The sequence below is a fragment of the Bicyclus anynana genome, chromosome 12 (genome assembly GCF_947172395.1).
Source record: "Bicyclus anynana chromosome 12, ilBicAnyn1.1, whole genome shotgun sequence".
NCBI lineage: Eukaryota > Metazoa > Arthropoda > Insecta > Lepidoptera > Nymphalidae > Bicyclus > Bicyclus anynana.
The window spans coordinates 17,276,281-17,414,759 of NC_069094.1; the positions used below are offsets into that span (position 1 = coordinate 17,276,281).

A 138,479-nucleotide genomic window follows, 5' to 3' on the forward strand; every position below is an offset into this window, starting at 1 on the left:
GCGTCGCGTTTTAAAAGTCTGCTTCCACGTGAACGACGGTAACGTAGCTCACGGCAAGTAACGTATCGACTCGGCTGTAAACATCGAGCGTCGCGTGCCAGCCTGTCGTTCCGTGACATGTCTCCAGTTTATGTCGCAGATGGGTAATGCGATTTCTATCGACCTGCCTATGCCTATCCTTTTACTTTCGATTTTGTGTTCCCAAGTTCAATATCATCTATACAGAGTTACTGCTTTTTGCGCCTAGTAGTTGGCTTCGGATCGTGATGTGTTGGGTTAATCCCGGCGCGGGCCATGAAATACTGTGCTATTCATTCTTCCAAAAAGTTCTCAGTCCGGAGTTAGGAAGTCGGTGTTGTTACAGTTACCGCCCCTCGGAGTGCACGGTGAGAGATCCGCCCCGGTCCATTATAATTAACACGTGAAGTGATCGTTAGAACAGTTAAACATAAGATTAAGGTATTAAGACTCACCAACCCGCACTGAAGCGTTGTAATTATAACGCAATATCTCTTATAAGGAGGAAAGCCCTTTAGTGGGCCGTTACAATGGGCTGCAATGAATAATTATGATGACCCATACATTTTAATAAATCATCCTATATAAGAAATTGGTCGCTCTTTTGTCAGACGCTAGTTACATTCGACATGGCGTGCCTTGTTTACATCGGTACGACATCTGTATCACTTGTTGGGTAGATAGTTAGTTATGTTTATGTCTCGCGGCGCGGGTACCGAGGGTTGCCATTCTGTTTCCTTTATGATATACCTTTATAACGGAAATGTAACCGTACTAAAGTACAATTTTGCGAGCGTTTTGTTTTTACCCGACTTCCGAACCGAAGGGTTGTGGTTCTCCACAGCAAGGATAAATTTGTCATAACTTACAATTCCGCTTCATCTCTAAATATTATTTTATACGAGTGCTTGTTAGTGCTATGTCTGTACGTTCCATCAATTAGTTTCTGTTAAATAATGCTTATGTCGGTTGGGTAGGTGGGGTCAGTGCCCCCATAGTGTGTTTGGTTGGTTGGTTGAGCTGCAAGGCCTTTGTTTTTAAGTTTTGTTTTGTTAATACTCGTATATCTCAAGGCAAACGTTTTATTTAACTTCTTTGTGCTGAACTAAAATAGGTCTAATGTATTTTGAGGGTACGATACTTGCCTTGTATCTCGGAGACGTGTAGAGGTTTCGGTTTGAAATTAAAACCATAAAGACAACTTGAGTATATTGTTTAAATTCAATTCAAATCTGTAAAAAAATCAAACTTCCAAGTTCTGAAGTTAACTTGGAAGTTTGATTTTTTCACAGATTCAATGCGGTTGTTTATGCCATGAAAAATATACATCACTTTAACCTAGGTAGAACTATAAAATTTGGCTAGTACGTAATTATTTCTTGTAATAAAAGTATAGGGAAATGTCTAAAAACTATACATTACCTAATTAATTCACAGAAAAAACACGAGTCTTTATGCAAAGAACTGCGGGCCAATGTTTGAACCGACTTAACCGTGTCGGTACCAGTTGTTGGCTGCTTCCTAACGATTTATTTATGTGAATTGGCCAACAGAGGTTTGCGATTTCTTTCGCGTAAATATAATTTTTTTCCAAAAAAAGGGCTAATTTCAGAAATCGTTGTTATATCAGTCTGTTTTAATGATCCACTACAGGTCCAAGCCTCCCTACTGAGGGAGAGGGAAGAGGGGATTTGTAGTTTCCATAAGCCAAGATGGCTTAATCTTGGCTTATGGAAACTACAAATCCCCTCTTCCTCAGAGACACGGAGCGCAGCTCGGTCCCCAGACATTGTAGACTAATCAACGATATAGCGCGGATATACGAAGCGATATGTTTTATTGTCGTGCAAATGACAAACAAACAGATGATCTTGTTCCCCATTGTGTACGGATTATCCATTGTCGTAACATTTACGACGATGGCTTCATTGTTGTGTTTGCGTGCGCGTGCGCATGGTGCCGGTGAGGTCACGCGATTGTATGTAAGGATTAAACTTATTGTTTTATGTCAGAATACTTGGGATATTGTCATATCAGCCATGCCTCTCCTTTCTACTATGTTAATTTTGCCGCCAAGCATTAAAGTTGTCTTCTACTCTGAAGAGATGTTGCCGGTGTGTAACTACATTTATTACGTCTCAGATTGATGAACACAGGGCAGGACTTTGTCGGACTTATTTCCTAGCATGCCGTGTACGAGTTGTTTCTTGTTCATTGCCACTGGCGCGTGGTGACTGACCAGTTACATGACGATGACGGTTGCATCGACGAGTGTCGAGTGCTAACACTTAGCATAACCATTAAACATAACTCATGCGGAAATTCACGGATGTTAGACAGCTGCAAAAACTTTTATACACATCATAGTGAAACCCGGTGATAACTTGCGACGCGGTACCGTGTGCTCGACTGTCGCAGCCGGGAGGTGGTAAGCTTAGAAAGCGTTTAACTCCTAGAACGATTTGTTGAATTGGGGCGTTTTACCATAAATGTATACAGTATATCCTAAATGGAATGCCCGCGACTTCATCTGCAAGATTACTTATCATATTTCACATTTTAAAGTTTTTTTACCAATTCCCGTGAATTTAACTTGAAAAATTACAGAGTATACTTTTCATGAAAGCATGAAAGTAGGTAGGTATACTCTGTTTAACCTTAGGTAACATTTTTGAAATTCTTGAACGTACATTTATCCGATAGTTGGAACAAAGGGAAAAGTGTTTAAGCGAAGCCGTATATAAGCCTTCAATCTACATTTGCAATGTCCGTTGGGAATCGCGGTGTGGCCTTCACTGAATACAGTCAATAAAATCCAAGGTACCAAGGTACAAGGTAAGGTAGGTATATACTTGGATACATAATATACCACTTTAAATAAAAGAGATCAGAGGGTACGCTACGTACTGGCAGAACACAGAGCATGTATGCTATACAACGAATCTCGTAAAGCTCCGTACTATCTGAATCTCGCAATGGGTCGGATGCTCTTTATTACGGTGGGCTGCAGATCGACCAGCGCGGTCCCATGACCCACTTCCGGGGTTCGTCGACCGCGTGACGTCACGGCCTTCATCCCCCACCCCCGCCCGCCGCGTCAGCGGGGGCGCGCCACCCGCCCGAGGTCACTTGTTCCGCGCCCGCCGCCCGCGGTGGACGTAACTTGCGGAGCGTTGTAATTTGACAAAAGTTTAACCCAGTGCGAGCTTGTGCCATTTCGTAATGACTGTTATAGGTACGATTTACCATTTGTACAAGCATGCAATGTAGATGTTAATATTCTAGTAAATGTTATTTAGAATTTATGTAATTCTATTGTTACATAACTATCAGTCAAATGTATCAATACAATACAAGTACTTAAATAGATTATAATTACTAAATTTTTATCATTCATTTCTATTAAATAAGTTTAAATGATGTCCCACCCACTAGTCATAGAGCAATAAGAATGTAGAACTTTGACCCTTCACGTTGCGCGAATGTGAGTTGGCGGGGTTAAAGCACCAACAAATACGCAAGTAGGTGTGAGATTATTTACTTTAGTATAGAGGATAAGTAATAATGCTGAGAGCTTTAAAATTATGTAACTTAAGTATTAATAAATATAAGCCGACTATATATATAACACAACAGGAATTTGTAAAGAGTATACATTTTTAGAGATCTTGAATTATACTTATCGATTTGAATTGACCTTTAAAATAATGCAACCTAATATCGTTGACGAAACAAGATATAAAAATATCGAAGTTTTGATTTCCTGATAGGAACGTAGCTTGAAATATTTATCTTATTTGGATTATTAAAAATCAACGTCACTTCGTCATTACGCGGTTACGTCATTGGTTAAGACCTGACAAGTGACAACTCAATTACGTTACGTCACAAAGAACTTAAATTCTCAGTAGCCCGAGCCCGAGGTTTGTTCACCAAGTAACCTTTATGTTAAGTGACAATGGTCCTCGCAGTGATAAGATGGCAAGTGACTCAATTGAAAAATTATAAAGGAATAGTAACATAGCAAAGATAGATATCACCATTGCCATAAAACCATAAATAATATTAAAATCGCGGTAAACTACCTCTTTCAAGTATAGTGAACTTTCATGTTGGCGACAGTGATCATTAGGGTGGACAGGTGGGTGGTAGGATCAAATCACAGTTGTGAAACTTGGAAATAAACCTATAATAAAATTAATTAAAATAATTTTCACCCAAAGTTTGAATTCAATTCTACTTTTCCGAGAGCTCGACAAAACAACATATCTTAACATTGTCACTGAGCATCAGATGCTCCGCAGTCGAGGATTATCTCGTCGTATAAAATAAAACCTAACAACCAACACGACTAAATTTTAACTTTCCTACTGTTCTGAGAGAGAGGACTAAAACTTTAGTAGCTCAAGGACGCTACTACTTTACCATGTGTATTTGCCTCTTAGTCAACATTTTGTCGACGGTTGTTTCGTACCAGAATAAAAAACTGTACAAGTATTTGGTTTGGTAGAGTCTCGTTATAGTAATGTTTTTGTATTAATCGACGTAGCCCAAAGGATTAGCAAACTGAAGTGGCAGTGGGCGGGCCATATTTTGTCGCAGAATAGATGTCCGTTGGGGCAGACGTGTTCTGCAGTGGAGACCGCCCTCCAGCCAAATGGTCCGACGACAGGGAAATGGATGAGGAATGTGGAGTGTGTGGTGGCGCGCTCTCACAAATACTTTTCTTGTTGAAGGCACAAAGCTCTGCAGTATTTGCAAAGTTGTTGTATAACACAACAGTCGATACCAAATAATGCGTACCATTTTCGCGGGACAGTAAAATGTCGGGTATGATGCCGTAACAGGCGTCCTCTACGAACGGTGACCTTCGAGTTATTTCAGTGCCAGTTCTGCTTTATTCCACCGACGTTCAATCGGCTTACATTTTGTCTCTGTTCGTTCTTTGTCATTTATTTCTATTGAAAAAAAAAAATAATATATTAGAGGGATAAGAAACACGTACTGTGTGTTTCTTATCCCTCTTATATAATGTAGATTAAGAAAGAGGTTAAAATCATAATCTATATTATATTAGAGGAAGGAAGAAAATAAGTGTTAACAAATAAATGAGAGATAAAATATACTTAATTCAATTGTCCGGATTTCCATAAATCCATGCGATGGTTTTTTACCAGTAGGTATAATATGTATATATGTATAAATGCATAATAATAATAATAAAACGCTTTAGTACACTAAAATAAAACAAATATATGCAAAAATTAAATTATAATTTATTATAATTCTTATATTGTGTGAATAATTGTATTGTAATTGTAGTTTATCGTGTAGATTTTTTGAATAAATTATTCACACCTTGCGTCCTCCCCGGGCGAGTTCTAATGGTTTAGTAAACATATAGGTACGACCTTATTTAATAATTCATTAAGGTTAGTGGCGGATTTTTGTAAAGCGAAACTGAACTTGCGCCACAAGGAACGTACGGTTTAATTTTTTTAGCAGTTATTCGTAGTTTAAATTTAAATAACGTTTAAAATCTAAGGTCATTTCTCACTACATAGAAAATTGTTTACTTTGAACGTGAATAGGTGCATTTTTAATTCAAGGCTTCTATAAAAGCGCTATTGAAATGTCGTGTCTGTCAGTGAATTCGCAAAGCAAAGCCTTTAACTTGCTTGGGGCTTAAGTACACTTTGTGTCCTATATTTTACCAAACTAAGGATATAATTATGTAGGTACATACTCATATGATTATGTGTTCTGCTTCCAGTGCATAAGGTCACTAGATGGGTCAGGTAAAACAAAGGTCTTCGTTTAAATTTTCATCACATTTTTAAAATGTGAAAAAAGTTTTCAACACCTGCGCTAACGAATCGAGCGGCATTTCAACAACAAAGTAAATAAACTCAGCTTAGTTTTCAAGTGCATACTCAATGGTTTCTCTCTCTCTGTCGCACGTCACAGGAGTGCAAGAGAGGGAAATGGCACTGCTTACGTCACTGACCAGTTTCGCCCCAGCGATTAATTCCCGTTTCGCTGTGGTCACTTATTGGATACTTTATTATGCAGGTGGTGTTCCTCAAATATTCAAAGTGGTCAGTTTGTTGTATGCAACTAGCAACAAGCCACATTTTAGTTGGAGAAAAATCAAGAAGGAAAGCAATCGTATTTATAGTGCTTTTAAAATCATAATATATATTTACTGCCAAATTAACAGAATGTATTAATTGATTTAGTATATAATGTTATTGTTGAGATAGTACTATAATTTTCTAAAACCTTTTAACTAATATTTTCGCGTTCAAAAAGGTGTCTCGAAAGTCTTGCAAAGTCTTCTGTCCGCGTTTATCAAATCACTATAGTATAATGTTTTTGCGGTTGGTCTGATGGTACTTACTATGGTTCCTACGATACAGAGCTCATCTCTCTGATGATCTATGAATAACATCTGTTGTACAAGTTATAGAGCACTAGCGGACGCCGCCCTCAGACTTAGACCTCCCTAATCAATCCCTCTCGCAACGTCCCCGTCCGTTCTAGCGGTTACGTTACTTGCTACGAGTACGTTGTATATAATGAAATGAAATTCTTTACCGATTGCGCCAATCATTTTATAATGCTCTTGAAAGTTTCAGAACTAAAGTATAGGGAACGCGCTATTAAAAAAAAATAACTGCTCCTGAATTTCTGTTAATTTGTTATTGAGTAGGTAAATATCACATTTCTTTGAAGCTCGCAGGAGCTTGCATAAATGATCTCGAGCTAATTTACCGTTTGCACATATTAGAGTTCTGAGAAACCTGAATAATGAACGAAGTTTCCACCTTACACGGAAGCGAATCGACCTCCGCGCCACATTCGGTCCTTTTGTCCTTCGTATGCTAAATAAATATTTAGTGCACGGGTGCCGGTGTAGTAACGCTTCCCTATACTGATGCGCGCAGGCCGGGGTCAACTGTCATTTATAAATGATTTTTTAAACGTCCCACTGTAACATACGGATCCAAATTACAGATGGTATACAATAATAACTAATATTATTGAGATTGTTTTGTCAGATTTGTGTGGCGTTGCGGTAACCGGTGTGGTGACCGCATCGTTACCGCATCGTTACCGCATAGCACAGTAAATGATGATATTTTAGTTGGATTGATGATGTGGGTCGTTTGCTCCGATGAAGTCGGGCGGAGATGTGAGTCTCGAGCAATAGCCAGATTGCCAACAGCCCGATAGATCCGGTGTAGGCGTCGTCCCTCTCGTCGCCGTGAGTGTCTGCGCCTGCAGCTCCCTCGGATTGGCCGAGGTGTTGACGCGGTGTGGTGGTGTTGCAGAGGGCAGCGTGATGCGAGCGCCGGGCGCGGCCGGGGCGGGCGTGGCGCGCTGGGCGGCGAGCGCGCCGGCGCCGCTCACCGACTACGCGGGCCGCGCGCCGCCCGTGCACGCCTACCCCGTGTTCCCCTACGACCACCAGATCAACGAGCGCCTGGCCATCTGGTGAGGACGGTTTCATTACATTGCTCACTTCAATATCGCTTTGAGAAACCTTCGACGACGACGACGACTTAGTCGATGCTAATTCGTTTATTTCAATACATACATTCCTTATTTACATATATATCGACATCCTGATGATTATTCGTGATTGGTTTTACATGAAATGCACTGACTCGTTCCAGGCAGGGGGACATCTCGACGCTGGAGGTGGACGCCATCACCAACACCACAGACGAGACGCTGATGGAGAGCAACATCGTCAGCGAGCGCATCATGCAGTGCGCGGGGCCGGACCTCAAAGAGGAGATCATCACCAGAGGACTAGGTGAGCCATCGACAGACAAGCATATAGAAATACACACAGAAAACGAGCTTTTTAACCAAAATTTCTTCTCTAGGTCTTGAACTTGGTCGTTCGGCATCGTTAAAAGACCCAGAGTCACTCAACTGGTGATGGAGTGGCCCGCTTATACATCTGCATGATCGAATCAGAAATGAGACACCACTAAAGCACCAGTTACCGACAGCTTAATGTATCTCAGAGCTACATTGGCAATAGGCGGCACATAGTTTGAAGAGCTTTATGGTCGTGGGATGGTCTTTCGTGCACCAGCAAGCATAGTGTCAGTCGGCCGCCCACCAAGTGTACCTTGGACCTTGGTCTCGAAACGACCACAATCGTTGACAGACTGCAAAAGCACAATGAGAGGATAGGTTGAAGGGCTAGGTAAAACTTTTTCGAAATATCGCATGTGTAAGATGTTACCCAAATGATAAGTCTACATTATAATGTAGACTTAACATTTGGTGTACGAAATTAAAAATATAACGTGTCTCAAATAGAGAAGAAAAACGTCGTGAGGAAACCTGCATACCAGAGATGCATAATTTTCTGTCGCAGAGTGCCGCACGGGCGAGGCGGTGGTGACGCGCGGCTTCGCGCTGCGCTGCCGACACGTGGTGCACACCGTCAGCCCCAAGTACGTGGCCAAGTACCACAGCGCCGCCGAGAGCTCGCTGCACAACTGCTACAAGTGAGTGCCACACGTCGTAGCTCATCAGGACCGCCGCGTCGCTCGGGGTCCACAGGTGCCGCGTGTGAACCCGTGCACTCAGTGGTCCCCGGGCGGACGCTGTATTGTTACCCAACATAAACTAATCAAGCCTAATCACAAGATAGCTACTGTAAACCATTGAGGAGTTCCTTTAGCTGTCCTTCGTCTCCATTACAAGACCCCTAATGACAGCCACAACACATCTAGATGTAAACTTCTCATCAGTACAAATTAATCAAATCCAAACACAAGGTGGCTACTGCAAACAGCTAAGGAGTTCCCTTAATTATCCCTCGTCTCCACGACTAGACCCCTAATAACAGTCACAACACATCTAGATAGTAGTAGTAACGTGAGTATTAACTATAAAGTGGTCCATCTCTGCGTACAGGAACGTGTTGCACCTGGCGCGCGAGGCGGGCGCGCGCTCGCTGGCGCTGTGCGTGGTGAGCGCGCCGCGCAGGAACTTCCCGCCCGATGTCGCCGCGCACGTGCTGCTGCGTGAGTACTCACCACTTGTACTGTGGGCCTCGATAGCTCCACACTAAAGGGCCGGGCTCGATCGGTCATAGGACACTCACAACTTGGATTTCTATAGATAAAAATATTTTTAAAGTCGGTTCAGTTAATCCAGAGATTGCCCTCTACAACTTCACCAACTCACAAACATCAAATCTAGAATATATTTAGAAAAGATTTTTGTGACAAAAACCGTCTAGGGAAATAGTTACCGCACTGCTTATTCTTGCCATCGAGCAGCATTACTGTGTTTTTAATCTGAAAAGTTACGAGGGCCAGCGTGACCTCACACTGCGCCCTCTGGGTAATGCAATCAGACTGAATAACGTTTTCGTCGACAAAGACGCTACTTCCCTGATACATTACATCTAAACTAAAAACTACGGAACCCTAAAAGTGGTGACGCTTTGGTGCGTCGTCAATTTGATCAAGTTTAAATTTTTTTAAAGACTTGAACTTGTATATTTACCGTGTTTACGTGGACTATCACTTCTCATGGTATTTCCATTCCTTTTAGCGATTACATTGAGCTCTTGCGTGTGACCATCACATCCAACAATTTCGGAAAATTCATCCAGTCTAAAGTCAAACTAACAGATTTTTAGAAGGCATCCTTAACAAGGTTAAGTGTTACTTCACACCGGAACAACTGTTTAAGCTTGACCAAGCTTAAGTCCTCACAAGTTTTAAGTATTGCAGTCATCTTTGGAATAATCATGCTAAATATATCAGACTCGATTGAACACCGCTTTAGGAAGATAATTAATTGGTGAAGAACCGAGAACGCAGTCAAAATGGCAAAATATTGTCGGGTATTTAGTGGATATACTTTGGTTAGTGTGCCCAAGAAATCCACGATCTTATTCCTGTTTCCTCCTTCTACAAATAACAGCAACGCTCCATAAAGCGTTGCCCTCTGCCCACAAACCTCACCAGGAGCGCTTGTGACGCAGTGCGCGTGTTGCAGGCACCGTGCGGCGCTACCTGGAGCAGCACTCGCAGCCGCAGCTGGTGGTGGTGAGCAGCGCGTGCGGCGCCGAGCTGGGCCCGCTGCTGGCGCTGGCGCCGCTGTACTTCCCGCGCAGCCCGCGCGAGGCGGACGCGGCGCGCTGGCGGCTGCGCGACGAGGGCGGGCCCGAGGGCGAGCCCGTGCACCCCGAGCGGAGGATACGCATCATCCACAACCCGCACTCGCACAGCGCCGACACAGGTGAGAGCTGGGCCCGCACAGCGCGCGAACGCGGACGCGGCGCGCTGGCGGCTGCGCGACGAGGGCGGGCCCGAGGGCGAGCCCGTGCACCCCGAGCGGAGGATACGCATCATCCACAACCCGCACTCGCACAGCGCCGACACAGGTGAGAGCTGGGCCCGCACAGCGCGCGAGGCGGACGCGGCGCGCTGGCGGTTGCGCGACGAGGGCGGGCCCGAGGGCGAGCCCGTGCACCCCGAGCGGAGGATACGCATCATCCACAACCCGCACTCGCACAGCGCCGACACAGGTAAGAGCTGGGCCCGTACAGCGCGCGAGGCGGACGCGGCGCGCTGGCGGCTGCGCGACGAGGGCGGGCCCGAGGGCGAGCCCGTGCACCCCGAGCGGAGGATACGCATCATCCACAACCCGCACTCGCACAGCGCCGACACAGGTGAGAGCTGGGCCCGCATAGCGCGCGAGGCGGACGCGGCGCGCTGGCGGCTGCGCGACGAGGGCGGGCCCGAGGGCGAGCCCGTGCACCCCGAGCGGAGGATACGCATCATCCACAACCCGCACTCGCACAGCGCCGACACAGGTGAGAGCTGGGCCCGAACAGCGCGCGAGGCGGACGCGGCGCGCTGGCGGCGCGCTGGCAGCTGCGCGACGAGGGCGGGCCCGAGGGCGAGCCCGTGCACCCCGAGCGGAGGATACGCATCATCCACAACCCGCACTCGCACAGCGCCGACACAGGTGAGAGCTGGGCCCGCACAGCGCGCGAGGCGGACGCGGCGCGCTGGCGGCTGCGCGACGAGGGCGAGCCCGTGCACCCCGAGCGGAGGATACGCATCATCCACAACCCGCACTCGCACAGCGCCGACACAGGTGAGAGCTGGGCCCGCACAGCGCGCGAGGCGGACGCGGCGCGCTGGCGGCTGCGCGACGAGGGCGAGCCCGTGCACCCCGAGCGGAGGATACGCATCATCCACAACCCGCACTCGCACAGCGCCGACACAGGTGAGAGCTGGGCCCGCACAGCGCGCGAGGCGGACGCGGCGCGCTGGCGGCTGCGCGACGAGGGCGAGCCCGTGCACCCCGAGCGGAGGATACGCATCATCCACAACCCGCACTCGCACAGCGCCGACACAGGTGAGCGCCGAGCTGGTTTATACAGGCCTAATTATATTTCCTAACTAACCAACGCCCGCGATTTCGTCCGCGTTAAACTCGATGTAAACTTTCAACTACCCCTATCCTACCCCCTACCCGTTAGGTAGGGGTATAAATTATTAGGTAGGTAGGAGTACCCTACTCCTACCTACCTAATAATTTATTTTGATAAGGATTAATAGCATGAGTAAAATAAATGCGTTTAAATGTAGTACAAAAAAAAACAAGATTTTTTTAAATAAGAAAATGATTGTTGTGCCTCACTCGACATAGATAGGCATAGTGTGTCGCGGACTTTTTTGTAGATATTTATAAGATCTACAATTAATTAGAACATTTTATGGTTCTATCTTTTATAGTTTAGGCAGCGTAAGCAAAATAAGTAACTTTTCTGGTTGATTTTTTACACCTAGTGTCCGAAAACCCCAAATTTCTTATGGAACCCCATTTTTTTCCAAAATGAAATTTAGCCAAATTATTTATAATTTATGTTAATTGTGGATAATGTAGCTTTCGAATGGTGAAAGAATTTTTAAAATCAGTCTAGTAGTTTTTGAGCCTATTCATTACAATCAAACAAACAAACAAATATACAAACAAAGTTTTCCTCTTTATGACAGAATTTTTTGTATTCTAAATTTAGTTTGCTTAACGTTACTAAACAGTAATGAATAACATTAATGACAGAATACCACCATCCGAGCTATGACCAAAGTACCATAGTGGCTACCGAGGATTCGGACACTACGATGTCTACGATTTAATGTTTCTTTTTAACTTGTGGTTTAATGAAATTTGACAATATTACATGACATTTACAGCTTACACCGGATGTAAATTCAATTCCAGGTGTTTTTATTGGCTGTCTTGAGCACTTTTTCTGTATTGTCTATGTCTAATTAGTAGACAAGGGAGCGAAAACAAAAAAAAAAATATCTAATTAATGCGGATTCCAAAAATTCCGAAAAATATTTTCTCAAACTAACAGCAATTTGTATCTTCTATCCATAAAAAATACTATCGACTTGCTTTTAAGTTATCCTTTGTAATAAAACATATCTAAAAATAATCGATTCTTCAGCCAAACAAGTACAACAAAACATAGATCAAGTAGTAGAATATTCTGTGAAACGAGTCTGTGAAAAAATTACACATGTGTGTATTGCAAATCTTTTTAGCTGTAATTTTTGAAGAAAATTTATTTATTGATTACAAATATTATATAAACGATAAAACGACGAGATTTTTAATGATATTTCGGTCCAGTTGCACGGATCGTGGTCACGACGCGACTGAAGTTTGCGATACGCGAAGTTGACAGCAGCTGTTAAAGGGCCCTACTCACACATCTGCCGCAGGGGCAATCTAGGGTGCACGGCGGTTGTGGCGATATCGGGAGTATCTCTACACACTTGCCTGCCGTGCAGTGTTCCAGAATAAGCCGAGCTGGACACACGTATTGAGAATGGCACCCATATTATCGACCACTCAAAAGATTGGAGTAGCCTTGGCGCTTTCTGTGGTGCTACCTCAAAAAAAAAGGAAAAAGAGATACTGGGTGAAGAAATGGCTACAGAAAAGAAGTGAGTTAAGCCACATGAATATTATAAAAGTACACATTTTGATTCTACGCTGTTTGTACGTGCACTCCGTGTGACAGCTGCTGACAAACTGACTGAGAAATTGCCCCAATCGCGCTACACACGCACCGACGGCAGGGACGACTTAGGGATCAAGGATAGTCTCGCGCTCCTGCCGCCCTGCCGCAGGGCCATCCTCCCAAGTTGCCCCGGCATGCCTACACACATCACAATTAAGGATGCAATTAAGGGTCATCCCCACTCCTACACCCTAGATTGCCCCTGCGGCAGATGTGTGAGTAGGGCCTTTAAGGGTAGAACCGATCTACCCTCTTTCTTGTTCTTTTTTCAACAATTTCACGCTTTTGGTTGGTCCGGCAAACCACACTTACGACATCGCTTTTGCTATTCGGCTTTACACGGCGCCCTCTTGGTTTACATAGTTCTACAACTGGGTTCTGGGTTCTGGTCAAGCTGGCTAATTTGAAACCATTTTCCCGATTGAAATTATTATATTTTCGAATTTTTAAAGGCTTCTCGAACTACTCGGGGTATATAATGGCATTCCGTGGCAAGGATGCGTGGGCTATGGATCTCGATCCAATATTTAGTTCCCGGTCGTAGAATGTGATCAGCTATCGCAGACTTTTGCGCGTCGTTGTTTTTTATCACTCGTATATGTTTCGTTACACGGGTTGCTATGGGCCTTTTCGTTTGTCCAATATAAGAGCTGCCACAGCTGCAGTCGTTCTTATACACATCCGGACACTGGTGTGGCAAACGATCCTTTGGAGAACGCATCATTAGCAACGATCCAATTTTATCAGTTACCTATTTAACAAAAGGTAAGTAGGCCATTCTTCTTTCGACTTCTAAAGGTCGTTCTCTCCGTTGGTGTGAACAATTTTTAATACAAGGGGCTTATGACCATTCCGACGTCTTCATCTTGATTTCTTTCTTTTACAATTTTTGTGGTAGTTTTCCATTGTCTTCAAATACCACTTTAATTTCATGTGCCAGCGTAACATTTGAAGCATTCACAATAAACAATAATCGTGTTTCTATAATAAACCCTGTGTCGCTAAAAATGAGTCAATCGCAAACAAAACAAAAGTTGCAAATCGCTCGCTGCGTCATTTCTACTCTTAATCTGAAAATAAATAAGGTATAGGTATAATCGGATGGATTGGTAGCGATAAACGCGCCCCAGTTCATTGCGGTGCCGATCATATCTCCTTATCTTATATTTGTTTTGACTATTGGTAAATTTTTCGACACAGCTCGTCTGTTTATTGATTATTTTCAATTATATGTTTCTTTAACATTCCATTAAGTGTTGAAATAAGGTGTAATGCTAGTGCCTACCTATTTGTAATACATTGATAAAAATGTTCATATATTTTTTCTTTAAGCATAATTTTAATAAGATATAGAAATCTTTGCAATAGAGCTAGTTGGTATGGAGAATTACTACCATTCTCACTAGCCACTAAACAACATGCTATATTCTGGTTGGTTCAACATCATAAAATAAACAGACGTTTTTGACATTTGGAAAAATGTATTAAATACATAATTGTTTAATTGAGTTTTCTATGAAACCCTTAACTTTTGTTAATTGATACCGATATATTTCGGACCCTTATTACATATACTAAATTAAATTAATATTTTTTATATTTGTATGAGTCAACTACCCTATTGTAGATGATTAATGGAAAGCAAATAATTAATTACCAATTACCTTATGACCCAATAACACGAGCAATTCGAAAGTCGCACTATGCCCACTAGAGTCAGCCTTATCAGACGGTACACAATCGGGCTATCGGCACCGGTTGACGCATTCGCAGCTATCGATTGATTCAGTTCACAATTATTGTTATATAAAACAACTCGTGATACATTGTGTGTGTTTGTGCTCAAAAGTGTGCCTCACGATGGAGTATGTGCCCACCGTGCGATTGGAGATGAAACCGCGCCCGAGCCGCGGTAAGAAATCAATGCAATTTGGCTACAGAGACTAATATAAGAGTGTGATGGACCTGCCAATGCATAGCTTTAAGCAATGTGTTAGTAACCTCGACTAAGTAAATGTTTTTCATTTACTTAGTCGAGGTTTCTACAACATTGATGAGTTCCTTAATGATAAAGATGCTTGGAGGCCGTTGGATCAGCTTCCACCTTTACACAGGAAGTATAACTTTAAGAAATTGTAATGTTGTCATCAATTGTAAATTATAATACTGTATGATTTTTTTTAAAGAACAACTGTTGAGTTTCTTGCCGGTTTCTTCTCAGTAGAACCTGCCTCCCGAACCGGTGGTAGAATCTTTACAAATAGTCAATTGATGTATCAAAGTGCTTGTAAACTGAGCCTATTTGAAATAAATAAATTTTGAATTTTAAAAGTAAATCATTGCATTACAAGGATTTTGAATACTACATAGTTCTGTTTATAAACTATGGTATGGCCAATGACGAGACAAAGAATGTAAACAATCATTCGGGGGTAAAAATTTGAAATTTCTTTTATTTTATGTATGTACTCCTCTCATGTGTAATTAATAATATTACATGTGTATTATAAAAACATTTAAACTCATATTCTAATCATCGTCGCGTCGTCTGTATTAGGCCAAGATGATTCGTTAGACGAGAGACTAATCAGCCGCGTATATACCAAAACTATCAATTGCATTATCAATCATATCCCTAGTTTTACTATAAAAATTCTTCTCTTATAATACAATCCACAAAATTCAGATACATATTTAATACCATCTTGTAGCAATATTTTAACATCTTCAAAAAGTTAAATAATCGTCCCTATCAAACTTCGTGTCTCTTCACATCAGGTCACAGGACATTTAGGATTCTGCAGAAGTTCCACATGCTTTACTTTTGCTGATACTGCATTTGAAAGTAAAGAAAGAAAAAAAAACAAAGGTTTAGGTTTTAATGCCACATATTACAGTATTGAATACTAGTGGGGCAATAAAAAAGAAAAATGCCGTGCAATGTGTGGCCTATACAAAAAAAAGTATGCAGCACTAATTTTCAGTTAGGATTAGGACCCAGTTCAAGTGCCGCCACGTACACAGTTCAACATCCTATGTAAACTATTATGGAATAAGAACTAAATGAAAAGTATCTAGGTAGGTACACTGATAAAAAAACACAGAAATGTTCATTTAGTGCGGTCGTCAGCGTGCGCAGGCAAAGACATCGTCGGTCGGTTTAATGCTTTGGTCCTTCCGTTCGTAGCAGTTGAGCACTTGATATTTGACCGCCTTAGACATATACATCGAAATTAATTTGTTTGTACATTATTACTTCAATTGTTTTGTTATTGGAGTCGAGAATAAACGGCAAAATTTAGGGTTACACGTATCTTATAGAATGCAGTTCAAATGGCAAAGCAATAAAATGGCGGCCGAAGAAGTTAATAAATATCTCCAACATAAATATATCTACTCGTACTAAAGCTATATCTCTACCGGTAGATAACTAGCCACGGCTGAAACTATTACGTCAAACCGGGCCCAATTTAAAAAAACATACATACAGCCGAACGTAGAACCTCCTCCTTTTTGGAAGTCGGTTAAAAAATATAAAAGTCCTCCATCTTAGATGAAAATAGAATCCAGGACTTGTCAACTGTAAAGTAGTTAGTATTCATAATTACACCAAATATGTCAAAGTGGTCTCAATCTAATTTTAATGAGGCTGAAAGTAAAAAAAAGGAAATGGTTCGATATCAACAAATTAATTTTAGATAAGTCAGTCAAAACGAGTTTCCAAGGAACATATCTCAATAATACCTCACTGCAAATATTATGTTAGAGCCTCGAACCGTATGACACGAAATTCGTCCTTATCTCACGCGTATACACTACATGTTCAGTTTTTTGTTGCTACTTATCTGCAACGTTGATTTGCACGCCTTCCGAAACTATAAACTTTAAAATGTAGTTTATTTCTACTCGTTTTTTAAGAATTATTTTTAACGCCTGTGGTGTGATGTAACAAAACAGTTTAAACATTATTTGAAATCAAATGCTTGTATGATTTAAACTAAACCAGCTATTCCGTATTCAAAATGATATTAGTTAGTTGAATTATGAAGAAATGAACAAAAATGTGATTTTTATTTTTAACAGTGTAAATATGTGTTTTAGAAGCTGATTGGGTGATTTCTTAGTTTAATAATTTTTAAAAATGAATGTCATTTTAAAATATTATGATAAATAAGAACTAAAATAAGTTTATTTCTTATTAGTAAATCCCAGTTGTGGATATGCTTAACCCAGCCTTTGAGTACGATCGTAAGTATGTGTCGCTAAACCAACTTACTCGATGTGAATGAAGCGGGAACGCTCTTTAAAGATTTCTCCATTTGTAAGAATGAATATGTATTTGAAAACAGAATAGAGACCAAACCGCTTGCTTTCCATCTGCAAACTCTTACTTTTGCGACGTAGAATCAGTTCAACGTTCAGATAAACTACAAAAAATGATTATTTGAGTGTATACATTTTGCGATAGATGGCGCTCATTGTAAGAAACTATAACGCACTTTATTCGATTCATTTTGAATAAATTTTTTATTTGACACCAGTTACACACTTTTTATACATTCGTTTAACTGATCAGCTGGCCTATTTTGGTCTTTATTACCTATTAAAATAAACACCAAATCATTTTTTTTTTTTTTGTTTATAAATAATATTTGCCATATTTTTTTTAATATGACCAATATTCCCATTTCCCTCCAGTTAGTCGGGAAAGACAGTGCTAGTGGGTACGACAATAGTCCAACGGGGCGGGGATCGAACCACCACCCCTCCATGATGAGCCTGACCACTTTACCGTTGAGCTATTGAAGCTTTCAAAACTTTAATGGCAAATGAAATTGACAAAATGTCATTTACCTACTGTGTGATATCCACCAGTAAGCACCGGATTGTTAGGTACATAGAATCTCAAATTCGTATATGTCAACTAGCATAGGTATGTCAAATATAGTGAATAAGCCTGCTGATCAAAAAAGTGAAGTGCCCTTAGGCAGTACCGACGGATATTCTAATGATTTGTGAAATTATTTTAACGTTTTCCAATTAGTCTACCTAATTGGAAAACGTTTTAATCGGCGTGGGATTTAAAAAGAAACTATTTATTTCAAACTTCATAACTTATTTACTCTCTACAGAAATACTTAACTTTGAAGTTTGAAGTTTTATATACTCAATATATGGTAGCTATCTGGTAATGAAAATATATTACTGCAGCGCCCTCTAGTGAATTGATACCGTAAATCCTAAATCTACCTACAACTAAAATCCCTCAGTAATCTACCACAATTACATTACTAAAAACCGTATCAAAATTGGTCGAGTAGTTTTAGAGAAATATTTGATTGGCACCAACATCCTCTCACACTAAAATGATCACCGTGCGTCGGGTAAAACTATACTACAGTAAAACTATGCTATGATAATAATAACAGCACTGATTGTTATAATTTACCTGAGATAACAGTTATCAGCGCCGCAATGCAGGATTTTTGTTTTCCTGCCTTCCTTTGTTGGTTGTTTACATGTTTTACTGCAGTTGTGATTATTTACCTGGAACAAACGAAATGTGATTTTTTGATAAACAATGTACAATGTTCTGCGATTTGATTCACTTTAACATAGTAGTGCATGTAGATATCGTGAATTAGTACAGGAAATCTAGACAAAATCGTATACGATTTGTAAAAGAACTACATGACTCGAGATTGTTTAACCATCGGTAGGGAGCAACCCAACTTAACTTGAGTACATCGAACGCCGAGTGGCTCAGAAACTCAAAATTTTTTAGATTGCGTTTTTCTTCTGAAGTATGAGTTTTACACTAAAGTTTATTTTACAAAAAATGTAGAAGACATTGTCCTGTACAATGTAATGTAATTCTTGTAGTCATATTTCCTAGATTTCTGTACTAAATCACGAATACGACTTGACCGATTTGAAAGTTTAGCAATAAATTAAGTTTCGACAGCTAAATTTAAAATTAGCAGTTCTGACAAATCGATTTGGTTTAAAATCGATAAAAAATACGTCTGCATTGGTTGGTTAGTATTAATTAATAATAAAAGCTATTGTCAACAGCGGAGGACGACACATCGCTCTGCGACGAAGACGCCGCAGTGGAGGCGGCGGCGGCCTTCGCGCGCGCCTGCTCGCCCGACACGCAACTGCTGCTCCCCCCCACCGCGCCCGCGCCGCACGTCGCGCGCCGGACCTACGACACCGACCAGTGAGTCGCCCCTCTCGTGTCGTAGCCTTCGCGCGCGCCCGCTCGCCCGACACGCAACTGCTGCTGCCCCCCACCGCGCCCGCGCCGCACGTCGCGCGCCGGACCTACGACACCGACCAGTGAGTCGCCCCTCTCGTGTCGTAGCCTTCGCGCGCGCCCGCTCGCCCGACACGCAACTGCTGCTGCCCCCCACCGCGCCCGCGCCGCACGTCGCGCGCCGGACCTACGACACCGACCAGTGAGTCGCCCCTCTCGTGTCGTAGCCTTCGCGCGCGCCCGTTCGCCCGACACGCAACTGCTGCTGCCCCCCACCGCGCCCGCGCCGCACGTCGCGCGCCGGACCTACGACACCGACCAGTGAGTCGCCCCTCTCGTGTCGTAGCCTTCGCGCGCGCCCGCTCGCCCGACACGCAACTGCTGCTGCCCCCCACCGCGCCCGCGCCGCACGTCGCGCGCCGGACCTACGACACCGACCAGTGAGTCGCCCCTCTCGTGTCGTAGCCTTCGCGCGCGCCCGTTCGCCCGACACGCAACTGCTGCTGCCCCCCACCGCGCCCGCGCCGCACGTCGCGCGCCGGACCTACGACACCGACCAGTGAGTCGCCCCTCTCGTGTCGTAGCCTTCGCGCGCGCCCGCTCGCCCGACACGCAACTGCTGCTGCCCCCCACCGCGCCCGCGCCGCACGTCGCGCGCCGGACCTACGACACCGACCAGTGAGTCGCCCCTCTCGTGTCGTAGCCTTCGCGCGCGCCCGCTCGCCCGACACGCAACTGCTGCTGCCCCCCACCGCGCCCGCGCCGCACGTCGCGCGCCGGACCTACGACACCGACCAGTGAGTCGCCCCTCTCGTGTCGTAGCCTTCGCGCGCGCCCGCTCGCCCGACACGCAACTGCTGCTGCCCCCCACCGCGCCCGCGCCGCACGTCGCGCGCCGGACCTACGACACCGACCAGTGAGTCGCCCCTCTCGTGTCGTAGCCTTCGCGCGCGCCCGCTCGCCCGACACGCAACTGCTGCTGCCCCCCACCGCGCCCGCGCCGCACGTCGCGCGCCGGACCTACGACACCGACCAGTGAGTCGCCCCTCTCGTGTCGTAGCCTTCGCGCGCGCCCGCTCGCCCGACACGCAACTGCTGCTGCCCCCCACCGCGCCCGCGCCGCACGTCGCGCGCCGGACCTACGACACCGACCAGTGAGTCGCCCCTCTCGTGTCGTAGCCCCATACGTCGCTGTTGCTCCCTATGATTGCAAATTATACCTATTTTCGTCAAGAAAATACGAGTAAAATACAGAAACAGCGTGTCCAACATTAATTTAGATGGCGTCAGACGTCACTCATGTAGCGAAGGCTACAAATAAACTAGAGCGCGAGTGATACACAGTAGCTGCGGCGCGTCCTGATTGTGTCACTGCGCGTCACGTGTCGCGCGCTAACATTTGCTCGCCCATCTGAAGCAAACACGCCGCTACTGCGCTAACGAGACCATTATTATGAGGAACGTTATCTGGGGCGACAAAATTACTGCGGACATCGCTATTACATTATCATATTAGAAAACAATGGCCCAACCTTTTCGTGAAAATCTTAAAAAATACTCAACGGAATTTCATGCGTTTTCACCAATAGTAAGAATTATACTTCATGAGAAACCTTTAGGTATATAATTAAGCTTTTGTCTAAATTAGGCTTTTGTTCTGTTCCATTCGTGCGCTGCGCTACTCTGCTTCGTGGCAGCATCGACGCTGCTTCATTTTCTAGTTATTCTAAATGCCAAATTATAGCGCAGACATCGCAGACGACGTTTGAACGAATTGACTGACAAGAGTCGGAGGGAGGGAGGCTCACGCACTGCGCTGTTGGAACTCCGAAGTTCCGTGTTCTATAAAATAATATGTATATATTGTTGAGACTGACCGAGTGCGTCCAACGTCCTCTTGCTTTATGACATCGTGCGTCATCGCAATGCGGGTGTGACATACAATGCGTTGATCCGTTGTGACGTTAAAACGCAATGCACGAATCGAAAACTACATTATTTAGTTAGTTATGCGACAGAAGCCGAATTCCATGCAGATTATGTAACGCATCCGTTAATTCGTGATTTAGACTTAAAATAAATAGTAATAATTATTAAAAACATATTTAGCTGGCGCCATATTTGTTTACGTTTAAAAATTTTAAGTAAACAGACCAGACAGTAACTGTATCGAGTAAACAACTGTTATGACCTATAAACTTGTTTACCACTATGTAAGCTATCCGCAGACGAGCTACTGATACTGACCAAATCATAATTTAGAATGCCTTGACTTAGGCACAGTTGAAAAGTCCCAAAGTCCCAGTTCTCTGCTCGTGCCCCGTACGTGACGTCCCGCGCAACTAATTATTATCGTTTCAGTCGCACAAAAACTACTCGGAAGCTGTTCAATGTCTAAATCCTCTAATAAATTGTAGAGGTCTTAGAACGGTAGGTCTAAAATGCGCACCACGACATGTCTCAAGTAAACGAATGTCAACCAAAGCAATGCGTTAGTACGAAAGAGTGAGCTACATTTCAACTCTGTCGCTATTGGTCCTAAATGTGTCTCTTTCCCTTCACTCATTATCATCTCTTTCACTTCAGATGTGTCGTTGTCATAAATACGACATGCCGGTGAGCTCAACCGAGGTCACACATGAGCACACTGACTGACTCCTGATTGACTCCGCGTCACGCCGGGCGCTCAATTAGTTTCACAGCAAACGCTGACCGATTTGCACTGTTTAATGAAGATGCTGTTTGGACAGTTGGCCGATATTTTCGTGACGCGACCTGTAAACACTCATATTTTAAATATTTACCGCTGAATTAGTAGGATTTGTTGGAAAATTATCTCACAATTTATGCTCGACTGACGCTGAAAACATTCACGATGATCTGACAACCTTTCATGTTATGTTAATCTAATCTATGTATTTTCTTAATTATGTGCCTCAGTTCTCCATTTGATCAGCGTGGTTGGTCTAACTCTAACACATCCCCTGACCTGTAAGGACTTAAGGAGCCAAGCCTGGCGCTCTAATAAGCTGATAATGTATATAATTTATTCAAGTCCTTGATACACTGTTCAGTAAAAATCCTATGAACTGAAAATTGTATGGTTTTGTTGATAATGTTGAAAAAGGAAATATAGGACATATTTGGAACTTTTTTCTTTTACACGAGTATAGCATTTTATTACTAAAATAAAGTACTAATAATATAAAAGAAAAGTCAAAATGACACACAATAGAAATCGGTGAATATACTTAAAAACTTTCATAAATTCGGTCACATAATTTCTGATACAAGTCAGTCACGAAAGGATAGTTTTCCTTTCTTTTCCCGTTATAAACGATCCATCGATGAGTGAAATGAGGAAAATCACAAAGTACATTAAAGCTTATTTGCCCTTCAACGGGTTGGATAGAAAATTGGGAGGATGCATAACTCATTGCGATCAAAGAATACAAAGAACGATGAAACCTGGAGTACTAAGTATGACTACGCGCCGCGCGTGGGCGTCATTCATGTGGCCCGCTCGAGCGGCGGCCACACGAGCGATCGCTGGTGCAATGTGGTGGTTTGTAGGTTATCCCGAACAAAAGCTTTTTTGGGATCTGCCACGCCGTTTGATTGTTTACCCAGGGTGTGCTGGCTTTATAAGCTCTCTGGATGGCGAGGTTCCTTTGCCGAAAATAAGTGCCAGCTCTTCAAAGGTCTTTAAGCGAAAAATTGCCACGACGACTAAGTAGTACTGGCGAGTAGATTTATGTGCAGTGCATTTTTTATACTTGGAAAATTATCTGAACAATTGAACTGTGCTGCTAATGCCCAGCGCCACCATATTCCTAACTCCATAGTTGCCAACCATAGGCTAAATCTATGGTAAAAAAGCATGGACTAACAAACTGTCGCTTATATTGTTATAATGAGAAAGTTCTGAATATCACACTCTTAGTTCGCAAGCACAATTTGTCAATGTATTGAGGTGCCAAGTAAAAATAATTTAGATGCACAAGAAATGTTGTATCTCGTGAGGACAAAATGACATACTATGGACCAATAGCGCCGAAACGAGAATATCGGTCTCTCTTTTGTTACGATAGAGACGAAAGAGAGCTATAATGTTTCCGGTTCGACCGCTATTATGTGTAGTTCTCTGCACGACATGTGTCTCGCGTCGGTGTGGCCAGCACCTAACACAACTGCGCGCAGCAAACGTACGTACGGGCGCCGGGCGGCCATCTTTATTTTCCACCAACGTACGCGCAAAATATAAACTCTACATAAATAGACGTCATAATGCAAACAAACACATTCCGGAACTGCGTATAATGTTCGCTCACTCGTATATAGGGCAAGGACTGTATACTGTATAGGCGCTCTGAATACTCGCAGACGCTCTCGGTTTCCTCTGCCGTTTTATGACACCTTGGTAATGAAATTCGAATGAGTTTTTTTATTACTCGACTTTCATAATTTTATTACATGGCTTTTTACTTTTCTATATCAATGTTATGAAGAGTTTTATTGTATATTTGTTTCCATTGAATAGGCTCTAGAACTACTGAAACGATTTGATAAATTCTAGCTACGCAGTCCCCGAGTGCTGTAGGCTATATTTTATCCCCGTCTACCTACAGGAACGGAAACCACGTGGGTGAAACCACGCGGCACCTGCTAGTGATGTATTATTTGAAACCGATTATGTTTCAATTGTTTTAAGATATTTTTACAAACATTTTTATAGAATGAGTATACTATATATCAGCGGCGAAGAGTAGTTTACAGGCCGATTCCCGCCGGGTTACCTTTTAAAAATCCATACATACATATTAATTATTGTAATGAATAAATGTAAATAAATGTTTGGATGTATGAGAAACCAGAGTTAGTATCGAGCGGTATGAATTTCCATTTCTTTAGGTCGGCTTACCTTCATCAAAATTTCATCCTTCGCCACTGTATACAGTATGTATTCGTACTGTAATCGACATAAATGTAAATCCATACGTATATCTACATATTATAAATGCAAATGTGAGTTTATTGTTTACGCTTTTGTGCCTAAACCTCTATACTGATTTTTAAAATTCATTAACCATTGAAAAGCTGCATTATCAATATTTCTAATCTGTTTAATTTTGATGACTACGCTAAAATACGAGTACAATATGATGTACGTATCGGGAGATTTCAATATTAATTTTGTGTCATATTTCGGGAAATGAACCTAAACAAATGACTCCTCGTAAGGTCGATATCCTGCTACTACTAGGTTAGCTTCTACGAATGATGCATGTTTATTAAACAATGTAATTTCGTTAAACAGTCTGTTTCCGTTCGGTGCGCGACGTTTGAACCAGGTTTCGGGAAAATTATGATTTCATGTTCCATTAGAAATTGAAAAACAACAAAAATATTGCGGTTCTACATTTTCCTCTCTTATGATCAATATCAATTAAATCATCATCAGAATACGAGCTGCTCTCTTCTGTAGTTTTAAGGAAACGGGGTGGTAGTCTGACTTTTTAATTATGATTTACTGGCGGACGCCCGCGACTTCGTCCTCCCTTAGACCTCTTTAATCAAGCCCTTACAGTAGTATCGCTGTAAAAATGGAGTAACTTCTCTTGTTTTCCCAACATGTCCCTTCACTGATTTCCTCCTATTGAACGTAGCATGATGAAAAGTATACTATAACCTGCCCAGGAGTATGAAGAATAATTGTACTAAGTCTCGTTAAAATCCGTCGAGTAGTTTTTGTTTCTATAACGAACATACAGACAGACAGACAGATGAAAATTTTACTGATTGCATTTTGGGCATCAGTATCGATCAATAATCACCTCCTGATAGTTATTTTGGAAATATATTTCATGTACAGATTTGACCTGTATGTCATGTTTGGAATGAATGGGATTGCAAATGCAGAATCGTGAGAGTACTTTAGCTCTGAAACATATTGTAGACTGATTTTCTATGCACTTTAGTATTGGGGTTATGACACCAACGCACCGACGCCGGGCAGTACTTATTGAGACTGCAAAATTTCTTTAGCCAAAAACCATTTTCTCGAAGCCGTACTCTATTCCAAGCCTTCACGATCAAACTGACCACTAAAACACAGTGTATTTTATTCTCTAATACATGCCAAATTCCTTTTATATTGCATCTCCTATGAAACAGTGTAAATGTATATGTTGAGGTCGGTAACCTGTTTGATTTCTACATTCTAGTACATAACATTCAGTTGATTAAACCGCTTTTGTAATTATTTTCCTTTGTACGAATTTCTATTTTAATTTTAGGTGAATGACCTCTCGTTCTCTATGTCTCCACTAGCTGTCGTCTTCAACATCTATGAAATAGATATAATATTCGAAAGAAGGCCGTTGTCTGGAGCAAAAATCTCCTCTAACACCATTAATTCTGGTTTTGAACCAAACATTTTAACTGGTTCCAATATCAGCAAGAACTTGATGAGTAGTTAACTGATCTCATGACAAAATCTTAAATCTTAGTTTCACCATTATCAACCACAGCCTCCTTATGGGAGAGGGGATATGAAGCTTAGACCCACCACGCTGCTACAATTAGGGTGATAAATTATTACTTTTTTGTTTCTCTTTCAAAAATCACTATTAGATATTAATAGGATGAGTGGGACCGAAAAATTTACATGCTCTCTTAAGGCACAATACCATAAGCTTCCGCACTGTGGGCTAAGAATTCGGTCTAAAAAGTTCATGGATGATCATGAGCTCAATATTATACTTACATCACGACCCAGGAGTCGAATCTAGGACCTGATGATGTAGCCACTGGACCGACGAGGCAGTCAGAGGCCGACGAGATCAGTTAATTAGCAAATAATGTAGTGCACTCAACACAAAGTTGCCAATTAAGAAAGTGGGACGCGGAGACAAAGCATCGCACGCGAGTGATTGTAGCCACAGGATCTCAGGATCTCAGGATCATCTCAGGACTCGCTGATCGCTCTGCTGTGAGCCGCTGCACGATGCACATTACTGCAACATCACGCTGGCTGCGGACGAAAGTTGCAACTGTTTCATATGTCAATATATTGTGTAGTTCATATGTAGTTAACTAGCGGACGTTTGCGACTACGTTTTTTGCAAATCCCGCGGGTACTATGGGCTTCGGGATATAAAGTATGTTTCGCAAGGACTTATTCGTCAAAAAGTAACACAGACAGATTAACTTTCGCATTTATGATATTAGTATGAAGTTAGACAGAGAGCCAAGACCTTTGTGATTTTATAGAAGTTGAAAATTAGTCAGCCCGTGCGCAGACCAGAGATACGTAAGTTTCGCAACTGTGGACTGTGGGCCGCGGTCGTTTTGGGAGGTAGCGGGTGTCAAAGGTCCACTCATCCGATCCTATTCTATCTATTATATACGAGTATATTCTTCGTTTTAATGACAAGCAAAAAGAATAATGTTGAAAGATGTGATTGTCAACTCAATCACATCGAGGGGATTGCATATCCCCGCCCAAGGAACGATTGTCATTACTGCTCAACTAATAAGAGGGGTACTGAGTTTTAGTTAGGGTTTTATTCAAAAAATAAAGATATAGATGTTCTTCTAAAAAAGGAAAATAGCACGACAGGGCACGTTACGCCTGTTGCGTTTCCACAGTGTCGCCGAGCGCTCCTCCGGCGGAGCGCTGGAGCGAATCGAGACCAGACGTGACGTCACTGGGAAAACTGGATTGTTTTCATCTGACCTATTTGTACTAACTGAAGCCTTAATAGCTGCACGGTACAGGGGCGGACTCGTCACTGAGAGGCCGAGGTTCGGTCCCTCCCGCTGAACTGTCATACCCGCACCTGACAGTCTTTTCCGATTAGTTGGAGGGGAACTGTGGGTAATATTGGCCATAAAGATATGGAAAATATTTTTTTAAAAACAAATAAATCTACATTTCAAATATTTCAAAATAATTACGCCAGCTTAAATAAAAAAAAATATTTAATTTTATTTTGTTATTTAGATCCGTTAAATTTTGTACTCGTATTTTCATTTTATTTTATTATTTTCATTTCGTTCAAATTCTAAATTTTACAGCAGTAATTTAAAAAATCGATTTCGTCGTCATCGCTCTACTTTTCTTTTGTCTACCTTAGAATTCCATTCGTTAATTATTAAATTATCAATAGTTATCATAACTAATGATGCTCTGAGTGATGTCTTGAAAATTATAATGTAGTTTAAAAATTATAGGTAAAGCTCTGATGTATATTCTATTCTATATTATAAACAACATGAAAATTTGTATCGTATTTTATGCAAAATTTCGGGTTCAGAAAATTGGTCTTCAATTTTATTAAAAAATCAAAGTACTTTCAGGATCACAGAACAGAGATCGCTAAAAGCTAACGCTTCTTCTTATATCTGTGTTCAGGATACAAGTTCAACGAACCCCTTAATATTTATTGAATACCAAATTAAACAAGTTTCAGTAAATGTTAGAGAGCAATACCAATGCTCTGGGTCCTGTCACTTTCAGTTAAAATAAAACAGTAATGCAAATCGAATGTGTTGTGAACGTCAGTTAAATTCTCAAAGTAAACAATGTTTTCTGAAATAATGTTTACTTTGAGAATTTAATTGACGTTCACAAAACAGTCAATTTTACTTCTAAATATTTATTTCCATTTCCGTGATGAAGCTGGCTATACGCATTTGTTTGATTTCACAAGTGCGATGACTCGTGCAACAAGTGTGTGTATGTTTGAGCAGACTCACGTGGGTGCCGTGAACCTTGTCTACTTGTCATTTGAATACAATGCAAGGATGCGCGGCGATAGCGAGCCCAGAGGAGATTCAATCAGCATATAGGCACAGTAGATTAGGCCCGGTGCAAACTTGGCAGACAAGAGTAAACATATATCTATACATATTATAAAACGAAGTCTCCGCCGCATCTGTCTGTATGTTCGTAACAAACACAAACACTACTAATTTTATTACGGTTTTCACATAATAAATAATATTTTGTCAAGTTTGATGTCGAAAAACTTCTAGCCGCTTGAGAGATTTTTATTGAAAACGCTGCCTAACCCTTTAGAGGTATAACACACACATGCAAGGTAGAATATTCCTTTTAGGATACGTTTAAAGGATAACTTACCCTTTAAACTAACCCTATTTCTTCTAAAAATGGTCTCGTACAATGAACTATAAACTAACAAAACACCTATCGATTTTCTCGCGGACGAAGTCACATGTGTCCGCTAGTGTTAATATATCTATATGTTTACAAAGGTGATCGACCTAGCATCACGAATGATCTAGATCCGTCGCAACTGCTGAAATACAACAGATATGTATTGTTTATATAAATGAAACGTTTGTAAAAGTCTTGTTTGAAGTAAAGGTTCGCTTCGCATAAACAGGCAACTTTCTCGAATCATTTTCAACAATATCGTACTCGAATGTAAGGAGTGATTTTATTGTGATGGCTATACCTAAGGCTTTAAAAAATCTCAAATTGAACAGACCAAGAAATCATATAAAGTCGGCAAGCCTTTATCTACAAACCCGAGCTAATAAGGAAAAGAGTCCCCAATTTTTCCTCATTGGTTGAGATTTTATATTCTTAGTACCAAGAACAGATTACATTATCAAATACAAATAAAAAGATTTCAAACATATTGTCTGAAGATAGAACACTCGCTCAACTGTGGGTATTCTGTATGGACCAATAGCGTCATAGTCAAACATATCGCTATATAGTGAGCGATATTTCAACTCCACCACAATTAATCGAAAGTACAGAAATAAGTCTATTTCTCTACACAAGATATGTTGTTACAGCATGGCTTCTCTACAGGAGTAGGTGAATTGATATCGTAGTCAAGTTCCGACTGAATCTCAAATCTAGAAGCTCCAACTCCTCGCTTCTACTGGTGATCACCACCAGCTCCGGCTTTTGTAGAAAAGCATTTGGTTCCGGCGCCAGGACTCACTGCGTCTGAAAAATGTTACCATAATTAATTCTCATTCTAGCATTATACCGGGACTAGGTTCGCTTGGTATTTTGTTTTATTTTTCTGAGTAATTGTTTCTTACGTTTTGCTGCTTTTCCATTTCCTTATTAGGTTATTTTCATTTTATACTCTAGATTGCCACTTTCTTATTTTAGGGATAATATTAGTAGATTTTACACAGAAAAGAACTCAATATTAAATCCCCTTTTTTATTTAAGGCTAAACTGTTCTGTGTCGAACGGTTCCTATGATGCTTAATACGGTCCAAATCACAATTACCTACAAATGTTCTAATTAACAAACTACGAATCTCCAGATTTACTCTATCCGAGAACAGACTTATCTACATCAAAAAAATCATCTGTTCCTTGTGCACAATCATTATTTATTACGTTGATTATATTTATTCCACGTCTTATATCTTCATTCTAGAATTTAATATGAATATTTAGTAGAACTCATTAATATTCATCTTTTAGGTTAAGTCGGAATTAAACTAACTTCATTGCGGATGAACTCTCAAAAGTTGAAGGTTGCAAAACTCGCAAATTAACCAGTAATTGCTGTTACACTGTCATGTTGAACAATATCACTTTGTGCAGATTCATATAGATACGAGTAGGTACGACTACTGCTACCGATGACTTTGTGGATCGATCTGTGGATTCCGCCCTTAACAGGCAGAATTCTTAAATGGATTTCAATAGGACGATATCTTTAGAACGAAAAAGCAATCTATTAAGTCAAAAAACACTATTTATATCATTGTTTCCATTGTAAAATGAAACTATAGTCGAAACTAATTTAAGTTCGATTTTGTCGTAAAAATATCATTCCAAAAGAACAGCAAGCAGCATGTCTTTCTTGGTAGATTCTATAAAAATCACGTGCCAATATGACCTTTTTCGTGAAAGTGCCTAAATTCTCCGTATCGAAATAGTCAGACAGAACAATTTGCATTGGATATATATATGTAGGGAAAATTTACCCCGGCTCGTACTCTACGCGCCGCCGCTGCGCCCTTTCATTTCAGTCGAGTCGCGACCGCCGCCGAGTACGCACGCTCGCAACATATCGATTTCCCAACTATAAACAGAAACTGTATAATCAGTATACGTTCTCAATCCTCATCTAGGAGTGTTTGTGTTTCAAGTGCGACTGTGGTAGTTTTAATTCGATTTGCGGCACAGTCTTCGGGGAGCTATTGTAAAAGACCTTTGCAAAGGTTAAACGCGAAGTGAGTAGTGCCTCTGTATGAAGGAGAGTGCCCTAAAAGACCTTAACGACATTTTCATGAATTACGTTCAGCACAGTTTGAGCTACCGGTACCATAATATCGGAACGAATCCGCTCGTATCATCCAAATGAGAGTATAATATAATCGAGGCCGTGCAATGCGTTGTTGTGTATTTTATCATAATTTTACGCCTGCTTTGACCATTTAATAATGTCCATAATATGAATTGCTGATGAATTACTTTCGTTTGTAAAAAAAAAAAAACTCTTTCACATTATGAGAGCTACTTACAATTTAGAAATATTAGATTTCTTCGTAGCAGCGCAAATTTAGGGGAAGAAGATAAAAATAATGAATAAAACGCATTTGTTTTTGGAATCTATTGTTTTTGTTTATGCACATGTTGCACGTTGAATGGAGTTCGAAATATTTTTTTCTCAATCAATAAGTACTATTATTGAAGGTAGTAAAGAACAAAAGTTTACATACATATTTTGATGTCACGTATAAAATAAAACTGCAAGATTGTTTATAACATTTAGTAGGTAGTGATAATGATCACAAAATTGCATTTAAAGAAGTCAGATTTTCTCACGACATTAAGATAAGGCGTACATAAACTTAGATACAATTATTTTCAACGGATGATAAAAGAAACAGAGAATTCTAGTCATATTTTTAACATCATGAATAATTTAGTTAAATAAACAGGTGCACTTACTGAATATTGTAAAATAAGATGATAACAGATCCGACTTATCATCTTCAAAATATTGGATTTTATAGTCGATTTTTCGCAAGGCGTTTCAAACTAACTATTTTATTATTGACTCAATAAACATGTCAATGTTAGTCACATTACACTCGTTTTAGTTTAAATGCAATTAATATTAATAGTGTTTTTCAAATTTCACCTGCAAAGTGAAGATAATTTCAACATGTACCAGATTAACTTTCGACCACGCAAAAAAACCACTTGTACGGTATTTAGTTCAATGTCGGTAACCTTACTTGTGTCACCTGATGTGTTACGTGTTACGTGTTACGTGTTACGTGTTACGTACTGTATCAATAACAATAATACGCCGTGTTACATGTTATTATTGTATCAACGACATAAATATGACGAGTAGGATCCTTTCAATTTCATTTCAAAGAATTTATGCAAATATAAAATCAAAGCACTTTTCCTAGTGTACTTTAAATATATTTTAGGTATCTAATAAATTAAGAACTAGCCCTTGACTGCATCTTACCTGATGTTTAGCGACAATGCAGTCAAGATGGTAGTGAGAGATATTGTGTCAAGTGTACCCATATCTTGAATGGTTTCTTCGCCGCATCCTGCCGACCACTGAATCACCAGACCAAACTCTAGTCAATGCAGAACATATAAAATCCTACAGCTACACTGACCCGAGCTACTCGTCCGAACTACCACCTACCCACGACTTCTCCCTTAAAAACCAAAGCACTAACAATTCATCAAAAAGACCGGCAGAAATTAGAATGTAATTAGTGTTAAATTAAAATGTCAATTAATGCCATTTTTTTTTATACAAATCGTGGGGATGGGCTCAAGTATACACAAGAAAATGTTTGTCTGTGCATGCTTAAGTTGATGGGCGTTATTTGAACATTTGTTAAACTCCTTAATGAGACACATACTTGGAAACCCCACAACTATTAACACAATATCATTCTGATAATAAAAAAAATATAAATCAAAATTCCATGTGAATTCCTAACAATTAAATCCTGAATTCTAAAAGCGTTCACACTGTACCTGATAATTTTGTGTTTATGATTTAGTAAAATATTTGTTAATAATACATATCACTAATTACTAGTGCTTTTAATAAAAGTACTTTTAATGAAAGCCTACTTAAAATAAAATAAGTACCTTCATGAGTAATATTGTTGGTGTGTCTAATGTAATAGCTTCACATGTTTAGCGCAATCTAGACCATACGATAAAGCAATTTATCTGTAGCATATGGTGCAATATGTTCGACAATATAGCTCGGCTACACAGTATGGCACTTTAATTACCCGTATTACGTCGACCATGTGACTTTCATTTTTGTACAGCGGTTGTAAGATTTCTTAAAAGAAACTACGTTAGCACATAGCGGTAATTTTGTGTTTCTTTGATTATTTATCATTCACAATTAATATTCAAAGTAGATAATAAACAAAACTATTCAAAAAAGATTCTATAATAACGGTTTATTTTTGCTAAATTAATAATATTGAGTAAATAATAATAATATTAAATAAAAGTAATGAGCTTTACCTTTCTACGAATCTCGGTCAGTTGTGTCTAATCTAAATCTAATCTTCTTGACTTGATCTTCTTGAAAGTGATTTGAGCGGAAAAGGGGAGTGTTAGTTAAATATCAAATACGTCTTAAACCCTACACACAACGTTCATAAGTGCGTGACTCCACTCAAGGTCATTTTCTCTTCCATTCTAGGGTCTTATTTTGGTTACAATTTGATTTATTAGTTAATTAATTAAGTTATCCTGAAAAATATTCTTATTTTTTTAATCCGAAGATTCTGCTAAAAATATTTACTGTGTACATTGAATGTATGTGCGAAATCAGACAACATTTTTGTGTCTCTCATAAAGTAAAACACACACTGAAATAACAATAACTTTTTTGGACTTTCATGATAAGTTAGTCGTTGACTGCGATCCCACCTGATGTTAAGTGATGATGCACTAAATTGCGGCGTCGGTATAGTGGTAACTGGTGACTAGCCACGGCCGCGTCCTGCCAGACCTCAGCTAACGAACTCAGGGTCTCTCTGTCAGGGTCTCACAGCATTGTCAACTGCGCCAGAGAGGTTGTCGGTTAATGGATGATACAAATGAATGATTAAATCCGTTCAGATAGTTGAAGCTATTCGAGCTGACACAAGTGACCGACTTGCGGTTTGCGAGCCGCTGCGTGTCGCGACACTCGACAGGGTCAGCGTCAGACACGTACTACAACGTCAAACAAACAATATCGTATCACTCTACTAGCCGACCCGGCAAAGGTTGTTCTGCCATACAAATTGCTTTCATAGGAAAATATTAAAATCGTGATTCAATAATATAGGGATAGGTGAGTCAAGGGTGAAATGTACCTTGAGGCCTATTCTCTCACCTATACAATTGTAATGAAACTGTAACAGGTCAAATTCTGTTCATTAAAAATATGATGAAAATTATAGTTGGAGGGCATTATTCATTAATCGCTACTGAAACCAAAAATATTTTCTTGTCTGTCTGTCCGTATCTTTGTTGACTGGGCGTCACGCTGTAACTACATAATGAATTTAAACGAAATTTATAAATAGAGGATTATAGGATACTTTTTGTTGGAAAAATTAAATCAGAAGGGGGTGAAGCAGATGGCACATATCAGGTTCAATGTGAAATCAATGTGTACAACAAACCAGCATCTCCCGGCGGCCGGCGCCGGCACACGCGACACCACGTGCGCTGAGGCAAAGCTGTATGGATGTTGTTGTATGGAACGGCGAATATAGCCTTCGATTTGAAATGCAGCAATTCTGTTTTTGTCAGATACAACGCAATACGTACAGACAAGCACAGTCATAAATTACTTTTAATAAAATCGTGATGAAAACTTTGTCATAAAACTATTGAACCAGCAATTAAATGTGCAAATAAACAATTTTTAAATGGCCAACGACCCGTTAGTAGCATCATTACCTAGCATCCGCAATTAGACAAAAAAAAGACTAATTTTTAATAAAGTTATAATATTTTTTTAATGGAAAAAGGAATTCTTTTAAATTAAATAATTAAATTAAAATATGGACGACACTTATACTCATAAAGTCACAACTCAGATATTCATCTTGACTAATTGTGTTCAAGTAAAATTAATGTCTTAAACAACGTAAGAATTATTATATCAAAAAAATGTTATTTATGATCATTTTGACCTTGTCCTCAAGCAATCACTAAAAATCTTAAATGTTACAAAAAATATGTTCTAATTACACGCTTTATGTTAGCTTCACTTGTAACTATGTATGTAAGAAAATCTTGAAGTTTTAATTTACCCACTTCGCGGTCTTCGATTAGGATGAAATTTTGCACACGCTCGGAGTTCTGATGACAATACATGACTAGCTAAGAAACGTCTTTACAAATCCAAGATGGCGGACTGGCTGTTTGAAATCCAACCCTATGATATGGATATCAAATGAAAGTTTGCTGTCAAGAATACGAAAAAAATGGTCATATGACTTAAATCCAATATTTGCAATTTTTAGTTCGTGCCAAAAGCGTGTTTTTTTAGTTTTTAAACTATTTAGAGTTGTTTAATATGGCATCGTCAAACTACCTACAATAATATAGTAATATCATATCGTAATAAAGCTTACGTATACACTATACAACTATACCTATAAAACGCTTATCTATCCAAAATGTGTCCAATCGTCCGGTGTACTGAGGTCTGAACTTGGATCTTGCACTGCTTCGGCTTCATTGGATTAACATTGAAACTTAATCGTTAATGAATTATTCTGTAGTGTACGAGTATCAGTGTCAGTGTCCGTCCGTCATTAACTTTGTCAGCTAACTGGAGTACCACACAGTACGGCACAGCGAACGGCGTATCTTATTAAATCAAATCAACATCACATATTTCAGACGAGGTCTTATACAAGCACTTTTGAAAATTTATTGTTATCTTGAATATAGACTTGCGAGGATCCCTCTGTCTACCCACTACTATGATTTTACACTAGCTTTCCGAAGACTAAACATTTGCATTTGCCAGATTCCGCAAGTGAATATCTACATATTTGTAAATCCATGAGTGCATTTGTGCGGACCCAGTGAAGTTCGTGTAGTGTTACGATGGCGATGGACACCATGTCGGTGGAGCTGCCGGAGCTGCCGACGCACGCGCCGCAGCCGCCCGCCGAAGAGACGGCAGAAGAGAAGTGAGTACTGCTGCACGACTGCCTGCTGCCTGCCCCTGTAGCCAATGAATGACGTTTGCTGTCGACAGGTCACGTGACCAACACCTGTCATTCCCATACGTTTTTCTAGTTCTCGAAGCGTTTGCAATCGTAGAAAGAGAACCGACGTGCCACTTGGTTACAGGGGCTGATTATCGTTTTTATATCCAGTCAAGTATAATCAAATATACCTTTTACTTTACTTTTTTTTTTGTAAAATTAAAAATATAAATGTGATATTTTATGAGAAAATTAAAACTAATAATTAGAAATGGCGTTACAATTATTGTTTTTCGGTATATTTTTGTATTTGTCTTCCTATATCGTTCTTTTGCGCCCTCTTCTTCTTTGACCAAGGCGATTATTGCTACAGGTTACATGTAAGTTATGTTGACCGGTTATCGTTGGGTCTGGCCCCATACCTTCTCTACAGTAAAAAGGTATATTGCTCTTTCTACGAGTAGTTTCATTGCGCGAACCATCACGGTCGTTAAACAGTTTGTGTATGTGAATATGACCTTCAGCTTCACGAGAAATTAATGATTGCATATTAATAGAACAGACAAAAAGAATTTGTAACAGCGCGCTATTAAACTACATTCTAACATCCATATATTTTACAACCTAAAAACCATCACGAAAATGGAAAATTCCAAAAAAATCGTGGGAAGTTGTTTGCTGTGTTGTTCTGTTGTCAAGTAGAAATATTTCATTATTTAAAAAATCAGCCAAGGGCGAGTTGAATTCGCAAAACAAAAGTTCCGTACTTTTGAAAGTAATTATATTTTGTTACTGAAGTTCTATTATTTAAAAGTTTTATTATTAGACTTCTTAACTAAACAATATGGATCAATAGTCTTGGCCAATGCAAAAGTACATTCAGTTTAAAATACTGTTCAAAAAGTTAAAATTTGGTCATGAAAAAATATCTAAGTAGTTTGTGCCCAAGAACTACAATATGTTATATACCGCACAGGGCGCACCAAGCTGTGTCGAAGTCGCGCTGCCGGCCAGCCCAGCGATCATTGTAAAGTGCTTTTCATGTAAGAAGTCCCCCAGGCGCGGTGCTAATGTCTTAATGGCGCTCATTGTCATTTGGTAATGGCAGTCTTATTGTCATTTTGTGTAAGGCGCTGTCAACTTTAGTTCAGGTTTTAGCCGCGGGACTTGTTTCATGAAAAGGACTCTAGCTGTAGCACTGTAGCACTGCCCCGAGCTGCAGGGAGCAGTTGTCGCCGGCATTTGGGTCGAGCGCGATATCGATTGTGACCACATCGCTGTTCTATGACTACGTAGCTCGCGGTATCTACTGACGCTGTATCGACTACGGTCTACGCATTTCACCCATTCTGTTGCGGCTGTTTGTTTTGTTATTTTTAGATTTCAAAGAATATATTATCATAGATCATTAAAACAATATACCTACTACAAGGTACGTACAAATTGTGTTATACGGAACAAATAAATAAAATATCTTACATTGAAATTGCGTGTTTTTAAAAGGAAATTTCTCAACACTTTTTAAGCTTTTCTTTAAATGCTACAAGTGACCTTCCGCAAAGCTTTTATGTACAATAGTGCTCCCTCGACCTCGACAAGTTTTACTTCCATTGTTCCGACAGACAGAAAAAGCAAATGGAGTTTTGAAAAAATCGTTAAAAATAAATCATAACATTCGACTGTGGCGTCCATTCCGTGCGTAACTATAAAACTGAATTTGTCTAACTTCCCCAATGTAGATCGTTTACTTCCCTACAACATCACCGCAAAAAGTGATCTGAACAATGGGCTACAACACTGAGCACACATGCACAATTTTGTCTATAATTCCATTCTTTATTTATGTATATTATATATATAGGTTTTACACTTCCTGAACACACAACTCAACATTGTAGGCGACATTTAGGTATTGTTTGTTTAAATAACGGTCTCTGTTGACCACAACTGACATTGAGTTGTGGAAATTTCCTCTTTTGAGCGCCTCATTTTTCCTGACCTAGTAACACATCTAACAGTATTTAACTTCCCTACAGAGAAAGACGTAGAACGACTTACGAAATTTATATCCTATTGAAATATTATGTCTGTCGAGGGCAGACATAATATTTCATCAATTCAATATAAATCGTATACCTAACAAAAACGAATAGAGAAATGGATGATTGTTTATTCGGTCTTCCATTATCCATAAGGTCAAGCTACTCGTCCGTCCGTGTGAATGTTAAGCAGTAGTATCGAACGCAGCGATGACGCGCTCGGCGGCGAATGAGCGGCGCCTGGATCTGTCTGCACACACACGCGTGGTCAGTGGTCACCACTGTGGCGCATTTAGTGACGGTTTGATTGACAACATGCTTTCCTTGAGGTACGCTTGCAGAAAACTGGGCTGTGGTTTTGTCGTGTCTGTCGTGACTACGGCTACGTGGATACGTACGTAACGAGCAATATTAAGTACATATGACGATTTAAACATAATACTAAACGTAGATTCTCTCAAAAGTGAAAATGTCGTATTTCTTACATCGCGCGGTATACGATACAGTCCTCATTTAGCATACCGTTTTTTTATCTTTTAGCTATTCGGTGCAGTAATAATAGATGCGTGACTGCTACATCTAACCACCAAATGTCACCGATGTTCATCATCATCATCATCATCATCATATCAGCCGATGGACGTCCACTGCAGGACATAGGCCTTTTGTAGGGACTTCCAAACATCACGATACTGAGCCACCTGCATCCAGCGAATCCCTGCGACTCGCTTGATGTCGTCAGTCCACCTGGTGGGGGGTCGGCCAACACTGCGCTTACTAGTGCGGGGTCGCCATTCCAGCACTTTGGGACCCCAACGTCCATCGGCTCTTCGCACTATGTGCCCCGCCCATTGCCACTTCAGCTTCGCAACTCGTTGAGCTATGTCAGTGACTTTGGTTCTTCTGCGGATCTCCTCATTTCTGATTCGATCACGCAGAGAAACTCCTAACATAGCTCGTTCCATCGCCCGCTGTGTGACTCTGAGCCTTCTTATGAGGCCCATAGTTAGCGACCAAGTCTCGGAACCATAGGTCATCACTGGCAACACGCACTGTTCGAAGACTTTTGTCTTCAGGCACTGAGGAATTTCGGACGAAAAGATGTCGCGAAGTTTCCCGAATGCAGCCCAACCGAGTTGGATTCGACGGTTCACCTCTTTCTCGAAATTGGACCTACCTAACTGGATCATATGTCCTAGGTATATGTATTCGTCTACAATTTCGAGTGCAGCGTTCTCAACTATAACTGGGTGGAGCGATACATGAGCATTACACATTATTTTTGTTTTGCCCATGTTCATTTTCAGGCCCACCTGTTGAGAAACGCTGCTGAGGTCATTGAGCATGGTACTAAGGTCATCCAGAGTCTGTGCCATGATGACTACATCATCCGCGAACCGCAGTTGAGTGATGTACTCGCCATTGATGTTGATGCCAAGTCCGCCCCAGTCCAGAAGCTTAAAGACGTCTTCCAATGCGGCGGTAAATAGCTTCGGAGAGATCACATCTCCCTGACGCACTCCTCGCTGCAACTGGATTGGCCTCGTAGTCTGATCCTGAATACGGACTGACATAGTGGCGTTTTCGTACAAGCACTTCAACGCTTGGATATACCTGTAATCAATTCGGCATCTCTGCAATGACCTTAGCACAGCCCAGGTTTCCACCGAATCGAAGGCTTTCTCATAGTCCACAAACGCTAAGCAAAGTGGCTGGTTATACTCGTGAGTCTTCTGTATAACCTGCCGCAGCGTATGGATGTGGTCTATGGTACTAAAGCCTTTTCGGAAACCGGCTTGTTCGGGAGGCTGGAAGTCGTCAAACCTATTAGCGAGACGATTCGTAATGACTCTCGAGAACAATTTGTAAACATGGCTTAGCAGCGAGATGGGTCTGTAATTCTTCAGCAAGGTGTTATCACCTTTTTTGAAGAACAGAACCACCACGCTCCTATGCCACGCCTCAGGCGTCGTGCCCTCGTGAATGACGGAATTGAACAATCGCTGAAGGACTTTAAGTATCGGTTTTCCACCCGCTTTCAGGAGTTCTGCTGTGATTCCGTCCTCACCTGGCGCCTTATTGTTCTTCAGGTGTTTGAGAGCCACACTAATCTCGTATAGGCTGACGTCCGGGATATCTTCGGTATAGTGTCGGGTCAACTTGGCTCTGGGGTCTTTAGCCAAGTTGTCAACAGGCTGCTGGGTAGTCGTGTATAGCTGTCCATAGAACTTCTCGACCTCACTTAATAACTCTGGCTTGGAAGAAATCAGATTACCGTGCTCGGTCTTCAAACGCGTCAGCTGCCTCTGTCCAATAGACAGATCTCTGGCGAAAACTTTCGAGCCGCGATTGTTTTCAATCGCATTTTTAATACGCTCGGTATTGAAGTTTCGCAAGTCGCTGGTTTGCGACTTAGAGATCTGTCTACTGATTTGTCGGTATTTTGACGCATCTGCTGAAGACTGCAATCTCATTTCTTGCCTCTCTTCCATGAGTTTAAGTGTATGGTCTGAGAACTTTTTGGTTCTTTTCGTACGGTGGGTCTTATAGAACTTAGACCCAACGGAATGGACAGTTTCCACGAACCTGTTGTTCAGATCGTCCACAGTTTCGCAATTTGCTAGGCAATCAAAGCGGTTCTGCAGTTCTAGTTGAAAGGACTCGGGGTTTTGGATATGGGCACGAGTAGGTCGGAGCGTAGACTTCACCAGTCGATACCGTTCCAGCTGAACGTTGATATTCAACGTGCCTCTAACCATTCGGTGATCGCTACCGGTTTTCACCCTATGGATCACAGAAACATCGTTGAATATTTGCCGTTTGGTAGACAAGATGAAGTCAATCTCATTTTTCGTGGAACCATCGGGGCTCATCCAGGTCCATTTCCTGTGTGGTGGCTTCTTGAAGAAGGAGTTCATCATAAAGAGGCCCTCCTTCTCCATGAAGTCAGCCAACATTTGGCCCCTATCGTTCCGTTGCCCATACCCAAATCGTCCCACTTTCAACTCTGAACCGCTACGTTCGCCCAGCTTTGCGTTAAAATCCCCCATCACAACATTGTAATGAGAGTTTGAGGCATGTATGGCTTTAGAAATATCCTCATACAATACCTCTACCTCCTCGTCGGGATGTGTCGAGGTCGGTGCGTAGACCTGTATAACCTTCAACGAATACCGTTTGGTAATTCGGAGGACCAGGAACGCTACCCTGCTCGACACACTCTCGACTTTTACAACATTGTTCACGAGGGACTTGTGAACGATAAATCCGACACCACCCTGGGACTGTTGGTCGCCCTCCCGGTAGTAGAGCATGTTGCCGGATTCAAGGATTATCGAGCCCTCCCCCTCTCTTCGGACTTCAGACAATCCTATGACATCCCAGTGCAACTTGCTCATAACTTCTTCCAGCTCGATGACCTTTTCGTCGGACCTCAAAGTGCGTGCGTTGTATGTTGCCAGGTCTAGTCGTCGGGGTTGGCAGCGGAATCTCTTCCGGAGATTCTTAACACCCCTTGCCCCGCCGTTACCGTAACCGCTGCCAGAGCCAGGAATAGCGGGGCTGCCGGGGACTAGGGGCTGTGTTTTTGTTTGTTGGTCCATCTACAAAGTTTTGCCCGATACTGACCACGCTGGGCATGCGGGTTGGTCAGCGCAGTGCTAGATTATTCGCGCCGATGTCGCTGCTGCCCGACACCGGCCTGAGGCATTTCATAATCTAGCCTTTGGGAATGGATATACCGCCATTCGTCGGTCGCCAGAGCCTCGTCGGTCCATCTGCAGGGTGCACCACGAGCAGGTGAGGTTGACAATTGGGGAGACAGACTGGTACTAGCCTCCCCCTTACACCCCACCGATGTTGTAGCTATGCAATTGTATAATACGTCTGCGCGTCAGGTCGCTAGGTCGGGTCGGGCCGCTAGGTCGGGTTGTCCCAAGTGGCTCCGGATCTCGAGCGTCCGGTTCCTGGCGGGGCAATGAATACTGAGCTTCTCTTTCTTCCTAGACATTCTCAGGTCGGAGATGAGAAGTTGGTGATGTCGCACCCGCGCCTCGGAGTGCACGACAACCCGACAGGAGCTGTCATTATCATTAACATCTGATAATGATCATTAAATAGTTAAATTCGCTAACACGTATCGAAGCAGCGCCAGTGTCGTGATTCTTAGCTCCATTTCCCTTCTCCTAAGAGGAGGCCTCCTTTTCTAGAGGCTCTGTGGATGGGCAGTTAGAAAAGAGAACAAAATAGGTTCAGATTTCCTCTACTGAATCCCGCGTATGAATGTGTCGTGTGAATGTATATGAATCCAGATGAGTAGCCAGCGTCCATCGGGCGCCGGCGGTACATGCCCGGACTTGAGTACAATCGATCACATTTATCGCACTGATACAGCCCACACACACACACTCCACGCGATACATCACTGAAAGCTTTGTTGTGTTTGTACACTTCGTTTGAACTTTGAAGTGTCCACTCTAAAGTGTAATTAAGTGCTTACAATCATGCACACATTTTAAAAGCGTCAATAGCTCCACAAACGAAAGTCTGATAGGTCAGGGTTCCATCCCCATCGGTTGTACTACATGTAGTTGTATTAATGCTTCTTTTCGAAAGAAATTTGATGGAGGAAGGTACACAAGTTCAGGCAACATTTAAATCAGGGGCATTTTGCTTCTGTTTCCTTTAGAACGTGATACAAATGCAAGTTAATACATATTCAAGAAAAAACTAAATTAAATTAAAAACTTCCCACTTTGTAGAAGTCTATTCACAAACGGCACTGCTTCACCTGTCGGCTATCAAAGTGCGCGCCGCCCTACGTAGCGTTACTTAAAGTAATCCATTGATCCACTTAGCGGAATAGCTCAGCTTAACTTTACAAAGTCATGTAATCCACGACTTTGTGAGTGACTAGCTGCGCCCCGCAGCTTGACCTGCGCTGTACCCGCGGGAACATCGACATAAAAACAAAATATATAATGTAATAAATACTAATACACTATCTAATGTAGCAAAGTAAATGATAAAACTCATTTATAAATCAAAACTCAATCACAGCAGCTCCGACACTAACTGATACTATAATCATACGAATATTGTACAGTCGGCCACAGGTAAGGGCGAGGCCGCACCGACCTGTAATACATTTACAACTGATTTCATCAGAAAGCTGAGGCATATGTTATGTAGATTATTTTTTTATTAAATGCGCATTCAATAATTTTGGAAATTAATTACTTAGTTACTTACGGTTTCTTGTTGCTTTGGCGAATTTTTTTTTCCCAGTTAAGTCTTTTTCTTCCATTCACTCCACTAGTCGACTCTGTTTACACAAACTCCTATCATCTCCTTTTCGGCTATTATAATTATTATAATATCATTTTCATCCCTCCGCATTATACTCACAAATGCTTTAAAACATACATACAACCGAACATTAGCACCTCCTTTTTGGAATTTGGTTTGGAAAGTGAAGTTCACGACGTTGCCTTTACGTCCGTGTGGACATCACCCATCAGCTGAATGTCGTGTGCTGTGACGTCACGGAGGCACCATGACCTGGCGCGGTGTATTTCGGGCGTCGCCAGAAATAGTTCGCCGGATATACCCCACGACGCCATTACAACGGCCATTTCACCAAATCCACGTTTTATGGGTCTGTGACGCAAATGTGACAACGACATCGGACGTATCTTCTCCACGTTATCGGTAGGTAGTAGGTACTCTTACCTACCGCTCGTCCCACACGTAGCAGGCAGGTACTGTGGCATCGTCAAGGGCTAACATTTGAGAAAACGAGCGTACACTCATCATCGGATGTTATCACCACGAAGCGATACGTTTTAGAGAACTTTGGTTGCTGAAATGTTTCTCAGATAGCATGGGTACGGTGACAGGCCTGTATGACGTTCATAATATCATACTATTGTCGTGAATCGCGGCTAACTTTCAGAGTGAAACAAAATGTCACCCGTTCCACCCTACATGAAACGAAGTGTAGTAGAAGTTTTTAAGGGAAAAGATGATAGGTACGGAGTCCACCGGGACTACTAATGTAGCAAAAAAAATTACTTAATAGACCTTCGAAACAGCTTTACCTATATAATGAACTTATATAATGTACAACATAAGTCGCTATCATTGCCTTTGCGGAATATTTACATACATTAAATTATAAGTCGCTGCTGACTGATAGGAAGAGTTTTTTGTTTGCAATTATTTCTTATCTAAATAATTAATTACGAATTACAATTAGGTGTCTGTATATAAAGTGTAGGTAAATAAGTTACGGTACATTTAACATTATTAGCAGGAAATAATAACTGGTCTACTTGTAATGCCAATATTTGTAATGTACCTTCAATTTACCTTACCTATATCTACATATGCTTACGTCGAATATTTTTATGAACCGAATTTTATTTCAATTCCGAACTTTGCCGACCTGTGACAATGAACGTCACAGAGTCCACAGTGAGTCGCAGTCGAGCAACGTGGTGGGTCTGAGCACCACATTCCTCTCATGTAAGATAATTATTTAAACTTACAAGGTCTAGATCATTATCTTAGATCATTTCACACAAATTGTAATATCCTTATCATCAATAAAATTCAAATGATAATGAAATTCAATGAAATTTTAATATTTTACTAAGTTTACATAATTGATTCGGCTAATAATATTGTGAATGAATGGTTTGTTGCAAATGTAAGCTTCAGTTCAATGCAAAGCTTGAAGCGAAATTCTATTTCAATATCACTGGACGCTAGACACTCGTATGTTGCAAAACAGCATTCAATAAATTTCATCATCGTAAAAACTATTTCAAACATAGCATTGACCCATATCTGCGCGCCGCCAGGGCGGTATTCGCGTGTATATTCCGTACCTCCTCGTAGGTGGCGAATAAAGTCGAAGTCATGGTAGAATATTTATGGGGCGTAATGCTATTCGGTGCGGTGCCGGTGATGCGCCCTTGACCTGAACGCGGCGCCTGCTTGATACACATCTACCCCGTTTTACAACACCTTGATACCTACAGGTGTTGAGATTTAAAGATTGTTTGTATTATAAATAGTACCTTAAAGCAACTCTTAGATATGCCACCTGCCTGTTCCTAAAATAAGAGTGACTTTCTTGGATTTGAATATGCAATGGCGTAGCACAGAACATTACAGTTGATTTGAGCTCTACATTCAGTACCATGAAAGATGCAACCTTTTTAATTATTATGGAGCCTTAATTATTATGAAGATGGATGACTGTTAAATCTACACAATTTATCTTTTAGTTTATTTACCACGAAACCTTCAGTCGTCTAAGAAAATTCTTATCTCAGCGGATGATGTAACTAATGAGATAGTGCTCGGAGCGCTAATTTGGGTATCTTCTCTACATTTTTAAGCCTAGCGCGTTTTAGAGGACAGAACACAAGGTCACTAAACATACCGACTCATTATAGCGTGTTGCATTAAATGGTTTAAAACAATCGCGCGGTATAAAAGCCTCTACTGTGATGAGAATGCGAACTATAATCGCGTGTTCGCAGAGGGTTCTCATCCGGTGTGAGGTGTTTGTTCACGATTATAGTCATAAAGCACGACACTGAACAAATAGTCATTAAGAACGGTTTGATGACACGCTGATTTGTTTCCTCAAACATTTCGGTTTTCATTCGAATTAATACGTTAGCTTGCCAAGGTAAACAGGTATTTGTACTCTTTAGTGTTCGATGCTTCACACATGTTCCCATAGCAGCCCTCCGTTTCCCATTCAGAATATGGAATCTTTTTTATAAAAACTACATATACTACTATAATAGAATGAATAATATTATAAATTACAATGCACTTTACGCCATAGCTGGACGCCTTGTTGGCCTGCCGTGGTTCCGCCAACGGTCTCCGTCATGCGATGATGTAGAACTTCATGGAATTTTTCTTTAATGTTACTTACGTAATTATTATTATTAATTACATAACTTCCGCGCCTTCCATGGTGCGGTGGTATCCATGAGTGTTTCCCCATGACAAAAAATGGTACGCCTTTGTGTTTGTATATTACAATTTCATTGCAAGAAAATAAATCATACTGCTATACTCGTATTACAACTGTCATGCAATTATACAAGTTTACTTAAGAATTCAACACCGCTACTTGCGATAGACAAGGATGGACCTGTCTTCATTATGTATACAAATTCTCATCACATGCAAGGTATTTTCCTATTATAGCATGAGTACTATTATTTTGTACCGATTGTATCATAGCTACAGTACACTGCCCGTCGGTCCAGTGGCTAGCCTAGCGCGTGCTTGTGTGCGTGCTTGCGGGCGTGTGTGCGTGCGTGTGTGCGTGTTTGCGTGCGTGCCGTGCGTGTTTGCGTGCGAGCGCGTGAGTGTATGGTTTCAGCTCACGAGCTCGTATGTTTTTCTTGCTGCACTTCCTTTGCTGAACATTAATTCACGTTCTGGTCTGTCTGTCCGCAGATACGAGCGGCTGCTGCGGCGCGCGCGCAGCGAGGACCTGAGCTCGGTGTCGGGCATCGGCTGCCTGTACCAGAGCGGCGTGGACCGGCTCGGCCGCCCCGTCGTCGTGTTCATCGGCAAGTGGTTCCCCATCGCTGACATCGACTTGGACAAGGTGAGATGTCGGGCATCGGCTGCCTGTACCGGAGCGGCGTGGACCGGCTCGGCCGCCCCGTCGTCGTGTTCATCGGCAAGTGGTTCCCCATCGCTGACATCGACTTGGACAAGGTGAGATGTCGGGCATCGGCTGCCTGTACCGGAGCGGCGTGGACCGGCTCGGCCGCCCCGTCGTCGTGTTCATCGGCAAGTGGTTCCCCATCGCTGACATCGACTTGGACAAGGTGAGATGTCGGGCATCGGCTGCCTGTACCGGAGCGGCGTGGACCGGCTCGGCCGCCCCGTCGTCGTGTTCATCGGCAAGTGGTTCCCCATCGCTGACATCGACTTGGACAAGGTGAGATGTCGGGCATCGGCTGCCTGTACCGGAGCGGCGTGGACCGGCTCGGCCGCCCCGTCGTCGTGTTCATCGGCAAGTGGTTCCCCATCGCTGACATAGACTTGGACAAGGTGAGATGTCGGGCATCGGCTGCCTGTACCGGAGCGGCGTGGACCGGCTCGGCCGCCCCGTCGTCGTGTTCATCGGCAAGTGGTTCCCCATCGCTGACATCGACTTGGACAAGGTGAGATGTCGGGCATCGGCTGCCTGTACCGGAGCGGCGTGGACCGGCTCGGCCGCCCCGTCGTCGTGTTCATCGGCAAGTGGTTCCCCATCGCTGACATCGACTTGGACAAGGTGAGATGTCGGGCATCGGCTGCCTGTACCGGAGCGGCGTGGACCGGCTCGGCCGCCCCGTCGTCGTGTTCATCGGCAAGTGGTTCCCCATCGCTGACATCGACTTGGACAAGGTGAGATGTCGGGCATCGGCTGCCTGTACCGGAGCGGCGTGGACCGGCTCGGCCGCCCCGTCGTCGTGTTCATCGGCAAGTGGTTCCCCATCGCTGACATCGACTTGGACAAGGTGAGATGTCGGGCATCGGCTGCCTGTACCGGAGCGCCGTGGACCGGCTCGGCCGCCCCGTCGTCGTGTTCATCGGCAAGTGGTTCCCCATCGCTGACATAGACTTGGACAAGGTGAGATGTCGGGCATCGGCTGCCTGTACCGGAGCGGCGTGGACCGGCTCGGCCGCCCCGTCGTCGTGTTCATCGGCAAGTGGTTCCCCATCGCTGACATCGACTTGGACAAGGTGAGATGTCGGGCATCGGCTGCCTGTACCGGAGCGGCGTGGACCGTTTAATGCCGGGATCTAGAGGGTGAAGTGCTAAAACTACGCAGTGTGAGACATACCGACATTTCTATTCATACAAAACTCGAACTAGTAACGGGCAAGAGTTATTTATGTAAGTTAGTGTTGAGTGGCTCCAGCGCTGACGGTTATTGATTTGTTCTGTAGTTTACAGCCTGTCGTGTGTACGTCCACTGAATGTAAAAAGTCAACGTCTAAGCTGTGAAGTAAATCAATAGCAACTACCGCGGAGCACCATAATACTATTACACAAATCCACTGTCTAACGCGATCAAGTGCATGCGCGGCTGTTCAACCACTTCCACTTTATGCTGAATTATTTCTTCTCATTTGCATGCCACAGCATCGGTACTTTACCTTTGCGAGCGTAAGAATGTAGTTGAAAATTATAATATTTGTAGTTACAAGGATTATGGTCTAATTAATTATGAATTATGGACTAAACACAACATCTTCTAAAACGTGTTAATTCTTGATATTATGTACGCATGCAAGTAGGATACGTAGGTACGATAGCTCCATAAGTAGCTGCCTCGTTGCTGATTGGCTAGTCTACGAGTGTGTGACTTCAGATAACGAGATCCGAGCTTCGAGGCCTGAGTTGGAGCATTGTAAAACTGAACTTTTCGTTTTCTAAATAATTTTTGTGAAAATTCTCAGCCCTGAATTGAGAAGTTGGTATGGTCGCCGCTACGTCAGTACCAAATTTCAATTTTTTACGTCACCCACGTTCGCTTTTATATGTATCAATATGTATATATATTAATTTATAATAGGTAGGTATATTAATTTAAAATATTGTACTTTTGACAATGCCCCTCTCCGGGCGCAGGCGCTGCTGTACCTCATCAAGCTGCTGGACCCCATCGTGCGCGGCGACTACGTCATCGCCTACTTCCACACGCTGGCCGCCTCCAACAACCACCCGCCCTTCAGCTGGCTCAAGGAGGTCTACACCGTGCTGCCTTACAAGTAACTCGTTTGTCTTCTTCTTATTCTTCTTCTTGCTCATCGCTCATCGTCCCATCACAACGAAAGGGAGAGTGAATGAGCTGGATCATTCATTGCGATGCGAGGAAAGAGCGATTTGTAGACAAAATGTCTCATTGACATTGTCTCTTGGCACGTCTTAGTGTTGTACACCTGGCATGGCGCTGCACAATAAGTCTACGAATCGCTATATTTCTCGTCCCATCGCCACCACAGACAGAGATACGAAGACTGCTGACCGGCTGCTGGTAAAGGGAAGACCATCGCCTGGGGCCTGTCAAGAAAGAACACTTCGCAGGCCACGCGAGAGATGTTGTTCGATACGCTGCCTTGAGTCCGTTCAATTGTTTGTCTCAAACCTTACTCATGTTAAAATTATAATGTGCATTATAAAAAAAAACTTTCAAACGCTCTGCGGTTTCACCCCCGTAATTCCCGTTCCCGTGGCTTTCTGTTGGTAAAATTATTTTCAAAATTGGTTCAGTACATACAGAGATTATCCCATAAATATTTACAATATTACAACCTCACAAACTATACATCTTTATAATGTTAGTTTAAAAATAAAAAATGCATAATATAAGTATGCAGAATTTAGGGATTCAAAGTAAAACATATTAAACTTAGCGGCAATCATAAGTATAGTTTGTACTGTTATCTGTTCTGTGATAAAACTGGACAATAGTCTTTCCTTGAATGACTTCTCGAACTATCAGTACATTGCTTTAGTAAGACCTAAGTAAGGTATCGAAATCAATCGACCTCCGTTTAAAGACATTTCATGAATGAAGCCAATGAGAATCAAAGTACAAAATTCTCACAATTCATTCATTCAGTGCGTCTGTTAAACAATGCTGTTACAAATTACTCACACTCGAGTGTGATGTCGCCGTGACGGCTCCGTGACTCACCGTGTTTACCGTCCGCTCACTTGCACTGCTACTTATTAAGGCGTACTCGTATATTATAAATAGATATAATATTTATTAGTCATCACATTGAATTAATATATTACTCAAATAATTACGGACTGCTAGGCATCGCAGGAATCTGCACCGCTACGTTGATATCTCTTGGCGCGCACTAAGCGGTTTTTCATTCCTTAGCAAAGAGATATGAAAAGACATGTTCAAGGCTAGCGCGCTTCATCACAAGCTGTAGGCTGCGTCTCTGCTACACTGCGGCTCTACCCATTTTAAAACCACCCTTAAAATGTTCATTTACGATGTAAGTTTACATCGCGGACGCCGCTTGAGCTTAGTGTCTCAATGACTTGAACATTCTTGAATTTCACTCTACGAAACAGATAATAAATGATAAATCTTTCATTTTAAAATATATTTTATTATCTTATTGACTGAATAGACGATAGTTTGTTACTAAAATTATTTTGTTTACCGTTTAGCTTTTCTATGGTAGCCTACAGTAAAATCCTACTATCCTACTAATATTATAAACGCGAAAGTTTGTATGGATGTTTGGATGTTTGTTATTCTTTAATATCGCAACTACTGATCCGATTTGGCTGAAATTTGGAATAAAAATAGATTTTACTCTGTATTAACATAGGCTACCTTTTAGTCCGGAAAATCCATGGTCTTCGAGGGATTTGTGAAAAACTAAATTTAGTTTTCAAATTGTTTAATTTTCAAATTTTACGAGCCATATGTGATGTATAAGCGATCATTTTAGACCGGGATTAGATTTACAGTGATTCGTAAACATACAGAAATACAAGTACATGTTCGGTTGTGCTAAACGTTAGTATTTTTAAATCGATCAAAACAAACAACAGCACCATTTATTTATGCAAAATTGTTTTCATTTCAGATATAAGAAAAACTTAAAAGCATTCTACATAGTACACCCAACGTTTTGGACAAAAGTAAGTATTTTGTTCTTTCTTTGGTGCTCTACACTTTAAACATGTTAGCATACTGCAGATACGTATAGTATGCTAGCAACAGCAATAGTATTTATTTATTTATTTTCTCTAAATTAAGTAAAATACAACTACCTAGCTTATCAACCGATAGACTTCCACTGCTGGACATAGGTCTCTTGCATGGACCTCCAAGCACAACGGTCTCGAGCCGCCAGCATCCAGCGGCTCCCTGCAACCCTCCTCCTCGATCCACCTAGTGGGTGGTCGACCAACACTGCGCTTTCCAGTGTGCAGTCGCCATTCCAGCACCTTGGGACCCCAACGCTCATCGGCTTTTCGAAATATGTGACCTGCCCATTGCTACTTCAGCTTAGGGACTCGCGGAGCTATGTCAGGGACTGAAGTGTGAACAGTACGTGTTGCCAGTGATGATTTACGGAATCAAGACTTGGTCGCTAACTATAGGCCTCATGAAAAGGCTCAGAGTTGCTTAGCGAGCTTGGATGCTTGGAGGTTCTCTGCGTGATCGAATCAAAAATGAGAAGATCCGTTGAAGAACCAAAATCACTGACTCTCTGAGCTCTGAGAGTTGCGAGGCGGAAGTGGGGCAGGTCATATAGTTCGAAGATCCGATGGACCTTGGGGTCGACCAAGGTGCTGGAGTGGCGACGACGCACCGGAAAGCGCAGTGTCCCCTCATTAGGTGGACATCAAGCGGGTTCAGGGAGCCGCTGGTTGGTGGCGGCTCGAGTCCGTGGTGCATGGAAGTCTATGCAAGAGGCCTATGTCCAACAGTGGACGTCCATCGGCTGTTAATGATATGATGATGATTATGGTATCCTGCAGAGTGCAGATGTAGAAAATGTAGGATAAGCTACTACAATAAACAGCACCATATAATGTAATCTATATTTTAATTCTACAAAATATAATTATGACACAATCACTATTGACTCATTTACTTACGTGAGTAGGCGATGAGCAGTTTGCCGCTTGGTGTCGCCTGGTTATTGATAAGGACGGCGAAATGCTCACAGCGCGCACACTGTAAGGTTAACATAAAGTGCCCTGCATGCTTGTTTGTACGCTGTTACCGCGAACATCCGTCGATATTGTAACATGTCGTTGTGCATTGTCGTCGTTAAATAAATTGATTGATTGATTGCCGCAGATGATGACGTGGTGGTTCACGACGTTCATGGCGCCCGCGATCAAGGCGAAGGTGCACACGCTGCCCGGCGTCGAGTACCTCTACTCCGTCATGGCGCGCGACCAGCTCGAGGTGCCCGCCTTCGTCACCGAGTACGACATGACGGTGAGTGGTCACTGGTCACCTCACAGTGCACACGCTGCCCGGCGTCGAGTATCTGTACTCCGTCATGGCGTTTCTGGTTGTAATGCCAGTTTTGAACCTGAACAAGCTCAATCATCATTTTGGACCTATTGGATGACGCAGTAGCATAGCAATATTAAGCCTCTTGTATAAGTGAAACATCCTCATAGTATTTAGTCTAACAGTGACTTAAAATGAAATATTGACAGTCAATAAAATAATTACGCATTAAGTATATTACACGAATTCTTTTTTCGAACAAAGACTAAACTAGTTTTGCGACTAAAAGTGAGAACAACTTTTAGTAGTAGCAGACTTGTAATTGAATGTTACAAAGTGCTACCTTTAATAATTAATAGGTTTTAGTAATAAACTGTTGTGATCGTGATAGCCCAGTGGATACGACCTCTGTCTCCGATTCCGGAGGGTGTGGGTTCGAATCCGGTCCGAGGCATGCACCTCCAACATTTCCGTTGTGTGCAATTTAAGAAATTAAAATCACGTGTCTCAAACGGTGAAGGAAAACATCGTGAGGAAACCTGCATACCAGAGAATTTTCTTAATTCTCTGCGTGTGTGAAGTCTGCCAATCCGCATTGAGGCAGCGTTGTGGACTATTGGCCTAACCCCTCTCACTCTGAGACGAGACTCGAGCTCTGAAGTGAGCCGAAAATGGGTTGATACCGACCGAGTAATAAACTGACTGACTTTGACTGACTGACTGAATTTGTAATTGGTCTTGAAATATATACCTAATACCGTTTAATGGTAAAGTGGCTTAAAATTGAATGTATCTAATAATGTATTTTTAAAATATGCAATAATCTGATCTAAAATTGAATACGTTATTATGAGATTACACAATAGGATTAATCTTACCTCCGAATTTAGTCGTAAACACACTCAGCGACTATTGGGTCTTCGTTCAAATAAATTATGATAACTTCACTACAGCAGAGTTGACACAAACTGGCATGAGTCGCTAGTCGAAGAAAACACGATGAGATATTCCACTAAAGTGAAAGAGACCGATATATCGCTGGGGCGGCCAATATGCATAATTTGAACGTGTTTCTAAGAGTGAAGGGTAGATGAGGTTACTAGAAGCCTGAATCTGTACGTAACTCAATTCTGACCTATGTACTGATGGGTCAATGTTCCACTAAGCATGCGGTGTGTATGAATGTACTGATTCGTGTAATTTCTCTTTCAGATAAATGGTCTACACTACTTCCAGCCAGACACGAACAGTACGTAGGCCGCTCCGCGACGCCATCTTTGTTTCTACGCTCTATGGTTATTTTATACTGTAAGACACATTACACCACTCTGGATCTACATCCGATAGTATTAAGTTTTAGTTAGATTATATATATTTGTGATTATTTTTAATTTTGTATCGGAATTTATTCGCGCATATTCTCGACCTTATTCGATTGAAATAAAATTGTAAATTTTTTGTCAAATAGACGGAAATGAAAGTGGAAATGTATTCAGAACTGTATTCGCATTAGATTAAGAACAGTATTTAATTGTCGATTACACGTACGTGTTGTGAGGGACTGCGTTGTCTACTAGAACGGTTGTGCTACATTTGCGACCGGAGGCAATGTCATGGATAATTCTTTCGAGACGCCTTCAATCGGCGAACATACACGAGACATGAGACAATAACGAGGCAATTGTGATTGAATAGGTTTCCCATTCGGTCACGACCTGTCACAAACGCAATCTCTGAGCGGCCGGACTTTATTCCATGTCACTTGTGAGCAGTCGACCTAGTAGTGTGCACAGAAGTAGTGGTGCCGGGCGTCGTCCCTTGCAGCGCCGCGTGAGGAGCTTCCGGCGGCACTTGAGCGTGTCGGTGAAGGAGCTGTCGGCGCACCGTTTACTGAACGGCGGTCGTCGGGATTTAATTACTGTTGCGGCCTAGGGAACTGGTGCGTTTAAATCATCCGAATTGTGTAATTTAATTTTTATTAATGAATATTATTTTGAAAAAATAATATTCATTAATAAAAATTAAATATAATAATAATTCATTTAGTTTTTTTGCAATTGTCCATAAAAATCCTTTTTGAATGGCCCACTACAGCACCAGGCCTCTCTCCTTACAGGAGAGGGATTTGGAGCTCAGACCCGACATGCTGCTCCAATACGCGTCGCCGGGCTCGTATTTGAAAGTCAAATTTGCCAGTTAATTCTACCGCCGATCATAAATACGTCGTAGCTTCGGTGTGGCGTTTACTACAAATCTTGTTGATCCAAAATGTTTAAACGCACGTACAGTAACTTTGTATCTGTGCGCGTGCGGGAGCGTGTGCGGATGCGGTGCGGATGCGGTGCGGTGCGGGTGCGGCGCACAGTACGCGCGCGGCGAGCGCCGGCGCCGCTAGACGAGCTTAACATTCTACTTGACGTTGTGTGCTTTTGTCCAAACGCAATACGCAGTATATCGTGTAGGTGATGTTATGTGGCGGCGTATCACGCCATTGTTGCGTTATTGTAATCATTACTGTAAAATATAGTATGTGTGCTTTCTGTACTACTTCGGTACTACTGTCCGAGTTGTGAACCCACAGTCCCTTAAGATAAATTTCAGTACTGATACTAGTAAGACATCGTCTAGAAGATCGCGCATTGAATTTCATGAAAAAATTAGCTAAACTCCAGGTCGACATAAATGAGCGATCGTGGCAATCTGTGACTCACAAATTGCCACGTTCGATAGCCCACTTACCTTTATTGAATTATACCTTTCGCTTTATACCTTTTTTAATTTCCCCGCAGCTGTCAATGTGTCGCACTGTCGGTGTATCGAGGTTGTGCAGAAGGCGCGCCCTGACATTGTTATAGTTGTATTGTAATTAGTATTAGCGGTGCATTTTATATTCTGTAAGTGAATGAAGAGTGAATGATACGAAATTGGGTACACAACTCACTCAATTTTAGTAAATTGACGATTGTAACACTAACACTTCCTCTGTAGACACATTTCAGACAATTAAATAAAATATGATTTACAATAAAACCCATGAAGAGAAACGTGGAAAAGATACGTAAAACAAAGTAAATATTAAATGATGAAAGTGTGCATAATGTTTGTCACCATTTGTGCACGTGTCCATTTGTGCACAAAGTTGTTTATGTAAAACCAAATTGACAGTGTTCTTAATTTGTAAAATGTAATGACAAAAAACAATGGATTTAAGTTCAGAGTTCTTTTCCATTCATCCATTTCAGTTCAGTTCCAAACCAGTATAATCCTCAAATCCTTCTAACATCAACACAATATTTTAGCGTGATTTTTATTTAAAAATGTTAAAAGCAACTCGTCCATAAGTCCGAAACATATCGAAAAGTCTGCTTTGAACTGAAGAATTTATAAATCGACTAATATTTTCGTGAATGATATATTAACAAAGAAAACTAAAGTAGTATCACACTTGAAGGTACTGCTTAAACCTTAAACCTAAAAACCCGCCCTTAAAGTTATAGATACAAACTCACCAAACATAACACTTCTCTTTTTGCATCATCGATTATCATTATCTACTTATAGAAATATCTATAAATCGTCATAAATCGACTGCACCAGCCACACCTGCTGTAGCGACTGCACCGGCTACACCTGCTGTAGCGACTGCACCGGCTACACCTGCTGTAGCGACTGCACCGGCTACACCTGCTGTAGCGACTGCACCGGCTACACCTGCTGTAGCGACTGTACCAGCTGTAGGAGTGCTTTGGCTCATCCGTTGCAAGCCATCTCTCCTGCCACAGGTTAAAACATCGCTTTATGCAATACGTAAACATTGGTACTATACACTTAGGTGAAGTGATATCTATATAATATCGCGTTATAGCTGCCGCTGCACTTTACGGGAATCCACGAAAGAGAACTCATTTCGCCATTATACGTACCTGTACAAATTCGTGGTTTTATGTACAAAAAGCATGACACCAGTCATTAACTATCCTGAAGATATTTACTTGGGCTATGCGACTAGACGTTTAACGTAAATCGCAGACGCAATCTCAATCGCAGGCGACAGTCGCGCACTTCTCAGGACACAATATTTTTCTAAATCATATTAATATTTTCTGTAATATTAGTAAATGGATATCAAATGTGCCACAAACTATTCGGACCAATTCTTGTTTACGCTGTTTTTTGACTAAACTAATTTGACACAACCAGGCGAGCAGGGGGGCACCGCATCAAATGAATCGAAACAGTCGCATGAACAATACTCAGTTGTTTCCATTTATTTGATGAGAAGTATATTCTCGTCCTTGTTTACGTGAGCGATGCGAAACGGATGAAGTCTTTTTAACCGACTTCGGGGGAAAGGAGGAGGTTCTCAATTCGACGCGTATGTTTTTTTTGATGAAAGCAGAAAAATTAAAATACTTATATTTAACAAAAAAACTGAACCGACTTAAAATCACAAAAATAAACTAAAAAGCGAAAAATAACGTCGCATGTGCTACCTTTTGATCACTTTGAAGGCGGTGCCAACACAGTGATGCATTAATAAAGCCGATTAAATTATAAACTTTTAGGATTTAAAGACTGTTCTGTCCCGTGGTTCTTTCAGAAACGGCTTTAATTAATACGTCACTGGCTTGGCACCGCCTTCAAAGTGATCAAAAGGTAGCACATGCGATGTTATTTTTCGCTTTTTAATTTATTTTTGTGATTTTGAAGTCGGTTCAATTTTTTTGTTAAGTACCTATATTTTATTCTGTTCGATTTATTAAGCATTTACACATTAGCGTTTTAATTAATTCTGTGGTAATTAAGTAAGTGAACCTCAGTTGTAACAATTTTAGTTTAGTGAAAACTAGGTGTAAATAGTACAGATTTGGAGTAAAAAAACCTGTAAGTAGTTATTTACGTGTCTGTACTGCGTGTGCGCAGTTTTGTGTTACAAGGTTCATATGAGAGTATTAAGTGTTGAACACTGATGTTATGTAATTGTTAAGATTTTTAATACATTTTTAAATATTAAGATCTTTCCATAATAAAAATCAAGTTTTAAGAATAGATGACCACAATACAAGCAAGATTTATTTTAATATTGAAATTAAAATCTAAGACATTAACAAGGATACCTATCTACGCATAATTATAAAAAAAAATAATGGTGCTAATTCTGTTGTACTTATGCAATCTCCAAATTAACAAAATATAATTTACTGCCCAAGGTTGATGCCATCACTTTCACTATGTCCTAAAAAGTGAAAGAAAATAAGTAACAACATTCTTCTAGAAAGTAATCATTGTAAGCTGATTCAATTTAATGAAGTACCTACATATTACAGAGTATCTTAAAATGATGTTCTACAGGAAATCTGGGAAATATGACTACATGAACTACATGACTCGAGATTGTTTAACCATCGGTAGGGAGCAACGCAACAAACTTAACTCGAGTACATCGAGTCGTATTTAAAGTCGTACGATAGTACCTCAATGACATTAAATTGTAGATGAGAATGTCCTCTACTTTTTTTATCAAATAAACTTTAATGTAAAACTCGTAATTTAGGAGAACGACGGAATCCAAAATCTTTTGAGTTTCTGAGCCACTTGGCGTTCGATGTATTCAAGTTAAGCCTGTTGTGTTGCTCCCTACCGATGGTTAAAACATCTCGAATCATGTAATTTTGTACAAATCTTATACGATTTTTTCTAGATTTCCTGTACTATTCTAGGTCTTGTTGAAAATCCCTAAACACTCGTTCACGTTTTCGTGTTTAGAAAATAATTGTTGCATTATTGAGATTTCAAAATAAGCTTTCCTTGTTTTCCTTGTAAGGTCATACCAGTCGTAGAGTTTACTATTCCACAAAGCATTAGATGTGTGACTTTGTGCTACTTTGTATTTTGTCCACAAGTCAGTGGGTGTCACAGTTGAACACAACAGGGGCAGACGTTACTTTGCAGAAGTCACAAAGTCCTCCTTTAAGTGGGTACCATGTGGGTATGTTTTCCAATTGAATAACAACTCTACAGTGTACTTATTGATTTTTTTAACTTACTATCAACGTCATTATCTAAATTCCTGAAGGTCTATTTTGGTACGTCTGCTTCACGTAATAAATGTAACAGCCTTAGGTTACTGTAAGGTTGGTAATCACATTCAATTATGTAATTTGTTCTGCTAATATTGACAAGCTAATTAGGATTGTCATTGAAAGAACCCACGAGTAGTAAATACTGATGTACTACTTACCTGTACTGGAGGAGTACTGTTTACTTACAAACAAATTAGAAATGAGGGTAGAAAACGGGTGTCATTTCATAACGTTTTCATTTAAAATTATGTATTGTTTTTACATAAAATTATTCAAAATATATTAACTCTATCTAATTGTTTTAGGCTTAATAATCAAATTTATTTTCATTAATTTAAGAACAAGTTAATTATAATTATTATAAGTGTGTGAAATGACTAGCGATTTATACCCTCATTTTTAATTTTTTTGTTGGTAAACAGTATTCCTCGAGTATGGTTTTAGTATAGGTACTTATTCAAATCAGTAGACATATTTACCTACTTACATGGACCTTTATACTTTATTAACATTTATATAAATCTATTTAATACGAAAACACACATACTTACGCGTGTCTATGGCTAGGCAATTGTTAAATGATAAACTCTAGTATCGGGGAGCCTGACATGTTATGTATAAAAGTTGCATAACTGATTTAGTTTGCCAACCTTACAGTGGCTGAGATTTCTGTAGTTGAGAGTAAGTTGTAGTCGACAGAACTGTTTGTATATTGTAATGCTAATGTATAGTTATTTGAACAATGTGATGCGGTATAAATTGGTTATGTTTCATATTTTATAATGAAATTGTATAAGCTATGTAAATATTTAACAAAAACACAAAATAAAATTATTAATTTACTAAAAATATAATGTTTTATTTACTATAATACTATAGACCTAATAAATCCTCAATCCTTTAGAACATTAGGTGAGTAGGTATAATACGTAAGTATGCTAAGCAACCGTTAAAGGAACTCCACGTTAGCGTCTTGATGTTACGGGTCTACAGTCTACTGGGGACTGTTACAGGCCCACCGTCTACTGGGGACTGTTGCAGGTCCACCGTCTACCGGGGACTGTTGCAGGTCCACCGTCTACTGGGGACTGATATGAGTCCACCGTCTACCATGTCCGGTGTATATGAGACGAATAACTAATTTCTAAAAGACGCAAAAATACCGCTAAAAGACGTCCCGCTGTTTCACCCACAAATTTCCTGTTCCCATAGGAACACGGAGTAAAAACATAGCCTATGACACTCGCAAATAACATAGCTTTGTATCGGTGAAAGAATTTTCAAAATCGGTTCTGTAGATTCAGAGATTACCCCCTACAACCACACAAGCTTTACCTCTTTATAATCTTCTATATAAATGAATCGCTGAATGTGTCGATAAGCGCAAATCTTGAGGACAGCTGAACCGATTTCCCTAATTATTTTCTTTAGTATATTCCTAATTAAAAGAGACAAATTAAAAATGAAGTCTAAAAACAACACATTTTTTTATGTACTCCCATACGATTTGTAATTAATGTATTATTACAAATCATTATTTACTGTAGTCAGTTAGTTACTTTGAAAAGTCAATTTGAACTTTAATACCATATCATAAAGTTCAAGTGTTAGTGAAGAGGTTTCGTGTGTTAAAAATTGAGTGACGTTAGGGCATGGATAGGGTACAGGTAAGTTACGGGTAGGATTGGGGTAGGGTAAGGGTAAGGTTAGGGGTAGGGTATAGTAGGGCAGGGGTATGGTTTGGGTATGGTAGGGGTAGTATAGGGTAGGGGTAGGGTTAGGGTAAGGTAGGGGAAGGGTAGGGTAGGTGTAGGGTGCTGGGAGTAGGGTAGGGTAGGGGTGGGGTAGAAGTGCACCGAAGTAAAATAGAAGCTTGACCAGGTCCGCTATTGAATATATTTTGGAAGGTTTTGTTGGAGGGCAATATATTTTTATGATCGATACTGAGGCTAAAACACTTTTTTGTTATTTTTATGTCTGTCTGTCTGTCAGTCTTTTTTATTACCGGGCATCACGCTGAAACTATTGAATGATTTCAAATGAAAGTTGGCTCGATATTCAAGGTAAATTTTGTAAATGTAAAATTAGTGGACTATTTATTATACTTTAAAAATCTTGCAAAAATATAAATAGAAGAGTGTGAAATAGGGGTTGAAAGTTTACATCGATTTTCACGCGAAAGAAGTCGTGGGCGTCCTCTAGTCCATTAATAAAGTCCAATCAGGTGCAGAGTTGAGTAAGGCTTACTAAAATATAGATGATTTTGTTATTGAACCTGCTTGGCCTAAGTTTGTCTTTCGTTTGTAGTCAATCCTTTTTGAGCTTTAGCAACTGAAAGGTTTATAGCTTCACGTATGATTTGGAGTACTCTACCGTGACGACGTGAGTAAAGACCCCTATCCAGGAGCACCTTGCATCCAACCAACAAGTGCGTTGCTGTTCCTATTGCCTCACCACACATATAGCAAGAGTTTTCAGTGGCTTTCGAACTAAGTTGCTCTGATCTGGGAGTCATTTGAAAGGCATTAGGATAGAATTTTAATAAGGCAGGAGACCACTCATATAGCAAGGTGCACTTTAGTGCAACCAGGATGCAGAACTCACCTAAGGATATCCACTCATTTTGAATTTCTAAATTCATAGCGTGCACTTTGTAGCTGCCATTTTCATCTTGTTGTAACAAGGATTTTACTATGTCTCGGTCTCCTTTATTCTTACTTGCACCCAACCCAGCTCTATTAGTCTGTGCATATAATATTATTACTTGACTATTCTTAAGTGCTTGTAAAAGCCTAGTTGAAATAAATTTATTTTGACTTGGGCTCTGTAGCTCAGATATAATAAGGTCACCTCTTGATCAATTAATATTGAATTTGAAGCCAACAGACCTGTGTGTGTGTGTGTGCCATGCTGCCATGTGATAGATGGACAAAATAAAATTGAATGAATACACAATATTTTATTTTAATAATACTATATATTACATTATTTAGATATATGAAGTCTGTTTATTACATTAACAAAAAAGTTCAATGCAGGATATTTATTAGATGCTGACAATAACGTAACCTTGGTAACAGTCAACACATTGGAGAGCAAGTAGCCACCAACAGCACCCAAATAACACGGTATAGGCCACTGCTGCCAGGGTGTGTTCCAATCTAGGGGTATCACCACAGCCCCCAGCCACGCCCCGCAGACTGTCATTAGAGCATTATTAACCAACATAGCAATTATGGTGTCTCTGGAAAAGGTTTTCACTCCAAATAATAGTTGCATGGCAGACTCTACACCTGTATGAGCTATCAATGGAAAGACGGTCAACAGAGTCAGGAGACTAGACAACAGAAGTGTCCCATCGTGCTGCTCTAGAACCGGAGCGCCAAAGAGGATGATAGCTATGAAAAAACAAAACACAACTCCAAACAAGAACACTATTGACTTCATAATGTCACTTGCTCTGTTTCTGCTCTTCTTCTTCACTTGACATTCATTACCAGAGTTCAGATAAAAGGACTTCAATAACTCCGCCACAAATATAAGAACCAGAATGTAGACAGATGATGCATTCCCGACTGAATACAACAGCCCCTTGTAAGATATCACGGTCACAATGCTCGGTAGGTAGATGCATGTCAGCAAACTGGTGATGGTCACTCTTCGCAGCTCCAAATTGTTATTTAACGAGAACATCGCGACTATATTATTTGAAAGGAAATTTATCTCTCACATTTAACCTTTGGAATGGGCTCTATGATCTTGTATTTTGGTATAAAGTTTTATTAGAGATTTAGAAAATAAACCGTCGTAAATCTAATCTAAATATTTACTTGGTTAATTTATAATTACCCTACTTTATGTACTTTAATAAATAAAATAATAAACATACAAATGATCAAATCAATGTACTCGTTTACATTGAGTAATGAGAATGACTTATACAGTATACACCTATCAAATTGACAATTACATTGACACATATACATATTACTCTTTGCATTGACATATTCGTCATTATCCTAGACGCAGTGTGACCATCTCCAATTTACCGATTCTGCCACAATTTTAAAAAATCTGCCAAATCCTGTCACCTACTCGAGGAAAAAATGCCAAAATATCGCCAACTCAGTTTAGCGCAATAAAAAATATTTTCAACCTTATTTGACCCAGATATAAGTAAAAAAATACACTTATGTACATAATATTATATTTTAATTAGAATTTTACTAAAAAAAAAAGGCACGCATACTCTTTCATATAGACTGTCTAAATAGGTGTATAGTGCGACATAAAAGAGTAGAAATTAATAAAAATGGAACTAAAATATTCGCTGTGTGTGTGTGGCAACACCACATTTACTGTCATTATAGACAACCAATCAATATTGATAGTCACTAATTAATTAACGACGAATAAACGAAATCGTCTATTTCATTTAATCAAAATAATTAAATGTGATGTTGCCACACACACACAGCGAATATTTTTAATATAATTACAAAATATATCATTACAAAAATATTAATTATTTAGATGATTAATTTATTTAGTAAAATAAATAAATTATAGAGAATTAATCTTTATTACAGTGAATTAGATTAGCTTTTTTCAACAGATCATCCTATTTAAAACTAGCGGACACCCGCGACCTACCCTACCCCTACCCTACCACGCTACGGAAGCTTAAAAAATGGTGATGAAAGTTATTTTGGAAATATATTTCATGTACAGAGTTGACCTCATTACAGATTTATTAAAAATATAGTGAGCATAATATTACCTACATAAATAACAAAATATCAATTAATGTCAAGTATCAAGGCAGTTGCTATACCAAGTGGATGACAGTACACAGGGTTACCCTATGAACGACAATATGTGACTACTGCGCTCTCATTTAATTTCTACTCTTTTGTGTCGCACTTTAGGTTGCCTCGCAGCATACACCTATTTAAAATTTAATTAATCGTTAAAATCATCATCTTCTAGTTTAAAATACAAAACCTATCATCTAAATTAATCGCCAGAACTGATGAAACAAAACCGAAACTGAAGCTTCTACGCTATGTCTATGAGTAAAAATTATTGAGTTTTGGAAATCAATTATCAACTTTATAATCCCGATAGAATATAATGGAATCGATAGAGCATTTTCCTTCGAAGTCCTCAAGAACAGCTTCGATTTCGATGATTTCTTTTAGTAAGTTAGTTTTTTGATTATATTTGAAATCAGAAACCTTTTGGAATGGAGAATGATATAATATATTGTTTATTGATAGTGTTGATTTATGCTATTTATACCAATGATATTTTATACTAAAATTATTATCATTGATATGAACAGTGTGTTGGAGAAAAGCCCGTCCGGCCCTTATGGGTGTACTTCCCTGTACAAAATTAAGGAGGATGAAAATCCACACCCTTTTCGGGTTTTCTCCCCAGATTTAGGGGGTAAATGATGGATGGGATTTTAATAGTGGTCTGAAATATTTAGGGGTATCATTGATTTTTCCAGAGGGGTAACGGTTAGCGAGGCCGGTCCCAATGGTCTAAGGACACAAAAGGATATATTTTTGAGAGGATTCGATTTTTGGCGGGAATCGAGAAGCGCGCTTTTAAAATTGAAAATTTTTATTTAAAAGTTTTTTAGTAATATACGTGTGAAATAAAGTGTACAAATGTAAATTAAATCAGGCAAAATGCCGTCAGACAGTGATGGTGATGCCCACGAAAGGCTAGACAGAAAAAAACGTAAAGTACATAAGTCTGGTGAGGACGAGAGTTTAAAATATAAACCCTATATAAAGGCAGGTTATAGCAGAGCCTACACGGATAATAGCACTAACGCGGAATTCCCAGTGTTTGTGGAAAGCAGTGAGGCGGAAATTAAATTGGGGAACAAAAACCCATTAGTTGTGTCCAAATACTTTAAACAAGTAAAAGGTATCTATGAGAGCAGGCGCATTAATGCTAACAAAATAATGTTAGTATTCAAACAAGCAACAGCAGCCAATGATTTTCTCAAACATGAATGCCTAACGGTTTACAATCTTCGTGCCTTCATCCCGGCATCTTCTGTGGAGAGGGTGGGGGTTGTCAGGTTTATACCTAAAGAGTCCAGTAACCATGAACTATTTAATAAACTTTCTTCAGAGTGTGAGATTATTGGTGTAAGACGATTCATGAAAAAGGTTGTAGACGATGTTGTTCCTTTGTCAACTATTAGTGTAATTTTTGCAGGAACAACTTTACCACAATATATATATTTAGACAATTGGCGTTATAAGGTCTATACATATATTCCTCCATTAATGCAATGTTTTAATTGTATGAGATTTAATCACTATGGGAAAATATGCAAAAATTTACAGGTCTGTTCACGCTGTGCTGGTGAACACCACTACAAAGCATGCACGGCTGATACATTGAAGTGCAGTAATTGTGGTGGAGCTCACTTAGCCATATCCAAAACTTGCCCTATAAAGGCAGCGAGATTAGAAAAAAATAAACAATCTTATGCTAAGGTAATTGAAATGAATAGTGTTAATTTTCCTACTCTCCCGAAGCCTCAACAAATACAGCAAAAATTCCACCAATCTAAACTAAACACACAAGAAAATTTAGATATTTCTTATTCAGATATCATTAATAATAAAAAAATATTATCCGCAATAATTAATACATTAGTTACTATAGGAAACTCAAATGACATAAAAAGCACAAGTAAAATTAAAGAAGCATTTTTGAAACATTTGAATAAAGTTTAATGGCTTCAAAGCTCATTATTGCTCAACATAACATTCAGAGTATTAATAATAAAAAACCCTTAGTAAAAACATTTTTAACACAGGAAAATATTGATATTTTATTATTAAATGAAACTTGGCTTAAAAACTCTAGTAATCTTGTAAAAATCCCAGGCTATAACTTTGTTGGAAAAAATGCAAAGAACGAACATGGTGGTGTAGGTATTTTATTAAGAAATACATTTAAATATAAACTTTTGAAAACAAAATTTTATGAAGATGTTCAATCCATAGCAATTTCTTTAGGAACCAATGTTGGTGACTTATCAATACTTTGTGTTTATTGTCCACCTAAAAATAAAAATAAATGTAAAATCAATAGACTTAAAAGTATCATCAGTGATATGCCAAAGCCCTGTTTAGTAGCAGGAGACTTTAATGCACATCATATTTCTTTTGGTTGCCATAGTACAAATTCAAGGGGTAGAAGCCTATTTGATATTTTTGATGAACAGGATCTGTGCATATTAAATTCTGGTAGGTCTACTACACTTCAGAGACCATATGCAAATAGTTCTGCTATTGACATAACTGGAGTGAGCCCAGTGCTCGCTCCGTTATGTGAATGGACAGTAGGTGTAGACACTTTGGGTAGTTACCACTATCCCACATTCACAAAAATTAACTTAATTCCATCTAAATATTCTGTCAATGATAAAGTAGAGAAATTTTTATATAATAAAGCAGATTGGGATAAATATTTTAAGAAATCCAAGGAGTATTTTGAGTATATGACATTTAATGAACTAGATCCTTTACAGTCATATAACAAATTTTGTGAAATTTTGAACATTTTAAAAAAAGAATGTATTCCGCTTGTTAAATTTGAGGGTCCAAGAACTATTAAAGCTCCCGCTCCTTGGTGGGATGAAAATTGTGCTGAAGCAGTTAAAAATTCCAAAGAGGCTTTACAATTATATAGGCGAGTAGGGTTAATGGTAAATTATATAAATTATAAAAAAATAGATGCACTTAAAAAAATAATCATTAAAAAAGCAAAGAAAGATAGTTGGAATAAACTTTGTTCATCATTTAATAGATACACTCCTATAACTTATATATGGAATTATATGAAAAGATTTAAACGAATAAATAACCAACCGAAACTTAAAAATGATGTATGGATTCCAAATTTCATCTCAAAACTTAAACAGAATAATAATAACACAAACTTAATTAACTCTGTTTTTGAATACAACAATGACAATGAAAATTCCATGTGGCTACTAAATCCATTCACCTATGCAGAATTCAATATAGCACTTCAATCAAGAAAGGAATCTGCACCAGGATTAGACGACATTCCTTATATAATGTTTAAAAAGTTACATAAAGCAGGTCAAATAGCTTTACTTAATATTTTTAACAAGTTATGGCTTTCTCAATGTATTCCAGAGAGTTGGAAGATTCAATGTATAATACCAATTTTGAAACAAGATAAACCTGAAGACGATTGCAATTCTTACAGACCTATATCGCTGACTTCTTGCATAGGAAAATTGTTTGAAGTAATGCTTAAACTAAGATTGGACTACTTTGTAGAAACTAATAATTTATTACCAGGTTTTCAATATGGTTTCCGTAGAGGTAAAAGCGCATCAGAGAGTATAACTTCATTTATATATGATATGAAGAATTGTCAATTGTCTAAATCCACAGCAGTATGTATATTTTTGGATATAGAGGGGGCTTATGATAATGTGGACTTAAACCAGCTCATCAATTGTCTTCATGAAATCGGTATCCCTGGAAAAATGTTAAAATGGCTTTCAAATTTTTTTAATAATAGACACTTTTATGTTAAGTACAATAATATACTCCATGGGATAAACCAAACTAGTAAAGGTCTTATGCAAGGTTCAGCATTGTCACCAATTTTGTATAATTTATACACCTCACAAATTGAAAATTTTTTATTAGGAGATGTTAAAATTTTACAATTTGCGGATGACTTGTTAATGTATAGTGTAAATAGAAATATAGAAATAGCTAAAAATACTATTAATTCTGCACTGTTCCAGTTGCAGTCTTATTATCAAAATTTGTTAAAATTAAATATCAATACTTCCAAAAGTTCATGTATGATTTTTGGCAGCCCAGTGGGGAATAACATCAAATATAATGGTACAGATATTCCATTTGTAAATCAAAAGAAATTTTTGGGTGTAATTATCGATAATAAATTAAAATTTGACAGACATATTAATTATATTAGCAAAAATGCGTTAAAAGGCATTAATTTATTGAGATGTTTGACTGGAACGTTTTGGGGCTCTGATCCTAAAGTCCTATCTCTATTATATAAAAGCATGGTCAGAAGTCACTTTGATTATAGTTTCCTTGCATATATGCAAGCCAATTCCACATTATTAAAAAAACTTGATGTTATTCAAAATATTGGCTTACGCATAATAAGTGGAGCTATGCGCTCTACACCTGTTAATTCAATGGAAGTAGAGACTTGTATTTCTCCTTTAATTGTAAGACGCATATATTTAGCTGAAAGATTTTGTTTGAAAGCTCTATCGTCGAGCTCTTCAATAGTGAACAAACTTTTGCTTCCAAATAGTCTACTAACTGTAACTAAATCTACAACTGAATCTTTACAAGCGACTGCAAATTCACTTTTGGCAGGTAAACAACCTACCATATCTATTATTATGACATATATGCATAATATTGCCACTAACATAAATGTTAGTAACGCCTGGCCCATGTACTCTTGCTCCTTTGAGAGCTTGGGCCTAATTGTCTAACGCAAACGATTGAATTTGACAGTTGAAATCGTACGTTTTTACTTGTCAAACGGCTATTTCGGATTGTGTAAGCCAATGGAAAGCCATCGGTTGGGCATAGTTAGTTCATTACGATTAGATCGTTATTTTTATACGAAGAGTGAATGATTTGTTAAGATTTGACAGTTATTTGCGATTGTCTTCGAATTGTGTAAAGTTTTATGTTCATGGCTTATGTCAAAAACTTACGATGGGTCTTGAGTCACCTTTGATCGTAAAACGGACAAATTGTGGATGTCCAAAATTCCAAAATAATAATTTATATTTTGTTAAATATCTAAAATTAATATTTTTTTCCACTCTAAATCTCTCAATTCAGTCTCCCCGTCCACAGTTAGCACTTTGCGAAGTGTTTTGTTTGTAAACAATGAACTCTGTTAAAAAGAGTAATAAATAATATATTCTTTGCAATGAACCTATAAAGTCAAAACAATGAAGTTAATTGAGTGCTATTAATCGATTTATATAGGATGCTGAGACTTGGACTCTGAGAGAAAGTGAGAAAAAGAATATGTTGAAGAAGAATGCTTGAATATCCTGGACACAGTCTCACTCCTCCAAGAACTGGGGATCAAACAGCATCTTTCTTCCAGCATCCAATGTCTTCTTACACACACTTTCTTTGGACGTACCAGAGAAAGAGACGATAAGTCCATAGAGCGACATAAACTCAATACCTACGATATTTAATACCATACCATGTTTTAGATTTCTGCGACATCTTGCATGTTGTTGTATCCAATGTGTTGGGATCTGTGTTCCAGGGCTTATGTGTGTGGTTTAGTTAAGTTTGCTGGTTATTAAGCAAAAAGGAATCGAATTTAATTTTTAAAATTATGATTATGGCGAACGAACTCTTTCGTCATCGCTCATAGGTACATTTACATTTTCCATTGGTGCATGCCCACCCTAGGAATCCTAGGATTCTGAGCTACCGAATAGGAATAGGAAATAATAGTAGATAAGCCAATGGGTGGGAGTAGAATAGGATAGGAATAGGGAATGAGTCAAAGCGAAGCTTGTCTGTCTGCTATATTATCTTAGTACACAAACTACACTTACATTGAGATTAAATGTTGATGTGTGTATTTTATAATATGCTCAATATTAACAATTTTGCTTTACAGGATATTTGGAATATGCCCTATAACTGCAGACTCCAATATTACAAAAAGCACCTGCAATACAGTAGAATAACATATTGGTGTGCTGAAGAAAAGATGGCAAAGGCTTTTAGCTGATAGGACATTGTACTGATGACCCTGTTATCTGGTCAAATCATAAATGTGTGTGTATTATCAAAATATTTGCATAGATTGTGAAATGCTGATATTTGATTTGGTCTTTGATATTTGAAAATAAAAGAATACTTACTTCGCTGAGTTTGTTTTTTGTAGTCTTTTCCAAAACTAAAGCTTTCAGTTTAACATTTTACTATTAATATTTTTTTATACCATTACAATAATTAAATAAATTATTCAAAAAAGTGTAGTTGTAAAAAATACATTTATAATACCTGTGTATGTTCACCCCCTGCAGTTTCACCCACATAATTCCTGTTCCCATGGGAAGGAATACATGGCCTATAATACTCAAATGTGGATTTTTATTGGTAAAATAATCTTCAACATTGGTTCAGTAGGTCCAGTGTTTACCCCTACAATCTCACAAACTGTATCTTTTTATTACAGTATCTTGACTACTAGTATTCTAAGAATTATGAAAATGACACCTCTGAGGGTGAAATAGGGGTTGGAAGTTTATAAAAAAAAGATTTTTTAAGTTTATTATAATAATAATAAATACAGTAAACATAGACTTTCAGTTAGACATTTTTTAAACCCTGAAACCACAAAGATTAAAAATAATCAACTATATACTTCTCATCCAAACAGTCAGCCTGTACAGTACTTGCAGACACTGTTTTGATGATTAGTATATTTTCTTAAATCAGAAAAACGAGTCATCATCATGGATCAGTCATCAATCATGGATTCAGCCCTGCCCACTGTACTTGACAACATATTGGCCATACTTAAATGTTAAAGCATGTTTATTTTTAAATATGTTTTACCGTAAATAAATTATTACAGATGCTATCTTTCTAACAGCTAGCAGGATAGGTACAATGAAGTTACACACTAAATAATCAAATTTATTTTATAATTAACAAAAATGAGTAAGAATATAGATGGATGGCTGACATAGAGAGCTCCTGGAATTAGACACACACACACACCACATAATTGTTAAGCTGGCTCAGCTAGTCAGTCTTGTTGTCAAAGCACTCATCTTCATGTCTCTGAGTCAATATCAGTGGTTCATCATAATGGTCTGTTCATAATAATCAATTTAGTCTGAAATTAAAAAAAAAAATTAATCTTTCATACTAAAAGTTAGATAGAATCTTTGAGAGGAAAACATTAGCAGTGGTGTCCTGGGTTTGATCCCTGGCTGGGCCGATTGAGGTTTTCTCAATTGGTCTAGGTCTGGCTGGTGGGAGGCTTCGGCCAGTTACCACCTTACTGGCAAAGACCTACCACTAAGCGATTTAGCATTCCGGTACGATGCCATGTAGAAACCAAAAGGGGTGTGGATTGTCTTACTACTCCTAACAAGTTAACCCGTTACCATCATAGATTACATCATCACTTACCATCAGGTGAGATTGTAGTCAAGGGCTAACTTGTAAAGAATAAAAAAAAAACCTGCTCCAATGTGGATTGGTAGTTATGATGTTAATATACCACTATCAGATGTTAATGATAATTAATGTTCCGAAGGTCCTGTGTTTGATCCCCGGCTGGACCAATTGAGACTTACGGCCAAGCAATTTAGCATTCCGGTGTGATGATGTGTAGCAACTGAAAGGGTTGTGGATTTTCAGTTTAAATTGTAAAGAATAAAAAATAAAATATAACAGTAACATTTTGCTCTCAGTAGAGGATTTTGAATGGTATATCTAAATGCCTAGATAAACTAACTCTGCGAACCCATTGTAATTATGACACTGTTGTTGGCTGGTGAAGGAATAAAACACCCTAAAGAGCTAGAGAACTGTTCAAATCCTTTAATAATAAGTCTGTTTGTGAAGTCACTGATCACACACTTAGGTAAACCTATGTATATTAGTGCCGATTCATACGAGACTTAGAGATTAACACTGGGATAAAAATAACATGCGGACTTTTCTAAGAGACAGAGGAAATGCTCACTCTCTCCTTTTGCGCAGCCCGGATGTGCTAAATACTTCCAAACAAAGAAATTACTGCTATAACTAGCAGCAGGGACATGTAGTAGACAAGCAGCGCGATCACTTATTAATCGGGCATTGTTGATTGTTCTTCAGTTGGCTAACTGTAAGTTAACCACTTGTAGTTACGCTAACCACCTTAGCCCTGCCTTGCCTGAGTTAAGGGTTGTTTTAATGAGAAACTTCTTAAGAAATGGACATCGACAAAATTAGATAGAGGTAGTTTTTCTTTTTTGTTTACTTTTATATTTTTGATTAACAATAACACAAACGAAGTAAACTTTGCTCCTAAGATCACTATAATTTAGTAAAACTTTGCTCAATTTCTAAATTCTCTTTAAAACCTGAAAAATAAAAATTTTGTTTTGTTTATAAAATTTAAATTTCTAATCCACAGGTTATTAATATGCTATGTTTCACCACAGACTAATAGGATACCCCGTTATTTTGACACTAGCCTACACAGACAACAGGGAGATTACCAAATAGTCCAAATAGCCCTTGGTTAAATTCGTTAATTGCGTTTTGTTACTTGAGTTGCATGTACCATTTTCTCACGCTATTGTCTTCAATAGTAGATATTTGTCGTGAAATTTAATGCTTCTTTAATGTTTTAAACAAAAGACATAAAACTTTGTTAAAATATATGCATTATTATGGAGTTTGACTTAAATTTGATAATATTATTAACGATAGTTTCACTATCGTTTTGCATAAACAATACGCAATCTTCATGAATGATTTCAGTTCATCGTTCACCATCCGGTCTTCATATAATGAACTAAATTAGACAATACCAATGTAAAGTTACGATTGATCGTTGATCGTAGCCGATCGTAAAAACTTTACGATCAATGAAGTCCGTTAGACAATTAGGCCCCTTGATTATGAAAAATAAAATTCATTTGTTGAATATTACGTCAAACATAGACTTCCGGATGTTTATTGATAAAAATTGTAAATATTATTATAAGTTATATACAGATGGATCTAAAAATCAGCACTTTGTAAGTGCTGCTTTCTATGATCCACAAAAAAAATTTAGTAAAGCGTTTAAGTTAAATTCTCGATGTAGTATTTTTACTGCGGAATCTTTTGCAATTTTAAAAGCAATTTCTTATATAAAAGAGGAAATTTTACATAGTGTAAATAATTGTATTATAGTAACAGATTCCAAAAGTGTTCTTTTAGCTATTAACAATTTCAATTTTAGTTATAAGTCTTCATACATTATTTTTCAAATTAAAAATGTATTACTAGACATAAGAAAAACTGGAATGAACGTAGAATTTGTCTGGGTACCCTCCCACAGAGGTATAGCGGGCAATGAACTGGTTGATTCTGTAGCAAGACAAGGATTGTTTAATGAAGATTGTTCAGACAATATCAAAACTCCATTTACAGACTTTTATCATGAAGTGAAGAAGAGACAGAAGTTGCTTTGGCATGAACTTTGGAAGGAAACTAGTAAAAGTAAAGGATGTTGGTACGCAGACATACAAAATGAAATACCGGTGCAGCCATGGTATAACAAAATGAGTTGGGATTCAAGAAAATTCATATCAATAATAAACCGACTAAGGTTTGGTCACTGTTTAGTGCCAAGCCATTTATTCAAATTAAAAATTTATAAAGATAACAAATGCATGTACTGTAAAAAAGATGACGCAGATATCAATCACATAATTTTCAAGTGTTCAGCTTTTGGTATACAAAGAATAATATTAGCAAGTTCGATAGAGTTAGTAAAGGAAGAAAACGAAATTAAGTGTGATCCCCGCCACATTAAGGAATTGTTGAGGAACCATTTATTTTATAAGCCTGTTTTAGATTTCATTAGTAACACAATAGAAAAATTGTAAAATACAGTAGTAAATTTATATTTAGACGACGACGACGATAATTTTAAGTGCTTTGTATTATTTTTAAGAAAAATTGTAATATTTTAAGCAGGGCCTATAAGGACTTGTATCCAAGGCCGTAAAATAAATTAAAAAAAAAAAAAAAAAAAATATTTTTGAGAGTTGCTAACACCGCGTCACTCAATGTCAGACGTCAGTAAGCCACTTGTCATTTGTCATGGAATTTGGAGTATTAGTGATTTATCTGTGTTTGTCATTATCTGTCGACTGTCAGTGTTGGTCAGTGTCAGTCTGTCTCATTGATTTGAATTAGCAGCCTTTTACGTAATAATCGTTTTTCCTGTTAAAAATCAAAAGAAGTGATCAAAATGCTGGGCAGGCTGGGCAGGAAGCAAGCGGAGATCGCGGCGAGCTTCGTCCCGTCGGCGCTGGGCTACGGTGGCGGCTCCTTCCTGGTGCTGCTCTACATGACCGACTGGAAGGTGTTCGTCACCAAGATCCCCTTCTACGGCTCGCAGTTCAAGGACTTGCCGCCCAGCGAATGAGGCGTCTGCTGTTTTTATGTTAAGTGTATAATATAACTTGTAGTACCTACCTATCAGTGATTTTTCATTTATCTCTAACTCTAACCCGTAAGGCGAGCGTGAGCGCCTTTATTTTCATAATCACGTAGAATGAAGCATTGTTATGTAGGAAATACATTTAGAGAGTTTTCAATTTGAGGAAATCAAACAAATTAACAATATTTTTTTTTTTATTATTTACAAATTAACCCTCGACTACAATCTCACCTGATGTGATGATGCAGTCTAAGATGGAAGCGGGCTAATTTGGTAGGAGAAGGATGAAAATCCACACATTTTACTTTCTTCTGGGCCGTTTCCGCACTTAGCCATGTAATTGGCCATTGTGTGTCTCTTTCGGTTCCACAATCTAATCCACACCTCTTTCGGTTTCTACACGACATCATACCGGAATGCTAAATCGCTTGGCGATACGTCTTTGTCGGTAGGGTGGTAACTAACCGCAGCCGAAGCCTCCCAACAGCCATACCTGGACCAATTAAGAAAATCTCAACCGGACCAGCTGGGGATCGAACCTAAGACCTCCGTTTTGTAAATCTACCGCGCATACCACGGAGGCTGACAAAATTAGAGTTATTAATCATTAACAGACTTTGCTTTTGCTTTAAAGAAGCCTACTGAAGATAAAATATTAATTTAATCCAAGCCCTTTGTAAAAGCAATATATTATTGTCTATGTGTAGTATTATTAAATTTTTGTTATACTTGACTATAACATTTATTCTCAGTCTGCAAGCTTACTGCTCTAAGAGTATTAGGTCGCTGCTCCAATGACTACAGTTTATTTTGGATACTTTCATGTATTAAGATATTAATTTGCGACAAAGCTGCTGCTTTTTAAACATACACTTACTGTAGGAAAGAGACACTAAATATTTATACTTATAATAAATCTGTAGAGAGGTCAATTCTGTACATGAAATATATTTCCAAAATAACTATCAGGGGGTGATTAATGATCGATACTGATGCCAAAAATGCAATCAGTAACATTTTTGTCTGTCTGTCTGTATATTTGTTATAGAAACAAAAACTACTTGACAGATTTTAATGAAACTTGATACAAATATTGTTTATACTCCGGGGCAGGTTAAGTACTTGCCATCACCTTATGATCAATAAGAGCAGAGCAGTGAAGGGAAATGTTGGGAAAATGGAAGAAGTTACTCCATTTTTACAGCAAGTAAGGGCGTGATTAAAGAGTTCTAAGGGTGGATGAAGTTGTGGGCGTCCGCTAGTATAAAAATAAAATATCTTTCTGATTAATAGGCATTCCTACAGTAGCCTGTTAGTAAATGTACTTAATGCTAGCAGCACAAAGATGGTGTTAGTGAGGTATATAGTGCTGTGTAAGAAGACAACAAACTGCATACAAATGTGTCGTGCATTCTCTGCATACAGCAGTTGCTGTGTTTCTGTGCGGGCCAGCTGGCGGAGAGGAGGGTAGTGACACACAGGAGATGACGTTTAATTATTTATTTATTTAAATTAAATTAGTTAGATTTAAAAAAGTGCAAATAACCTTTTGATGTTACAATTTAATGACTCACTCCATAAGGACTACAGTTTGGAGTGAAAATATTATTTATTATAACAAAATGAATGAAATCTCACATGTGTAACATTAACACTATATTGACTAATAATAATAAGAAACATTCATAAGCTTGTTACATAGTATACACCTTACTCTATCATTTAACTAAGCAAGGCTCCACGACGCTACTGCACACTTATCTGACTTACATTTTATCAGAAGAATCTAACGACTACCTCGCCACGGACGAGCATGCAAATCTTGGTGTTATTAGCATTTGTTTGGTTCTAAGAGACACTGCTAAGTACAAGTGTATGTACACGCTGCAGTACTCGTCTGTAGTCCCTGCCTCCTCGTCGGGACCGAGGAAGTGCACGAGTGACCGAGCTGGCCCCGCAGTGCTCGCCGCGCGCCGCGACGGTCGCCGAGGACGTCCACGGGTTCACAACTGAACAGCCCAAGGCGGCGGCGCACCGTGCGGCTCGCCCCCCGGCCCCCACCACTAGTGCCGACAGGTACCAATTTTTACATTCCAAAATATTATTATGAAAATACTCTCCCATAATCTTATTTTACCTAAATGTACAGTTAAATAAAATATAATAGGCCCATAGGTAAACGACTTCATTTCATTATTTCGACTCCTATAGATACGTAAGTAACGAAAAATTCGAACGCGTCGCCGTCGAACACACAGCGGCGGACGGCAAAGCAAATGACGATTTATTGTTGTTGTTCATCTGCGGGGGTGTGCCGCCCCCTCCGCGCCGCCCCGCGGCGACCTGTCTACAACACAAACACATTGATATATATATATATACCTACTTATCTTGAAACATTTTGAAGAAAAATGTGTACTCTTCTGATCTATATTAAAAATTTAGGACCTTCAGCACAGAGCACAGAGTAACCGTTAGGAGTATTAGTGTTCTGTGAACTCAACATTAAAGGCAAGGCGTTTCTAAAGAAACTGTCTGAAAATCTTAAATCTTTATGATTTAAACGGCTTGAATTAATAGATCACTAACTTGGTACCGCCTTCAAACTGATCGCACTGAGCAAACTGAGAAGGTAGCACATACGATGTTATTTTTCGCTTTTTAGTTTAGTAAAAACATTTTTATAATTTTTAAGTCGATTTTTTTTTTTTATTTCTCCATTTTTAGTAGAGGTGAGGCGTATATACTGGAGCAGGTCTTAACACTAGGTTTGTTGGAAGACGTATGGCGTACGAGTACGGAGCAGGGACATAAATATTTTTTTTTGCAAATTTTTTTTTTTTTTGTGGATTTCAAAAATCAAAAATAGTTGAAAAAACCAATTGAGAAAAACAAAATAAAAAGACAAAAATGATTTTCTGTTACCCGGGATCGAACTCAGGATTCTTAGTTTATCGTACCTTGCGTACACATACCACTAGTCCAAATGACTGAGTAGAACTCAATTGAAATGAATGTACGCTTACTATCACTTATCAGATAATATGATGTAAAATCGCTGGCCAATGAGTATTTAGGAGTACGTATCTATTCTATAGGTCCTAATGGCTCGTACTTCTAAATACTCGTGGAGCTAGTCTTTGGAGCGCGTCTCTCGGCGTACTCGTACTACTCAGTACGCGTTTTAGCGAGTACGACTCACCTCTAATTTTTAGTGATACCGTGTTTTAAGTCCGTATACCATTAAGACGATATCTATTACCTATACTTATAATAAAAGAGGTCGATCGAATTCTATACATTTATTCGCAATTTGAGATTTTACTTATACCATTTGTAACGACAAACGTTACCGTGGCATAGAGTACTACTAGCGCCATCTAGAATCTATACTTATAATACGAATTCTGTACATTGAAGATATTTCGAAAATTTTTGTTATATAAACGATGTTGAAGCTAAAAATATTTTTTTTCGATTTTTTGTCTGTCTGTCTGTCTATCCGTGTTTTTTTGGTTATTCGGGCATCAGGCTGAAACTACTAGATGAATTCAAATGAAACTTGGCACGGTTTAAGACCATAATACTACTAGCTACAAGAATTACTTGTACATATGTTTTCTGTGCCAGAATCAAGAATTTTCGTAAATAAAAAAGTTGATCGTCTCATCGAGATGAATGAATGAAATTAACTTTATAGTAATCAGTTGTAAAAAATGTTCTACGGATCCCTGACTATTGGAGTCCGATAGTTACATAATATTTTACATCGCGTACCTCGCGCGGAGCGCTCGGCGGCGCGCGGGTCTGCTCAGAAGCGGAGCTCGTTGTCGTCTTCGTCGTCGTGGTCACCGTCGCCGCTGCCGCCCACGTCCTCGTCGTCGTCATCGGGCGCGCTCTCGTCGCGCTCGGCCGCGTCGTCCACGCGGTTGTCGTCTGCGGGCGCGGCGCCGGGCGCACAGCGCGGCGCGCCCTTGGTGCGGCTGCCGGGCCGCTCCACGCCGTGCGCGTCCACGCACCAGCACACGCCCAGCGCCGCGTGGCACTGCCGCGGCCGGTACCAGCCGCGCGCGTCGCACGCCGGCACGTACGCGCCTGCGCACACACGGCCACTGAGCGACTGCCACTACACCACATCATACACAGCACACACACAACACTGGCGCCTACCGGGCGGCGGCGCAGGGTGCGCGCGGGCGAGCGCGGCGCACGGCCGCGCGGCGCGCCGCAGGCAGCCGCACCACGCCGCGCGCGTCACGCCGCGCGTGCCGCCGCCGCGGGCCGCGCGCGAGCCGCGCGGGGCGCCGCACGTCGCCAGGAACGGTCGCAGGCAGCGTTCACGCTCGTCGTGCCCTGAAAAATAGGTCGCGGATACAGCTTATTACCACATTCAGCCATTGATAAAGAGCCGGCGGGGGGCGGCGGGGGGCGGGGGCAGGGGTACTCACGCAGCGCGTACAGGTCGGCGGGCGACAGCAGCCCGTCGCGGCCCGCGTCCAGGTGCTCGAACATCCAACGCACCTCGGGCTTGCAGTCGCGCGGGAAGGCGCCGGGCGGCGGCGGCGCGGCGCGCGCGTCGTCCATCAGCACGGCGAACCAGTCCAGCAGCCGGTCCGCCATGTTGTCGAGCGCGCAGGCCGCCGCGCGCCGCCGCCGGCACGGGCAGAAGCCGCGGCACGCCAGGCGCACGGGCGGCGCGCTCCGCCGCACGCAGTTGTGCAGGTCGAGGCGGCACAGCGACGAGTACGTGCGGTTGTCGGAGCCGCACAGGAAGGCGCCGCGCGCCGCGCCCGCGCAGCCGGCGCAGCGCTCGGGCGCCGCGGCGCGCGCCTCGTAGAACACGTCCTCGTCGGCGCCGCCGCCGCCGCCGCCGCCGCCCGCCAGCACCACGTCGCCGCGCGCGCGCACGGCCTGCTGGCTGGCGCACAGCGCGGTGAACGCGTCGCGTAGCAGGCACACCTCGCGCTCGCGGCACACCAGCGCGCGGCACAGCGGGTCTGCGGGCGGACAGGGCGCGTCAGCTGACTGAGTAGTTACCGGCTCGTGTGCCCACTACCTGCCTGTTGCCTGTCACCCACCGGCTGCCTACGTACGTACTTTACGGCAGATGCCATGAAAAGTCTATTAGTATAGTATGTTAATATAGGGGTACCTACTTATCCTTGTTTATTGGCTTTGTGTCACAGGGACATTAATGCGATCTTCAAGGTTCAAATAAGAATTGAAATACCTACCGTTGCCTTCCATGAACTTACTTACATACATAACCGTAGGCCTAACTATCCTAGCACACCCAACTGTAGGTAAGCTATAAGTACCTACTCCGGGACTTCGAATGAACGAGAACGTTCAAGCATTTCAGAAAGTAGTGAAAACATTCCAAGAATGCGCAGCACTTTGAAACCTCTTTGTGTAGCAGCTAAAGCGCGAGAGGCAGGGAGGTGACCTAAATCCAAACAACTACGATGCGAATCATACGCGCAAATCGGGCCAACTTAAGCCGGGTTGACACAGTCCAAGTATACTCGGTCCGAGTGAACCGAGATGACCTACTCGAACAAAACTACCTACATATTAAATACTGTTAGATTATTAGATTAGTTATTAGCGCATGAAAAATGAGGCGCAAAAGAGGAAATTTATAGTCAACTTAATGTTAGTTGTAGTCACCAACGAACGTTATTTAAACAAATAATACCTAAATATCGTCTACAATGTCGAGTTGTGTGTTCGGGGAGTGTAAAAACTATATAATTATAAATACATAATGGAATATATATAATATTCGGATCTCTTTTTGCGGTGACTTTGTAGTCGACGTAGTCGATCTATAGTATAAAATAATCATTGCCTTGCATAAATACAGTATTATTGTGACAACGCACAATCCAAGCGTACTCAGCCAAAGGCGTATACGAGTAGGATCAAGATGTAAAATTACGCGTTTCCAGTGAAAATTTAAACTCTTTGATTAGCTCCCGACAAGCCTGATGATAGGGTATTTCACAGTTTTTGTCTGAAAAATAAGATTAGGAAATACGAAAGTGCATACCTCATATCACTCATCTTGTAAAATTGAACCCTTGTTTATCCTATTTTGATAATAATTTTTTATTGGAAAGAGTATATCCCGAAGTTAGTTCTATTTACTTGATTAAATTAATATCAACCCTAAGGATGGGAATATAGGGATGATTTATTTATTATTAAGAGTCTTAATGCAGATTCTAATGACGGGTAGAACCTAATGAGATAGCTATCTACAAGTGTAGGTGTAACAAATAACCAACCATAAAGGATTTAACAAAAAATCGACTTCAAAGGGTGAATTTCATATGAATGAATAAATTACGCTGGGTATGTTTTATACTAAAATTGAAAAAAAAAATAGGTATTTTACTTAAAAAATACAACCGACTTCAAAAATCCAAACCCAAAAAATCAAGAAACCACAAAATAAAAAACTGAAAAATATCATTTTAATATTTTCTACCTGCTAATCAGTTTGAAGTCGGTGCCAAGCCCGCATCGTGTTGGATTAAGACGTTAGGTGCAATAATTAGAATGAATAAAGTGATCCGAAGGAGCCTAGGTACTATTGTCAACCGATAAAGTAGTATGAAGCCTACTCGTACGAGTCACTCGGACCGTGTCAACGCAGCTTCAGTCTCGAGCCGAGCGAAGAGCTGAAAGTGCGAGGCATTGTAGTAGCGCGGTGCAGGCAGGAGCGAGCGACCTCTGGCGGCGGGTAGGAGTAGTGCAGAACGTGTTTGTTGCGAGCTTGCGAGTGTGCGTGCAGGTCGCACACTGTCGCACACAGCGCTCGTGGCTCTGCGTCTGCTGACTGCTCTGTCTGTACCTTTCTCTTCGCCGCCGGTTCGACGCCGCACTCGCTCTGCATGGGCAGTTTTAGCCAGATGAACCTTTTTGAACCCTAATAGGGTTAATCTGTGTTTTGAACATTTTACTGTTTCGAATTGTACATTCTAGACATCTTAAAAAAATATTTAAATACTTTAAAACTCGACGTCCGAGATACCTACCTACTTGCGTGGGTACGTAACATATTTTTAGTGATGTTTGATTTGATGTATGCCGTATACGTAGATGTATATCCATGTTTCTGTCAATGTCAAGTTAAAACCGATTTGTGTTATAGAATGGCGAATGGGGATGTTCTACAAAATATTTATAACACATTTGCTCGTAAAGTACCTAGGTATCTCTTATTTCAACATTTCAATATTGTAATGTATCTCATTACGCACATGTGCTGTAATGTAAAGTAAAATGCACATGTGCTGTAATGTAGTATAAAACCTTTATCATCCGTCTAAAAACGAACGGTATTTTTTGATTAAACTGTTGGACCGATTTATAAAAAGTTTTAAAGTTATTATTAGGTAGGTCTATCAGTTGTCCTTATGCCAAATCTCTTCTATATTTAACAACTAGCGGACGCCCGCGACTTCGTTCGTGTGGAAATCAATGTAAACTTTCAAGCTCTATTTCACCACTAGTTTGAATTTTAAAAATTTTTGAATCCCACTATATCGTATTTTTTTTATGATTTATGAACAAATTTTTAAAACTGCAACTTTAAAAATGAAGGACTTTCCGTACAAACTTGCAACCCTTATTTCATCCCCTTTTTATTTTATTTTCGAAATAAAAAGTATCCTATAACCTCCTCCGTATTATGGTCTTAAACCGTGCCAAGTTTCATTTGAATTCATTCAGTAGTTTCAGCAGCGTGATGTCTGAATAACAAAAAAAACACGGACAAACAGACAGACAGACACAGACAAAAATCGAAAAAAATATTTTCGATTATATAATGCCCCCCAATAAAAATTTTCAAAATATCTTCAATGTATAGAATTCGTATTATAAGTATAGATTCTAGATGGCGCTAGTAGTACTCTATGCCAGTTACGTTTGTTGTTACAAATGGTATAAGTAAAATCTCAAATTGCGATTAAATGTATAGAATTCGACCAGTTTAATTATAAGTATAGATATTTAATTATGAAACATAGCGCGTGTGTAGTTTGCGCTAGAGCCGTACAACCATAGAGTTTATACCTATTACACTTTTAGTGTACAATGGCGTGGCGGCGTCGATTTGCAGGGACGGGACATCTGCGACGTGGTAGTGATGCGGCGCCGGTGCGGTTTTTATGTCTGGTCGTAGGTATACAAACTCGCGGTGCGGCGCCGGTGCGGGTGCGGCTACACGAAGCCTTATTTACTCTGACTACCTATTTATTATAGGTAAGTTGTCAAGGCTCGAGCCACAGTAAAGATATTACAACCAGTAGTTGGACTTCATACTAGAGGTCGAAACGCGAGCTATACCTACGCACCTTGAACATGGGGTGATCGTAGGGTGAAGACAGTCGCGACTGTGCCGCGGTGACGAACGAACGCACGGTGTATTAACAGAGTAAAGTGTAAGTTAAAAGTTATAAGTTTTACCTTTCAGAGTTTCCAGGTAACTTAAAAAAAGTTATCTCTGGATGGGATAATTTTGAATTCATGCATCCAAAAACGGCACAGTATTTCCTACTGGTCATAATTAAAAAAATCTAATACTATTAATAAATAGAGATCCAGAGATAACTTTTTTTAAGTTACCTGGAAACTCTGAAAGGTAAAACTTTAAAATAAATTTACTTATTAGTAGGTAGGTACATAATCTTGTATTTTTTAATGGATAAGGTATTTCCTTTTATCTCCAGAATAAAGGTAGGTATCTGGATTAGTAAATAAAGTGAATAGAGTAAAGGAAAGTGATTGACACGATTGAAATAGGTAGTTATACACGGTTCATGAATCACGATACAGTAGGTACGATAAGCTTGTGTTAAAACCTCGACTGCTTGTACAATGTTTTGTGTGACTGTGCTCGGATCATTTGTGTTTTGTTACCCGACTGCGGCGAAGCCCAAAGGAGGAGTATGTGTTTGAATGTTATGACTTGTTGTTGTATGCGGGCGACGGGAGGAAAGGACTGCGCGGGTGTGAAGTCGTACGCGCTGGGCATCGTTACCCCCCTCCCGGACCGCGCCGGCCTTCGGGAGTGTTACGAACAAATTTGCCAAGCACACATACTGATAAATGATATGTCATTAGACTCGTCTAGATAGGCCGAGTGTCACTGGGTAACTTAGTTCTTAAAAAATCAAAATGGCGGATTTTATGCGCTTTAATGTGCAAGCTCATAAAACTTTTGCTCAGCTTGGCATTGGTGACAAGAATTTTAACCGACTTCCAAAAAGGATCGTATCGTATTTACAGCGATATTTCCGTCATTTGTAAACCGTTTCTTTTTTGTTTGGATGAATATTCTTTCAGGTTAGTCCCATTTTTTTCATGTCAGGATCTGATAATGGCATCCTAGAGAAATCTAGGGGTATCGTAGGGACAATTAGTGCGTTTGTTCATTGTTTCATTATCTATTTTAAATCACTACAATTTCATGAAGGTATTTATCTTTTTTTTTATTTGTTCACGTAGTGTGGAGGTAATACCTAGATGGCATCACCGAAATAAATATGTTTAAGAATACGACCAATCCTTCAAGATCATTGACGTAGTATCAGCCTTAATTAAATCAACCAATCAAAAAACACGCATTTTTATTTATCACTTCCCATTTTACTACAATTTACAAAGTATTTTATTTGTTTATATAAAAAAAGTTTATTTACAATCACAAAACTAAGTGGTAACACAAAGTTAGCAAATGTAATTAAAATGCTGCAGGCGGGCAGCCCTATGACATGTTTACGTACCGCGCGGCTGTAGGTATTTATTTCAAAAATACGGCCGAGTTATTATACTGCTTGTAATATCTTTACTGTGCTCGAGCTAAGAACAGCAGGCCTCTGGAAAGTACGAACATCTACCTACATATTATATCTATAGGTACCTAGCACCACGGTAAGTACATTACGCTTTACGCTTCGATAGGAATATTTGGTTCGCGTCGGTGAAGTCTGTACCTATAGGTACGTCCGGTAGGTCCGGATAAAGAATATCAATATTGTAATAATGCTACATGCCAGAACAGAGCAATACTATAATCCCTTCATATAATATTCAGAATCCCTTGCGTAGACTAGATGTGTGGTGTTGTGTTGTGTTGTGTTGGTCGCAGAGTGACGAACGCGGAGAGCTACTTCGTACTGTTGTGTTGTGTCCGGACGAGACTTGCAACCGCCGTGTGTGTGACTGATAGGAGGAGAGGAGACTCACTGTCGGGCTCGTACACGTAGCGGCGCGGGCGGCGTGCGCGCGGCGCCTCCTGCAACACAAGCAGCCGTCAGCCTCGGCCGAACCCGCCTAGTGCCTACTGATCACACGTCATACTGTCAGCTAACTAGCACGGCGCGGCGCCCCAGAGCCGACCCACCGCTGGACGCAGGTCTCTCGTCAGGGACATTCCATGCCCCGCACCGACGAGCATAGCTGAAGACCTTCGACACTCCGTGCTACATGTAGCATAGGCATGTTATGTTGTGACTAGGATATCGAGCGAGTGTCATCGCATCGGCGAGATGTAGGCGCACAGAAACGGTCGCCTCGGGACCGTCCGTCCTAGTGATTCTGTCAAATGAATATCGAAGGTCGAGGTGAAAGCGGACAGATCGATAGGCACGCGACGAGCCAGCGCGGCGTCGGCGGGCCCGGGCTTAGGCGCGGGCCGTACCGGCGCGTCGTCGAACTCGAAGTCCTGGTCGAGGCGGCGCGGCGAGGCGGCGGCCAGCGCCAGCAGCGCCGCCAGCGCCAGCAGTGGGCGCGTCGGGGCGCGCATGGCGGTCGGAGCTGCGGGCCACACTGGCGCCGCCGCCGGGCGCGCGCTCCCTCCGCCCGCCGCGCCCTGCGCACCGCCGCACCCTCCGCACCCTCCCGCGCATGAGCCTCCGTCCTCCGCTCGGGCAGGAGCGGCGCGGGGCGCGGGCCGCGGCGTAGATGCATCGGTTGAGATGATCGGGTTTAGCCAACGATATTTTTTACTACAGACAAGCCATTAGCGCATCAAAACTGAGGCGGACAAATGTGCATAATTGTCTTTCATTTTGTCGCTTATTAAAAAACAATGAAAGTTATTTAAACACACAATACAATACCTAAATATTGTCTACAATGTCGAGTATGTATGTTTAGGAAGTGTAAAATCTACATAAGTACCTATACTACACACACACACACACAATAGTGCATGTGTGCGCTCAGTGGAGTCGCTACGCAAACGTATGATAATAAGGATCATTAGCTATCAAATTGCAGTTTTAAAGGGCAAAATGTACCGATTTCGAAAAAACGAGCCTTTTTTATTTATACATTTAAAGGAATGTGGGTTACTCTACCTCAAAGTAGATTAAAAAATAAAACTTTATTCCGAATACACTTCATACAAACGAAAGAGAAAAAAAATAAAAACAATAGTTAATACCAATGATAGATCGGTCGAAAATCCCCGCTACAAAATTGAGCGCACACACGCGTAATATTGTCTTTAATTCCATTATTTATTTAGGTAGGTATTTAGTTTTAACACTTCTTGAACACACAGCTCGGCATTGTAGACTATATTTAGGTATTATTTGTTGAAATAACATTCGTTGTAGACCACAACTAACATTGAGATGTGGAAATTTCCTCTTTTGAGCGCCTCATTTTTCATGACCTAGTAACACATCTAACAGTATTTGACATCATTGGTTAATATTACAGCCGAAGGCGAGAGCTATAGTAAAGAAGCAGGGGCTGTAATTATCAAGTAGGTACGTACGTATGTCATACGACGTTTTAGATTTTAGAACACATTTGCGAGGAAAATTAAAACTCCCACTAGGCACACTGCTCGCTACTCCGCCTTGAGTATTTTGTATCCTAAATAATAATATATATTTTATATAATATTAAATATAATAATAATAATTAATTTTGTACTAGATATAGCGCATCAAAACTGAGGAATATAGCGCGTCAGGACTAGTGTGCTTAATTGTCATAATTTTATTTAGTCGCATATTAAACAAAGAAAGTTATTTAAACGCATAATACCTAAATATTGTCTACTGTAGGAAATAGTAGACTGAGAAGGTTATGATGTCAGGCGGCGCGACTTGTTTCCGTAAAGAGTAGGGAGTCAGAGAGGGGTAGCGATCGGTTGGCGGGAACGATTTGCGATGAGGCGCTCGTCTTGCGGTCGGCTTCAGTTTGCTCAACTGCTCGTGGCATTCGAGCCGTCCACATTTCTTGTTGTGTAATTCTTTATGGATGGGTTACTTGGGATAGGCGGGGAGAGAAATATAATTATTTTTGTTACCCACTTCTGGAGTCTGCTAAAACTACAATATCGAGTTGTGTTTAGGAAGTGCAAAAACTATATATTATATAGTTACAAAAATACATAATGTAAGTAAACCCAGAATTGTGCTCAGTGGAGTCGCTACATTCGGATTACTTTTTGCGGTGATTTTGTAGCCACGTAACATATCTTTAGTATAAAATAATCATTGGCGATAATTGTTAAACAATAAATCTGAGTTTGTTTTGCATTCTTAATTATTTTTATATTTTATTTAAATAGGTAGGTAATAAAAACCATACACCGTAAAACATGATAACTTTGCCCAAAAGTTGAAATATTTTTGCATTATTTGTGTTATTTTTAACAGCCTTGATGTACTGCGTATTATTGCTATACATCAAAGTGCTATATGTTCATATCCTAATATTAACTAGCGAAAATACCCTAAAACATTATTATTTATATTAAAAAATTAGGGGAGGATACTAATATAGGGTCATTTCGCCTGTTCGCGTCCACTTAGTGCAGTTGGCAAGTTTGAAGGAGAAAGTAAAAATGTCCTAGAACAAATTTTAATGAAAAGTTTGTTTAATGTATTCATTATAATAGTCTATTTTAAGGTAACGTTTAGTTTTGTTCGAAACATCTTGTAGTTTTTTGTTTAAAAAGACGAACATCAGAAATGGGCCATTTACCCACTTTGCGTCTACCCGCTGGACCACTTGGCGTCCACTAGCTTAGACAAGGAATAAAGGGATGCTATTTTTATGATAATGTAAAAAGAAATTGGATTTTAATAATTTATTGATTATAGAATTATAGTTATTTCAAAATCAACATATTAACATTAATAAATCACCTAAAACATTTCCTGTCTTTGGACAAAGAGCAAAACCACTTACACCCCCATTGAAAATTCTTTTTGGATCACTAAAAATACATTTTTGCTGTATATTCGTCGAATAACTAATTAACATAAAACACGATCTCTTCTTGACTTGGCCACTAGCTTTATAAATGCCCTGAGAATTTTTAAGCGAGATTTCTTTATTTCTGCGCAAAATTTTTGTAATCCATTTTGAACCTGGACTATAAGCTTTATCAATTTTAAAGCCCCCCGTCTTGTACTTTTTTTCTGAACAGTATCTAATAATTCACTGGGAATCCACAATAGGAAACATTTAGAAGCCATTCAACTACTTTTTTTCACCATCTACTTGTAGCGCAGGTTCTGAGCCCTGGTTTTTTTACTCCATCTGGTCTGCGCCCACTGATTTAGTCCAATATTGTGATCTTGGGAATAGAAGAGAGAAGAAGAGGAATTCTTTGCATATTTGTTCTTCTCGCGAATATCATTCAACACTTTCCTTAAATATCCTTCTGTGACTGTTCTTTTTTCCTTCTACTTTCTCTTCTCCGAAGAACTCGTGTTTAACGAAATAAAATTGAAATTAAAGAAATTACATTTCGTTCAATGTAGAAAAGGTATTAAAAAATCAAAATCAAAAATCATTTATTTCAAGTAGGCTCAGTTTACAAGCACTTTTGACGCGTCAGTTGACTATTTGTAAAGATTCTACCACCGGTTCGGAAGGCAGGTTCTGCTGAGAAGATACCGACAAGAAACTCAACAGTTACTCTTTTGAAAAAGTCATTGTTTAGGTAAACATTTAAACTTTTATTACTTTTTTCATGTCTTTATTTTCATGAATATATTACATTACAAAGGATTGAAATTGGCGTTAAATTTGGACATAAAACGGAGTAACACGTAGTACGATAGGCTATTTGATGATGAATGCGCCGGTAGCCTCCCGGTGCCGGCGCCGATGACCCCCTCCCGCAGCTCCTCATGTCCGCTCCCCTCGCTCGACTGCGCGCGAACATCCTCCCGGCCTTGAAAGGATACCTTTCAAATTATTGTTGGTCCGGTGGGCCTGGGTTAACTGGTAGCGGGCACAGTTTGTTGACTGCACGCCTCCATGTCTGTGTGCTTGCTGTGACTTCGGCTACGCGGCTGACCCCATCAGAACCCGGGAACAGTCGAGTGACGCGCGCTAATCTCCAGTGAAGGGGAGGAAGGTTGTCTTCTTTAAGAATGACCAGATCCCCGACACTGAGATTAGGCTGCGACGCTCGCCACTTAGTTCTCTGCTGGAGCTCAGCTACGTATTCCCGCCGCCATCTTTGCCAGAAATGTTGCCGCAGCTGCTCGATGTGCTCGTATCTGTTGGGACGCTTCAAATCGATAGGTTGCGATGGTACCGACATAAGAGGCCGTCCGATCAAGAAGTGCCCTGGAGTTAAAGGAGAAGGATCAGTGGGATCTGAAGTTAAAGGAGTGAGAGGGCGTGAGTTTAGGATAGCTTCTATTTGCGAAAACAACGTAGACAACTCTTCAAACGTAAGTGAAGCATTACCTGCAATGCGTTTTAAGTGTGTTTTCGCAGATTTAATCCCCGCCTCCCAAATACCTCCGAAATGAGGTGAGTACGCAGGACTAAATTTAAATTCTATGCCCTCATTGCTGGCATAATCGGAAACCGACTGATGACTGGACCTTAACAGCCTTTTTAATTCATTATTTGCACCCTTAAAATTCGACCCCCGATCGCAATATATGACTGATGGCCTGCCTCTGCGAGAAGCGAACCTACGTAAGGCTAAAATAAATGCATTAGTACTCAGGTCACTAACTAGTTCAAGATGTACCGCCTTTGTTGTCAAACAGATGAATAAACAGAGGTAACATTTTGAGATACGGCTCCCTTTTCCTTTCCTACTAGAGATCATAAAGGGTCCGGCCATGTCAATACCGCACGAATGGAAGACAAAGGTAGGGGTATTTCGTTCGGCAGGCAAATTACCCATCAAGGGTTGTAAAGTATTACCTCGCAGACGTGTGCACATTATACAATTTTTAACGGTGCTACGAGCTAAGTTTCGGCCTCCTATTGGCCAATATTGTTCCCGAACAGATGCCAGAAGTAATTGGGGTCCAGCATGAAATAAGCGGTTATGCTCATATAACATTATTAATTTAGTGAGTTTATGTTTAGAATCTAAAATCATGGGATGCCTTTTATTATAACTAAACTCCGAATTGTGGATTCTACCTCCAACTCTCAATACGCCTTTTGAATCCAAAAATGGAGAGAGCGCTAATAATTTAGATTTACGATGTAGGGTTTGCTTATTTGCAATTGCTTGAATTTCAACAAAAAATGATTCATCTTGACTGAATTTAATTATTAATGTTAAGGATTCCTCTAATTCTTCTGCCCTTAAAGGTCCACTTAACTTATTATTTTTAGCTTTACAGTTTTTAATAAAACGTAGAAGATAAGCATAGGATCTTTTAAGCCTACTAAAATTTGAAAATCTACCGAATTCAATAAAACTATTTTTAGAATTAGCTTGATGCATTACATTTTTAACTATTTTTATTTCAGGTAAGGTAGCATTTATTTGTGTATGTATTTGTTTAGGCCATTGACTGGATTCTGAATGGAGGAACGAAGGCCCTTCCCACCAAAGAGAAGAAGATTTTAACTGGGTCGGATTAACACCTCGAGACGCCATATCCGCAGGATTTTGATCAGTAGGCACATGCTTAAAAGTAAAACCAGTAGCCAGTTCATTTATTTCATTGACTCGATTACATACAAAGGCCTTCAGGTCCCTGGGCTGCATCTTCAGCCATCCCAAAACTACCGTGGAATCAGTCCAAATAAAGTTCCGGTTTATTTTACAACGCAACGACTGCAGAACCTTAGTAGTCAAACGAGCCCCCAATAAAAATCCCATTAATTCTAACCTAGGAATAGTTACCGGCTTTAAAGGCGTAACCCGCGTTTTAGCGCATAATAACCTAACCAGAATCCGACCGTCATTACCTACAGAACGCAAATAGACACAAGCTGCGTACGCGTGTTGTGAAGCGTCCACAAAGCAATGCAATTCAATATAATTTGGGGCTTCGCAAAGAACAAGTCTTGATACTTGAATTTTAAATAATGTTGGAAATTCTTTCAGTAACTTCGACCACTCCTTAGTAAAGCTAACTGGAACCGGATCGTCCCAATCTAATTTAGCGGTCCATAATTGCTGTAGTAAAATTTTTGCTACAATTGTACAAGGAGTTATTAATCCTAGTGGGTCAAAAATTTTACATGTAGTAGAAATAACCGATCTTTTAGTGATCTCAGAACCTGGTGCTAAATCTGCTGAAAATTGCAATGTATCACTCTTAGGGGAATAATTAAGACCTAAAACACTAGAATCCTTTGATATATCAATAGGTTTTAAAATATCTTTATCATTATCGAACAGCTCAGGGCAATTGGTTCGAAATTTCCGTAGAGGAAAACATGCTGAATCTAACACGCGTACAACCCCATGTAATATGTGTTGCAAATCTTTGACATTATCGCAGCCTGTAGTAACGTCATCCATATAAAAATCGTTCCGTATGACATCTGCCACTACATCGTCTGAACATTCATTTGCCAATTCTAGCAAGCATCGTGTACTTAAGAAAGGCGCAGACGCCATCCCATAAGTGACCGTATTAAGTTGCAAAACTTCAATAGGTTGATGTTTGTCCTCACGCCACAATATTAACTGTAGGTGACGCTGCGGTTGAGCAATCTCAATTTGACGATACATCTTCTCTATGTCGGCAATGAACACTAACTTGTGTTGACGAAATCGGAGTAAGATTGATACCAAGTCACTTTGTACTACTGGACCGACCATTTGAAGGTCATTTAAAGAATGTCCAGATGACGTTTTAAAGGATGCGTTGAAAACTACCCGAAGCTTTGTTGTCTCACTTTTTTCTTTTAAAACAGCATGATGAGGCAAATAGTATCCAAATCTTGGGCGCTCGACCTTAGATAGATGCCCCATCTCCGCATATTCCTTTAAAAAATCTTTATAATTTTGTTTTAAATTAGGGGACTTATCAAATCTTTTTTCTAAATTTTGAAGACACTTTTTAGCTGCATAGAAATTATCACTTAATGAACCTTCTGGAGTTGTTTTTAAAGGCATTGATACCGAAAAGCGTCCATTATGTAAACGAGATACATTTTCTTTAAAATATGACTCACATTGTTGTTCCTCTATGGTATAATTATTGGCTCGTGGCAAATCATCAATTTCCCACATCTTTTCAAGTGAATCACGAATTTCTTGCGTGAAATTACACTGAACCCTTGCACAATTGTTTGGAATAACTATAGGTCCAGCTACTAGCCAACCTAACTTAGAATCCTGTAAAGTTGGTTTACCTGATCCTAATTTAATAATATTGGTGCCAATTAACTCATAATATACATCTGCGCCTAGAAGAATATCTATCTCAGATGGGCAATTAAATGTAGGATCGGCAAGCTTTATGTGATTAGGTATATTTAGGGCCTGTATACAGACTTTAGAATTAGGTAAAATACCCGATATTTTAGGGAGTATTAAAAATTTGACTTTTAAATTAAATGAATTAATACGTGATTTAATGATAAGACTACATGTTTCAGACACATTACATGTTACATTATTTATTCCGCATATATTAATCGGCTGAGACGGACAACTAGACAACCCCAGTTTAGCTCTAAATGCCTGCGACACCATCGACGATTGACTCCCCGTATCTAATAAAGCTCGAGCGATGTGAGTAGTATTATTAGTAACTACTTCCACTAATGCAGTACACAACAATACTTCACTCCTAGACACCGCCGCTAACGATAAAGACATCGCATTTGTTGGTGTTGATTGACCGTCACCCATATTCACTTCCTTGTGTAAAAGAGTATTATGTCGCTTTCTGCAAACCCTACATAAACCCTTTAATTGACACTTAGAAGAATAATGGCCTTTTCGTAAACAATTTTTACACAGTTCAAGTTTGGATGCTTCAGTGTGCCTATCCTCAATACTCATGGACTGAAATTTAGGGCAATTATGCAGCTGATGGGCATCATTACAAATAAGACAAGACTGATGCATATTTTGTTTCTTATCAACAGATACAACAAAACTTTTTTGATTATTAATAATAGGTTTAATTTGTTTAGATTTAAAATTAAAATCAACCTTATCGGTACGATTAGTAAACGAGGTTTCTAACACATCTGCCCGACTACGTAGAAAGGTATGAAACTCATCCAATGTAGGTAAATCCTTAAAATTCGATTTGTGTTCCTCCCACTTTCTACTCGTATGAACGTCCAATTTAGCTGACACCATAAAAATAATAAGAGCATCCCACTTATCCGTTGGTTGGCCTAAATTATCTAAAGCCCGTAAATGCTTGCTTACATGATCGACGATATATCGTAAGGCCTTATAAGACTCTTTGACCATAGACTCTAAATTAAATAATGCTTTTAAATGGTTATTAATTAAAATATTTTTATTATTAAATCGCTGACATAAAAGATCCCATGCAATTTTATAGTTTTGTGCACTAAATTCTATAGATTTTATTACCACGGCCGCACTTCCCTCTAACGAAGAACGTAGATAGTGAAATTTATTTATGGCAGGAATATTCTCATTATCATTTATCATGGACTCGAAAATATCCCTATATTCAAGCCATTGCAAATAATTACCATCAAATGTCGGTAATTTTATAGTAGGTAGCTTAATCGCGTTATGAGAATTAGAGATACAGTTACTAAATGCATCTGAATGTATCTGACCATGTTGTTGCTCCTTTTGTTCGTTATTATTGGGGCAACTTTCTAAGAAATGATGGGCCGTTGCAATACAAGTAAGGAACTGATTTTCAGTAATATCCCTTTCCCGGATTTGTGCGTCAGAATCGGGATGAAGTAGGTCAATCTGGTTCTGTACCTCATCAAAATCATCTAACATTACTTGTACCTTCTTTAATTTCAACTCTAATTCTTTATATTTAATGGCAGTACCCCCTGGAGAACTAGGAGAAGCAAGCTCATCAAAACTTCCTAAATAATCAGAGAATTTAGTTAAACGGTCTTTTAAAATGCCGCGACGTTTTATTAATTTCGATAATTCTTCAGCGTCTGCCTTAGATTCACTCATATTTATAATATAAATTAATAACCAGACTAATAAAGTAATCAACTAAAATGAACTCAAACCCGAGACTTATGCGCCTTAGGTCCAGTCGTCGTGCCGAACTCACGTTCGCTGGAAACGTTGGCAAAAATCTCTTAATAGGTGTAATAGAACAATAGGTATCCTCCTACGCGTATACGAAAATTAAATATATTTGCATTATATTACTACTACATTATATTATTACTAGTGGCACAGAAAACATCTAGTAGGTAGGTTAGGTAAGTAGATTTATTTAGCTAGGTATCAAGTTTCTGATTTATCACGTAAGTATTTTAACTACTATTTAAGTTACTTTTACTGTAAATATATTTATTTATTTAATTAGATTAGCTGAATAGCAAATGCAATACCTAGCAATTATATGTAGGTAAGTTATTATACGATAGCTCAAATCAATATTAATAATCAAATATTAGTATCAAATATTAATATCAACAAATATTGAAAATTATCAAGACCTTAAAATAAGGCAATAAGTCGATTTTACGTGCCTAAAATACGTAGAATCTAAATGCAAATCAAAGTTCTTATTATTAATCTTGAATGTAACATACCCACATAAGTAGTAGGTAAAGTAAAACGTCCGTTTCTTTTATATGAAATAATATTTAACAATTTAACTATACAAATTATACATTAATTTCCACTTGCAGTATGGCTAATAGGTACTAGCTATAATAAGTAGGTAGGTAGTAGCTACTCCGAAACACAAAAAAAAAAAAGAGAATTCACCGATAGGCAAAATTAACAAAAGACTAAAATCACTATTATACAATCAGTTGTTCGCAAATAAAGGAAAGGTATAGGTAATACACAATATAGGTATAATAGGAATGGATTAGACTTCCCTCGGATTAGACCTCCTGATCTCGTCATCAACCAGCAGGCTCCAGAAGCTCCTCGACTTGACTTTTATTCACTTCATTGTCTTCATTGTTCAATCAACTTCATTAGGTTAGGTATGGTTTCACTTTTCTTCGGCCAGATGTTTAGTTATTTAGCCACGGTCGCCAGATGTTTAGGTAAACATTTAAACTTTTATTACTTTTTTCATGTCTTTATTTTCATGAATATATTACATTACAAAGGATTGAAATTGGCGTTAAATTTGGACATAAAACGGAGTAACACGTAGTACGATAGGCTATTTGATGATGAATGCGCCGGTAGCCTCCCGGTGCCGGCGCCGATGACCCCCTCCCGCAGCTCCTCATGTCCGCTCCCCTCGCTCGTCTGCGCGCGAACAGTCATACAGTATTATAATTTACAATTGATAACAATTACTGTTTACATTTCTTATAGTTTTACTTTCTGTGTGAAGGTGGAAGCTGATCCAACGGCCTCCAAGCATCTTTATCATTAAGGAACTCATCAATGTTGTAGTACCCTCGACTAAGTAAATGTTTTTTAACACATTGCTTAAAGCTATGCATTGGCAGGTCCATCACAGTCTTCGGGATCTTATTATAGAAGAGTACACCCAAACCTACAAAAGATTTTTTTACTCTTTGGAGACGATATGCAGAAATAACTAACTTATGCCCGTGTCTAGTAAGACGTGGGTTTTAATCTCCTTTTCGTTTGTACAAATTAATATTTTGTCTTACATATACTATACTGTTATATATATATTGACAGGCTACTGTTAGTATACCTATTTCTTTAAACTTTTGACGAAGTGACTCGCGTGATTTTAATTGATATATTGCTCGAATTGCTCTTTTTTGAAGTACAAATATAGATTGTATATCGGCAGCCTTGCCCCACAACAAAATACCGTAAGACATTACGCTGTGAAAGTACGCAAAATAAACAAGTCTAGCTGTATCAACAAACTGTCTTATTTTTCTTACGGCAAATGCCGCTGAGCTAAGTTTACCAGACAGTTTTTCTATATGACAGTTTTTCTATATGACTAATGATTAAAGTTACATAATCAAAAATGTATCTACAATAGGTGAATAGATGGAAATGGAAAATGGACGCGATTTGCTTTTGTTATTATTCCCTGTGATATAGTTTACGTCCATTGCGGACGCAAAGTGCAAGTTTTATGAATTCGGTGTAGGTATTCGCGTCCACCTTAATTTAACAACTAACTGTAAAAAATGTAACCAAATTCATAATTAATATAATACCTTTATCATAATTAACGTCTACAAATATCTATGTATCCAAAATATACATAAAACAGTAAAATACTTTCCTTCAAACGCACCGCTGCTCACTATTTTTGTCTCACAATCCCGCTCTCTTGTTGAACAGCCATCACTAAATGTTTTTTTTACACAGGATTGGTTGGGCGCACGGAACTATGGTCTATCTGTGCGTGTCTCTTATTTATTGAGGTATTGGTGGTAATGACTTTTTGACTTATTGGTGTTAGTATACTTAATTTCGAGAGTTTTCAAATGGATATCCGTAAAATGGACGCGAACAGGCGATTTTACCCTACTGTGTAATTCTTAGTTTTAATTTATATATTTTATTCGTCATTCTATTGTGGGGAGGAGGTAAGAATTTATACAATATTGCTAACTTTGCCCACTTGGTATTTTCTGTGGATATTTATGTTATTAGAAACCTACCTTTTTACTTTTTAAAATAGCTAAATTAAAATACTGGGCAAAATTAACTATAGTATCAAAAAAGGAAATAAATACACACCCAGAACATTTTTTTTACCTAAAGATATTTCAAATAAATATTATTTTAATAAGAAATATGTTAATTAACGTTAAAAACATTTATTGCCATTTGCACTATCTAATATTATCAGCTACAGAGAAACGGTGGTACCCACTCCCACTGAGGCAATTTAAATAAAAAAGATGTAGGATTTTGAAAAATATTTTAACACTTATACTGGTACTTACCAAAAATGTGTTATGAATCGAGCCGTTTCAGAGGCCTCCGTCAACATTGTAAACGAAATTTTTATATTGAGTGTAGACTCTGCTCAGCGGCACGCCAGAGGCCAGCCATTTCCCCCTCCCCCACCCCCAGTAACTAATCGTAGATACGGCGCTGACTGTCAGAATAACGAGACGGCCGGGAGTCGGGACCTAAAGGATCACAGACGCAGAGACACCACAGAAGCTGGTTCAGTGCTCAGCTGGAGGCTTCATCTTTCTTCTTTTAATTATTATAATGTAGTAAAATTAACATAATTAGTACCTACATAAAAATTGTTAACACTATTATAAAATAACAAGGTTTTTTTAAATATATTTTTATACTAGCGGACGCCCGCGAAGCCCTACTACTACCCTACCCTACTCCCACTCTAAAGCTACCCTACCATACAGGGGTTGGGTAGGGACTCAACCCTACCCTACTCTACCACGCGACGGAAGCTTAAAAAATAGAGTAATTTCTCCCGTTTTCCCAACATATCCCTTCACTGCTCGTAGCGTGATGAAAACTATACTATAACCTGCCCAGGAGTATGAAGAATAAGACTACCAAGTTTCGTTAAAATCCGTCGAGAAGTTTTTGTTTCTATAACGAACATACAGACAGACTAAAATTTTACTGATTGCATTTTTGGCATCAGTATCGATCATTAATCACCCCCTGATAGTTATTTTAAAAATATATTTCATGTACAGAATTGACCTCTCTCCAGATTTATTATAAACTAGCGGACGCCCGCGACTTCGTCCGCGTGAAAGTCGTTGTAAACTTTCAACTACCCCTATCCTACCCTACCCTAACCTACCTCTACCCTACCCTACCCCTGCCCTACCCTACCTCTACCCTACCCGTACCCTACCCCTACCCTATTCATTAAGGCTGCACTTCTTTATTTATTCCTCCCACCGCGAGTCGCGTCAAGCGCGGCAACCGTTACCAAAAATAATCCATATAGCATGAATTAGTATTCACGCGCGATGGCTTAGCGTATTTCTTATATAACTTTGGTGTTTCTATACCAATTTTTACGATTCTTTTTTTATTGAATAGGTAATAATGTTAACTTTCTTATTAGGGATGAGTGATGAGTGTTATAAACATAAGAGTAGACAAATATAATTAGAAAGCTCCGAACTGCTAAGCTATCGGGAGTTACACGTGTTATTGTGAGTCAACCACAAAAAAGATAGACATATATATGTTGTTATGTTTTTATACATAATTTTAAGGAAAACATTTCCGTCATACATGATTTCTATGTAGCTTTAACCATTAAGGCTGTACACGCGACGGAAGCTTAAAAAATCGAGTAACTTCTCCCGTTTTCTCAACATTTCTCTTCACTGCTCTGCTCCTATTGATCGTAGCGTAATGAAAAGTATACTATAATCTGCCCAGGAGTATGTTGAATAATTGTACCAAGTTTCGTTGAAATCCGTCCAGTAGTTTTTGTTTCTATAAAGAACATACAGACAGACAGACAGACAGATAGACAGACAGACAGACAAAAATTTTACTGATTGCATTTTTGGCATCAGTATCGATCACTAATCACCCCTGATAGTTATTTTGGAAATATATTTCATGTACAGAATTGACCTCTCTACAGATTTATTATAAGTATAGATATAGATATAATCATTGCGTTCGGGGTAACTTCGAAAAGCAGGTTGTTAAATGTTGAGTAAATCTAACTCAAATCAATTTAGAAACCGAAAGGGGTGTGGATTTTCATCCTCCTCCTAACAAGTTAGCCCGCTTCCATTAGAGTGCATCATCACTTACCATCAGGGTAGTCAGTCAAGGGCTAACTTGTAGAAAATAAAAAAAATATTTTTTTTTATTCTAACAGTGACATATTATACGTTCCGGAATAATTTTCTAACTGTGAAATCTCCTAGAGATTCATTACAACTAATGGTATCAAAGTCAATTTCTTCCAAAATCAAATAAGAATAGGCGCTTGTGACGGATGGCGCCACTCCGCGCAGGCGCAGGCACTCCAACTTCATGCGGACGACTACTGCGAGTACACTTCTGGGTCTGACACCGCTCTTGTATCTTTGGTACACAATCGTGTCACGTGCGTCATTCAACTCTTCACCTGAGACTGCTCTTTGCTCGAGGACAAAGTCATCATCATTAATGATGAGCACGAGTCTCCTCTCAGCTAATGTTTAACCACGTTGGTCCAATGCGGATTTACAGATTTCACACACATACAAAATTAATAAAATTCTCAGGTACTTATGCGTGTTTCCTCACGATGTAATTCCTTCATCGTTTGAGACACGTGATACACGATGTGATTAAAAGTACCTAATGAACAATTGACATTCAGCCATGTCAGCAGTAGAGTAAGACAATAAAACACTGCGTACAAAAATAGTTATATTATAAAGCTTACATAAATTAACAACACGCTCGTAAAGTTACAGCCACCCCCACACGCTGCCTCTCCACTACTCTTATATCCTACACCCCACTCCGTCGTGTGCACGACGCACGACGCACGACGCACGGCGCACGACGCACGCTACAGGTTCGACACGAAGTGCCACTTGTCCACTGCAACACAAGAGGTAACGCACATCAGCGGCGAGTGAGTGCACAGTTCAGCTCGTGGGCTACGAGCTGCATCACAAATATCCCTCATCAGTTATTCATTAGTGAAAAGAAATAAATCACAGATAATGTTCACAGTGACACATTGCAAATAGATTGCCTAGTTAAATTGCGGCCAAACACATTTTTCATACAAAATCTAGGAAACCATGAACTAGACCAAAGGCAAAATTAAATATAGTTAAATTAAGCATGAAATAGCTTTCAATTGACATATTATATGATTAAATAGCTGAGGAGGGTGTATAATAGTAGTAAGGAAGCAGAGGCTGTAATAATTATCATAGCGCACGTATGTCATACGACGTTTTATAACACATTTGCGAGGAAACACACTTTCTGAAAATGAATTTGCATCTTTGCCTGTTTTCCGATGACATTTTGATACGCTTGTCATTTTTGCACAGATAGCGAAGTGCGAACATCAGCGTTTGTTTTCTTAGACAAATGCACCAAAAACAGCCACTATTAATAATAAAGTTATTTTTGTGTTTCTGATACAGATAAATGATTGACATTTACTGTCAAAATTATTAAAATTAAAGAATTACATGTTGTTTTATTATATTTTATCTAAGAAAGTTAATTTTATTCATAAAATGTTGAGCACTTTTCTGACATAAAAACTCTTAGTCAAGATTTAAAATAGTACCGTTCGTTTTTAGACAGATGACAAAGGCTTTTTTATTACATTACGGCACATGTGCATTTTCACACTAACATTATAAAGGCGAAAGTTTGTGTGTAAGTGTGTAATTATGTTTGTTCCTCTTTTACGCTGCGGCTACAGAAGCGATTTGGCTAAAATTTGAAATGAAAATAGATTTTACTCTGGATTAACACATTCTTCTTTTCACATCACTTTTCATCCCGGAAAAAACCATGGTTCCCATGGGATTTGTGAAAAACTGAATTCCACGCAGACGAAGTCGCAGGCGTCCGCTAGTACTTTATATTACAGCACATGAGCGTAAAGAGCCGTGATAGCCCAGTGGATATGACCTCTGCCTCTGATTCCGGAGGGTGTGGGTTCGAATCCGGTCGGGGCATGCACCTCCAACTTTTCAGTTGTGTGCATTTTAATAAATTAAATATCACGTGTCTCAATTGGTGAAGGAAAACATCGTGAGGAAACCTGCATACCAGAGAATTATCTTCATTCTCTGCGTGTGTGAAGTCTGCCAATCCGCATTGGGCCAGCGTGGTGGACTATTGGCCTAACCCCTCTCATTCTGAGAGGAGACTCGAGCTCAGCAGTGAGCCGAATATGGGTTGATGACGTAATACATGAGCGTAATGAGATACTAATTGATTATGAAACACGGCTAAAACTCACGTGATATCGAGTATGCCAGTTTGGATCGTGCCGCGATGCAAGAACCAGCTCATGACTAAGGGCCCCGTATGGGTTCGAAACTAGTCGGGCATATACGGACCTTCACACGTTCATGTGCCGGCGTCCGGCGCCTGACGTCACTCCGGCCGGTATCATAGTTGGCCTTACTAACTATCATTATTGTCATTTTTTTATAATCCTAACGAAACGTCAAATTCATCAATAACTACAGATGAATTATAATTAATAACATGTAATTAATGAAATAACTAGCGACAGGCAGCTTGTTAAAACTTGCGATTCTTTATGCTCCGTGCCCACGCCGGCGCACGCGCACCGCCGTCGCACCGCAGGCACAGCCGCAGCCGCACCGGCGCCGCAATTTCATGACGTGCAAGTTCTAGGCACCGTTTACACAGCGACTGTCGTACACGGAACTATACATACGTCTGTTTAGTCACATCAGTAGGTCACAGTCCTATTCTATAATGTCTAAATTTAGTAGGTAAGTAGAAAAACATTTTACTTGTTTTCTTGGCAAATCGTACAGGTTCATGAATTTCGCTAGCATAACCATATGTATTCTGTGGCATAACCACTTTCATCACGAGCCGTGATAGCCTTCGATTCAGAAGGCGTAGGTTCGAATCCGGTCGGGGGTGTTTTTTTAACTTGTACGATTTTAAACTTGATAGTTTGTATAGAAAGAAAACAAGTAACTTTTTTTCTTGCTAAACTTATGTGTGTGTGTGCGCGTGCGTGCGTGTGTACCCACCGTGCGGCGGCTGCGGCTGCGCGGCGGGCGGCTGCGCGGTTAGTATGCGCGCCGCCTCCGAGCGCTCGACGCGCGCCGCGCTGCCCTCCACCGACACGTTGGTGGCGCAGATGTATGTATGTGTGTGTGCGTGCGTGTGTACCAACCGTGCGGCGGCAGCGGCTGCGGCGGCGCGGCGGGCGGCTGCGCGGCCAGTGTGCGCGCCGCCTCCGAGCGCTCGACGCGCGCCGCGCTGCCCTCCACCGACACGTTGGTGGCGCAGATGTATGGGTGTGTGCGCGTGTGTGCGTGTGTACCCACCGTGCGGCGGCAGCGGCAGCGGCTGCGCGGCGGGCGGCTGCGCGGCCAGTGTGCGCGCCGCCTCCGAGCGCTCAACGCGCGCAGCGCTGCCCTCCACCGACACGTTGGTGGCGCAGATGTCGGCGCCCGCCTCGCCGCGCTGCAGCGCGCGCCACGACTCGTGCACCTCGTCCACGACGCGCAGCGCGAAGTCCTCGTCCTTGGCCTCGCCGTCGAACGCGAACACGTTGGGCGGCTTGCCGTCGGGCACCTTGTACAGGCGGAACCACTCCACCGTGGCGCGCAGCAGGCCGGGGAAGTGCGCCTCCACGTCGCGCGGGCCGCGCAGCGCGGGCGCCGCGGGGTCGCGCGCGTCGATGGCCAGCAGCTTCCAGTCCGTCTCGCCCTCGTCGATGAGCGCCAGCGCGCCGAGCAGCTTGACGACGAGCACGTCGCCGCGCCGCGCCACGCGCGAGCCGATCTCCAGCACGTCGATGGGGTCGTTGTCGCCGCGCGCGCCGGTGTCGGCGTCCACGTGGCGGGGGTCCTCCCACGTCTGCGGCAGCGCGCCGTAGTTCCAGATGTAGCCGCGGTGCGGGAACACGTTGGCCACGTAGCGCAGCGCACCCTTCTTCACGTCCTGCTTGATGGGGTTGAGCGGCTCGCCGAGGCTGATCTCCATCTTGGCGTTGGTCCAGCGCGGCACCTCCACCACCATGTGCGCCAGCCGCGCGCCGCGGTCGGCCCACAGCGGGATGTCGTGCAGTGGCGAGATGGGCCCGCCCGCGTCGCCTGCAACAAACACGTCATCGCTGGATATTCATTGTTTTACTTTCGAGTCATCTAAATTAAATTTTACCTATTCACGATATATCTCTGTATTTGGGTCACAAGAATTGATATGTGTACCATTTAACTTCAACTGGATTGGTCCAGTACATTCGGAGAAAACAGATAAACATTAAAATGTGCGCGAGTGATATTATAAGGGTTCCGTTTTTGTACTACGTACTTTCGGAACACGACCCTACCCTACCCCACCCATCCCCAACCCCTACTCTACCCTACCCTAAACTACTTTACTTTACTATAATACGAGATAAACGAGTAAAAAGATTTTTGTCTGTGTACACGAATTTGCGGGCGTGTGCGGTGCGTGTCCGGTGTGCGTGCGGTGCGGGTGCGGTGTGCGTGCGGTGCGGGTGCGCTGTCGTGTGTACACACACGCTTGAGGGTAGGTAGGACAGGGAAGACAAGACTGCGCGGAGTCGATATGCTCAGATGGCGTAAAATCTAATGATATAATAACTCACGGTCACCCACAAACATCAATAATGTATGGCCGGGCACTTATGTTAAAGTTGTCAATTCTTATAATCCTATTTTGAAATGCGTCATATTAAGTGAACTCATGATCAGTGGTCACATTCACCAAACGACAGAATTCATCAGAACTACAGATTAATGATAATAGCCGGTGTTCCGGAGCGCGGCGAACGTAGACATTAAATGGTTAAAAATTTTAATAAAAAAATTCAACCGACTTCCAACAGGCGGTGCCAAGCCAGTGATGTTTTAATTAAACCCGTTTATACTACAAAATTTCTGTGGTTCTTTCAGAAACAGCTTTAATTAAAACACAACACTGGCTTGGCACCGCCTTCAAACTGATCAGAAGGTAGCACATAGGTAAGATGTTATTTTTTGCTTTTTAGTTTAAGTTTGAGTTGGAAGTCGGTTGAATTTTTTTATTAAAATTTTTATTTTTTTATTTTTAGTGTTAGCATACCTACTGCGTGTGAATTAAAAAAAATAATAAGCAATTAGCTAAAACGTTATTTTCTTATGATAAGTACCTAAGTACTACAATCCCAATTTTGAAAATACTCCTTAACTCATTACAAAATTTCACTCCCCCTTTATCTACACGTAATATGAATATCCAGAAAAACGTGAAAGGTATCATAACCAATAAGGAATTGTCTTAACTGTCCTCCGTCTTCACCACCAGACCCCTTATGCAGTCACAACCCATAAGTGTGGAAAGTTCTCATCAACATAAAATTAATCAAGTCCAAACACAAGGTAGCTACTGTGAACCGTCGAAGAGTTCTCTTCACTGTCCTTCATCTTCATCACAGACCCTTAATACAGTCACAACCCATCTAGGTGGAAAGTTCTCATCAATACAAAATTAACAAGTCCAAACACAAGGTAGCTACTGTGAACCGTCGAGGAATCCTATTCACTGTCCTTTGTCTTCATCACCAGACCCTAATTACAGTCATAACCCATGTAGGTGGAAAGTTCTCATCAATACAAATTAATCAAGCCCAAACAAAAGGTAACTGCTGTAAATCGTTGACGAGTTCCATCGTCTGTGTTTCGGCTCCATCATCAGAACAACTCCAAACCTTCATAAAATTGTAGTGGTTTAAAATATTTTATGGAAATACTAACAAACATACTAGCCGCCTCTACAATTTTCGAAAGTTTCCCTCGATTTCTCCAGGATGCCATCATCAGATCCTGACATAAAAAAATGGGACCACCCTGGAATTAAACCCTTCAAAACAAAAAAAGAATTTTTAAAATCGGTCTATAAATGACGGAATTATCGCTGGACATACATAAAAAAAAAAAAACATACATATACAGCTGAACGTAGAACCTCCTCCTTTTTGGAAGTCGGTTAAAAAGGCCCCTGTGAAGTGCGGTGATAGTGAAATGGCTTTTCTAACGTAACAAACAGTGTTTGAAAGAAAGTAGATTCAGTGCATAAGACTATATGCGGGCTTTATTCGTAATAGATAGTAAAAGCTTTTTGTAACCTAGCTCAGTAATAAGTAGTATAAGATCAATAAAGAAGACATCTCAGGTGCGCTGGCGCTGGCGGCTACAGGGGGCACTGTACGAGTGTGTCGTTAACCAAATGACTACCGATATTCAGCCTTCAAGTTTAACGTTGCGATCGATTACTTGGCTAGTTGTTTTTAACCAATTCAATGAATGCGGGGTATAATGAACGGCCTGGGTTTTCTGTTAATTGTCCTATTCCACCCTGCTGACTGCGACGTGTTAGAGTGGACGGCGACCGGTCACACGAGGTCAGCCGTGGCCGCTCCCCGCGCCGCGTTTGTGACATTCAAAAACAAACGAAGAAGGTCGAGGTTAAAAAGAAAAGGGATTTGAATTGCTAAACTGTACTGTACTGTACCGTAGCAACTCTAATTTGGCTGACTGTATCATGCGGAACTCCCTACATAGGTTGCTACTTGCGCGGTCGCATGTTGTCGACATCGAGCGACGTGACAAGCTACCCCGCGCCCTACCTACCTATCCTAACCTAACCTGAGACTATACTAATAGCATTAACAACTGAGTCTTAGGGCCATAAATCATTTCTCTATATCTATCTCGCTTGCACTTATGGGTCTTATGGAGCCGTCTAGTGAAGGGTGTAACAATGAAAGACATATTATCGATAAGTAAAGTTTATTATCGTATCTTGTTCACAAAATTAAAAAAATTAACAATATTTGATTTAATATAATACATATTTCATATTATATAATTATTAACTAAATAAAATTAATCTTCATCTGAGTCTTCATCATCAGAATCTTCGTCTTCTGCCAAATTTATTATATATTAGTATCCATAGTGCGCAACGAGTAACACATGAATGTATTTATTTAATTGCAGTAAACACATTTATAGCAAAAAAAATACGCAATGCAATTACATTAGAAACCGACCAATCAGAATCGTCCAAATCATTATTGACTCATCATTAGCACGTGCGCAGGTAGCCGTTTATCGATAATTAGGGTGCGCAGGTAGGCGCGCTGCACATTCCTATCTTTTTTGACTTTTATGACCGGACGACTCAGATGATAATGCGCATACTATACCTATCCTTAATATTAATAAAATGCAACTGATCTGCAATAATACCAATCACCTTTGGCCTATTTTAACGGCCCGATACAAGACGCATAGTTTTTTGTTTCAGGGTGCGGGTATGTACAGTAATGGAAAGCAGTTAGCATCCTTGCACTGTGTTTCATTGTCATTCCAAGAGGCACCACGTCCGAAGCGGGTCGGCTTAAGGTCAGAGTGTTTGACTCTCGTGATTAGATCACTGACGTATGGAAAAGAAAACTGGGACTGACAGCTTAACATGGTAGAAACTTTTCTGTTGAGCCAGGAGCCCACGACTCATGAGTACCTACATGTAGGCTCAATAGGTGAATAATGGACTGATGGGGTAGTTTATAATTATACCCCTAACTTTTAATTCACCATGGATGTTTCGCGTGCTCAGGATTTTTATTTATTTAAACATTACAGAATATTCCTCATTCATACTGTGAATAGTTTTATAATAGTGCAAAAGTCAATATATTAATTTTATATTGTAATTTATAATTTGTGCATCAATTTTAGCAGGTTATGTTGGTCAGAATAATTTCTCCTGACAGCTGTAATATTTCATCTCATTTCAGCTTCACTTTCAAGTTCATAGCACTGTCAGGCTATGAGAGGCTATACCCCCAGAGATCCTCCACACAGTGAAATCCATGAAGTGGTTTCCTCAGACTCTACTATGATCTAGAATCTCCCGCTACTATATTCTTTTTCACCTATGAAGAAGCAGCTTGTAGATGAGCACATTGCACCCCACAGCCTCCATCATCACAGCTCCTGGACAATGTAAGTGCCAGTCTCTATTATAAAGTAAAAGAAGCAATAGAAAACACCAGAACTATCTGCATACACAATTACATTAACTGTTATCTCATTTTGATTCCTCACAAATAAAAGACATACAAAAAAGACATTTGCACAGATAATAATTATCAGGGTAGGTGTGTAGTATCTTTGATAAGCAGATAAATAATAATATCAAATGATATAATAATCACTACGCTCCAACACATCCCAGCACTGCCAATGTGTGCATGTTTGTGTTGACACACTGGCCCGCACTTGATATTCGCAACAACTTCCTTGTTTTAATCATTGCCTCAAACACTAAGTGCAATCATACTTATATTTGCTTAATTGGCTTAAAGAAGTCCATTTGTTAGTTTTCGAAAAGAATGAAAATCTACTGAATACTTTCCTAAACGTTAAATCAATTTATATGTTTATGTATGACAATCATCTAATTGTGGTTGTGTAATCAGGGACGTTGCGAGGTACGGGCAGGGGGGGTAACTGCCCCACCCCAGCTGAGCGCTTGGTTTATGGTGCTTCATACCAAATTTGAAGATATTCAAAGATTTAACTAACTTTGTTTCTTCGATACGAAAAAGTGATCTTAAGTGGATGTTTTGGTTCGGCACGCATTTCCACTAGTTTCAGTACACACAACAGTATCAATTGGTAATGTGAAATACTCAATTTAGGTATAGCTGCCCCCCAGGATTCTACGCCCATGTGTGTAATAAACAATTACAATATTGTGTTTACATAAATTATATATTTACCAGCGGCTGGCAAGCTTCGCTTTGACTTATGTGCACTTGTTCCCTATCGCTACCCTACTCCTACCCTATAGATACCTATTTGTTACAAAAATATGATAAATGAAGAACCATTCCACCATCTACTATATAGTCCAAACAAAGCCTAAACATTTGGTTTGGATAGGTGTGCCTGTTCTCGAGTTATAAAATTACAACGAAAAGCATTGACTTATATATTTATATTTTATAGGTTATACAATATACACTACCTGAATACACAACTCAACATTGTAGACAACATTTAGGTATTATTTGTTAAAATAACTTTTGTTGTTTACTAAGCAACTAAATTAAATAAAGACAATTAACCACCTTGTTTGCCTCAGTTTTGATGCTCTATCTATTGACATATCTATTTATATAAAATCCTTGGTCCTGCATGTGCCAATATAATAATTGCTGATGCAATATTTTCTCAAGTAAATATATTTAGTATAATAAGTAGCTTCAGGTAAGCTACAGCTAAGATTATGTGGAATTAACAATTAATTTGCTCCCTTAGTATCATAATACAATAAGTAATTGCAGTTACATCATGACTTTCGTGTGTTGGTAGCTGATTAAATAGAAAAAAAATGTAAGAATTAATGTTCCAGTTGTAATAATGATGCATTGCGTAGTGCACCATCAGTGAGGGTGCTCCTTGCCTCCGCCACATAAATAAAGATTTAAATGAAGATAAGTTTTGCAGATAAGATGACCTGTTACATGATTAGTTCAATTTCCTTGTGGAGCGTGATAACACGGCTGTGATCTGTGGATACAGTTGATGCAGGCATAAGTTGCTGCTCTGAGATTCTTTAGTCTTACAATGTTAACTTTTATATTTTATTGATTCATGTTATAAAGTTATCATAAAGTAAATCCTTCATATTAAAGTAATTATGTTGAACTCTTAGAAAATCCTTATACATTCTATCTAGAACACACAATACCCTTTGGTGATGAAGAGGGTTTGACAGCAAATTGTTTGTGGTACCTATTTATAATTCTATGAAGGTATTATATATTAATTTTTTTTTTCAGATTGTACCAACATTTTTGACTGTAAACATTTTAAATAAGTTAGATCAGTCGTTTAGCAATAAATAATCGTGTAGTAAAATATGTAAGCAAAAGTTCGCATAGAATCTGGACACAGAGTCCGGGGCGCCGAGCGTGTATGCGCAGCACCCGGAAGCGCTTCGAGTGAAGTGACACTTACGGAAGTAGACGCGGTAGTCGGGCGAGTAGGGCGCGCCGCGCTCCTCGGCCACGTAGGCGGCGGCGGCGGCGGCGGCGGGCTGCTCGGCGGACGACATGCTGCAGCGCGCTGTGAGGCTCGGCGTGCGCAGCGAGCGAGCGAGTGACGGACCGCGCCGCCACAGCGCGCAGCACAGGCGGACCGCTGACATGTCGCGTGCGGTGTGCCACTGACAGTGACAGTGACACTTGACAGCACACTGACGGTGACGGCGACGGTTCAGTGTTACCGACTCACTATGCTCTAAAATGGTCTAAGTATTTAACTATACAGTATATTTTATCTATATTATACAGTATATATCTATACAGATTTTTATTCTTTTATATATTACAAAAAATTGCGATACAGCATATAGAATACGTTGTATGTACTATTTGGTGAATCTTCCTTAGTAATTATATAAACAGCAAGAGTAATTGCCATCTATCGGTTAACTATGTCACCACGTAGTGATAGCGAGAGTTGGTGTAAACACTGGCGTGAAGTTCGCACTGCATTAATTTGCAGTCAACTTCACGTTGTTTTTCTATTACTCATTACTTCATTAGTATAGTAATTTAGTTATTAGTATTACCTGTGGTGTTACGGCGGCTGTTACGGGCTCCCTCACATTGAAATCGCACAGACGCACAGTGAAAACTATGTCTCAGCAACCTACCTCATTCACGTCGTGTGGCGGGTGCGCCGCGCTCGGGGCGGAGCTTAGGCGCCACTCCGAGCGCATCCGGCGCCTGGAGGAGTGTGTGTTCTCGATGGGGCGGCACGCGGCCGCCATAGCCGAGATTAGCACATCCATTCGCGGCTCGCGCTCCATCGCATCCACTTAGCGTCAGCCGCGGCAGTCCCATTCAGCCCTGGGAGCTCGGTTTCGGGAGCAAGGAGCCCGAAAACACCCCTGTCTGCCCTCTAGAGGAAGAGCGCTCCCGGCCGAGCAGCCCAGGGTCCGAGCCTCCCGCAGCAGGCGCCACGCCCCCGGCTACTGTAGGACCGCCCGCTGCGCCCACTGCACCCACACCGCCTATATCGCTGTCGTCGCCCGCGGCGCTCACCGCGTCCGCGGCGCCCGCGGCGCCCTCATCGCGCGCCTCGCCCCCGACGCTCACGGCGCACGCAACCCTAACAACGCCAGTATCACCCCCGGCGCCCGTCACCAGTGGCCGGTGCCACGGCCCGCGGGGACCCGAGGGGGGCAAGCAAGAAGATGATGAAACGGAAGAGCGGTAAGCAGTGCGTGCTGTGCGGAGCATTCTACACGTCACGCAACATCCTACGGCACCTCCGTTTGCGCCACCAAGGGTACCGAACGGGGATGATGGGGGATGACCCCCATTATTATTGGTACAAGACGGTGGCGCCGACCCAAGTCTGCCCCCATGGGCATAGCCCCCGCGGCAGGTAGTGCGCGGCGTGCCAGGGGTGAGGCCGGCCTTCGCGCGCGGTCTGCTTGTCGTCGTGAGTTCGGGCCTCAGCGAGGAAAGCGACGCACACGAGAGCAGCGGAGGGAGCAGCACCGACTGCCCCAGCTGTTGTAATAGTTTTTGTTATTAGTGTTTCTAGTATTACTTTCTTTTGTGAATTTGTTCTTTCATTTATACATAATTATTACACCTATTCTCCCATTCCGCTTCCCTATTTATGTCAATCAATCTATTTGTTATCCTTTTAGCTTACTAATTAGTTAGTTTGTAATTTTGCTCGACTACTAGGTCTTTACATTACATATTTACATTATATTTACATTATCTTTACACGTGTTTACACTTCTATAGGTTATAATTATGCCGGCATATACAGGTAGTTCCATTATTTAATTTTCTTATTGATATGGATGATGCAAAAGTCACCCAGTGGGGACACCTCTTTCAAGTACTACCATTGTTTATTATATACTACTTAATTAGTAAAAGACGACTAATGGCCACCATTGGCAGCTCCCGCAACCAATTAGTAAGTGGTTACAGGGGTCAATTTGTGGTGACTTCTGTGACATAGTCGCTAGGGTCACCAGGTGTTGACCCCTGCAACTAGAAGCCACGTTTATATAATTGTCGTTAAGACATGAATGTGTACCTTTAAGAATCATACTCTGTATAGATAGAAGCTATACAGAGTATGATTCTTATGATATGATTTATAGGTAGCTTTGGTAAATTGATATTATCGACTAAACAATCTACAAACAATTAGATTTGCCAATCTATGCCCACAACAACGTACACTAATTTCTATTGTAGGTTAAGGCTACGAATATCTTACACATTCTTATCTTAAAATCTAGAGATCTATCTAAAAATCAATTTACAAGTGAGCTAAAATGGTACTGGTCTGAGTGAAACTACATGTTTCAGGAGTCACCAAGTGATGACGCACTTGGTGACCTGATGGTGATTCCTGTAAGCTTTTACGTACGCATTCTTATTTGTTTTTATGTACGCTATTATACTTTTTCCGGTATTTAGAACGTCATGCCATTGCTAGCCTTTTATTTGAAATAATTTAGTTGGTAGCATTTTCCCTATTTGCTCTTTTAACTATTTTTGTACCAAAGTCTAGGAACATTTTGATTGAGATAAGCTCCTGTAGTGTGTCAATTGTGATCCGAGTCCCCACGGCAATTTCTAAGTCTTGCCTTTCGGCCGCCCATCTTGGTCATTCACAAAAAAGGTGAAGAATGGATTCCGGGGTAGTCGAGTCACATTTACACTCAGGATTACTTTTTAATTTGAATTTATGTAGGTATTGGCTGAAACTCCCATGACCAGTGAGCAGCTGACTAGTGGTGTTATTTAATTTTAGAGACTTAAAAATTTTATAGGATGTGCGTAGGAATTTTTTGGTGGTCTCTCCCGTCTGTCGTGTACCTGGTTTGCCATTTTTTAAGTGTTTGTTCCCTAAAAGGCCCTACTCACACATCTGCCGCAGGGGCAATCTAGGGTGTAGGAGTGGGGATGACCCTTAATTGCATTCTTAATTGTGATGTGTGTAGGCATGCCGGGGCAATTTGGGAGGATGGCCCTGCGGCAGGGCGGCAGGGGCGCGAGACTATCCTTAATCCCTAAGTCGTCCCTGCCGTCGGTGCGTGTGTAGCGCGATTGGGGCAATTTCTCAGTCAGTTTGTCAGCAGCTGTCACACGGAGTGCACGTACAAACAGCGTAGAATCAAAATGTGTACTTTTATAATATTCATGTGGCATAACTGACTTCTTTTCTGTAGCCATTTCTTCACCCAGTATCTCCTTTTCCTTTTTTTTTGAGGTAGCACCACAGAAAGCGCCAAGGCTACTCCAATCTTTTGAGTGGTCGATAATATGGGTGCCATTCTCAAGACGTGTGCTCAGCTCGGCTTATTCTGGAACACTACACGGCAGGCAAGTGTGTAGAGATACTCCCGATATCGCCACAACCGCCGTGCACCCTAGATTGCCCCTGCGGCAGATGTGTGAGTAGGGCCCTTTAGGAGCCATTTCACCGATGCCACCGGGACGTCCTCATACAATGGGGCGCATTTGTTGTTGGCTGCAGCGTGTCTCGCGAGCTCATCAGCTCTTTCATTGGCCTCTATTCCTATGTGTGCTTTTATTCACATTAGATGTATCTCTCTTCCCTTGTCTAAGCACTTAACGATGTCCTCTCGTATGCAGGTCGCGAGTCAATGAAAGTTCTCAGGGTCGGAAATTGCCTGTATTGCTGATTTTGAGTCAGAGAGTACATAAATTGAGGTTTTTCCGTACTTTTTCGTCATTTCTATTGCGCCACGGATGGCAACAAGTTTCGCTTGGAATACAGAGCAGTGGTTGGCTAATCTGTATGTAGTATTAGTATTCCTCCTCTCTTTATTAACTTCATACCAGGTTACCGCCGCTCCAACTCTTCCCTGTAACTTACTCCCGTCCGTGTATATCTTTGGCCACTCTGCATTTCTAGCTATTTCTGTTCAATTATTAAGTCGTAATTAATGCGAGATCTTACAGCTGGGTGGGGCAAGTTGTATGGGCTTTCTGGCATATCCATCTTTCTGGCATTAACTCGGGGACCAGTTTTCCTCATTTACACTTATATAACTCCGAGTTTTCTTTGGCTTGCAGATCCAGTGGTAGTAGGGAGCTTAAGAGTGTGCTGGCGTTTAGTGACACTGTTCTGTGCGCCTTGCTGATTTTTATAGCGAAAAGTCTGGTCACTTTATTGAGTTTCCTCTGGCATAAACACTGTCGGATATAGGTTCCCAGGCGCTGGCAGCGTAGAGAATAGTGGGTTCGATTACCGCTGTATATAGTAGTTTTATTATGTCGGAGTTCAAACCCCTTGTTGCCGGCACAGCACCTGTAACATAATAAATTATATAATGTAATAAATTAGCTTAGGATAAAAATAAATAAGTATAAAAATAGTTAATATAAATAAAATAATAATCTACTTACCACTATGCGTAACCTGTTGTACTCGTATGAATATGTTTTGTATGCATTTAAGGCGACACCAGCGCCGTGCAGCGACTTTTTTGCATCGCCCAGTTCGTCTCTCAACGTAACGCCGGCTGTTGTCTTTAATGTGTAATTCCAAAGTTCCAACAGTATTTTCCTTTTACCAAACCTTCAAATCACACGCTAAGGCACCCCTAGGCTTGCTCCATCAACAACAAGTGGTCTTCGAGCCGACAAGCTGTAGTAAGCTACCGGACATAATTGAATTACTCACCTCAAGCGAAAAAAGTTTTTGAATATGGTGTAGAATTGAAAGTTACGTACAACCGCGCTCTCAGAATACGCTAGTTTGAATTTCATAATTTAAGACTTTTCTACTATTTCGACTTTGTACCGAAAAAATTTCGAACTCACCTCCAGCGAAAAGAGTCTTTTGAATATGGTGTAGAATTGAAAGTTACGTACAACCGCGCTCTCAGAATACGCTAGTTTGAATTTCATAAGTTAAGACATTTCTACTACTTCGACTTTGTACCGAAAAAATTTCGAACTCACCTCAAGCGAAAAGAGTCTTTGAATATGGTGTAGAATTGAAATTTACGTACAACCGCGCTCTCAGAATACGCTAGTTTGAATTTCATAATTTAAGACTTTTCTACTATTTCGACTTTGTACCGAAAAAATTTCGAACTCACCTCAAGCGAAAAGAGTCTTTGAATATGGTTTGGCATTGAAAGTTACGTACAACCGCGCTCTCAGAATACGCTAGTTTGAATTTCATAATTTAAGACTTTTCTACTATTTCGACTTTGTACCGAAAAAATTTCGAACTCACCTCCAGCGAAAAGAGTCTTTTGAATATGGTGTAGAATTGAAAGTTACGTACAACCGCGCTCTCAGAATACGCTAGTTTGAATTTCATAATTTAAGACTTTTCTACTATTTCGACTTTGTACCGAAAAAATTTCGAACTCACCTCCAGCGAAAAGAGTCTTTTGAATATGGTGTAGAATTGAAAGTTACGTACAACCGCGCTCTCAGAATACGCTAGTTTGAATTTCATAAGTTAAGACATTTCTACTACTTCGACTTTGTACCGAAAAAATTTCGAACTCACCTCAAGCGAAAAGAGTCTTTGAATATGGTGTAGAATTGAAAGTTACGTACAACCGCGCTCTCAGAATACGCTAGTTTGAATTTCATAATTTAAGACTTTTCTACTATTTCGACTTTGTACCGAAAAAATTTCGAACTCACCTCCAGCGAAAAGAGTCTTTTGAATATGGTGTAGAATTGAAAGTTACGTACAACCGCGCTCTCAGAATACGCTAGTTTGAATTTCATAATTTAAGACTTTTCTACTACTTCGACTTTGTACCGAAAAAATTTCAAACTCACCTCCGGCGAAAAGAGTCTTTGAATATGGTGTAGAATTAAAAGTAACGTACAACCGCGCTCTCAGAATACGCTAGTTTGAATTTCATAAGTTAAGACATTTCTACTACTTCGACTTTGTACCGAAAAAATTTCGAACTCACCTCAAGCGAAAAGAGTCTTTGAATATGGTGTAGAATTGAAATTTACGTACAACCGCGCTCTCAGAATACGCTAGCTTGAATTTCATAATTTAAGACTTTTCTATTACTTCGACTTTGTACCGAAAAAATTTCGAACTCACAGCAAGCGAAAAGAGTCTTTGAATATGGTGTAGAATTGAAAGTTACATTCAACCGCGCTCTCAGAATACGCTAGTTTGAATTTCATAATTTAAGACTTTTCTACTATTTCGACTTTGTACCGAAAAAATTTCGAACTCACCTCAAGCGAAAAGAGTCTTTGAATATGGTGTAGAATTGAAAGTTACGTACAACCGCGCTCTAAGAATACGCTAGTTTGAATTTCATAATTTAAGACTTTTCTACTATTTCGACTTTGTACCGAAAAAATTTCGAACTCACCTCAAGCGAAAAGAGTCTTTGAATATGGTGTAGAATTGAAATTTACGTACAACCGCGCTCTCAGAATACGTTAGCTTGAATTTCATAATTTAAGACTTTTCTATTACTTCGACTTTGTACCGAAAAAATTTCGAACTCACAGCAAGCGAAAAGAGTCTTTGAATATGGTGTAGAATTGAAAGTTACATTCAACCGCGCTCTCAGAATACGCTAGTTTGAATTTCATAATTTAAGACTTTTCTACTACTTCGACTTTGTACCGAAAAAATTTCGAACTCACCTCAAGCGAAAAGAGTCTTTGAATATGGTTTGGCATTGAAAGTTACGTACAACCGCGCTCTCAGAATACGCTAGTTTGAATTTCATAAGTTAAGACATTTCTACTACTTCGACTTTGTACCGAAAAAATTTCGAACTCACCTCAAGCGAAAAGAGTCTTTGAATATGGTTTGGCATTGAAAGTTACGTACAACCGCGCTCTCAGAATACGCTAGTTTGAATTTCATAAGTTAAGACATTTCTACTACTTCGACTTTGTACCGAAAAAATTTCGAACTCACCTCAAGCGAAAAGAGTCTTTGAATATGGTGTAGAATTGAAATTTACGTACAACCGCGCTCTCAGAATACGCTAGTTTGAATTTCATAATTTACGACCTTTCTACTATTTCGACTTTGTACCGAAAAAATTTCGAACTCACCTCAAGCGAAAAGAGTCTTTGAATATGGTGTAGAATTGAAAGTTACGTACAACCGCGCTCTCAGAATACGCTAGTTTGAATTTCATAATTTAAGACTTTTCTACTACTTCGACTTTGTACCGAAAAAATTTCGAACTCACCTCAAGCGAAAAGAGTCTTTGAATATGGTGTAGAATTGAAAGTTACGTACAACCGCGCTCTCAGAATACGCTAGTTTGAATTTCATAATTTAAGACTTTTCTACTACTTCGACTTTGTACCGAAAAAATTTCGAACTCACCTCAAGCGAAAAGAGTCTTTGAATATGGTGTAGAATTGAAAGTTACGTACAACCGCGCTCTCAGAATACGCTAGTTTGAATTTCATAATTTAAGACTTTTCTACTACTTCGACTTTGTACCGAAAAAATTTCGAACTCACAGCAAGCGAAAAGAGTCTCTGAATATGGTTTGGCATTGAAAGTTATGTATAACCGCGCTCTCAGAATACGCTAGTTTGAATTTCATAATTTAAGACTTTTCTACTATTTCGACTTTGTACCGAAAAAATTTAGAACTCACCTCAAGCGAAAAGAGTCTTTGAATATGGTGTAGAATTGAAAGTTACGTACAACCGCGCTCTAAGAATACGCTAGTTTGAATTTCATAATTTAAGACTTTACTACTACTTCGACTTTGTACCGAAAAAATTTCAAACTCACCTCCAGCGAAAAGAGTCTTTGAATATGGTGTAGAATTGAAAGTTACGTACAACCGCGCTCTAAGAATACGCTAGTTTGAATTTCATAATTTAAGACTTTACTACTACTTCGACTTTGTACCGAAAAAATTTCAAACTCACCTCCAGCGAAAAGAGTCTTTGAATATGGTGTAGAATTGAAAGTTACGTACAACCGCGCTCTCAGAATACGCTAGTTTGAATTTCATAATTTAAGACCTTTCTACTATTTCGACTTTGTACCAAAAAAATTTCGAACTCACCTCAAGCGAAAAGAGTCTTTGAATATGGTGTAGAATTGAAATTTACGTACAACCGCGCTCTCAGAATACGCTAGTTTGAATTTCATAATTTAAGACCTTTCTACTATTTCGACTTTGTACCAAAAAAATTTCGAACTCACCTCAAGCGAAAAGAGTCTTTGAATATGGTGTAGAATTGAAATTTACGTACAACCGCGCTCTCAGAATACGCTAGTTTGAATTTCATAATTTAAGACTTTTCTACTACTTCGACTTTGTACCGAAAAAATTTCGAACTCACCTCAAGCGAAAAGAGTCTTTGAATATGGTGTAGAATTGAAATTTACGTACAACCGCGCTCTCAGAATACGCTAGTTTGAATTTCATAATTTAAGACTTTTCTACTACTTCGACTTTGTACCGAAAAAATTTCGAACTCACCTCAAGCGAAAAGAGTCTTTGAATATGGTGTAGAATTGAAATTTACGTACAACCGCGCTCTCAGAATACGTTAGTATGAATTTCATAATTTAAGACTTTTCTACTACTTCGACTTTGTACCGAAAAAATTTCGAACTCACCTCAAGCGAAAAGAGTCTTTGAATATGGTTTGGCATTGTAAGTTACGTACAACCGCGCTCTCAGAATACGCTAGTTTGAATTTCATAATTTAAGACTTTTCTACTACTTCGACTTTGTACCGAAAAAATTTCGAACTCACCTCCAGCGAAAAGAGTCTTTAGGTTAGGTTAGGTTAGGTTAGGTTAGGTTAGGTTAGGTTAGGTTAGGTTAGGTTAGGTTTTTTTTTTTTTTTTTTTTTTTTTAACGTTGGTCAGAAAAATGCATTTACGCATCCCGTCCTGAAATAAGACAGGATTACTGTCTTATTTCAGGGCGGGTATGTGGGACTCGCCAGCCGTGAAGCGACTGGAATACCCACTAAAAAAAAACCAACGGAGTTGATGGTGTTATTGCAACACCTCAGTGCTAATGGGATACTCCGAGATGTTGCAAAATGTATAAGATGGGTAAATATATAATAAGTGTGGAGAATTACGTTATAAGAATAAGTAGAATGGATGACTGATAAACTGTATTAATAATAATATAATTATATGTGCTAGATAAAAATAAGATATAATTAATAGAATATTACGGTAGGATGATTATGTTATAATAAATAGAGTATAATATATATATTATTATATGAACAAATATATATATATTTGCATTTATACATATTCATATACACACACATACATACATATATAAAGTCATATATACATATACACATACACACATATACATATATAATAGAGCTAATAGATATCTACATATTAGTTCGATTGTAGAATCATTTAAATGAACACATGACACGATAAGATACATTGTAAAAATTATTAAAGTTATTAAAATTTTAAATGGTAAAATAATTAAAATTATTCATTAATTAAAGTGTACAAATGAACACATGAAGACATGAACAAAAATGGTCCCTACAATGAAATCAGCATATGTACGTTAGTGAAATAATTGAACGTGAGTGGAAAAGGTATTTACAAATGGATGATAATACAAAAATCAATGGAAAGAAATTAAATTAGTGATTAAGTACAGTTACACAAGAAACATGATTCAGCCAGGGCGTAACAAAAATGGTCTTTACAATAAAATCAGCATACATTCATGAATTTTTAAAATTTTAAATAGTAAAATAATTAAAATTATTCATTTATTGAAATGTACAAATGAACACAAGAACACATGAAGAAAAATGGTCAGCATATGTACATTAGTTAAATAACTGATTAGAACGTGAGTGGAGAAAATATTTACAAATGAATTATAATACAGAAATCAACACAATTGCAGAGTATGCAGAGTATTAAACAGTCTGGTAGGTAATAGTTATAGCACTAGTTAAAGTTTAAGGGAGGGCAGACTGGAGTTTTTTTTTTTTTTTTTTTTTTTATATATATATATATATATATATATATATATATATATATATATATATATATATTATATTTCTGTATATATATGGTTGTTTTTTTTTTTTTTTTTTTTTTTTTTTTTTTTCCCCTTCACGGCCCAGCCCTCCCTTCCGTAGTATCAACATATCAACATATTTGCAATTATAACCGAAAAATTTGACCAGAGAGAATAAGTGAGTTCAAAGTATGTCGTTATTTTAGTTATATACAGTTACAGTTTAGTTTAGTTTTAGTTAGTAGTTAGTGGTCATAGTTATATACAGAGACGCAAAATTAATAGTAGAGCTAATATAATTGACACAAGTGAATTTCGTTACGCATATACTTAGTTACAGAAAGCGTTTGACATAAGCGTAAATGGAATATAACGCGACTATCCATAATCGATTTTGTCGCGCAGACGGTTGGTCAATTGGTTTATAAGTGGACATGAGTTGGAGGTGGCACTGTGGTTTGTTTTAATGGGATTTGCGGGATCTTTACGTTTTTGTTGTTTGGAGCAATTAAAACAGCAAATTTTGTTGTCGTCTGTGTTGTTAGGGCAGTTGCGATAGTTGTGATCAGTGGATGAGCAGTGTGAGCAGATGAGTGTGTCGGACGTACACCTTTTTTGCGTGTGGCCAAATTGTAGGCATTTGAAGCATTGGAGAAGGGGAACGTATTCCTCGACGTGGACCCTCTGGTGGTCCACGTTGAGTCTGCCGGAAGAGACGATGGTGCGCCAGAGCATGGGTGTCGTAATGAAGACTGCATTGTAAAGTTTGCTGTTTCTATTGTTTCTTTTGAATTTAAATTGAAAGTCCTCATCATTAGTTATCAAATTTCTTATAGAGTCATTTTGGTGTAAGATGATATCCGTAAGGGATTCAGGAGTAGTGGATTTGGAGACGCCCTTGAGCAATAGCATAGGTCTAAGTTTTTTAGTGGGCTTAGCAGTTAGTCCGCAATTAGCTGATTCGATCTTTTGAAGGGTGATGTCCCGTTGCTCGCAGTTGTCGAATACTAAGCGCAGTTTCTTATTTGGGATTAACTTGACCTCGGCGGGTGAGAAATTGGTGTCTTTGAAAGTTACGCCCGATCTGAATGCTTTGAGGGTGTGCGAGGCAGTGGGAACGTCCTCGGCCGGAGCGACAATAATAGAGGGTCGATTGGCAGGTATGTTGGGATTGTCCGATGGTGTACGAGCGGCGGCAGCATATGACCGGTTAGTCGATTTGACGGATTGGGTTTCTAATCTGAAGGCGCTGCCTATCTCTTCTCTAATTGACTCCTTCAGGCCAGCGGCTAAGATGGTAGGAGAGGCCAACGGATGGGAGGCTAGTTCTCCGCGCAGCATGCGAATTTCCCCTACGCACTCACTTAGTTCCTTCCTTAGTGTATCATTATTACTATTATGGCTGACAGGGTCGCTGACCTCCGACAGGGCGGCCAGAGTTGAAGGTGTAGTTGTGACCGTACGCAAGTATTGATCAATTGATCGTTGGGTCTCGGCTGCAGCCGCAGTAATGAGTCTCTTATTTGAAGCGGTGACGCTTTTACCTTCATTAATCGCCTTGATGGTGGTAGTTGATAGTATTCTAATCACCTTGGCGAGGGAATCGAGGTCCTTGACCTCGGCGGCAGTTGCAGGCAGCTCAATGTAAGCCGACGGAGGAGGTCGCTTGGCGTTAGCTCCTTTCAGAGTAGACTGAGAGATGAGGGAGGGATTACCTGTTACATTGTCCTCTCCAGGCGAGCTGGATACTCCCACCTCGGTGTCCATTGTGCACGACTGTTGTATTCACTGCAATCCAATTATGCACAGCCACTAATCACTGTCACTGAGTGTACACGGAATCAAGAGGTCATGATGACCAATGTCTATCACATAAGGCACTACCCATTAATTTAAGCACAGAGCACAAGTCCCGAGATACCCCCCCCCACTGACCGGGCTAGGTACCGCTTGCAGGTAAGCTCCGGTCCTCTAACCTTGGTCGGTCCGGTCGTCTGACCGGTCCGCTCCGATCGTCTGGCCGGTCCGCTCCGGTCCAGGTCTACTCCTCTTCACGGTCGGTCCGGTCCAGGTCCGGTCCTCGGTCCGCGGTCTGGCGGTCTGGCCCGCTGCTCTTTGCGGTCTGGTCCAGTCCTCTGGTTGGTCTGGTCCTGGTCCGCTCCGGTCTCCTGGTCTGCTTCCTTGGTTGGTCGATCCGTGGTCCGGACTCCTGGTTGGTCCGGTCTTGGCCCGCTGCTCTACGCGGTCCGGTCCAGTCCACAGGTTGGATTTAGACCTGGTCCGCACCTCTTCGCGGTCCTTACCGGTCCGGTCCGGTTTCCAGTCCCGGTCCTCAGACCCCTGTCACACCTCACGCCCAGGCTATACGCCCAGACGCGAGGGCATAGGGGCCGTGGGGGCCGCCCGCCGAAGACGACCGCTCGCGTCGGCGGTCTGTGCGCGACTGAGGTGGCTGGGTAAGGCGAGCCGCCTACACAGGCGCCCGGCCCAACCACTGTTCCTGGTCCGGTCCGGTCCTCGGTCCGCTGTCAGCCCGGTCCGCTGTCCAGCCGTTGGTCCGATGTCCGGTCCACAGTCCCCTAGGTCGGTCCGGTCCGCTGCTGCTGCTCCGGTCCCCGGTCCGCACCTCTTCGTGGTCTTTACCGGTCCGGTCCGGTCTCTAGTCCCGGTCCTCAGACCCCTGTCACACCTCACGCCCAGGCTATACGCCCAGACGCGAGGGCATAGGGGCCGTGGGGGCCGCCCGCCGAAGACGACCGCTCTCGACGGCGATCTGCGCGCGACTGACGCCCGCTGTATAGGCGCCCGGCCCAACCACTGTTCCTGGTCCGGTCCGGTCCTCGGTCCGCTGTCAGCCCGGTCCGCTGTCCAGTCGTTGGTCCGATGTCCGGTCCAAAGTCCCCTAGGTCGGGCCGGTCCGCTGCTGCTGCTCCGGTCCCCGGTCCGCACCTCTTCGTGGTCTTTACCGGTCCGGTCCGGTCTCCAGACCCGGTCCTCAGACCCCTGCCACACCTCACGCCCAGGCTATACGCCCAGACGCGAGGGCATAGGGGCCGTGGGGGCCGCCCGCCGAAGACGACCGCTCGCGACGGCGATCTGCGCGCGACTGACGCCCGCTGTATAGGCGCCCGGCCTTACCACTGTTCCTGGTCCGGTCCGGTCCTCGGTCCTCGGTTCCCCGCTAGCACGGTCCAGTCCTCGGTCCGCTGCCCGGTCGCCGATCCGATGTCCGGTCCCCTAGGTCGGTCCGGTCCGCTGCTGGTCTGGTCCTCGGTCCGATTTGGTCGGTCCGGTCCGCACCTCTTCGCGGGTCCGGTCCGATCTCCAGTCCCGGTCCTCAGACCCCTGTCACACCTCACGCCCAGGCTATACGCCCGGACGCGAGGGCATAGGGGCCGTGAAGACGACCGCTCGCGGCGGTGATCCGCGCGCGACTGAGGTGGCTCGGTGAGGCGAGCCGCTTATATAGGCGCCCGGCCCAACCACTGCTCCTGGTCCGGTCCGGTCCTTGGTCCGCCGCTGGTCCGGTCCGGTCCGGTCCTCGGTCCGCTGTCCGGTCGTCGGTCCGATGTCCGGTCCCCTGGTCGGTCCGGTCCGCTGCTGGTCTGGTCCTCGGTCCGGTCCTGGTCCGCTGAAGGTCCGGTCCCCTTGGTCGGTCCGGTCCTTGGTCCGCTGTCCGGTCCCCTTGGTCGGTCCTCGGTCCGCTGTCGGTCCGGACCGCCACTCGCACACGCGGCCCAGAGCTCTCGACACGTCCGCACCCGGCGACGAGCGACGCGAGACTGGTTAGGTTAGGTTAGGTTAGGTTAGGTTAGGTTAGGTTAGGTTAGGTTAGGTTAGGTTAGGTTAGGTTAGGTTAGGTTAGGTTAGGTTAGGTTAGGTTTTTTTTTTTTTTTTTTTTTATTATTCTTCTACTATGAAGAATGGCCATTTATCCTCCGATGTGGTGGTCGGAGTTGTTTTATATCTATGTATGGGTTTTTTACTAGTACTGGTATTAACGGGACAATGGATTTGTAATTTTTATCAAAGTGAGTCATATTATTCAATAATAATAAACACACATAAGATCTGTATTACTTATTCCTCTTAATAGCAGTTCTAGCAACCTTAGTGCAGAAACTTAATAGGATTTTATAATTTTTTCCTGACAAGATTTCAGGTATAGATTCTTTGCACAGGTTCAATTGCAGTTGCTGTTGTAGATCTTCTCTTATTTTATCATGTTGAGGACATTCTAGTAGCATGTGAGGAATGTCCTCTGCAATAGCACTATTGCAAACACAGCCGAAGTGTTCTTTGCACTTGAACCTGTGCAAGTAACCCGCAAACCCTCCATGGCCTGTCAGTACTTGCACTATTATCGGTGTAAGTTCGATCTTTTTGAGTATGACATGAGCGTCATTTAATTTTGGAAAAAATATTTTTGTTGTAGCTGCTTTGTCATTACTTATATACCTATCTTGCCAAATTTTGATTGTATTTAATCTAATTGTCCTCTTTATAAACGACAAAGGGCACGCGTTGTAGTCGGGAGCCGTTTTTTTCTTAAGCGCTGCCTCTTTGGCTAATGCGTCTGCTCTCTCGTTTCCCATTACTCCAGCGTGGGCCCTTATCCAATATAATTGTATATCTACCCCTTTCTTTCCCAAATTTTTCAAATTTTTCCGTATTTCAAATGCTACTGGATGGTAGGTACTAGTGTTTTTTATCGTTTCCAAAGATGATCTAGAATCGCTTAAAATATTGATTTTTGTTTCTTTAAATTTTTTAGCAAGTTCGGTGGCTCGGTATAAGGCAAGCATTTCTGCTTGGTATACGGAGCAATAAGGTGACAAAAGAAATTTCTTATTCCCGATTTCCTTGTCCTCTTTCCAATATGACAATGCCGCACCCACCTTGCCACCGATCTTGCTACCATCTGTATAAATGTTTATCCCCTCAATGTTATATTTTTGAATTGTTCTGACGCTCATGTCTTCCAATTTTGTAAAATTCACATCAATTTCGTCAGCTGGATGTGGAGCGCTCAGGAAGCACTTTCTTGTTTCCATTGAAGCATCCCCTATGAGTTCTTGGGGCTTACCCCGTTTTGCCTCGTACAACTTAGCGGCTTCCAACACTCTTAGGTCCAATGGCATAAGTTTGGCCAAGGCTACAGCCGCAGTAAGTGACACCGTCCGGTAAGCTTTGATTATTTTAAGTGCAAACCCACGTTGCACTGCTCCAAGGTGTTTTTGGATCGTCAGCTTTGTTGCGGCTGGAGCCCAGACACTAGCAGCATAGAGTACTATAGGCTCTATTACCGACACGTATATTATCCTGACTATCTCTGAGCTCAGTCCCCAGTTTATTTTGGCTGATCTAGCCAGCGGTTTGTATATATTTAAAACCTTTGTACAAATATATTTTACATGATTATTAAAAGTCAAACCGCTGTCTATGATCAGTCCTAAGATCTTAATTTCTTTAACCAGGTCGACCACTTTCCCGCCCATGCGTATGATTGGGGTGTTATACTTCAACTTTTTTGTTACAACCATCGCACTTGTTTTGTGCGGTGCAAATTTAAGTTTATTTTGATTACCCCAATCATACACATAGTCGAGAACCTGGCCTGCCTCCTGTTCGATAGCTTGTGCTGAATGCCCAGAGAAAATCAGGACCACGTCATCGGCAAACGCCTGGCAGTATACTCCTCTTTGCTCTATGCCATCCAAAAGAGGATCCAGCAGTAAGTTCCAAAAAGTTGGACCAGCTATAGATCCCTGCACGCATCCTTTAGTTGTGCTGGTGACATGCTCGTTGTCAGCGTATCGGACACAGACATTTCTGTCCTCGAGATAGCTTGTGATCAGCTTTCTTATATTGTGTGGACACCTTTTTTCCCTCAACTGACATTTTACAGCCGGCCACCAGGCACTATCGAAGGCTCCCTCTATGTCTAATGATACAACAACATTTATTAGTTTTTTATTTAAATTATTACGAATGTGCTGTACCAAGTCATAGAGGGAGTCTTCGGTGCTTCTTTGTGGTACGAAGCCATATTGTCTGGGATTTGACTTTGGCAACACGTGCCACCGGATTCTCCTTACCATCATCTTTTCCAACACCTTACCAAATACCGAGAGCAAGCCTATCGGTCGATAGGATTTGGCGTGGCTATAGTCCGATTTTCCAGGCTTTCTCACTACCACTATTATGGCCTTCTTCCAGGGTGTTGGAAAGTATGATTGTTCCAGACACTTGTTTAATATTCCAAGGAATACCTCCGTGTTAGACAGGATGGCCTCTGCACAAATGTCTGCTGTAAATCCATCTGGACCAGGTGCCTTTTTTGGATTAAAACTTTTTATAGCATGTACGAGTTCCTCTCTCACGAACGGTGGATCTACTTTGTCGTCTACTAACATTTTATCTGAATCTTTAGACTTGCGTCTTGTTTCAGCCTGTTCAGGGCTATCCTCCGAATCCAAGTCTAGTGGGAAGAATGTGTTTGCTAAAAATTTAGCAGATTCTTCTGGAGTCAGTTGATTACCTCCGTTCACGAGTGCGAGGTCCTCGTACCTCTTTGTTGTCTTTCTTATGACGCGATATATGCCATCCCACAAGCTTTCTCTGTCTTGGGTGCGGCAGAACTCCTTCCAGCTGTTGACCTGAGCTTTTGTGGCCTCTTCTTCATATTTCTCTTTTGCTTTCAGGTACATCTCCACTACGTGTTGTCTTCTTCGCGGTGCTGCACAGCGGATTCTCCTCTTCTTCGTCATCATTTCTCTTTTTAGCTTATCCAGCTCTACGGTCCACCAAGGTAAGTATGCACGTTTTTTATTTTTATTTAATGGTATCGCTGCTTTGCATGAGTTGCTAACGCTTTTTATATATTTATTTACAATTAATTCTAATTTTTCCTGTGTATTTATTTTGTTAATTTCTTCTATTGATACTTTGTTCTCATCTAATTCTTGTATTATTGCCTGTTTAAATTTTTGCCAGTTTGCTTTTTTTGTATTAAATATTCTAGTGAGTTTTGTATTTCGTTTTTCTATAGTTTCCTTTGTGATGAGATTGAATGTGATGGAGTTATGATCCGAACTGGTTAGCTCTTCATCTACTTTCCAGTCGTCTATCAGTTCAAAGATTTCCTGACTACCCACTGTAATGTCAACCCTGCTTCTATATTCTTTCCCATTCCTTATTGTGAAAAAGGTTGGTATTGTGCCTTCATTCAGGATGTGCATGTTCATTTCCACGAGTGTTCCCAAGACCTCCCTACCTCTTTGGTCCTCCGACGTACTGCCCCACCATGGACTCCACGCATTGAAGTCACCACCAATAATTACGTTTCTCATTTTCAGGTTTTCTATGATTGACTTCAGTTGCGTTAAGTATGGGCTTAAAGGAATATAGTCCTCAAAATAAACTGAGACGATTGCAAGTTCCCATGCTTCTGCTTTAAGAATCATCACAGCTATATTTTCCGTAGTGATTGCAGGACATTCAACGATTTGTATGTTGTTATTGAAAACCAAAATGGCTGCTTTTACAACATTGATTCTATTTTGAGTTCGTTGAATAATCCTGCAGCCACTTTGCTGCGCTACTTCTCCTTGTGCCCCTATATAAGGTTCCTGAATGAGTGCACAACATACATTTCTTTTTTGAGCCTCTCGGATCAGCTCTTTTAGTGCCAGCCCTTTACGTTGCAAGTTAGCTTGTACAAATTTATAGCTAAAGTTCACTTGGTCAACATTTGAGACGCCTTTAGCAATAAGCTACATTTGATCTGGCAAGCATATCCCATTTTTTGCGAATCGGGCAGTTGCTGTCAAAACTGTTATGGTCTGTAACTCCCATCTTCGCCACATCACAGTTTCGGCATTTGGCCGCGTCACCGGACATCCAATGGGGGCAGTCTTTTCGCATGTGCGTTCCTGAGCAGTGACTACAAAGGTCAGCCGTTTCTTTGCATAATTTTCTGCCGTGGCCGTATGCCAGGCATCTGGAGCATTGAATGAGCGGCGACTGGTCACTCACCTGCACCCTTTGCAAGTCGATGTGGACTCTGCCCGCTGCCGTTAAGCTTTGCCACACAGGAGGTGAAACCTGGAGGACTACATGGCATTCGTGCGGATTTCTAGCCTTTTTTCTATAGCGCACGCTGGCCGAGTAGTCCTCTTCCGATACTGCACCGAGAATGTTAGTATTCTGTTTTTTCAGTGCATATATTATGTCTTCGTCTGAGTTGGCTGTTAACACGTTTTTTAGAATCACAAGCGGATTTTTATTAGGTTTCTCTTCCATAAGCAGTGTTGGGTTGCCAATCCGTAGCCTTTCTGCTACTTTGGCCAGTTCCTCTCGCGTTTGGCATCCCAACACTACTTTTTGTTCCTTTGCCTTCCTCAGCCTGTCCACTCGTAAGCCTGTAGTTTTGGCGCACACTGCAGAGCGGATCTTAGCGATAACATCCTCACTGGTGTCGTGTGCGTCTACTGAGGACACGACCATTGAGTGAACAGGTTGAGGTTGCGAGGGTATGCCAGCAGGTTTGACTGTCGCAGCAACCGCCGCATAAGATATGCCGTCAGTAACTTTGTGTTTGCCAATCGTGTCGGTTAGTTTTTGGACATCCTCTTTGATAGTTTCCACGTTGACACTGGTTGCTACGGCCAGTTCTCGCTGCTGCTTGAGCTCCTCCATGACCTCCTTCGCGAAATCTGCGGCTGTAACAGTTGGTGCTGAAGGGGACGGTGTTTCTCCGCCAAGCCTTAACGTTATTTTGTATAGGCAGGAGAGGCATTCTATCACCGTCTCCTTAATTGTGGCCTTAATATTGCCTGACTGCTCAAGCTGTAGTTTACCCTCCTGGAACAGCTGGTTCGCTACGGTTCCCAGGTCCTCCAGGGGGCCTTCCGCCGCCGACTTCGACAAGAAGGGCATTTCAGATGATGGGGGCTTAGTGTTGAGCTTTTTCCGCTCCGAGTCTGCGTATTTAACATTAATGTTAGCAATATTTGATGCTCTATTTTGCATTAGTGTTTTAGCAGCCATTTTTATATCTATCTAAATATAGTCAAGGGTGTATATGGCCTCTCAACAGTCTGTAATTACTAGGGCCTAACCCTAACTATACCTAATATAATAAAATAAATAAATAATACCTAAACTAAGTATAGGGGTTGTAAAAAGCCCGAACAGTCAATTGTTTCAAGTCAAATATTCCTAATCCTAGGAGGTGTAAATAGTTTTATGGAGAGGTGTAAAAGCCTCTCAATCGTCTTAATCCTAAATTTAAAATTACTTATTAGTTAGTTTGAAAAGAATTGGGAGGTGTATATGCCTCCCAATAGTCCAATTTTAAATTTAAAGTAAAGTTTGGAGGTGTAATTTACAAACAAGAAAGAAAAGTATTGTTTGGGAGATGTAAAGTGTCTCCCAAAGTCAGTTAAATAAAGTTTTATCGTCTGCGTAGTCTTTACTATTTTACTATGTTTTGGTTAGGTTAGGTTAGGTTAGGTTAGGTTAGGTTAGGTTAGGTTAGGTTAGGTTAGGTTAGGTTAGGTTAGGTTAGGTTAGGTTAGGTTAGGTTAGGTTAGGTTAGGTTAGGTTAGGTTAGGTTAGGTTAGGTTAGGTTAGGTTAGGTTAGGTTAGGTTAGGTTAGGTTAGGTTAGGTTAGGTTAGGTTAGGTTAGGTTAGGTTAGGTTAGGTTAGGTTAGGTTAGGTTAGGTTAGGTTAGGTTAGGTTAGGTTAGGTTAGGTTAGGTTAGGTTAGGTTAGGTTAGGTTAGGTTAGGTTAGGTTAGGTTAGGTTAGGTTAGGTTAGGTTAGGTTAGGTTAGGTTAGGTTAGGTTAGGTTAGGTTAGGTTAGGTTAGGTTAGGTTAGGTTAGGTTAGGTTAGGTTAGGTTAGGTTAGGTTAGGTTAGGTTAGGTTAGGTTAGGTTAGGTTAGGTTAGGTTAGGTTAGGTTAGGTTAGGTTAGGTTAGGTTAGGTTAGGTTAGGTTAGGTTAGGTTAGGTTAGGTTAGGTTAGGTTAGGTTAGGTTAGGTTAGGTTAGGTTAGGTTAGGTTAGGTTAGGTTAGGTTAGGTTAGGTTAGGTTAGGTTAGGTTAGGTTAGGTTAGGTTAGGTTAGGTTAGGTTAGGTTAGGTTAGGTTAGGTTAGGTTAGGTTAGGTTAGGTTAGGTTAGGTTAGGTTAGGTTAGGTTAGGTTAGGTTAGGTTAGGTTAGGTTAGGTTAGGTTAGGTTAGGTTAGGTTAGGTTAGGTTAGGTTAGGTTAGGTTAGGTTAGGTTAGGTTAGGTTAGGTTAGGTTAGGTTAGGTTAGGTTAGGTTAGGTTAGGTTAGGTTAGGTTAGGTTAGGTTAGGTTAGGTTTTTTTTTTTTTTTTTTTTTTTTTAACGTTGGTCAGAAAAATGCATTTACGCATCCCGTCCTGAAATAAGACAGGATTACTGTCTTATTTCAGGGCGGGTATGTGGGACTCGCCAGCCGTGAAGCGACTGGAATACCCACTAAAAAAAAACCAACGGAGTGGATGGTGTTATTGCAACACCTCAGTGCTAATGGGATACTCCGAGATGTTGCAAAATGTTTAAGATAGGTGAATGAAATAAGTGTGGAGAATTACATTATAAGTATAAGTGGAATGGATGACAGATAAACTGTATTAATAATAAAATAATCATAAGTGTTAGATAAAAATAAAAGATAATTAATAGAATATTACGGTACGATGATTATGTTATAATAAATAGAGTATAATATATATAAATATATATATACACCTACATACATACATATACACACACATATATACACAAATGCCTATATATACGTATACACATACACACATATACTTATATATATACAATAAAACTATAAATAAAATAAGGCTACTAGATAGTTATCTACATATTACTTCGATTATAGAATCATTTATATGAACACATGACACGGTAAGATACATTGTAAAAATTATTTAAGTTATTAAAATTTTAAATGGTAAAATAATTAAAATTATTCATTAATTAAACTGTACAGATGAACACATGAACACATGAACAAAAATGGTCCCTACAATGAAATCAGCATATGTACATTAGTGAAATAATTGAACGTGAATGGAAAAGGTATTTACAAATTGATGACAATACAAAAATCTAAATAAGTACAGCTACACAAGAACACATGATTCATAAAATCAGCATAGATACATAAATTTTTAAAATTTTAAATAGTAAAATAATTAAAATTATTCCTTTATTGAATTGTACAAATGAACACAAGAACACATGAAGAAAAATGGTCAGCATATGTACATTAGTTAAATAACTGATTAGAACGTGAGTGGAGAAAATATTTACAAATGAATTATAATACAGAAATCAACACAATTGCAGAGTATGCAGAGTATTAAACAGTCTGGTAGGTAATAGTTACTAGCACTAGTTAAAGTTTAAGGGAGGGCAGACTGGAGTTTTTTTTTTTTTTTTTTTTTATATATATATATATATATTATATTTCTGTATATATATGGTGGTTTTTTTTTTTTTTTTTTTTTTTTTTTTTTTTTTTTTTTTTTTTTTTTTTTTTTTTTCCCCTTCACGGCCCAGCCCTCCCTTCCGTAGTATCAACATATCAACATATATGCAATTATAACCGAAAAATTTGACCAGAGAGAATAAGTGAGTTCAAAGTATGTCGTTATTTTAGTTATATACAGTTACAGTTTAGTTTAGTTTTAGTTAGTAGTTAGTGGTCATAGTTATATACAGAGACGCAAAATTAATAGTAGAGCTAATATAATTGATGAAGTGAATTTCGTTACGCATATACTTAGTTACAGAAAGCGTTTGACATAAGCGTAAATGGAATATAACGCGACTATCCATAATCGATTCTGTCGCGCAGACGGTTGGTCAATTGGTTTATAAGTGGACATGAGTTGGAGGTGGCACTGTGGTTTGTTTTAATGGGATTTGCGGGATCTTTACGTTTTTGTTGTTTGGAGCAATTAAAACAGCAAATTTTGTTGTCGTCTGTGTTGTTAGGGCAGTTGCGATAGTTGTGATCAGTGGATGAGCAGTGTGAGCAGATGAGTGTGTCGGACGTACACCTTTTTTGCGTGTGGCCAAATTGTAGGCATTTGAAGCATTGGAGAAGGGGAACGTATTCCTCGACGTGGACCCTCTGGTGGTCCACGTTGAGTCTGCCGGAAGAGACGATGGTGCGCCAGAGCATGGGTGTCGTAATGAAGACTGCATTGTAAAGTTTGCTGTTTCTATTGTTTCTTTTGAATTTAAATTGAAAGTCCTCATCATTAGTTATCAAATTTCTTATAGAGTCATTTTGGTGTAAGATGATATCCGTAAGGGATTCAGGAGTAGTGGATTTGGAGACGCCCTTGAGCAATAGCATAGGTCTAAGTTTTTTAGTGGCCTTAGCAGTGAGTCCGCAATTAGCTGATTCGATCTTTTGAAGGGTGATGTCCCGTTGCTCGCAGTTGTCGAATACTAAGCGCAGTTTCTTATTTGGGATTAACTTGACCTCGGCGGGTGAGAAATTGGTGTCTTTGAAAGTTACGCCCGATCTGAATGCTTTGAGGGTGTGCGAGGCAGTGGGAACGTCCTCGGCCGGAGCGACAATAATAGAGGGTCGATTGGCAGGTATGTTGGGATTGTCCGATGGTGTACGAGCGGCGGCAGCATATGACCGGTTAGTCGATTTGACGGATTGGGTTTCTAATCTGAAGGCGCTGCCTATCTCTTCTCTAATTGACTCCTTCAGGCCAGCGGCTAAGATGGTAGGAGAGGCCAACGGATGGGAGGCTAGTTCTCCGCGCAGCATGCGAATTTCCCCTACGCACTCACTTAGTTCCTTCCTTAGTGTATCATTATTACTATTATGGCTGACAGGGTCGCTGACCTCCGACAGGGCGGCCAGAGTTGAAGGTGTAGTTGTGACCGTACGCAAGTATTGATCAATTGATCGTTGGGTCTCGGCTGCAGCCGCAGTAATGAGTCTCTTATTTGAAGCGGTGACGCTTTTACCTTCATTAATCGCCTTGATGGTGGTAGTTGATAGTATTCTAATCACCTTGGCGAGGGAATCGAGGTCCTTGACCTCAGCGGCAGTTGCAGGCAGCTCAATGTAAGCCGACGGAGGAGGTCGCTTGGCGTTAGCTCCTTTCAGAGTAGACTGAGAGATGAGGGAGGGATTACCTGTTACATTGTCCTCTCCAGGCGAGCTGGATACTCCCACCTCGGTGTCCATTGTGCACGACTGTTGTATTCACTGCAATCCAATTATGCACAGCCACTAATCACTGTCACTGAGTGTACACGGAATCAAGAGGTCATGATGACCAATGTCTATCACATAAGGCACTACACATTAATTTAAGCACAGAGCACAAGTCCCGGTCCTCGGTCCGCGGTCTGGCGGTCTGGCCCGCTGCTCTTTGCGGTCTGGTCCAGTCCTCTGGTTGGTCTGGTCCTGGTCCGCTCCGGTCTCCTGGTCTGCTTCCTTGGTTGGTCGATCCGTGGTCCGGACTCCTGGTTGGTCCGGTCCTGGCCCGCTGCTCTACGCGGTCCGGTCCAGTCCACAGGTTGGATTTAGACCTGGTCCGCACCTCTTAGCAGTCCTTACCGGTCCGGTCCGGTTTCCAGTCCCGGTCCTCAGACCTCTGTCACACCTCACGCCCAGGCTATACGCCCAGACGCGAGGGCATAGGGGCCGTGGGGGCCGCCCGCCGAAGACGACCGCTCGCGTCGGCGGTCTGTGCGCGACTGAGGTGGCTGGGTAAGGCGAGCCGCCTACACAGGCGCCCGGCCCAACCACTGTTCCTGGTCCGGTCCGGTCCTCGGTCCGCTGTCAGCCCGGTCCGCTGTCCAGTCGTTGGTCCGATGTCCGGTCCGCTGCCGCTGCTCCGGTCCCCGGTCCGCACCTCTTCGTGGTCTTTACCGGTCCGGTCCGGTCTCCAGTCCCGGTCCTCAGACCCCTGTCACACCTCACGCCCAGGCTATACGCCCAGACGCGAGGGCATAGGGGCCGTGGGGGCCGCCCGCCGAAGACGACCGCTCTCGACGGCGATCTGCGCGCGACTGACGCCCGCTGTATAGGCGCCCGGCCCGACCACTGTTCCTGGTCCGGTCCGGTCCTCGGTCCGCTGTCAGCCCGGTCCGCTGTCCAGTCGTTGGTCCGATATCCGGTCCGCTGCTGCTGCTCCGGTCCCCGGTCCGCACCTCTTCGTGGTCTTTACCGGTCCGGTCCGGTCTCCAGACCCGGTCCTCAGACCCCTGCCACACCTCACGCCCAGGCTATACGCCCAGACGCGAGGGCATAGGGGCCGTGGGGGCCGCCCGCCGAAGACGACCGCTCGCGACGGCGATCTGCGCGCGACTGACGCCCGCTGTATAGGCGCCCGGCCTTACCACTGTTCCTGGTCCGGTCCGGTCCTCGGTCCCTCGCTAGCACGGTCCAGTCCTCGGTCCGCTGCCCGGTCGCCGATCCGATGTCCGGTCCCCTAGGTCGGTCCGGTCCGCTGCTGGTCTGGTCCTCGGTCCGATTTGGTCGGTCCGGTCCGCACCTCTTCGCGGGTCCGGTCCGATCTCCAGTCCCGGTCCTCAGACCCCTGTCACACCTCCCGCCCAGGCTATACGCCCGAACGCGAGGGCATAGGGGCCGTGAAGACGACCGCTCGCGGCGGCGATCCGCGCGCGACTTGGTTAGGTTAGGTTAGGTTAGGTTAGGTTAGGTTAGGTTAGGTTAGGTTAGGTTAGGTTAGGTTAGGTTAGGTTAGGTTAGGTTAGGTTAGGTTAGGTTAGGTTAGGTTAGGTTAGGTTAGGTTAGGTTAGGTTAGGTTAGGTTAGGTTAGGTTAGGTTAGGTTAGGTTAGGTTAGGTTAGGTTAGGTTAGGTTAGGTTAGGTTAGGTTAGGTTAGGTTAGGTTAGGTTAGGTTAGGTTAGGTTAGGTTAGGTTAGGTTAGGTTAGGTTAGGTTAGGTTAGGTTAGGTTAGGTTAGGTTAGGTTAGGTTAGGTTAGGTTAGGTTAGGTTAGGTTATGTTAGGTTAGGTTAGGTTAGGTTAGGTTAGGTTAGGTTAGGTTAGGTTAGGTTAGGTTAGGTTAGGTTAGGTTAGGTTAGGTTAGGTTAGGTTTTTTTTTTTTTTTTTTTTTTTTTTTTTTTTTTTATTTGATTTCCCTTAGGAGATCAGCTGCTCTCCTCTGACTGAATCAGAGACCTTTTTGACCCACTTTAGGTTAATTTGTCATAGTTATTTTATTTTATGTTCATTATTTTAAAATCAAGCTCTATGTTATATTTTCTTATATTAACATTGCAATTTTTTAAGAAATAAAGCAGTTCAATTTCATGCGAGTAAGTAATTATATTCAATAATATAATAAATACTAGGCATCTTTTTTGTCTGCTTTATTTCTTGATATTGCTCTAATTGCTACTTTTTGACAAAATTTGAGAAAAACATCTCTACTTTGGGCATCATTCACTAAGGAGGGGATTAAGTCTCTGCACAGTTTTATCTGCAGTTGTTGTTGGAGATCTTCTCGGGCTGCGTCATGTTGAGGGCATTCTAATATTAAATGTATTATTGTCTCCTCAGTCGTTTCATTACAGACGCATCCCGGACTATCTTTACATTTAAATCTGTGCAGATACTCCGCGAATCCACCATGGCCTGTGAATATTTGAGTCAGTACATACGTAGGTTGTATTTTCCGAATTATGCTATGACTGTTGACTATATCTGGGAAAAATATTTTAGTGGTTCCTGCAGTTTCTCCTATTTTATATCTTCGGTTCCATTCCTGAAGCGAGTCCTTGCGGATTTGTCGCTTTACAAATGAGATTGGGCATAGGTCGTAATTGGGCTTTTTCTTGCTTTTCCTCGCAGCGTCTTTCGCCAGTGCGTCAGCTCGTTCGTTGCCAACCAGACCAGCGTGTGCTTTAATCCAGAACAAGGTTATTTCCTTGTTCTGGAGTTTTATGGCTTTTATGTTGGCACGCGACTGAACAGCCAGTTGGTGAGTTGATGCGCAATTTATGACTGTTTGCAACGCAGATCTGGAGTCGCTGTATATACCAAAACTCATTTGCCGGCTTCCCAGAATTATTTTGGTGGCTTCGCATATGGCCAGAAGTTCCGCTTGATAGACTGAGCAGTACGACGACAGACTAAACTTGACGGCTTTGATCTCGGCATCGTTATTCCACAGTGATAGCGCTGCTCCGACCTTGCCATCAATTTTGCTGCCGTCGGTAAATATTTTTAGTGCCTGTTGGTTATGGCTACTGAGCTGCTCCTGGTCCATCAAGCATATGAACTCCAAATCCATATGTTCCGCCGGGTGTGGAGTTTCGGCATATGTTGATACACGCTCTACTTTTCTGTCCCTTAGATCTGCCCAGGGTATTCCTCTCTTCGCTACGTACAGTTTAGCAGCCTCTCTGATTCGGAGATCGAGTGGGAGCATCCCTGACAGCAACAGGGCAGAGTTTAGGGAAACGGTGTGATAGGCTTTCGTGAGTTTCTGAGCGAAGCCTCTTTGCACATTTTCTAGCTGTTTCTGCACCCCCAGCTTCTCAGCCGCAGTTGCCCAAGCACTAGAGGCGTACATAATCACTGGCTCAACGGTCGCCGTGTAAATAAGTCGGATGACTTCTGGATGTAAGCCCCAACTAGCTCTAGCCGCTCTAGAGAGCTGTTTGTATATTTGGACGGCTTTTTTACATACTTCTGCCACGTGCCTGTTAAAGGTCAAACTGTTATCGACGTAGAGCCCCAAAATTTTAATATTGTCGGACATGCCAATGTCGACCCCACCCATTTTCAGTCTTGGGACATCATATTTTAGTTTACGCGTCATAGTCATTGCTTTGGTCTTTGACGGACCAAAGTTGAGCTTGTTATTGACGCCCCAATTCCGAACATAGGCAAGGGCGGCATTGGCCTGTCTCTCTATTTCTAGAGCCGCATTTCCGTCGAAGACAAGAATGACGTCGTCAGCAAACGCCTGGCAGTAGTCGCCTCTGCTCTCAAGTCCCTTGATTAGGGGATTCAGTAGAACATTCCATAAGATAGGACCGCCAATCGACCCTTGTACACAGCCTTTGGAGGTGCTTTTGGAATACTGTTCACCTCCGTAACGCACTGTGACCTTTCTGTCACGTAGGTAACTGTCAAGGATTTTCCGTATATTAATGGGGCATTTTTCCTCAGCCAAAAGGACTCTTATAGCGGGCCACCATGCGTTGTCAAATGCTCCCTCTATGTCCAGTGATACAAGTGTTACAATCTTGTGTGCCTGTATTTTTCGGCGTATGTACGTCACTAGATCATAGAGGGAGTCCTCAGTGCTTTTTTGGGGCATGAATCCGTATTGGCGAGTACTAATGCACGGGAAAATATACCATTTCAGTCTACCTACGATGAGTTTTTCCAAAATTTTTCCCATCACTGGTAATAATCCTATTGGTCGGTAGGCCTTGGGAATTTTATAGCTGTCCTTCCCAGGTTTTCGTAAAATTACTACCGTTGCTTCCTTCCAAATGGTAGGGAAGTGCTCCAGCTCTAGGCATTTGTTTACCAGTGATAGGAAAAATTCCGGATCCTGGGAAAACGAGTGGCTGCATATATCGGCAGTGAGGCCATCTGCACCCGGTGCCTTCTTCGGATTGAAACTCTTTACCACATTTCGGAGCTCCGTCATCGTAAAGGGCGGATCCCAGTGTTCATCACAAGAATCACCATTCACTCTGTCTGCCTTTTTCCTTACGCTTTTGTGGTATGGAGAGTCGCAATCCGTTGAATCTTCCGGGTAGAAGGCCTCAGTGAGAAATTTTGCCGAATCCCGCATGTCTAAAGTCTTCCCGTCCTTTTCCAGGGGCACGTCCTCTTGTCGTTTGGCGGTCCTTCCTATCACCCTATATATGCCCTCCCACACACCTTCCCTATCCTGTTTTCCACAAAACCCCTTCCAGCTTTCGATTTGTGCTTTCTTAACCTCTATCTCATAATTTTCTTTTATTTTCAGGTATTCTTCGATGACTTTAGCTTTGCGGACCGGCGCTGCGCAGCGGATTCGTCGCTTCCTAGTGAGAACCTCTTTCTTCAGCCTGTACAGCTCTTCAGACATCCATGGTAAGTTAAGTTTTTCTTCAGATTTCTTTTTCGGTAAGATATCTTCACAGGTCCTTTGGACTAAGGAAGTGTATCTCTCCGTCAAGGTGTCCAAATCAATAATATTGTTTATTTCTTTTACTTTGTCTGTACTCATAGTTTCCTCCTCTTTTAATTGTTCCAGTTTCTCACGAAACAGGGTCCAATTTGCCTTCTTTGTACCATACATACGTGTTGTCCTTTGAATGCTAGTTCCTTTGGATTTGGTCAGTCTGATGTCAAAAATCAAAGCGTTGTGGTCAGAGCTTGTAACGTTTTCATCTACTTTCCAGTTCTCTACCAGATTAAACATATCCGCTGAGCAGGCCGATACATCAATGTAGCTGGTGTAGCGCTTGCCTCCGCGTATGGTATCAAAAGTAGGGATGTCTCCTTCATTCAGCACTTGTAGCCCCATTTCACCCATAGCACCATACATTTCTTCGCCTCTCCAGTCCGTTTCAAGTCCCCCCCACCAGACGTTTTTTGAGTTAGCGTCTCCACCTATAAGCAGGTGTTTGGGATTAAGCTCCTTTTGTATAAACCTCAGCTGCTCCAGATATGGCTCTATGGGCTGCTCTGGCTCAAAGTAATATGAGACAACTGTGACTTCCCAGGCTCGTGTTCGGATATTCACTACAACAATGTTATTTGTGGTGAGTTTAGGGAACTGTCTTACGTCAAGGTCCTGATCGTAGACGGCGATGGCTGCCTTCACTGTTCCGTCACCCCGATCTGCATTTTGGAATATCCTCGCACCTCCATAGTGTCTCATATACTTTAAGCTGCCCACATAGGGCTCCTGAAGCAGTGCAAAGGCCACCTTCCTCTTTTTGGCTTCTAACATTACTTCGACAGTAGCTAAATTTTTTCGTTGAAGGTTGTTCTGAAGTACTTTATACAGCATGGTGGGCTGGCGAGGGATGGTTGGACATATGAGATTTTGGCTGCTATGGGTGCCCTTAGCAATATGCTGTAGTGGCGCGAGCTAAAGCATCCCACTTTCGCCTAACAGGGCACTCATAACTGAACGCACTGTGATTCGTCGCAGCGATTTTTGCACGGCTGCAATTGCAGCATGTTGGTGGGATACCGGCGAGGCGATCCTCACATTCTCCACTCCTGTGTGGTCCTCCGCAGTAACTACACTTCTCTATGGTGTCCTTGCAGAGTCGCCGACTGTGTCCATATCCCAGGCACAGTGAGCACTGTACCAGCGGAGATTGGTCTTCTACAAAGAGTCGCTGAAGATCTACGTGCACTCGACCTGTCGATGTTAAGCGCTTCCATACCTGGGGGGACACCTGCATCACAACATGGACCGTGTGTGGGTTTCTCGCTTTTCGCCTGTACCTCACTGTGACTCTTACATCTTGCGATTCTATGTCGTCAAGCAGGTGATTATTTTGTTTCCGAATAGCTTGTATGATCTCTTCGTCTGTGTGAAGAGCCAAAACATCTCTCACTATGATTAGCGGATCTTTGTTTTGTGCTTCTTGGACTTGGAGACCACTGGCGCCTACTGCACTGCTTATCCTTGACATCTCCATCTTGCTGTGGCAACCTATAATCACTTTTTGATCTTTTGCCTTTCGTAGCCTATCCACGCGAATGCCGCTGTTTTTGGCGTCAACAGCCTTTCTAATTTTAGCAATGAGCTCCTGACTCGAATCTTCTTTGTCGTTAGACGTGATGATGATGGAGTGTAGGGGCTCTGTGCTAACTGGCTTTGGACGTTGGGGTGCATCCGCGTAGATAGGCCGCGTCGTGATTTGGTTTGTAAGGTCGTGTCTAAGATCGGATACAGTCTTTGATAATTTGGTAATTTCAGAGTACAGTGGCGCTCGCTCGGCTTCCAGGGGATTTGAGACACGCTTTAGGTCTTCGAACAGAGCTGTGGTGTGTTGTCTACATTCTAATAGGCTCTCTTTGTGTTCTTTTAAGTTCTGTAGGAGCTCAGTCATGAGTTGTACCTGCGGAGTTTCCTCCTGGCGTTCAGTGGTGGTGATGCTCGTTGACAACTTTTCCGCTTTTGCTGGTAGCTCTTTCTCTCCTCTCCCTTCTGTCGCCATTTTGTAAAGCCTGTCTATAGCCTGTGTCACCCCAACTTTTATATCTGATTTCAGGTTTCGTGATTCGCCTAGTAGTGTCTTAGCTCTGACCAAGCAGGCCTTAGCTTCTGCCGCCCTACTGGTGTACTTGGGTTTTAATTCGGCAGGGGCACTAAGAATGCCACCACCTGGTGGAGTTCTCAGTGTCTCTACCGTTTTTCTAGGACTAGTAGTTTCACTTTGCGTGGGTTTCTTTCTTTGTATAGTGGAGGCAACAGTCCTTTGAGTAAACAGCGCCGTCGGTTTTGACTTTGGTCCCTCGACTATAGCTAACTCTGGTGTTAGAGCATGTGTCGAGTCTTTGACACCTGAATTTTCGGGGATCTTGTCATTTTGTGTGTCGATGTCCGATCCTTGTGAAAGCCTCGACGCTTTCGTTGGCGTTCTGTAACCACACCCAAACATGTTTGACGGAAAATGAGTCTACGGTAGTAGGAAGCTACGATGTGGGGTTCTTAATATAACCAAGAGTCTGGGAGGTGTATATTGCCTCCCAAGTCAATTATACCTAACCTATCCTAAGTAAATAATTATATAATTTCTGTTAATCTAATAATGTTGGAAGATGTAAAAAGTCTCCCAATCGTCTAATACTTAATAGAATAAAAATATTGTCAAAAGTGTATTTGGGAGGTGTAAATTATCTCCCAAGTCAAATCTAATCGTGTCAGTAAAATTTATGTCAAGTGTCAATAGCAACTAATAATTATAAATCTAATGATATTGGAAGGTGTAAAAGTCCTCCCAATCGTCTGGTACTGTATTATACAATACAATCTACTTAATTTAAGAAGTGGGTTAGGTTAGGTTAGGTTAGGTTAGGTTAGGTTAGGTTAGGTTAGGTTAGGTTAGGTTAGGTTAGGTTAGGTTAGGTTAGGTTAGGTTAGGTTAGGTTAGGTTAGGTTAGGTTAGGTTAGGTTAGGTTAGGTTAGGTTAGGTTAGGTTAGGTTAGGTTAGGTTAGGTTAGGTTAGGTTAGGTTA

The 138,479-nt window shown here is 41.0% G+C and overlaps 6 protein-coding genes and 2 long non-coding RNA genes across 10 annotated transcripts; 3 read left to right on the top strand and 5 right to left on the bottom strand.

Moving 5' to 3' along the window:
• Nucleotides 1-3,147: 3,147 nt before the first annotated feature.
• Nucleotides 3,148-58,621, top strand: LOC112047697 (protein GDAP2 homolog). The gene is made up of 12 exons (XM_052884827.1): nucleotides 3,148-3,253; nucleotides 7,353-7,515; nucleotides 7,698-7,840; nucleotides 8,417-8,549; nucleotides 8,962-9,071; nucleotides 10,057-10,299; nucleotides 19,184-19,331; nucleotides 46,133-46,286; nucleotides 48,309-48,448; nucleotides 50,297-50,351; nucleotides 51,523-51,666; nucleotides 52,897-58,621. The coding sequence occupies exons 1-12, from the start codon at nucleotides 3,241-3,243 to the stop codon at nucleotides 52,939-52,941; spliced, it is 1,491 nt and encodes a 496-aa protein (XP_052740787.1). The 5' UTR covers nucleotides 3,148-3,240; the 3' UTR covers nucleotides 52,942-58,621.
• Nucleotides 58,622-60,706: 2,085 nt separating this feature from the next.
• Nucleotides 60,707-61,707, bottom strand: LOC112047698 (phosphatidylinositol-glycan biosynthesis class F protein). The gene has a single exon (XM_024084903.2). The coding sequence runs from the start codon at nucleotides 61,458-61,460 to the stop codon at nucleotides 60,753-60,755; it is 708 nt and encodes a 235-aa protein (XP_023940671.1). The 5' UTR covers nucleotides 61,461-61,707; the 3' UTR covers nucleotides 60,707-60,752.
• A 3,017-nt stretch (nucleotides 61,708-64,724) lies between these two features.
• On the bottom strand, nucleotides 64,725-67,145 carry LOC128198573 (uncharacterized). 2 transcript variants are annotated; one of them, XR_008251314.1, is made up of 3 exons: nucleotides 67,010-67,145; nucleotides 66,134-66,319; nucleotides 64,725-64,864 (listed from the first exon to the last, which is right to left on the bottom strand). It is a non-coding gene; the product is annotated as an uncharacterized LOC128198573 (long non-coding RNA). The 2 variants fall into 2 exon arrangements; XR_008251313.1 differs by lacking the exon at nucleotides 67,010-67,145 and having other exon boundaries at nucleotides 66,134-66,973.
• A 2,365-nt stretch (nucleotides 67,146-69,510) lies between these two features.
• Nucleotides 69,511-71,452, bottom strand: LOC128198592 (uncharacterized). Its single transcript, XR_008251334.1, has 2 exons — nucleotides 70,584-71,452; nucleotides 69,511-69,725 (listed from the first exon to the last, which is right to left on the bottom strand). It is a non-coding gene; the product is annotated as an uncharacterized LOC128198592 (long non-coding RNA).
• A 1,282-nt stretch (nucleotides 71,453-72,734) lies between these two features.
• LOC112047699 (uncharacterized) lies at nucleotides 72,735-73,081 on the top strand. The gene has a single exon (XM_024084904.2). It carries the CDS (start codon nucleotides 72,852-72,854, stop codon nucleotides 73,026-73,028), a length of 177 nt encoding a protein of 58 aa, XP_023940672.2. The 5' UTR covers nucleotides 72,735-72,851; the 3' UTR covers nucleotides 73,029-73,081.
• Nucleotides 73,082-74,528: 1,447 nt separating this feature from the next.
• LOC112047696 (proteoglycan Cow) lies at nucleotides 74,529-83,928 on the bottom strand. 2 transcript variants are annotated; one of them, XM_052884525.1, is made up of 6 exons: nucleotides 83,758-83,928; nucleotides 83,304-83,352; nucleotides 77,492-78,040; nucleotides 77,214-77,396; nucleotides 76,821-77,138; nucleotides 74,529-75,386 (listed from the first exon to the last, which is right to left on the bottom strand). In XM_052884525.1, the coding sequence occupies exons 1-5, from the start codon at nucleotides 83,860-83,862 to the stop codon at nucleotides 76,855-76,857; spliced, it is 1,170 nt and encodes a 389-aa protein (XP_052740485.1). In that variant the 5' UTR covers nucleotides 83,863-83,928; the 3' UTR covers nucleotides 74,529-75,386; nucleotides 76,821-76,854. The 2 variants fall into 2 exon arrangements, with proteins under 2 accessions (XP_052740485.1, XP_023940668.2); XM_024084900.2 differs by having other exon boundaries at nucleotides 74,529-75,390; nucleotides 83,758-83,918.
• A 13,850-nt stretch (nucleotides 83,929-97,778) lies between these two features.
• On the bottom strand, nucleotides 97,779-107,365 carry LOC112047695 (uncharacterized). Its single transcript, XM_024084898.2, has 3 exons — nucleotides 107,154-107,365; nucleotides 100,437-101,207; nucleotides 97,779-97,968 (listed from the first exon to the last, which is right to left on the bottom strand). The coding sequence occupies exons 1-3, from the start codon at nucleotides 107,341-107,343 to the stop codon at nucleotides 97,937-97,939; spliced, it is 993 nt and encodes a 330-aa protein (XP_023940666.2). The 5' UTR covers nucleotides 107,344-107,365; the 3' UTR covers nucleotides 97,779-97,936.
• Nucleotides 107,366-107,836: 471 nt separating this feature from the next.
• On the top strand, nucleotides 107,837-108,419 carry LOC128198603 (uncharacterized). Its single transcript, XM_052884823.1, has 2 exons — nucleotides 107,837-107,981; nucleotides 108,106-108,419. The coding sequence occupies exons 1-2, from the start codon at nucleotides 107,837-107,839 to the stop codon at nucleotides 108,417-108,419; spliced, it is 459 nt and encodes a 152-aa protein (XP_052740783.1).
• The last annotated feature ends 30,060 nt before the right edge of the window (nucleotides 108,420-138,479 follow it).

Coding starts and splice junctions, on each gene's coding strand:
- LOC112047698 (XM_024084903.2), bottom strand. CDS start 61,460: ATGTTCTCGTTAAATAACAATTTGGAGCTGCGAAGAGTGACCATCACC.
- LOC112047695 (XM_024084898.2), bottom strand. CDS start 107,343: ATGTCAGCGGTCCGCCTGTGCTGCGCGCTGTGGCGGCGCGGTCCGTCA. Junction 101,208..107,153: donor CGACTACCGCGTCTACTTCC/GTAAGTGTCACT, acceptor TGTTTGTTGCAG/GCGACGCGGGCGGGCCCATC. Junction 97,969..100,436: donor GCTGCCGCTGCCGCCGCACG/GTGGGTACACAC, acceptor CTTGTGTTGCAG/TGGACAAGTGGCACTTCGTG.
- LOC112047696 (XM_052884525.1), bottom strand. CDS start 83,862: ATGCGCGCCCCGACGCGCCCACTGCTGGCGCTGGCGGCGCTGCTGGCG. Junction 83,353..83,757: donor TCGAGTTCGACGACGCGCCG/GTACGGCCCGCG, acceptor CTTGTGTTGCAG/GAGGCGCCGCGCGCACGCCG. Junction 78,041..83,303: donor CTACGTGTACGAGCCCGACA/GTGAGTCTCCTC, acceptor GTCCGCCCGCAG/ACCCGCTGTGCCGCGCGCTG.
- LOC128198603 (XM_052884823.1), top strand. CDS start 107,837: ATGTCTCAGCAACCTACCTCATTCACGTCGTGTGGCGGGTGCGCCGCG. Junction 107,982..108,105: donor GGCCGCCATAGCCGAGATTA/GCACATCCATTC, acceptor TCTGCCCTCTAG/AGGAAGAGCGCTCCCGGCCG.
- LOC112047699 (XM_024084904.2), top strand. CDS start 72,852: ATGCTGGGCAGGCTGGGCAGGAAGCAAGCGGAGATCGCGGCGAGCTTC.
- LOC112047697 (XM_052884827.1), top strand. Junction 9,072..10,056: donor CGCCGCGCACGTGCTGCTGC/GTGAGTACTCAC, acceptor CGCGTGTTGCAG/GCACCGTGCGGCGCTACCTG. Junction 10,300..19,183: donor CTCGCACAGCGCCGACACAG/GTGAGAGCTGGG, acceptor TATTGTCAACAG/CGGAGGACGACACATCGCTC.